Source organism: Talpa occidentalis, unplaced genomic scaffold (genome assembly GCF_014898055.3).
Source record: "Talpa occidentalis isolate TD23 unplaced genomic scaffold, MPIMG_talOcc4v2.1 talOcc4.16, whole genome shotgun sequence".
Taxonomy (NCBI): domain Eukaryota; kingdom Metazoa; phylum Chordata; class Mammalia; order Eulipotyphla; family Talpidae; genus Talpa; species Talpa occidentalis.
In genome coordinates, this window is record NW_023601653.1 from 16776675 (window position 1) to 16920189 (window position 143515).

At 42.4% G+C, this 143515-nt stretch overlaps 5 protein-coding genes and 1 non-coding gene across 9 annotated transcripts in view; 4 read left to right on the plus strand and 2 right to left on the minus strand.

The window, feature by feature from the left end:
• Positions 1 to 54094: 54094 nt before the first annotated feature.
• TRNAD-GUC (transfer RNA aspartic acid (anticodon GUC)) lies at positions 54095 to 54166 on the minus strand. Its single transcript has one exon. It is a non-coding gene; the product is annotated as a tRNA-Asp (tRNA).
• Positions 54167 to 54594: 428 nt separating this feature from the next.
• Positions 54595 to 80508, plus strand: LTA4H (leukotriene A4 hydrolase). Of its 2 annotated transcripts, XM_037513832.2 has the most exons (19): positions 54595 to 54846; positions 60502 to 60632; positions 60876 to 60996; positions 63373 to 63441; positions 65626 to 65730; positions 66706 to 66758; positions 68185 to 68257; positions 68519 to 68659; positions 69490 to 69513; positions 69930 to 70000; positions 70433 to 70544; positions 71080 to 71224; positions 72283 to 72386; positions 72797 to 72867; positions 73524 to 73578; positions 75891 to 75986; positions 78002 to 78084; positions 78758 to 78862; positions 80138 to 80508. In XM_037513832.2, exons 1-19 carry the CDS (start codon positions 54688 to 54690, stop codon positions 80253 to 80255), a joined length of 1836 nt encoding a protein of 611 aa, XP_037369729.1. In that variant the 5' UTR covers positions 54595 to 54687; the 3' UTR covers positions 80256 to 80508. The 2 variants fall into 2 exon arrangements, with proteins under 2 accessions (XP_037369729.1, XP_054552095.1); XM_054696120.1 differs by lacking the exons at positions 78002 to 78084; positions 80138 to 80508.
• Positions 80509 to 85473: 4965 nt separating this feature from the next.
• Positions 85474 to 105761, plus strand: HAL (histidine ammonia-lyase). Its single transcript, XM_037515233.1, has 20 exons — positions 85474 to 85720; positions 86751 to 86811; positions 86918 to 86945; positions 87287 to 87361; positions 87452 to 87524; positions 87621 to 87687; positions 87995 to 88032; positions 88608 to 88733; positions 91336 to 91475; positions 93288 to 93335; positions 93975 to 94122; positions 94852 to 94947; positions 95043 to 95101; positions 97212 to 97292; positions 98824 to 98889; positions 98966 to 99131; positions 101589 to 101723; positions 104217 to 104325; positions 104423 to 104492; positions 105621 to 105761. The coding sequence occupies exons 1-20, from the start codon at positions 85474 to 85476 to the stop codon at positions 105759 to 105761; spliced, it is 1974 nt and encodes a 657-aa protein (XP_037371130.1).
• A 3332-nt stretch (positions 105762 to 109093) lies between these two features.
• AMDHD1 (amidohydrolase domain containing 1) lies at positions 109094 to 126835 on the minus strand. The gene is made up of 9 exons (XM_037513834.2): positions 126699 to 126835; positions 123185 to 123291; positions 120744 to 120808; positions 118413 to 118690; positions 118039 to 118264; positions 115287 to 115411; positions 112659 to 112752; positions 111654 to 111814; positions 109094 to 110770 (listed from the first exon to the last, which is right to left on the minus strand). Exons 1-9 carry the CDS (start codon positions 126833 to 126835, stop codon positions 110683 to 110685), a joined length of 1281 nt encoding a protein of 426 aa, XP_037369731.1. The 3' UTR covers positions 109094 to 110682.
• On the plus strand, positions 122283 to 122666 carry LOC119248137 (NADH dehydrogenase [ubiquinone] 1 beta subcomplex subunit 3-like). The gene has a single exon (XM_037515128.2). The coding sequence runs from the start codon at positions 122364 to 122366 to the stop codon at positions 122664 to 122666; it is 303 nt and encodes a 100-aa protein (XP_037371025.1). The 5' UTR covers positions 122283 to 122363.
• A 900-nt stretch (positions 126836 to 127735) lies between the features above and the next one.
• Positions 127736 to 143515, plus strand: part of CCDC38 (coiled-coil domain containing 38) — a 32516-nt gene continuing 16736 nt past the window's right edge. For 2 of the 3 annotated variants that reach the window (XM_054696121.1, XM_037513835.2), the window contains exons 1-9: positions 127736 to 127944; positions 131546 to 131590; positions 132718 to 132821; positions 134455 to 134620; positions 136171 to 136235; positions 136918 to 137081; positions 137218 to 137298; positions 138319 to 138479; positions 141692 to 141781. In XM_054696121.1, coding sequence (XP_054552096.1) covers positions 131560 to 131590; positions 132718 to 132821; positions 134455 to 134620; positions 136171 to 136235; positions 136918 to 137081; positions 137218 to 137298; positions 138319 to 138479; positions 141692 to 141781 — 862 coding nt within the window. In that variant the 5' untranslated portion in view covers positions 127736 to 127944; positions 131546 to 131559. The remainder of the gene's footprint in view (positions 127945 to 131545; positions 131591 to 132717; positions 132822 to 134454; positions 134621 to 136170; positions 136236 to 136917; positions 137082 to 137217; positions 137299 to 138318; positions 138480 to 141691; positions 141782 to 143515) is intronic. The other variant, XM_054696122.1, reaches the window with a different exon arrangement.

The window sequence follows — 143515 nt, forward strand, 5'->3', positions numbered from 1 at the left end:
TGTTTTCTATTCCTCAGACAAGCTGATCCCTGCTTTGGAGCCTTGCTCCATTAGTTTCCTTGATATGTAACACTCTTTCCCCGTTCTCACTGGCTGGCTCCTTCTCATGAGGCAGTTCTCTAGACAATTATCCCTAGACAATCCCTTGTCTGTTATTGCTATAAAGTCATCTTTGTTCTTCCATCGTCACCATGTAACCAGAAAAGGTAATAAGAAACTGGCACTCCGCTGATGAGGTGATCTAGTGCCTAATTTTGGCATCTCTGACAATGTCGTCATATTACTTTTTTGTTTTCTAAGTAGAACAAGTCTCCATTAGGAAGTTATTTTCCTAATAATTAACAAATGGGAAGTGGATGGTAAAATCAATGATAAGAAACTGACCTTCTGGTGCATAAGAAAGTTCAGACTTGGCTATTTACCTTGTAACTTTTGTTCAAATTGCTTTAAGTTGCACAGAAATATTACAGAGTTGGAGCCAGGACTGAAAGCACATTCCTGTTGTTTATCTTCGGATAGGATTCTTGTTCCCATAATCTTGGGCCAGAAGTGAGGGATGCTTTCAAAACACCATCCCTGGTAAGAGGTATTATGAGCCTTTCTCCCTTTGTATTCAGAGGGGAAAGTTCAAAAGCCCCACAAGTGCTCAGGTGAGAAGAAGAGAAAACAATCCTTGTAGACAATAACAGGCACCACTGCTTTGAAGCTCCTGCTTGTAAACTCCATATTCCTGGGGTAGAACCCAACTTCATGAAGCTTGCAGGTGAAAGAGAAAGTTCTTTTAGAAAACAGCTGAGTTACAGTTACTGGGTAAGATTTTGTCAAGGGAAGTTAGAGAGGGGGGCAGTGGACTTAGATTTTACCTAATGTCTTTTTCAGCAGTAACATCTGTTAGTGATTTCATCCAGACCTCCCTCTGCTTTCATCTAATGACCAAGGACATCAGGTAAACTGCACTTGAGAAAGAGGAACTGACCCTAAATACACGCTTGGAGTAAACCCATACCCCATCCACCCAACCTCTCTCTATATTTTATTTTCTTCTTAGTGCTTAACACTGCCTGAACATATCTAATTTTTCAATAGAGTACAGATCCTTAAATACTTTTAATGAATAGATTTTCAAATCAAAATAGTCCAGACATAGATAGATAATGAACTTAGAAATGAAAGAGTCATTTAACTGTATTGTGTGTGTGTTTGGGGGTAGGTGAGGCAAAAGTAAAGAGAGTTCCAGTGGATGAGAGAAAAGAGTGGGTGAGTTCCAGGACAGTCTGGTTGAACATCAGATTCTTAAAGCTGTTTATTGGCTTTGGTCTTGACAATGATATTTTTATATTTAACACCAAAAACACAGGAAGCTTAAGCAAGAATAAAAGAGTCTGTATCAAATATTAAATGGTTCTGTTATTAAATGGAAATAATCAACAAAATGAAAAGACAAGTTATGAGAGAAAATATTGCAAACCATATATCCAGTATGGGGTTAATATCCAAAATAAATAATATACTCATATAACTCAGTAGCAAAAAAAAAGAAATAACCCAATTTAAAAGCAGGCAAAAGACCGGAATAAACATTTTTCTAATGAAGACAAATGAATGGCCAACATCCCTATGAAAAGATGTCCAACATCCTAATCATCGGAGAAATCTTAAATCAAGTCCATAAGATATCACCTCACATCTCTTAAGTTGGACATTTTTTTAAAAGCCAAAAGATAACAAGTATTGGGAAGGATGTGCTGAAAAGAGAGGCTCTGTACACTGGTAGAATGTAAATTGGTACAACCACTATGGAAAAAGGTATGCAGGTTACTCAAAAAAGTGAGAATAGAATTTCCATATGATCCAGCAATCCCACTTCTTGGTATATCTCCAAAGTATATAAGATCACTATTTTGAGGAGATATTTACACTCCATAGCCATTGCAGCATTATTCACAATAGCCAAGACATGGAGAAATTGTGTCTGTTGAATTGATAAAGGAAACACGGGAGACTTTATATGCACACGTGTACATGCACACAATAGAATATTATTCAACCTCAAAAAAGGAAATCCTGGGCCTCCCTGGTGGTGCAGCGGTTGAGCGCTGGGTTGCGAAGCTGCCCGCGGCCTCTGCGGCGCCGGTTCAATCCCCGGCTGCGCCCCGGCCACCGGGGGAGGGTCCCACATGGCGCGCAGACCTCTCCTGCCACCCGCTGCTCCCCTCAGCAGTGTACTTCGGTCCTTCTGCCTGCTCTGCTCCCCGCTCTGGCCCTGGTGAATTCTCTCACCCTCTCGCGCTTCTGACTGTACCCAGTGCATGTATAAACAAAACAAACAAATAAAATAAATAAATAAAAACATGCCTCTATTAAAAAAAAAAAGGAAATCCTGTAATTTTCAACATTAGTGATTCTGGAGGACATCATGCTAAGTAAAATGAGTCAGACACATAGAGGCAAATACTACATGATCTGACTTTTAGGTGGGATGTTAAAAAAAAAAAAGTCAAACTCGTAATAGAGACTAGAATGATGTGTGGGAGGTGATAGTCAAAGAGCACAAATTTTCAGCTGTGACATGAATAAGTTATCGAGATCTAATGTATAAGATTGTGACTATGGTTAATAATAATAATAATATATATTTGAAATTTGCTGAGAATAGAGTTTTATGATCTCACCATAAAACACACACACACACACACACACAGAAATGGTGAGATGACAGATATGTTAGCTTGATTGTGGCGATTTCACATTGTATATGTATAGCAAGGCATCACATTACACATTTTACATTCTAAATATTTATAATTTGTATTTGTCAATGAAACCACAATAAACTAGAAAAAAAAAGAAATAGCCATTTGTTAACCATCATAGTTAAAACAGATTGGAATCTAATCATCATTTAGATTCCAAAATTAGCCAGTAAAAGTTAAAAGAGGAAGTAACTGTACAAATTACTTATTAATGGCAAAGAGATAAGTAGTAATTTTTACTATAAAGCTGGCAGACATCCCCTTCAGGATCGAAGCTAATATTACAAAGAATGGAGCAAATTGACATATTGTGTCCCATGATGGGATGCACTGAAGAGAAACAGCCTCCTTCTGTGGTATTCCCATCAAAAATGCACAGCCATAAGCTAATTATGAGGAAACCCCAGACCAAAAAAAACTGAGGCACTTTTGGCAAAGTACGTAGTCAGTAAGTACTCTTTTTAAAAATGTCAAAAAAATAATTTAAAAAACTTAAAGTGTCAGGGTCTTGAAAAAGAACCTGAGAAATACTTAACAGATTAAAGAGACACAATAACTAAGTGCTATTTGTGATCCTTGTCTGGATCCTGGACCAGCAAAATAAATTGTCTTTGCTATAAAGAAAATTATTGAGGTAATTGGTAGAATTAGAATAAGGATTGTAAATTAGAAAATAATGTATCAATTTTCCACTTCCTGAGGTAATAATTTTACTATTATCATACTGTAAGAGAATGTCCTCTTTCTTGGGATATACACTCTGGAGTATGTAGTGGTAAAAAGGCATCTTCAATGGTTCAGAAAACACACAAACACAAAAAGAGAATGCCAAAACTAATTAGATCAATGTTAACAATAGGGAATCTGGATGAAAACTGCATAGGTGTTCTTTGCATTCTTCTTGCAAAATTTCTCTATGTTTGAAATCATTGCAAAACAAAAAGGTTCCAAACTGAACAAAATGCATAACTTACATCTCCCAAATCCCCCATAGTAATTTACATGTTGGTGGTGCCTTCCATAGTAGATTGAAGAATTATAATTACTGGGGTTGCCCTGGTGACACAATGGGTTAAGTCTCAGCACTATGAAGCTATCCACAGTCACTGAAGCACTAGTTCGATCCCCAGCCAGGGAGGTGACCCATATGGCACAGCAGACCTCTCCTGTCTTTCCCGCTGCTCCCCTCAGCTGTGTATTTCAGTCAATCTGCCTGTTCTGTTCCCCACTCTTTCTCTGATGAATCCTCTCACCCCCCACACCTCTGACCTGTACCCCAGCTCTTGTATGCATAAATAAATCTTATTTAAAAAGTATTATGATTACTTAGGCAAATGGATTGATTAGTTGGCAGAGTGCTTTGCTCATTCTCTTTTGAGTCTTATATTTTTAAAAACAGATACAATTAATTTTTTATTTATAAAGTTAGATTCTGGACAAAGATTGGCCAAAGAAAAACAAGGAAGCAAAAACTTGTCAACAGCTGACTGTAGGTTAGACGTGAAAGTTCCCCAAATCTTCCTCTTGTGGACATTATTGCAACTGGGATAAAACTGAATCAGGGTCTAGAGGCTGCTGTGAATGGGAATAAAAATGCAACTGAGAATATGGAGCATCATGAGACCCTGAAATTCAATAATAAATTAATCTGGATTCTGGGTATGGCTCACACCAAGAATGAATATGTGCTATTTTGCATAGAAAGCTATACATTTGGTTAATTTTTCTTAAAATAGTCAGATTATATGAAAAAAAAAATTTAAAGGTTGTTAAATAATGCACTTTTCCCAAATACTTCCATTTGCCTTCATTATTTTTTTTCTAAATCAATATTGATAATAGTTTTAAATTGAGGTTCATCATATATATATATACATATATACACACATATATGTAAACCTGACCATCGAATTTCTATTTCCTTCTCATGTGAAGCTTGTAATTACTTATTATATAAATTTTTTGTTGTGTAAAAGAAAAAGGATCAAGGAATTGTTCTGTGCTGCCCAAGGCTGACCTTTGACAATGTCCACAAATGAACTGTGTGGTATAACTGGTTTCATTTCCAAGTCAAATTTGTAATGCTGCAATTCTAGCTTCCATTTCCATCGAGCTCTCAAACTGCCAGAGTTCTCCTGGCTTTGACTCTCTAGGTGGTCTGGACCCCTCAGAAGCTCCTTCCCTTGCATCAAACTTTATCCTTCCGTTTAGACCCAAGCTCTTCGTGAGACCAAAACTCCCAGAGCACCTGAAGAGGCAGCCATTCACTTTCCCTGAAGGCTGGTGGCAGTCATTCTTTTTCTGCAGGAAGTTGTGAATTCCTGTTGATTCTGTAGCACCTGGGAGTTGGGGGATGGGGAAGAGACTGCCTGGCCTGCATTATTCTATCTGCTGAGCTCCTCACCACCAAGGCACAAAGACAGGACTTTTTTCTCAGGGGGCAGGAGAAAGAGTGATGACAAACAAGTTCTAAGAACACAATCCAACTATGGACATTTTGTTTTTAAGATTCCTAAGTGACAGTTTGGCTTTGAGTTCGTGCTTTCAGAGAATAACTCCTTGGAGGAGGTTTTTAAAGTCATAGACTGTGACCCACCATAGACCATAACCCAATGGAGTGGCTTGCAGCTATCAATTTTAAAATGTTATAGATTGTAGTAGAACAGACGACATCAAAGTATATTTAACCATGGACTCTGGAACCAGACCTTGTTAAATCCAAACCTCCACTGTGCGACTAATTAACAGCTTTGAGACCTTAGGCTATTCGCTTAACTTCTCTGTGCCTCAGTTTCCTTATTTGAGTAATGAATGATATGTTCTTCACTCACAAGCATTAAGTTGAGACACGCAAAGTATTAAGTTGATATATGCAAAGCCCTTAAAACACTGCCTGGCAGGTGATTCTTCATAATGTTTTGCTATAATTAACAGAAAACACTGTTTTGTGACTATGAATCACAAAGTATATTTTTTATTGAGATTTTTGTATCTATTGGCTACAATAACTGCATAACAATCACAAAAGTCACCCTAGCACACACTATGAAGGCTTCACTTTTCCTGGGTTTGGGGGTTGCTGGGGTAGCTCTGCCATCTTCCTCACCTTGGGTCAGCAAGGGTTTGGCTAATCTATGTTGGGCTCAGCTGGGCACTTTGCTTGGAGCAGTAGGTTCTGCCAAGCTTGGTTCCTCACTGCTGGCCCCAGGGCTACCCCACATGTGTTCAATTTGGGGGCCAGGTAGAAGGGGCAGCAGCTACCTGGAAGAAGTTCTCATCATAATGTTAAAGGCAGAGAAGAACCAGCCTAACCCCATAAACACTCTTGAATCCTCTACTTACCTGGTATCTGCTACATTCACTGGCTGGAAGCAAGGTGCAGGAAAGCTCACTCCCACAACCCTAGTTACCAAAGCCAGTCATGTTACAGAATGCAACATCAGTTAGAGAGGGAATGATAATCTGTTAAACTATTGAGCAGTAATCTATTCGTCATAGTCAAAAGAGTTTAAGAAGCATTGCACTGAAGCAGGGGTCAGAAAACTTCTGCCTGCCAGACAAATCTGACCCACTACCTGTTTGTTTGTTTTTCTTTTTTTTCAAAAGTATTCTTGGAACAAAGCCCTGACCATTTATTTACACATGGCAGCTTTTGTGATACAACAACAGAGTTGAGTAGTTGCAACAGAGGCCATATGACTTTAAAGACAAAAATATTTATCATCTGGCCCTTTGCACCAAAAGTTTGCATGTCCCTATTCTTAGGAATGAAAAGTTTAGGAACTGATGAAAATGCACCATCAAATCAAATGCCATAATGAGCTCCTTCTATGTGCTAGGTACTTACAAGTGCTATTCAATGGCTATAGGACTGGATCCGGTGCCCAATTCTCATCACTGTAAGAAGTGAATGATTCTTGATTTGTAGCAATCACATATGAGAGGAAAGCCCCATCCTGCTCTGGTGCTTGGGTCTATGACAGAGCCTCATCACTGGAATTTACTTTGATTTTCCTATTCCTGTCTTGTAAGGAGTTCAATATTGTCAACTTTGATGAAAAGATCCATTACCTTTGGGATAATGATTCTCAGATTTTTCCAGAAATTTAAGCTTAAAGAAAATTAGGTAATCTTCCAAGTAAAGCAAGCTATTTGAAACTTTATTGAACCCAAACCCTCAGAAACTAAAATCTTAGGTAGAAACTCAACAGAATTTGTTGCTTTAAGTGGAATTGCTGAGGCTCAGGACAGGTGGGGATGGGTCAGGGCTCAGGGTGGTGCTTACTCAGAAAGTGCCTCTACACCGAGTCCCCTCAGATACCCTAGGGCAAGTGCAAATTAGTTTCACCTTTGTGAATTTTCTAACATCCAGGGACAACTTTGTTGTACAAAAAAGATTGCTTTGGAGTTACCTTTTCTTGTAAGCCATGTTTGATTTGTTGGAGTAATGAATTAGAATCTTATAAATATTCTATGTCACCTTTACAAATCTTAATGTGCTCTTAATAGGGAAAACTTTATCAATTTTCTTTATGGCAGGCTTTGATTAAGCAATGATTCCACTTAGCTTTAATTAAATACCTTTAAATGTTTTAAGCTACATTTATACATTTATTTGATTTGTTTTTCAATGACAGTTAATACTTATAGCTCTTACTAAGTCCAGAAAATGTTCTAAGTAATTTACATCATTAACTCATTTAATTCCCAGAGCAATTCTAGCAAGCTCATGCTATTTCTTATTTCAAACACAAGAAAACTGGGATATAGAGAGTATGTCTCACATCATCATATAGATAATCATACCTGAACAATTTTGTGAACCCATAAGTTATGACTCCAGAGTTCAGGCTTTGTTCTTATCTTCTATGTTAATTGCTAACTATGAATTAGCTGACTAAAAAGAAAAATCCTAACTTCTTCAGTCATTCTTGTAAAACTAACAAAATTAAGCTTACCACTATAATGTATCAGGCACAAACTTTTTTTTAATGCTCTTCTAAAAGTCACTTAATATAGAAAATCATCCTCTGATATACCAAATTAATCTAACATTCCAAGTACTTAAAATATTGAACACACAGAGATGATTTCCAAACTTAACATTAAAAAATATAATACTATGCACTGGATGTATTTCATTATCTCTGTATTTCATTTTAAATCTTCCCTGGGCTGAAGCTATTTCACCACGGAGAGAACAATCCTGCTCTCCCAGGGTGTCCTGACTGTCAGGAAGGGAGTGAGCCATGGGACAAATGCTGCTGAATGTCTGAATAAGGACTGAAAACGAACCATTGAATTTGGCTAAGCAGAGGTCATGGTGACCTTGACAAGAGTAGTTTTGGTGTTTTAAAGGGATAAAAGCATAAATTAAGATGGTTTGGAGAAAGACAAGCTAAAGAAGCAAATCTGCACTTATTGGGAACTGAAGAATGGCATGATAATTGGAGGGAGATGTGGGATAAAAGAAAATATTTTAAAATATGGAATATATTGTAAATAAGATTTGCCATAAAATAAATGCATGTTTCAGTGGAACAGGCTCAGAAGTACAGATTAAATTCATGTACATACTAGCACTGAGTCTGTGATTAAAAAAAAAGTTAAGGCCATAAAATGGGGGAAAGAAAGTCTCTTTAATAAATGGTGCTGGGAAAATTGGAAAGCCACACATAGAAGAATGAGGTTGGATTACTTGTTAGTACCATGCACAAAGATAAACTCCAAATGGATTAAACTTTTAGACATAAGCTCTGCAACAATAAAATACTTAAAGAAAACATTGGTAATTTGTGCCACGATATCAACAATAAAGATAGTTTTGATGACTTGACCCCTATGGCAAGGGAATTAAAAACAAAAATAAACAATTGGAGTTACTTCAAGTGAAAATCTTCCATACAGAAAAAGAAAATATAAGATTATTAAACAGACACCCTGTTAAATGGGAGAAATATATATATATACAATATATAGCTGATACTATCAAAGATATACTTTTTAAAAACATATCATTAGGGGAAAGAGGCTGAAATTTTAATATCCCCATAGGAGAGCTAATTAAAAAGAATCAAACTGCATTTACTCATAAAAGCATTATTTAAAAAGTCTGGTTTTCTTCCTGATGCCAACTGCTTCTCAGAAGAATTGCTTCCCAGTGGGTCAATTCTCCATCCCTATCTCTATCGTATCAACACAGATGCTGCCTCAGTTCCCTTCACTTTCCTCTCTCGGTCAGAGGTTTCAATCTAATCCAGGTCTTCTCACCTCAGCGCTGCAGGCATTTGTAGTCATACCCTTGGTCACCTCCCACTAAATGCCAGTGGCACATCACCTCCCCCTTCTCCACTCCAAGTTGTGACAACCAAAAATGTCTCCAGACATTGCTCAATGTCCCCTGAGGGCGAAATGTTCCTGGTTGAGGACATTGGCCTATTGGGACCCACAGGCCAGTGAAATTAGAGCTTCCTATGGACCCTCCCCTGGTAACCCTGACAATATAAATTAAGTCTCTGGTAGAACAGGATGGGATCTGACAACCTCAGAGGTGAGAAATTAGACACTTTCCCTTCTGTATAGAATGTGCGATTAGCTGGCTAATCCTGCTTTAAAAAGAAAAAAAGAACTTGTCACATTTCCAGACTTCTCACCCATTGATGTGTAGATTCCCAGGAGATGGTAATTAGTTACCAACTACATGAAAAATACAATGCATAGAATTTTAGAATTGGAATATTCAAGGAGAGAAAAGGGGGGTGCAGTGTGAGAGAGAAAGGAAAAGACAACCCAAATGCAAAGTAGGAGTTGAACTTTGTACCTTTGCACTTTGTAGGAGTTCAGTTAAGTACCACGTCTCAATGTAGGATAGCAAAATAAAGTCTGTATTAAAATCCAAATCATCTAACTCCCCCTTGCTTACAGGACAGCATTCAAATAAGTGAGCTTGGCAATCAAAACTCTAAATGATCTGTTATCAACAGCCTGTGACCTATTCCCACTGCTGACAAAAATGCTTCCCTCTGCTACATCTGGTCCACTCACTTTTACAAAGACACCTTGCTAATTCCTACTCCTGGGCCTTTATACAGGTACCGGCCCCACCACCTCTCATACACTGAACTTTCAAGGCCCCACCAATCTCCACCTCATTTCCACGTTCACTCTGGCACACCCAGGAGAGCTGACCCACATGGAGCAGCATGGCTAGAGTCCAGAATCACAGCCAGCAGATGCACAGCAGTTACTGCAGTCCAGGCCCTGCTCTAAGCTTTCATCAATCTGAGTGTGAAGAGGATTTCCAGAGTGACCCACGGTGCCACCACAGCTACCGCCATGACACAGATGCGCACCTCCTGCAGCCAGCAGGTATCTACCATCCTGAGAGGGCCTTTGCATCCCTTCACTTCTGAGAGCAGAAATGCAACTAGAGAGCCCAGCCAGTGGAGGGAGGGGTGTAAAGAGAGGCCCATCTGATTCAGCTGAGGGGAATGGTGAGAGCAGGGTTGGGGCTTGAAGAACTGAACTCAAGTCACAGGGTGTGGGGGAGGGGTTTGTCAGCCAGTGGTGACCTTCAGAGGGGAAGAGGAAGCACATTTTTGCTGCTCCTCTCTCAAGGCTTCCTGAAGGTGGGGCCCCTATTCCTTCTGCACGTCAAGTTTTCCTCTGGGCACACACTTAGCCACCATGCTCACAGTCCTTCTTAGGAGTGAGATTTGGAGCAGGAGCACCAGACTCTGCTAGGGATGATGCCCCCAAATCCTTCTAGATGCTGAAAATGAGCCCTCAATGCATAACTGGAGACTGTGGCTTCACAATAACTTCATTTCCCTGACTTGGAACCAAACTCTCCGAGAGCTGACTCCAAACTTTGGCCCTCTGTGACCATCTCTGGAGTTTTTTGGCTTCAAAAGCAGGATTCCCTTCAAATCTAAAATTGCTTTGAGGACAGAACTGTCTCTCCTTAGCTTCCTTTCCTCTCTCCATTTCCTGTTTCCTCTTCTCCCTGCCTGTCTGCTTGGTTATCAGGGAGCTGTAGCGCTGCTTTCAGGAATGTTCTCGGGCCAAGCTAGGGGGCTGAGTCTAAGGCCCTGGGCAGTGGGGGGTGTCCACAGCCAGGTCGCTGGCTGAGCATCATAACCCTGACCTTGAGGGTGATTCTTCTGGGGTGTTTTGGATGTAAGTCAACCTTGTCCAGTTCTCCTACTATGGAAAAATCAAGAATAAGAAACATTCCCCACAAGGCTGTGGAGGTGCAAGTAATTGGTATCTCTGGTAAAACTGATTTAAAAAAAAAAAGATTTACTTTTATACAAGAACTGGGGTACAGGCCAGAGATGTGGGGGGTGAGAGGACTCACCGGAGATAGAGCAGGCAGCAGAACAGGCAGACTGAAGAAATACACTGTTGAGGGGAGCAGTGGGCAAGACAAAAGAAGTCTGCTGCGCCATATGGGTATCTCCCTGGCCGGCCAGGAATCGAACAGGTGCTGCAGAGGTTGCAGACAGCTTCACAGTGCTGTGCTCAACCTGCTGCGCCATGGGGAGGACCAAAATTAATGTTCTTTAATGGGCCCAGTTTACAGCCATTATATTACCTTCTCTCATAGCCTGTTCCCTTGCTCCCTTCCCCAAGCCTGATCAGGAAAACAGAATAGAGACTCTCCGACAAAGGAGATTCTGGGGTCAGGTAGTCCTATGCTTAACCCTCCACACCACTACTTGCGCTAGTGACTCGGTTTCCCACTATGTACAGTGGGGAACAGGACAGCTACACCGAGGCTTGCTGGGAGACCAGATGAAACAATATGTGCTTACAGAGAAGAATATTTTATTCATCAGAACCCCTATCAGGAGGGTAAAGATGTCTTTTTGAGAAAACACTTCCCTAAGTACTAGACATAGAAACCAAGATCTTTGGGGCCGGAGGTGAGCGGGGGCACTCCCAGCAAGACAAAGGGAGGATTTTGTTTGCAACTCCAGAGAGGAAGTGGGGGGCCAGTAGAGGGCGGAAACCCTGCTCTCCAGAGTGACCCCTCCCCACGGCACAACCCTGTCCTCCACCAAACTCTTGAGTCAGGTTTATTGACTGCTAAGTAACAAAGAACACAGAGAAGGGGCTGACTCTGGCCTCTAGAGAGTTGTGGGGTAACATTAAGATAGCCCTTTAGGGTTGAAGAGATGGAGGCAGAGACACAGGGACAGAAGACAAGGAGACCCTCTTGGATCACCAAAGGCCCTAACTCTCAAAACTAGATTTCCCAGGAGCAGGAGCCATCAGCTGGCAACCTGGTTAAGCAAGGAAAAATTGTAGCTGAGTGGTAGTATTCCTTATTGCAGGCTTTTCTGGGTCTTTCCTTATGAGCAGTCTTCTGATTTCCCAAATATGGGTCAGAACTTTTAGCTCAGAGCCCCTGCATGTATTCCCAGCAAGGAGTTTCACCCTAAAATAAAACTGCTTATTTGGATGTCTGGTCTCCTGCTAGACTGGGCACTGCACTGGGTGAAAACAACATTTTTTTAAGATTTATTTATTTATTTATACAAGCACTGGGTACAGTCAGAAGTGCGGGAGGGTGAGAGAATTCACCAGAGCCGGGAACAGAACAGGCAGACTGACAAAATACATTGCTGAGGGGAGCAGCGGGAGCAGCAGGAGAGGTCTGTCGTGCCATGTGGGACCCTCGCAGGCGGCCGGGGATCAAACCGGCACTGCAGAGGTTGCAGACAGTTTCACAGCCCAGCGCTCAACCACGGCGCCACCAGGGGAGACCCGAAAAACATTTTTTACATCACTGTGTTCCCCCACCTGGCATAGCACCTTGGACATCAGAGATTCACACATAGGTGACCGGTGCCTGCTGATATAGTAGGAAAAGCAGACCTTGGTCCTGTAAAACCCAGGTTCAGATTCTGATTCTTAACCCTTAAAAGCTGTGTGACTCCAGGCATGTTAATGAGCCTTTCTGAGCCTCACTCACCTCTGTAAACAGGCTATGAGGTGCAGGATCAGGATGAGAATGTAAGGGGAGGTTATGCGGGAAGAAGTGCCAGGCCACACTCTGCACCACAGATGCTGGTTTCTGAACTCAGACACTTACCTTTGGCTCATCTCTTCCATCCAAGTATCCCCACCAAATCAAAGCCTCACCCCCTATAAGCCTCCTACTTCATCTCTTCATGCTATTCTTTTGGAGTTATTAAGCTCTTCCCTCTGTCAGACGATATTGAAAACCAGGAGTCAGCCAATGATAGCTTTATGGGCCACATCCACCCCAGTGCCTGTTTCTATCTGTACTATCTGTGAGCTAAGAAAAATTTTAGCACTTTTATATGATGGGGGAAGAGGGATAAAAGGATATTTAAGACAATAATTTGAAAATTATTTCAAATTCAAATTTCAGTGTCCATAAGTAAGGTTTTGTTGGCACGTGGCTACCCTCCATCTTTGCTATTGTCTAAGGCTGCTTTTGTATTACCACGGCAGAAATGAGTAGCTGGGACAGACAGCATGACTACAAAACTGGAAACATTTATCCTCTGCTCATTTATAGAAAAAGGTTGTGAAGCCCTGTTCTAAGCAGTTCCATGGGTGGTGATCACTAAGTCCTGGTGATGGGTGCCCCCATCCTATAATTGATAAGCATGAGGTGCAAAGAGGTTAAGTGACACAGGCAGGGGCAACAACTTGTAAGTAGGGCTGAGATCAAACCCCTATGAGCAGGCCACCCTGGTGGCACAAGGGGTTAAGCACCGCACTATGAAGCAATCCACAGCCTCTGCAGCACAAGTTCGATCCCCGGCCGGCCAGGAAGCTACCCACATGGTGCTGCAGTAGGCCTCTCCTGACTTGCCGGCTGCTCCCCTCAGCATTGTACTTTGGTCCATCTGCCTGTTCTGTTCCCCACTCTGTCTCAGGTGAATCCTCTCACCCCCTGCATCTCTGGCCTTCCTGGTGGCGCAGCAGTTGAGCGCTGGGTTGCGAAGCTGCCCGCAGCCTCTGCGGCACCGGTTCAATCCCCGGCTGCCAGGTGAGGGTCCCACATGGCGCGCAGACCCCTCCTGCTGCCCGCTGCTCCCCTCAGCAGTGTACTTCAGTCCTGCCTGTTCTGCTCTCCGCTCTGGCTCTGGTGAATTCTCTCACCCTCCCGCGCTTCTGACTGTACCCAGTGCTTGTATAAATAAATAAATACATTTAAAAAATAAATAAATAAATAAAGCACATATTAAAAAAAAAAGAATTTGAACTCTGGAGCTCAACTTCCTGGGTTTGATTGCAGCCAGTCATTTATCTGTATGACCTTGGGCAAGTTACTTAACCTCCCTGTCTAATTTCCTCAGCCCTACAATGAAAGGAATAGTTGAATGTAGACTCTCCCTTTAGGGGTTGTTGTAAGGCTTGGAACGGAAACTTTTGTTTTATTAATTTGCCTTTGAGGCGCAGAGCAGCCCCTCATGTTGGCTGCGGTTGTGCCTGTCATTCATCCCAATAAGCAGCTGCCGTTCCCACTCTGTTCCAGGTGCTGTTCCAGGCAATCAGGGTACAAAGAGGAAGAAGGCAGAAAAACCAAACCCATGAGGAGCACACAGGGGCACAACAGGAGAGTGGGGCCATTCCCAGGAACAATGTCGAGGTGCGGTGATGGGCTATTGCAGGACACAGAGCCAGCCGCGGAAGTACCTCCTCTGCCCCCTCCCATGATCAGGCTCTCACCCTTCCTGAACACAGCAGGTTCTCTGCCCGGCTCGCCTTGGTCTTCTCTCCCCAGACACTGGTGCCTGAAAGGACCAACATGAGCCCAGCAGTAGCCCAGCACCGAGCCTGGAAGCCTGGACAGCACAGATCAGCCTGGGGAACAGGCCTCTGGGAGAATGTGGGCAGGAGGAAAACGTGGCCATTTCCACCCAGCACATCACAAAACCAATTCATAGGAAGGACCACTGATGCTAAAAACACCTATCAGGTTCCATCCTGGAAACTTAGAATTGTCTTGCTAATGTGCCTTTGAGGTACAGTTAGAATCCAAGGCAATTAAAAATTTTATCATATTAGGTGCCTGCATCTCCTGCTGCCTTTTTTTTTTTTTAACTACTGTTTATTGGTTTTGATGTATTTCTAAGTGTGTAGTTACATGTGCTTATGTAGCCATGCCTAGAAAAAGCTTGGAAAGATACACCTGCAGTAGCTTTCAACTGGGGTGAGTTAGGGCAACTGGATAGCCGGTGAGAGAAAGGATGTTAGTCACCCTAACTTCCCCCCCAAGTTTTCATGCCTGCCCTTTCCTCTAGGGTAGAATGCCCAAGCACATGTGTATTTTAAAAGCTCCCCAAATAATCCTGGTATATGTCCCCATCATAAAGTCCCTGCTTAATTTATAGCCATTTAATTTCACATGCTACCAAATGTTAGCAGTAGTTATAGCTGAGGATAGGAGTTATAACTTTTTCCCCATTTTTTTTTTCTTTTCTGGTGTTATTAAATCTCTTCCACTAATGTAATAGTTAAGTGTGTTGATTCTGGAACTAAACTACCTGACTTTAAACCCAATCATGGCAGGGTCAATATGCCTCAGTGATATCATCTGTAAGAGGAGAAAAATAATAGTACCCATCAGATTGAGTTGTTGTGAGAAGTAAAGAGCTTAATACACAAAAAGTCCTTAAAACAGCACCTGGAACATGTGGTGCTTTTATAAAGTGATTTAAATAAAAAACATAAAGGAGAAAAAAGAAGCCATGAGCTTTGCGTGTTTTTGAACATTACAGAAGCTGAATGTCAAGGTCAAACTCTAGTCTCTCCAACTGTAAAATGGGAAAACAATAAATTCTACCAGATCTTGGTGTGAAGAGCAAGTGGGAGGAAGCCAGGGCTCGGTGCACTTAAAGTGATATTAAATAGCAAGGAATGGTTGTTATTATAAGGAGCAGGATTCAGGCAGCACAAAGAAAAGACACACAGGCTGTGGGTCTCCGAGGCTGGGGCCACAGGAAGGAGGTGGCCGGGCTTCCCCTTCCGGCTCATTAGTTCAAGCCCAGAAACTCCACCCTGGCTGGAGAGAGAAGATTGGGCTTTATTGAAATACCCCAACCATTCTCTTTTTCTGTGCGATATTAAATAGTCTCTTTCTTTTCTCACCTTTTTTTTGCTTTTGGCACCTCTGTATCACTACTTATTAGCAAGTTACAGACAACCTAATACCTAATATTCGCTGCTGCCAGACAGTATTCTAGGACTACCTGTAATAACTCATTTATCCTCCAAGCAACTCTAGAAGATACTTTTTTTAATTATCTCCCTTTTAAAGAGGAGGAAACTGAGGCATAGAAAAGTAGAGCAACTTGCACTGTCTTTAAGTGGTAGATCTCAGAGTCAACCCCCTCTCCTCCAGCAGTCTGGCTGCAGTGTTCCTGCTCTTGGTCATGACTAGAATTCCTTCAAATGCGATCACAGGGCCTCCCTGGTGGCGCAGGGTTTAAAGTCTCAGTGCTCTCAAGCCATCGCCAGCCACTGTGGCATGAGTTCGATCCCCGGCCAGGGAGCTGACCCACAGGGCACAGCAGACCTCTCCTGTCTCACCCCACTGCTCCCCTCAGCAGTGTATTTCAGTAGATCCACCTGTTTTGCTCCCCACTCTGTCTCTGCTGAATCTTCTCATCTCCCACACCTCTGACATATACCCCAGCTCTTGTATGCGTCAATAAAAATAAATCTTTTAAAAAAAATTTGATGACAATCAAGACAATGAGGGGAGGACAGGCTCCAGGAAGCCCACCATGCAGCAGTCATCTGAGATCTCAAGGGACACCTGGGAGAGTTTTGTAGAGACTGGGATGAAGGGCCTATCTCTCGCGGCTGCCCTCAGCCCTGAGACTCTTTTTTTCTTCAGCAACCCTGGGGGTGCTGGAGAAAAGTACTGACAGTCTGAATCTGCAACCTGTTCCGCTCATCAAGAACCTCCAGAAGATCACATGTTGGTGGACAATTTTCAGACACAAATGGTAAAGCAGGATGTTGGTGTTCATAGAGGCGTACACTCAGCATCAGTTTCCACCCCAGGCTTCCGGCAATTGGTGAATACAACCAGGACCATAAACACTTGGGTGTCCAGAAGCATGTTGTCCAGAAGCTCTGTTTCGGGAAGAGCACCAACCCTTGCTGCTGTGGGTGTGGCCCAGATCTGATTCAGGAGAGGTCCTCTGCTGTGACAGTTCCTGGAATCCATTCCTCCGGGATTTTGGACAACGTACGCTAGGAAGATGGCTTTTCCTCTCCCAGAACATGTTGTCACCCTTCAATCCTAAGTCTCAGATGGTTTGCAGATTTTCTGGGTGACCCTTTCCTGTGCTCTGGGGTCCCAGGTAGTGAGAGTTTCCTGCCTGAGGGCTGTAGACAGCATTTACATGGAAAGCTGCTTTTATCAGTCAGGACATGCTGGGTGGGAAGGAAAATAGCACAAACCACATAAACAATAAAAGGGAGTTTATTGGCTCATGTGGCGGAACATCTCTGGATAGATTTCACTTGAGGATGGATATCTCGACTCAGCTATGTCACAAAAGATCTGCTCACTACCTTGTTTCTATGCTTTCCAGGATATAAAGTTCATCTTAGGCTGGTTCCCATGAAAGGAACAGGTGGGCTACTAGAAGCCTTAGGGAGCATGCCTCCTTGTTGATTCCTAGCAGAAGTTATAACAGCCCCAAATTATTAAATCAAAGTCTCAGGTCTCTGAATGGCTCATCTGAGGTTGGTGGGAGGGGCCAGGCTGCTCTCTGGGGTCCCTTAGGGCACTAATCCCATTCCTGAGAACTACCTGCTCAAGACGTAATTCCTCCCAAATACCATCACAATGGGGATTTGGTTTCCAACGTTTGAGTCCAAACTTGCACAAGCCAGCTTCAAAAGTCATGAAGATCTCAATGAGGATGGATTCCCCAATATCTACCTTATAGGATTGTAAGTGGCCATGTAATTCAACAGCCAAAGAAGAACCTTCTAGAAAGAACAGAATCACAGAAAGCAAAGAGCACAGAATTCTTCTGAGCAAAACTAGGATGAATAAGAAGGGCCCAGGCAAGAAAACTTATGTCAATCCCCAGGACAGGGTCCCCAACACGGGGTCGTCACCATTGCCTGGAAGGGATCTACATGGCTGTGTCTTTGTTCCTTCCCTTTCCAAATAGGCAAGTTTATCACTTTATCCCATCCTTGCCCACTACTTTCTTTCAGTTCAGAGTTCAGTGGATAATGAGACCAATGAACAGTGAGATCACATATCACCCAGAAAAATCTAGATTTTTAACTGAATGCAGTTACTGTAAGGATTGTTGAGTTTTCTCTTTGGGGGGAGGGAATGTGTGTGTTATCTGTGCGGGAACAAGGGCTAGGTGGGTAAGGTTATTTGGTAACCAGAAGGATGGCCTGTGGCAGAATCTAAGTGTTAACCAAAACCATTTCCTCCTTTACTTGGAAATACAGCTGGACTGTTTTTTTGTTTTTTTTTTTTTTTTTTTTTGTTTTTGTTTTTGGACTGTATTCTTAACACCACTTGCATTTAGATGAAGGCTTGCATCTGAGTTCTGGCAAGTGCAATGAGTAGAAGATACACACTGCTTTCAGGCCTCACTCATTAAAAAACTCAGATGGCTTGTATTCCATTTTTTTCCCTCCATTCATTGGCTGGAAGAGGTCTTGGGTCTCTAGAGCACAGGGAAACTACAAGATGAAAGAAATCTGGGACTGTGAATCATCTGCGAAGGAGTTACATGGGATGAGAAATAACCATTTATTGGATTAAACCAATAATATACTATGGTTTCTTTGTTACAGAAACTATAATTGTCTTCATGCAACCTACCCTATAGATCTGTGATTGGGATTGAATGAATTAATATGAAGAATGTTGCCTGGTGCCTAATATATGAAAAATGGTGCTATATAAATTTTGGCTATAATTAATTGCTTGAAAAAAGTCAAAAATATGTCATGAACTATGGCTTGGCTGAAAGCAGCAGCAGCAAAGGATTCAGCATAAACAGGTAGTAATACTAACTTTAATTTGAAAGGTTTGGAGTCTGTAAAAGTCAGACCCTAATCCTGGGGCATACTTGGGTATTTATAACACCTAGTCGAATCCATCCCCTAAGCCAGCCTTAAATTCAATTCCTTTAGTGCCATGTAAGTTTGAAAGCCAAAATACTATTTACTTTAGAATCCCTTAAACAAACCCAGGACAATGTGTGTTATGCAAATATCCAGATAACTTTAAGAGCTTAGCTACGCAGAACTAAAAGAAAGGTGGAGGTTTTCAACACAATAGCCTGCTACTGGAGCAGAAAATGGAGATCCATTTCTACCCAGCCAACAACATAGCTGCAGAACTAGCTGAGAGTGGTCTCCTACGGATAGAAGATTAAGGAAAGAAAAAAGCAGCAAAGCATGCCACAATTTCTTTAACCACATTCTAAAGGAAAAGTCAATTATTGACACATTTTGCTCACAATTTGAAACTTTTTTTAAAGTAAATCTTGCTATTTTATATTAGAATTTGTAGTTTTATGATATTCTACGTTGCCTTTCACTCAGTTCGATAAATATTAAAGGTCTACTGTGTGCTTGATTTTTTTTAGGGTATTCATTCTGCAAAATATCACAATAATTATAGAATGTGCTGTTTTTAATATACAATGTGCTTACTAGTGTCCCAAGGAATGTGGTACCATGTGAATGAGAAGAAAGAGAATTATTTCAGAAGGTAATCATGAATGAAAAACAAGAACAATGCTAAAGTCCTGTGTTCTTATTAATCAATGACAGGGTTTGAGGTGGGAAAACATGAGTTGAATCATACAACTATTTGAGGATCTAAAATTATTTGAACAATCAGATCCCAAGATGTTGTAACCCTCTAAAAGAACAAGATTGTTGTCAACATCCAAAGTCTTCTGTAACTCGTTGGCCACATCTCCCAGTTCACCCCACCATCACCCCTGATCTGGTTTATTTGCCACCCTCTCCAGCTAGAATTTCAAGGTCACTGATGACCACCACTTTAGAATGTAATGACTTTCAAATATGCTTCCCTTCCCAACTCAAAGTTCTGGGTAATGGCCAGTCACTTCTTATATTCTCCTCCTGCTCAGGTTTCAAAAACATAAATAAACCCAGGCTTCCCAACAAAATGAATGACAAAAGGCCATTAACTTTATCATATCAAGAACTCCTACTAATCAATAAGAAAATGCAAATATCCAAAAATAAGTCAAAACACAAATAGCAAATTCATGAAGTAATTAATATACTTAAACAATCAACATGTCTGGAGAACATATGAATATAACTTAAAATAACAAATATCATTTTTCTGTTTTTGAAAAGAAAAAATTTAGAGGAGGTAAATAGTACTATGAGGGACTTTCATCAATGCTGGGTGAAATACAAATGAGCACAAAATTTCTAAGGTCGCTGTGACTTTTAGAAAGCAAATGATCTAAGTTGTGTATGTCTTTGACACAACATTTCTTCATTTAAGTATTTTTCTAGGAAATAATTATGGAAATGAGAAAATTTGAGTTAGAATGAGGGTCACTGTGGAATTGTTAATCAGTTTGAAAAATTGGGAATTAACTAAACATTCAGCAAGATAAGATCAGTTAAATAAATGACACGAAGTCATTTTATGGACTGTCCTGCAACCCCTCAAAATAATGTGTAGAAGTGTGTGTAGTGACAAGAAGGGTGTTGATGGTATATTATAAAGAGGGGGAGAGAGAAGAACAACAAGTATCAAAGTATCTGACTTGTGAGCATGTGCTTGTGGTTTTGTGTGTGTGTGTGTGTGTTTCTACCAGTATGTACAAATGTGTATCTATAATCATTTTCCTACTCATATTTAGAATGTCAGGTTCACTGACATTATCCTATTTGATCTTCACAACAACCATATGAACTAGGTCCTATTTTCTTCTCTTTTGCTGTTGAATAAACAAAAACTTGAAGAGTTAGAAACTTACCCAAGATCACAAAGTGCATATAGGGCTGAGCTCAGATTATTTAACTCTGAAACCTACATGTGTTTCTATTAAGGACAATGTAGTGAGTTATCCATGATACTAAATGTATTCAAGATCAAGAATAGTATTTTATTTGACATTGGCCCCTTCCTGCCTTTTTGAGGCTAAAATACCATTCTTTAATGAAAAGCTGCAGATTGTAAAGGTAACTCTTTTGACCTCAGATTTCTGAATATTCTGTAAAGTAAGGGCATTTTATAAAATTGCCATATACTAACTACAATGACGGATCATCAGCAAGTTTTAAATAAAGGAAAACTCTGACACTGCTGCTGTTTGCCTCGTAGAAAACTATGTGGGAATGCTGGACACTCTGAGAAGTGCTGTCCTGCAGATTTCAACCTCCACTCACCCCCTTATCTGGCCCCCTTGAACAGAGTACAACTGCACCACTAAAAGCAGTGACTCTGGATATAATATTTTAAATGTTGACTTTAAAAACCATTATAGGAATTTCATGCAAAGACAAAAAGCAGAAAATAAATAAACCTTCATGTATTGTCTCCCACTTCAACAATTTACCAGTATGTAACCTCTCATTTCATCCATGTTCCCACCCACCTACCTCTCTCCCCAATGGATTATCTGAAGCAATACCAGATCCCAATTTCAACCATAAATAAAAGCATAACCCTTGATACTGTGCAGAGAAGAGTTATAGGAAATGCTAGTGGAGGTGGAAGTTGGAAGGTAGTGGAGGTGGTAGCATATGGGAGGTCTAGAATGGAAGTAGGGATACAAGTTAGGCAGCTTAGAGTAGGACAGCTCAAGTGGGGAAAAGGAGACATGCATACGTTGGGTTATATTGTGACTGTAAAGGCCAACGGATGGTATGTAGGCCATGAGGCAAAGGAAGCAGTCAAGGATGGCTCTTAGGGTAGGGGAGCAATACTATCCATTCTTCAAATGCTATTTCCTTTTCCTGGGTACATGGCAAGACTACACTTCCCAGACTCCCTGGCACTTAGGACAGCCATGTGACTGAGTTCAGGCTCACTGCATTTAGACAGAAATAGCGGCCACCACTTCCAGGCTTCAAATCCCCCACACACGCCACCATGTGAGTTCTCTCATCTGTTGACCAGGGACAGAGGATCCAGGACTCTGAGGTTGAGGTTGAGACCCTAGAAGAATGCTCCTCAAATTATCTGTACTGAAAATTTAAAAACTTTTTTTAAATCCATCATGGTCTAGTACTTTTGTGAAATACAATAAATATAAATTGCTAGAAAAAATATATTTAAAAATGACAAAATATAAGTCCCATTCTGATTATTATTAGATTATTAAATTTAACAGATTTAAAATTAGTCTGTCAAATTGCTATAAAAGATCTTAAATACTCTCAGTTCTTACATTAAGATGGTTTTGTTGTGTACTGCTAACAAAGAGTTCATTAATCAGCACTGTTCTGTGGACACATTTTGAGTAGCACCTATGCTGGAAGATGACAGCCACTAGGTGAATGGAGCCTGGGTTCCTGAATGACTGATGGAGCACAGGCATCCACCTTCTCCTGACATTCCCGTTTAGCCGTCACACATCTGACTGTATATAAGAAATAAGTCTTTATTGTATTAAGCTACTGAGACTCTGAAGTTGTGACAACAGTTACCATACTCTAATACACAGGGTTTTGGTCTGAGCAACCTGGTAGATTCTAATAATAGAGATGGGAAGACCAGAGACGTGGACACGGATCTCTCTCCTTTTAAGACAAATAGACTGAAAGCATAATTTACCGTTCAAGCAAAGCTTGAAAGCACACTTTCTCAACTTAGTATCTTGGTTTCCCCCATGTTCGTTCTACTGAAACTGCTATTCTTAGGGTGAAACACAGAGAGTGCCAACCACGTCCCAGTCCAAAAGTCACCTTTTCTGTAAACACTTCACTGACTCCCTCAGGAATGGTAGTTTTTCTGAAATCTGTGATTCCATGTCACCAATTTTATGTTAAATTCTATTATATAAGGGCAGGGATCATTTGTATAGAATAGATTCTACACAATAGGACAGTTACTTTTGTGCAAATGCCCCCAACCCCTATACCATTATGCTGTGTGTGTTCTTGAGGACAAGCACGACATTCCCTTTCTTTATATGACCACCACTCCACCTCACTGGGGTTGGTCCTAGATCCTTCTTAATAAGAAACTCTGCAGGGGGCCTCCCTGGTAGCACAGGGGTTAAAGACACTGTGGTATCAAGCTATCATCAGCCACTGCAGCATGAGTTCGATCCCCGGCCAGGGAGCTGACCCACATGGCACAGCAGACCTCTCCTGTCTCGCCCACTGCTCCCCTCAGCAGTGTATTTCTGTTGATCTGCCCGATCTGCTCCCCACTCTGTCTCTGGTGAATCTTCTCACTCCCTCACCTCTGGTCTGTATTCCAGCTCTTGTATGCATAAATAAATAAATCTTAAAAAAAAAAAAAAAGAATCTCTGCAGACAGACTGACCCACTCACCCACTTTCTCATCATGTAAATTAAATAAGGAAATCTCAACTAAAATTAGAGTTGAGACAGCCTACAGAAGGAGTGCTTATCACTGCTGTCATTTGCATGCACCCTTCACTGCATGCCCAAACAGGAAGTAGTATAACCTTGCACTCCCAACAGGAAGTCACTTGCTTTAATGTACTCAGGAAGGATCTTCTCTGCTCAGCAACAACCCCACCAATAAGAAGCACCACAGACCAGCCAATATGCAGTCACCCCCAGTCTGGATGCTGGCTGCTGTTCTCCTACGGACTCTCAGAACATCCCCTCACAACTCCCCCTTTGGCTCCCTGCCTCCCATAGGTTGGCATTTCCAGGGTTGCAATTCGTCTACTATTCCCCAATAAACCCATTTTGCTAGTAAAATAACCAGCTGTTTATTTTTTTGATCAGCATCACGAAGCACAACATACAGTAACCTACATACACATAAAGTTCTGTTGTAAGTTCTAGCCAGATTTCTTCAAGAACATCAGTGCTCTTCCTATTGACAGCTGTCAGGAGGATAATAATGACATCTCTGTTGCTCTTTCGCTTATTATGATGTTTTGTGACAGGCATCATCCCAGTGAGGCGTGTAAAACAAGACCAGGTTCACTGACTTCAGGCACAGTCAGCAACCAAAGTGAAATTCCTTTTTTTTTTTTTTCTTTTTAGGTACTGAGTCCTCAAAGCTGCTGTTCATTCACTCAACAAATATTTATTGAGCACCTAAAATGCACCGAGTATGCTGTGTTAGATGCTGAACCTTCAGCAGTGAACAAAATAGACACCATCCCGGCCTGTATTAATTTCCTGGGGTTCCCATAGTAAAGCACCACAATCTGGGTGGGTTATGCTAACAGAAATTAATTTCCTTATAGTTCCAGAGTCTAAGAGCCTGAAATCATGGTGTCAAAAGAATCAGGGACCTTCTGAAACCTGGAGGGGAGAATCCTTTGCCTTTTCCTAACTTCCAGTGCCATATGGGCAAGCTGGCTTTCCTTGAAATCACTGCCTTTGGCAACATATGACCTTTTTTAAAAAAAAAATGATTTATTTTTATTTATACAAGAGCTGGGGTACAGGCCAGAGTCACGAGAGGGTGAGAGAATTCACCAGACAGAGCAGGAGCAGGACAGGCAGACAGGGACCAAAGGCACTGCTGAGGGGAACAGCGGGCGAGACAGGAGAGGTCTGCCTCGCCATGTGGGATTCTCCCTGGCCAGCTGGGAATCAAACTGGTGCTGCAGAGGCTGTGGACAGCTTCCCAGCACGGCACTCAACCCACTGCACCACAGGGGACGCCCAACATATGACCTTTTGCCGGTGTCTCTGTCTTGTGTCTTTTCTCTTTAGAAGGACATCAGTCTACTGGATTAGGGACTCACTCCACTCCAGTACAATTGTATCTTAATTATATTGACAATGAGCCTGTTTCCAGATAAAGTCACATTCTGAAATCCTGGGAGTTAGAATTTTAACATATCTATTGGTGGGGGCGGTGTGTGTGGCACAATTCACCCCATAACACTGCTCTCATGAAGTTTATAGCTTAGGAACAAGCCATATAGTACATGTATCAACCCACAATTCAATATGGAAATGCTATTTGTGGATAATGAGAACAATAAGAAATTGTAAGAGGAAAAACCAAACTAAGGTTGAAAGAGGTGGTCAGGAAAATTTTTGATGAAGGGACACTTCAGCTGAGGCCTAGAAGGGTTTTCAGACCTGGAGTACTCTTGGGCAGGGGAATGAAAAACAGGGATCCCAGAATGAGGAAAATTGATGAACAGCATTTCAAAGACCCTCCACAATGGGTGGATAAAGAAAACCTAAGGAGAAGTAGAATTTCTTATTGTCACTTCAGTAATCTGACTGACCCCAGACAGTTGTGTGTGAGTAGGAAATTCAGCTGCTCGCTGAGTCTGCGAAAGAAGGAAGGTCTGCCTTATCATCAGATTCTCCTATTTGAGTAGTTGTTTTGTTTAGTCTTTTCAAGGACAATAGTGAGTGAGCCAAATTTCTTTTACTGTCTTCTCCCCTTGGGATCTGGCTGAGGCCACCCGGTGTTGTGTCTGACTAGGCAAATGTGACAGAATCACTTCCAGTTTGAAATGTTTGAGAAAAACATGGTACATTTATGAGATTTCTGGATTAGTAAAAATTGATTTGCGTGTACAATTTCAGTCAGTTGCTGCTGGAACCTTCATGAGCTTTCAGCACGTTGCTGTTTAGTGAGCAAGCCTCTCAAAGTATGTCTTTATACTTTCCACCCCAACCCCCCCCCCCCCCCCCCCCCCCCCCCCCGGTCTCCAAAACCCCGCTATTCTAAGGGGAGTTAAGACTTCCTGAAGCAGTAGACAAAGAATTGAGTGTTAGCTCCTCGGCCAGGTTTGGATTACCTCTGACAGCAACTGGGTCACAGTACTGGGGTATATATTTTCAAAAGCTAGATGGGGAGAAAGGGTAGGTCTGTTGCCCCTGAAAAGGCTATGGGTGGCTGGGTGTGGTGGGAAGCCACCCTCCCTCTTTAGGGACAAAGTGTCCCACCCTACACCGGATGGTGGCATATCACAACTCAGCCTCCCAATCTCACCCACTGGCCTCTGTTTCCCATATCATCCGAGGTCAGCGAGACCCAAGCCAACAGAGGTGACTCCACAGCCTCACAGGAAGCTGAAGCTGTGAGAATAAGGATGTGCCGCCCGGTGCAATCCCTGTGGAGCTGTCTGTTCAGCGGGCCAGGGCTACTTCCAGGCCAGCATCCAGGTCCGCTGCTGAGGGCCAGGTGTTGTTGGAGTTGGCCCACTACCCCTCCTCCATCACATTTTCCAGGAAGGGGTGGGTAGGGACGGGTGGTAGGTGGGGACATTGTCAGCAGTGAATGTTGGTGTTTTTGAGTGAGCGCCAAAGCATTGTGTGTTTCGGGGGTCTGGCAGGCTGCCTCCACTGAGGGAGATAGGACAAGACCGCCACCCCAGTCTCTAGCAGATCAGTGTGAACGCTGCAGGCCAGGATGGACATGCATTTGAGCTCCATCTTGAAGGCCAAGCCTTTGCCTTTTGTTTCTTCTTCCATCTTCAAGGAAATGAAGCAAAAGGGCTGCAGGGTAGGCTTGATGAGGTGGAAGGAGGCCATTTATTACCGGTCTTGGAATCATTTCCAGGGGCTAGAACTCAACTCAGTTCTTTTTTTTCCTAGTGTCCAGTCTAGGTCTTTCCAAAATGACCCGCTTCTAGCAAATTTTTTCAAGTGTAATTCTCAGATGAGTCTAGGGGGCATTTACAATGATGGCCCCATTTGCAGCCAGGGGAGTGTAATTGCCAGTGTGCAACTAAGGGGCACCTAGGGGCCCCAAACAGAATGCATTCTCTAAAATAGGATCCTGCCATCCACTATGCAGACTCAGTGTGATAGCTCTTTCACTAATAAGTATACATAGAGAGGAAAGAGGATATTTTTCCCCAATAAAATACCCCAAATTACCCATCCCCTTGTGGACAAATGCCCAGTCAAAGAGGGTCAGCCTGAAACAGAACAGCTGAGGCCTGAAAGCTTGTCACAAGTCTATGTAAAGAACCTTCTGGCAGGAAAGGGCGTCTGAAAGCAGGTCCCAAATCAAGATAATGGCTGCCATTCTCAGCTTCCCCAAGTGCCTCTCACCCACATCTCCTCCAAGTCCCCTTTCCCAAGCACCAGGATGCAAGTCCGGCCACAGGAACAAGGGAGAACTTCCTTGGAGCCCACCAGCCTGCCCAGGTTCAGAGGTGCACCTGGCTGCTCAGCTCTGCCCCCTAGCGCCCAGGCTGGTCCAAGGCTGCAGCATCTAAGTGGGGGCAAGGTATATGGTCACTCCCCTAACAAAATCAGGCCTGAGTTCCTAACAACTAATATTGTAAAATCATTGTGATTAGACTTCCTCACACAGTGCCCAATGGCCTAAGAATAACTCAGGTGTGGCAAAAAAAAAAAAAAAAAAAAAAAGCAGGCGAATGTAAAAATCCAGAATGACCAGCTTCTAGCAACTTTCTGGGACGTTTTCTACCAGAAAGAGGTCCTGCCAACACACAGCTCCCCTTAAGGAGCAGGGTAGCTGAGAGAGGGTGGAGCTCCGCCCTTCCCATGCTTGCCATCTTGATCACAGCTTGCTTCCATTGGGAGGGTGTGGTGCCGCAGGCTGTTCCCATCTGGTGTAAGTTTACGGATAACTGCTATGACCAGCAGGGCAGCGACAAACAAAACCAGGGTAAAGGCTTGTGCTATCAGAAGCTGCACATTCATTGGAGAGGTGGAGCAGACTGATGGGGTAATGCAGACCCCAGAAGAGATCATCCATTCCCCTGAATCACAACACAGGCAAAGTCTGTCTATAATCCTAGCTAGGAACTTCAGAGACTCCCCTTCAGGGTTGCCAGATTTAGCAAATAAAAATTCAGGATCTCCCATTACCATCAAATTTCAAATGGTGAAGTTTTTAAGTTATAATTATGTCCCCAGTGTTGCATAGAATATACTTATGTTTAAAAGGATTTGTTCTGTAGTTGAAATTCAAATTTAATGGGGTACCCTATATTTTCTGACAACTCGAACCCGGGTGCAGAATGCCTCCAGAAGCTTCTACTTTCTGCAGCAGGGGAAAGGAAGCCGTCTGTACAAGCTGCTTCTCTATTTGACAATTAGCCTCAGACTCTTCTGGGGGCTGGTTGTCAGACTTCAGCAGTGTTTGCTTATGGGATGAATGACTTCATGTAGGAAACCTGAATGTCCGGTAATCACCAACCCAGCCAGAGGAACTCTTCGCATAGTTTTGTCGCTCTATAATAAAATTTCAAGTAGCTTCACCTCAGGCATAAGCTAATACCTTAGTGACCAAATGCTCACCCCGTCCAGCCCTTTCTACACTTTTGTCATATGTGTGCCCAATAGGGAGTTGGGAATGTCGCCCCTTTAGCCTCTGCATTGAAGCTGTGAGACGGTACCCCCTCCTTTGAGGCAGTACCCCCTCCTTGTTCCCCATGCCTCCATTTACAGTATTTCCCTGAACCTGTTTGCCTTAGCACTTAGTACATTGAGTGTTGTGCCAGCACCGCTTCTCTCCAGTTTTAAATGTTTTCATCATCCCCAACCTTCCCCCCCCAAAAAAAACCCTACCTCTTAAGCAGTCTCTAGCAGCTCACTTTCAGTCTCTTCAGAAATGGAGGGCTTTCTTCCTGTCAGGCTGGAGTGAGGGGAATGAGAGAAATGGATGCGCAACTCTTAGGGGATCTCAACAGGACTGGCTTATGAGCCTAATTGCATACCTTTAATTAGTTTGCAAGATGCAAGGTTTCCCCATTACGGGGCTCTAGAAAGACAGGTGTGTGAAGGAAACATGTGCCTGGCTGGTGGAAGAGGTGTACTGTGGGGAGGGCTCTCCGGGGAGAATGGGCAGAAGCACTCAGGCAGGACTCAGGGAGGACAGGAATCAGAGGGCTTGCAAGGCTGTGTCGGGAAAGATGTGAACCTGCCCTCAGATGGCATTCATGGGGATTAAGGCAGGAGAAGGGGCACCAAAAATGTGCCCAAATGAGCTTGTGCTTCCTGGTTCAGAGAGAGCAATGAATCACCTTGGCGTGGGGCATGGGGTGTGGGGGGCGGGGGCAGGCCTGGTCTCCCCCTAGCCAGTAAATGCTTTTAGGTTTCCTGATTTGTAGATGGGGTTAGTTCCTTCTCACAAGAACCCTTGACTCTCTCCTCTGCAAAGGGACTGACCCTCCTTAGTGTATATAAAACCTGGCGCGACTGCATTTTTGGAGACAACTGTTACTTCCTGCAGTGACTTGCAGTAGTTTTATTACCCAACAGTTTCCTTTTACTACCAACAGGGGTCCCCAGCTCACCACAAAACCAGACACTTCCCAGCCTTGAACAGAGTTGCAAGGATTGTTCCCTTTGCTCAAGATTTGGGGGTCAGGTGTTGCGCAAATGCCCACTTTTTATCAAGGATGCAAGAAAAAGTACCAAGGAAGAGGAAGATCTACCTGAGACAGCTTGCACTGCCAGGTGGCTCTGGTTTAACAGCCATCCACTTAACAAACACCTATTGAATGCATGTTTGTACAAGGCCCTGGGCGAAAAGAATGCAAGTGGTAACAGCTGACCCTTAGGTATTGCATTCTATGTACCAAGCATTGTTTTGAGTGCCTGGCTTACATTAACTCATTGAATACAACAGTGATTATGTCCACAAAAAGGAGCTTGCTCAGGGAGTGTCCACACAGTGGTTTATCCCGTGTCCAGGCCTTATCCACTACCTCAGCCATCGAGAGGAATTCAAGTCCCCTTCCACAAAAAAGTTGTTAGAAGTTGTAGTAACAATGGCAGAGGAATAGGGGAGCACAAATATCTCTTCCCTTCTGGGCATAGAGTCCTACCCACAGCTATGCTTACCCCACACACACATATCTCCACCACCCCCACACCCTGTCGGCCTTGAGGCATTTTGCTCAGGAGTGTGCGAAGATAGTTTTCATTTTTTTAAGATTTATTTATGCATACAAGAACTGGGGTGTAAGCAAGAGGTGCAGGGGGTGAGAGGATACACCAGAGAGAGTGGGGAGCAGAAAAGGCAGATGTACTAAAATACACTGCTGAGGGGAGCAGGGGACAAGACAGGAGACGTCTGCTGTGCCATGTGGGTCAGCTCCCTGGCCAGCTGGGGATAGCCTCATAGCTCTGGCTTTAGCCCGTGTAACAACAGGGAGGCCCCGATGATACAGTATTCAAATGGGGCCAAACAAACTTTCTTACTCTGGACATCAGGCAGAAATGATTAAAGGTAAAAAACAAACAAAACAAAACAAACCCTAGCACAAGCTACAAGGTTGATGTTCCACGAATAGAACTGGGAGAACCTCCTTGGCCCCATGTGGAGGGCAACAATTCAACTAAAGGATGAAGGCTCTGCTGCCCAGATTTCACTAATTAGAAATGTTCTTTTCTAATAAAGATAATTTGATGAATGTATAACTTATACACTCTGATTTTATACCCTTGCAAGAGTGCTTTCCTACCAACAAATCCATAACTTGGAGAAGAGTCTTCCTGGTGTCCTCCAGTGGGAATCAGAAAATATAGTGTAGGGTAAAGAAAATATCAGGCTTTTCTGCCCTTCCGCCATCAGGATAGATGATGGATCCTTGTCCTGAATGCATGCCTGATGGCGGGCACCTGGAATAGGGTGTGGGCATAGGTAGATGGGATTCAGCTGAGCTAAGACTGTGCTTTTTAAGGGCGGCGTCACGGGGGGACGCCAGCAGCACCAGGAGCAGCAGTAGAAGCAGCAGCAGCAGCAGAAGCCGAGAAAGCAGCAGTAGAAGCCGAAGCTGAAGCCGAGAAGCAGCAGAACGAACTCCAGAGAGCTCAGATAGCGTGAAGACTTGCTGGGGGCTGGGAGGCCTGCCAGCCTCCCAGCCCCCCAGCCAGCACCCCTGCCTGCCATATGCCTGGTGAACCCCAAATAAAAAACCTGCAAAACTACTAAGGACTCTGACTCCTCCTTTACCCGGTCTGCATGGGATAAGAAAACCTGCACTGTGCCCGTTCCAGCCCTTACAATTGGCGTAGTTGGCAGGATCCATGCAGACGGGTATTGGAGCCCTCCGAAGACCTGGAAGGGACTAAGGAGTAAGTGTTTGCCTGTGACGACGCTGGAGGCGCCAGGGCGGCACAGAAGATGGATACGGTCCGGGAGCTGCAGGACGGGACCTGGCATGAAGGAGATGCCCAAGAGGACCAGCCAATGACACCGGAAAGGACCAGCCAATGACACCGGAAAGGACCAGCCAATGACCCCTGAGGCAGCAGGCCGTTGCTGACGCAAGGAGAGGCCAATGGACTTGAACTGATGGACTGATGGACTGACATTCCCGCCAGAAGGCGGAGGACCTTGCAGGTTGATATGTTTTGGGACCCTGGGGGTGGAACAGTTTTGTTTGTAAACCCCACGAGATGGGAATCTGGGGGTGGCCAGTGGGCCTAGATGGTCAAAAGCAGCCTGTGCATGCCCAGCAGCCAGGTGGAGGAGAAAAGCCAACTAAGTAGGCAAAAGCTGGTACTGATGCTAAGTTGAGAAGCCCTAAGCGGCTGTTAAGCAGCCTGGGTATGCTGAAGCCCTGTGAGTCTCGTAAAATCACCTGTGGGTGATGCCCTGCTCTTTCTTGAGTGAGGGTGAGTTGCTGAGGAACCCATCCTTGGAGGATGGGTGGGGAACATGGCTTGGGGTGGAGACCAATCTGAATGCAGAGTTTGGATCCCCGACCCATGTGATTGTGCAGTGGGTTGGCCTGAGTGCAGGGGTCTGTGAGTCGCATGGGTGGCTGTGAAGGCCGAGTGTTGGAGCGACTGCAGACAGAAACCCTGAGGGATGGCGATTACCCCCAACAGAATAAAATTGCCAATCCCAGAGCTAGTGCATCCTGGGGGTGGATGCTGTGTGTGCCTTGTAGCCAAGACTACAGCCAGAGAAGGCCAGGAAGCCTGACGGCTCCTGGTATGTTATAGCAGATGCCGTGTGTGATTTCCCCTCCCTTGTATGAGCAGTGCCTTCGGCAGCAGATTTGGTGGCTCATCTGCTGGTACCAATAATTGTCTTTTGCACTAGGTTGGGGCCCTGCCTGGACTTATTTGTGTTCTGTTGTATTTTGTTGTGATGTATTTGCTTTTGTGGGCCATGGCTGCATTGTCTGTTTGATAAGAAAATTGTGTGTATATGTATAGACTGTATGGCAGAAAACCCTGAGGGGGTGGACTGTAGGGTAAAGAAAATATCAGGCTTTTCTGCCCTTCCGCCATCAGGATAGATGATGGATCCTTGTCCTGAATGCATGCCTGATGGCGGGCACCTGGAATAGGGTGTGGGCATAGGTAGATGGGATTCAGCTGAGCTAAGACTGTGCTTTTTAAGGGCGGCGTCACGGGGGGACGCCAGCAGCACCAGGAGCAGCAGTAGCAGCAGCAGCAGCAGCAGAAGCCGAGAAAGCAGCAGAACGAACTCCAGAGAGCTCAGATAGCGTGAAGACTTGCTGGGAGGCCTGCCAGCCTCCCAGCCCCCCAGCCAGCACCCCTGCCTGCCATATGCCTGGTGAACCCCAAATAAAAAACCTGCAAAACTACTAAGGACTCTGACTCCTCCTTTACCCAGCCTGCATGGGATCAGAAAACCTGCACTGTGCCCGTTCCGGCCCTTACATATAGTTACTGTTATTTCTCATTTATACTGTACTTAGGGGTGTGATCTCCACAGTCCATGGGAAATTGTGCTTTCCTTTCAAATCTATTCTTGAAAGCCCCATCCTCTCTCCTTGTTTCCTAACTAGGATCAGGTTGTAGATGCTGTGTGTGTGTGTGTGTGTGTAATTGAAGTCTTTCAAGGAAGGATTGTTAGCATGTGACCAAGGGGTACCCAGTGACCCCCAACTTTTCATTCTCTAAAACAGGGCCCTGCATCTACTGCATAAAGACAAAGGAAGCATGCTCTTAGCATCTCTAAGCATGCGCTTAGGTATCTTAGTAAAAGATCTCTCTTTAATGGAATTGGTGTGCACAGAGAGAAGACGAAAAGGTATTCTGAATAAAACACCCCAAATTACCCATCCCTTCATGGGCAAATGCCCAGCTAAACAGGGTGGGGCCTCTGAGGCCTGAGAGCCTGCAAGTGCAAGGCACCTTCTGGTCAGGAACCATAAGAAAGGGGTTCTGAAGGAGGCCTCAGAAAGCTGGGACAAAAGAAGATACCCCATGGAGGTAACAGCTGCCACTGTCAGCCTTCCCAAATGTCTCTCGCTATGTGCCTCTCCATGTGTCTCCTTCCCAGCAGAACCAGGGGGCAAGGGACCAGATCTCTCTTCTCTTTAGCTTCTGCCTTCCCAGTTATGTAGCTTAACCTGGCCGCTCAGTTCAGGCCCTCATTAAGTGGGGGTGGGGAAACTGGTACCTCCCCTTTATATGGAGCTGCTGCTGTAACAAGGTTGAAGAGTCATGTGCAAATTAGCTTCTGTCACTTGGCTGGCACTAAGAATCCCAGTGCTTGAAAGAAGTGGGGTAATGAAGTTCTGATATTGCTTCCTTGGGACTCCTCAGGTGGGGTGATGAGATTAATTGATTGGTCTAGCAACCTTTCAAGATGAGTCCAAAGAGGTGCAAGAAGTGGAAATTCACCTTCAAATGCCCTTCACAGTGGGTGCACAGATGGTGAAGAGCAGAATCCTTAGGGAGAAAGCAAATCCCCTTCTCTAAATCATCTGCCAAGATGGAACAAAGAGGATTTGCCATTGCCTCCAGGGAACAGCCTTTGCTCTCATTTCAAGATCATCTAAGGAGTTGGCCACATGGCAAACTTGCTAGTATGAACTTAGTGGTTTCAGGGAGTATCCAGGCATTGTAACTAGGGTAGGGTTATGAGTGAGTAGAACTAGTAGAAGCAAAGTAGATGGAAATATTGGTTTAAAATACTAGATACGGGCACCCTCTAATCTGGGGTGACCTTCATGTAGCTGTGCAGGTCATGCACTATAGAACTCTAGGGGGCACCACTGACCTGCAAATAGATACCATAGACCCCTGCAGATCTCAGTCCATACGATGCTCACAGCAGCCCTGTTCCTGACTTCTGGGTGACTGAGCCTCCCATTCAACTTTATTCTACCTACTCGATGCCACTCTCCTACTCTCCAAGCAGGAAGCACTGTAGGACCAGTCACCCGCTGACCTGCACCCTTAATTCTGCAAGGGTTGGTAGTATATGTTTTCCCAGAATACCCATCTCAGGTATATAAAACTCTTAAACATATCAATGGAAATAGAGTAAAATCTCAAGAATTCAGGTCAACTTGGTGGGAAGTAGGAAGTAGGAAAGAAGACAATATAAATTAGTAAAAAAAAAAGTGAGCATACTTAATAGTGACAGGTAATATCTCTGTGCTTAAGTACATAGAGGGAATCAATTAGGTGTGTATTTGGGGGAAAAAAAATCATCTAGGGGCCTCCCTGCTGGCGCAAGGGGTTAAGACGCAACCTATGAAGCTGTCTGCAGCCAACGCAGCATGAGTTCAATCCACGGCCAGGGAGATACCCACATGGCGCGGCAGACCTCTCCTGACTCACCTGCTGCTCCCCTCAGCAGTGTATTTCAATCTGCCTGTTCTGCTCCCCACTCTGTCTCTGGTAAATCCTCTCAGCCACCACACCTCTGGCCTGTACCCCAGTTCTTATATGCATAAATAAATAAATAAATCTTTTTTTTTTAAAAAGTCAGCAGTGAAGTATCTTCCAGTCTTTCTCCTTCTTTCTCTGTCATCTGCTTCTATCATCATCTTATCTTCTCCTACTCTCCCTCTCCTCTTTCACTTATAAGTTCCCCAAAGATTAGGTTGGATCTGACCAAAGAATCCATATCAGATTCTTCAGTCGGCAAAGTTTCTATGTCGTGCACAGCTTGACATTTCAGCCCATGACAGACGCCCTATATGACTGTGGTCCCAATAGGCTATACCATCTAGGCCAGGCGGAGTGGGCGAGACCATCTAGGTTTGTGTTATTACCCTCTATAATGTTTGCACAATGGCAAAATAACCTAACAGATGCATTTCTCAGACCTTATTCTGGTCTTTAAACAATGCAGAACTATGATTTAGTCACAGCTCTGGGGGTTAGGATAGGGAGGCTTTTAGGGAATGGTGTTATTCTTTTTTTTTTTTTTTAAGATTTATTTATTTATTTATACAAGCACTGGGTACAGTCAGAAGCATGGGAGGGTGAGAGAATTCACCAGAGCCAGAGGGGAGAGCAGAGCAGGCAGACCAACAAAGCACACTGCTGAGGGGAGCAGCAGATGAGGCAGGAGAGGTCTGCGCGCCATGTGGGACCCTCTCCTGGCAGCTGGGGATCGAACTGGTGCAGCAGAGGCTGCAGGCAGATTCACAACCCAGCGCTCAACCGCTGTGCCACCGGGGAGGCCCAGGGAATGGTGTTATTCTACCACACCTTCTTATCCCTCTGATTTCTTTCCGCATACTGTATTTCCTATCTGCCTCTCAGTTTTTCATCACATTTTATGCCATGTCCCACTCTATATGAATCCTGATGAGTCAGGCAGCATGAGGAATTAACTAGTACCAAGAAGTCCGTAGGTTCAATGGCTGTTTTGAGGGCGTTGCTCCCACATTGTATCTACATTTTAACCAGATCTCTTAGGCCCCTAGAAGGAGTAATGAAGGGTCTTTCAGGTTCTCAATGAGGAGACTGTCCTTCACAGCCCTATAGAAAGTGTTGTCTTGCCTGGAGATTCTGAACTTTTGGAAGAAAGACTTTGTAATTGTGTGATTAGTGGTTAGGCCCTTGGGCTCTGGATTCAAATCTTACCTGAGGTTAAATCTTTTTGCTGCCCTTTGTTACCTATGTGACCTTGGGCAAGTTGCTTAATCTCTCCAAATTAGTTAAAATGTAAGCTAAGATGCTAACAGAGACACTCCATAATATAGTGTCTCAAACAGCAGAAAATATTGGAAGGTAGATTTCAGGGAGGCAGGTGGCTTTGTCCCATATGCTCATCCAGGGACCATCTATATTGCTGCTCTGTTCCCCCCAGCTTGCTGTCCCTGCTCTCCTAGTCAAAGCTGGCTCACGACTGCCCCATCCTCATCCTTGCATGGGCACAAGGGAAAGAAGATCCAGGTGGCAAGCAGCTTGCTTTTAAGGATGGAACCCTGAAATTGCAGGCAGAATTTCTACTTACACATATGCGTCAGAGAATTTAGTTGCTTGGCTCTGTCAGGCTGAAAGGGAGACTGAGAAATTTTCACTATTTCAGACAGTCAAGAGCTCCACCAAAATTCACAGGCTTCTATTACTTAAAGAAGAGGAAATGGAAATTAGAAAGCAATTAGTCTCTACAGAGTGTCTACATCCTGGTTTGCTCACCTACAAAATGAGAGAATATGTTTTGATGAAAAGGGATTAGAACTTTGTGTAGCACACAGTAAGTATTAATAAATTTTTATTTCTATTATAATAATATAGGCTTCCTGCCCCCCAAGCTTCAGTCCTAATGTCACCTCAAACGCAAATGGAAACTACGAATGACCCAAGAATGTTGGGTGGACTGGCTAGTTAATGGCGCACAGAGGCTGGCCCACCAAACCTACTGAACAAAATCATGATGGGATAAATAATCTTTTCATGGACGTGGAAGGGGTTTAACCTGACGAGGAGATTAAAGAAGAAGAGTAGCCAAAGATAACGAATGATAGGAGAGAGGAAGAAAGACAATGGAGGGTGGAAAAGGAGGGACAGCACCTTTATGTGAATTTGAAAGACTCCTCAAGATAGGTTACTGACATCTGTCTCAACATTCTTGTAACATACAAACCTATGCTGACGACAGTATGAACGGTGCCTTCCCAAGTTGTTTAGTCTGCAACCTGTACAACCAGCCCTAGAAAAACCAAGTAACAGTTGAGGATGAGGGTGTGTGTGAAATAATGAATGAGGGGGAAAAAAAGCCACATTGGTAGGAAATGTGAGAACAGGGATTAGAATAAAATTTGGCTTATAGACTGAGTTGTGTTCCCCCAAAATTCATGTATTGAATGAAGCCCTAACACCCCTGTGACTGTGTTTGGAGATAAGGTCTTTAGGGAGGTAGTTAAGTTTAAATAAGAAAGATGTCTATTATTTAAGCTACCCAGTCTTTTGTTATAGTAGCCTGCACAGAAAAATCTGTTTGAAAAAAGAAAGAGTTCCTCACAGTAGAGAGAGATTAGAGACAAAAGAGGGACAGGAGAGAGAAAAGGCTGTTATTTTCTGCATGCTCTGCATGTAGGACTTCAAGAGAGGTGCAGCATATTATCAGACAATGTTTGGGTTGGGTTGTTTTTATAAGTGAGGTGCTACTGCCACCTGGTGGCAGCATACTTAATCCAGTTATGCATTCATTCAACAAACATCTATTGAGAGCTCTGTACAACGAATTGTGCTAAGGGAATAATAAATTAGTAAACGTTGTGCACTGAGTTCTTTCCTATGTGACTTACACAGAAAAATGATCTAAGCTTCACCACAGCACCTGGGTGTTACTATCTCTGTCTAGAGAGGAGGAAACAGGGTACTGAAAAACTCAGTAACTTGCCCAGGAGCCTAAAGCTAATAAATTAGATCTTTAGGAAAGAGTCTCACTCCAGAACTCTTTAGACATGTTTTCTACCCTCAAGGATCTTACAGTTTCTCCGTAACAAGAGGAAAATAACCGGTTTAAAGGAGTTGTGTGAAGTAGTGATAAAATGAAATGGCATTATACTGATATACTCCATATGGGTTGTGTTTTTGATTCACCATCTAGAATCTTCCCCTTCAGTTAAAAGGGGTCACATTCAACTGAATGGTACACCCACTGGATTTGGACAGTGGTGCAGGTTGGAACTTCTTTTTTAAAAAAATAGTTTATATTCCATAAGATCTATTTTAGCAGAAGGGAGAAGGATCGTAGGGGAAATAAATAGAAGGGAGAGCAGCAGAGAGGAGAGAAACTATAAAGCTGCACTATCCAATATGGTAGCCACTACTCACTGTTTTTTAATTTTTAACTGGTGAAATTAAAATGTCAGTAACCTCAATTGCACTACCCATATCTCAAGTGACAACAGCCACACATGGTTAATCCTATGATAATAGACTGCACAAATATAAACCTTTCCATCATCACAGAAAGTTCCACTGGACAGCACTGCTTTAGATCCCTTATCTTGGAGATAGGGACTTCCCCATGGCTGATGCAGGCAGAAGTCACCCAGAGACCATGTTAAAGCTGGAAGTCCACAGGTCAGTGACAAAGTTGGTGAGCAGATGTGCAGTAATTCTAGGCAGAACAGAGTGCCTGTCTTTCCTCGTTGTTTTACATCCCTGTTAGGGTTTGGACAGAATACGATTTGCCCCTTGGGTGCCATCACCATAGCTGTCCCACCCCCAACAAAACTTTACCTTCTTTATGATCATTTATATAAATAACACCATATAACATATATTACCCTGTTCTTTTTCATATACAAATTGTCCTCTCTCCAGGTACACTGTTGTTATCTCACAATTACACCTTCTATAAGAAATGTAGTTTCTTTGTGACTTTTGCTTCCTAAGTATAATCCTGCAGATTTATTTAGCAAAATATTACTTGATTTAGCCCACCCCACCTGGTGAGACAAACTGGCCCAAACAACCACAAAAGAGGAATGCACCAGGATGCACCCCACGCCATTAACCTTATGTTCATTTTGTAAAAGTCAGGTTTTGAAATTGGGTTCCTCATCTTCTTATTCCTAATCTGTTTCATTTTTCTTAATTGTGTAGATGTTAGGGAAGCTGGCCAGATGTTCTCATGCTTCATTCGTTGGAAAACCTCCAACTTCCACCCTGAAGTAACAATGGCTTTTGAAATGGTCTAAGCAAAAGGAAATATATTTTATTTGCAACGTTTCATGCAATGAGGAGAAGAAAGGAAGTTAGAGAAAGGTCTGTGGTGAGGCCAGAGCACAGGACCATGCTCACCATGGCTGTGTTCTGGGGGTCATGCTTCCTGGGTTTGAACCTAGATCTGCCTGTTCTAAGCTGTGTGATCTAAACAAATTAGTTATCAGTTTCCTCCTCTGTAAAATGGGGATGATGATAATGCCTACCTCATGGTTGCAGCCAGCCCTCAAGAAGGCCCCCATCTCTTGGTATTTGTGGCACTGTGCAATGGGGGGAAGTCTCAGAGCTTCCATGCCCTCTCTCCAGGTAATGCCATTCTTCCCAAATCCCACATGTTCACCAACTGGGAAACTCCCCAAGCCTCTCCTTTCTGGATTTTTTTTATAGGATTCACAACCTAAGCACTTGATTGATTAAATCATTATCCAACAGCCATTGCATTCACTCTCTAGCCTGGCACCCTCCCAAGAAATAAGAGCAGAGGACTGAAAGTCCCACCCTCTATTCAAGTTGGTTTCCTGGCAACCAGCCCCCCATCTTCCAGTGCTGTTCCTAAGTTAACTTCATGAACATTAACAAGAGATGCCTTTATCAATCTCAACACTTAGGAAATTCCAATGGTTTTCGGAGCAGTAACCAAGAAATGTGGAGGAAGACCAAACATATGTGAAAAAATACATTTTGATGATCTGAATGACCAAGTGATATAGTTCTTGTAAATTATAATCACAGGAAGTGAGGGGAAAATTGAAAAATTCAAAAGACTGAGGAAGACATGTTGTTTGATTTTTTTAATATACTAGAAACATGAAAAATTTCAGAGACATTTGAGTCCAGGTAACTAAAACAGAGGAGGGAGGTGGTTGAGGGTCTTGCCCCAGGCAAGGTCCAGGCACCCTGGTGTGTTCAGCCACCATCCAGAGGCATCTACCTCCAAAAAGAAGTTAAACCAAAACCCACCTGCCACAGGCCTCCCAGGACTGAAATTCGACCAATCACCAATTGATGAACTTTCCACCTATCAGAATTGCACTGACAGGGAAAAAAAAAACAAACCCATTTCCAAAGGGAAGACCTGAGTGGGGACTATACTCCCATTTTTGAGCATAAAAGCAACTCAGACATACAATTCCAGTACTTCTTGAGTCGTTTTCCCTGCACTGCAGTGCTAAAATTGGCATATAGGGCCTTTTTCCTTGTTGTAATCAACCAGGTTTTGGTTGGTTCTCCTTATTCTCAGCAGATTGTTAATGCCTAGAAAGTCTCTGCAAGTCTCTGAATGTGCAAACCCCGAACCAATGCTTGGGGTGGGGGCAGGAATACAGCAACTTCCTAAGACCTTCCAGCCACAATACGTTCATCAATAAATCAATACGTGTGTTTCTGCCTAAAGACACTTCAGTTACTACACAGGTGATTCAGTAACACTGGACTCAAGGTCAACAGCACACTCTTGCTTGAAGCAAACTTTCTAACACACAGGTGATCCCCACGGGACACATCACAGCCTCTTGGTGCTTAGAAACACCAGACATAGCTCCAGTATTTGCATGCAAGACTTTTCAACAATGAAATGACCCACAAAAAGCACAATAATGTGAAAAAGAAGATGTGACCTACCGCAAAAGGACACTTGTTTACAGCATAAGAAGCAGAAACAAAAGGCAAAGGGTGGCCTGTGCTCACCTCCAGCTGGAAACGTGAGCATCACTCAAGTTTTTTCATGATTCTGCATGTGTCCACAGATGACCAAGCAGGGTCTGCAAGTATTGATCTGGGCATATGCAAATACAAAATTGCAAACAATGAGGTTTGACAGTCTATGTGTCTGAGTGTGTTGATGCCTGTGTACACCAAGATGTGTACACAATATGCATATGTGTAAAGTTCGTGTTCAGAAAAATTAAAGTGCAAAAGAAAAAGGAAACTGCATTGGGGAGAAAGGGATAGTGAACAGAGATGAGAAAAATTGTTGGGGAGGGTCTTTCAGCAAGGTGACAGGGATGAGTCAGTGGGTCATGGTGAGCTGTGTCAGGGGACTGGCGGGGGATGCTGGCTGGAGGAGAAGCTGCGCTGGAAAGGTAGTGAGGTAAGAGCATGAGGCTCAGCTTGTGAAATTCTGAGACACCTCTGCTGGAGCCACTGATGAGCGAGTCAGCTCTGCACATCTCTTACCCAGATTTGCTCAACTCCAAATAGCAAGGAACAGAGCCTTTCATAAGAAATGACAAAACCGTAGCTATATACTTCCGCCTACACGAATTTGTAGATGAAAGAACCTCTAAGAGGGAAACTTTTAGGTTGGTCTTTGCTAAAAACACATTCCATACCAGGTAGCAACAACCCACTAAAACAAGAAAACAGGGTTGAAAGCAACAATCTGAGACAGAAACACCATTTTTGAAAGTGAAACCCTGTAAACACTTGTCAAGGTCCACTTGTGTCCACTAGATCAAAGTATCCGTCCTGATGACACGCCACCAGCTACTTACTAGGAAAAACATAAATAGAGCTGGAGTGTGAGTCGGGGGAAGAAGGTTCAGTTGAAATTTGCACTCAGGCACACTTAGAAAAGAAATGAAAGGACAGAGAAGAAAATAAAGTATGATCTAGACCAGCGCTTGCAAAGAATATATATATATATTTTTTGGGGGGGTAACTTGAGAACAATCTCCCTCGTCCCTACTTGATCCCCCTACTTCAGCTGGAGAAGTGCTGGTCCATGACTACAGAGCCTGGGATGCTGCCATCAATGATTTTTGGCTTGTCCAGCAACCTTAAAGGAAATTTCTTGGCATGGGTAAGCTGTCCAAACTCCACAGCAGCACATCAAAACCTGGCTACATGCTCACCAAAAGACTTGCATTGGCATGTCCATGGCAATGCCATTCCTAGGAAACCAAAACTGAAAGTTACCCTACGGCCCATCCCTAGTAGGAGGAATGAGTAAACTGTGATCTACCCAACACTCGATACTGCACAGAAATGCACAACTGGGAACCACACCTAGCAGTAAGGAAGAATCTCACTAACATAATGAACCAACAAAGGCAGGCAGAGGAGGACATGCTGCATGTTTTTATGTACATAGAGGAAATTTAGTCACATGTTAGTGGGAGTCAGGCAGCAGTTATACCTGTAGGGAGTGAGACGGATAGAGAATGAAAGAGATTTTGAGGGGCGCATGTAATGGGGTGGAGGTAATGTTCTGTTTCTAATCTGGGTGTTGATCCTACTGGTTCAAGTTCCATGAGCTTACACTCACGACCTGTGCACTTTGATCAATGAATACTATGCCTCTGTGGAAATGCTTAGTGTCATTAGTCTGAGCGTGATAAGGGCATTCTCTGTTGCAAGCAAATTTATGGCCTGATGACATCAGAGGACAAGATACGATATGGTCAGAAGGTGGCTTTCTCTTTGCCCCAAAGTCAACACAAAGTACTGAACAAAGCTTGGCCTGGAACTTCAAATGAAATCTGATGCATTCATTTACATTCTTATTCATTCATCCAACAGACATGCTTAGAGAGGGAAAAAAATCCCAACTGGGACTTCCGGACACTCCAGTCAGAGGGGGCACTGATGAGTAGACTGACAATTGTGCAGTGGGCTAGGTGCAGGGCTGGGCTGGCACTAGGGTGTTAGGGAGGCCTGATTTGAAAGGTCCTGATATGTTTGATCAACACTTCAACTGAATTTTCTTCAATGCCCAAAGTATCCCTTGAGCCTAAAAGTGTGGTTTAATTTACTCTGCACAGGGATCCCCTGGGGGTCTTGTTAAAATGCAGATTCTGATGCAGGACCCCCAGCAGAGCTCCCAGATCTGCATTTCTTTTTTTTTTTTTTTAAGATTTATTTATTTATGCATACAAGAACTGGGGTACAGGCCAGAGGTGTGGGGGGGTGAGAGGATTCACCAGAGACAGAGTGGGGAGCAGAACAGGCAGATAGACTGAAATACACTGGTGTGAGGGAAGCAGCAGGTGAGGTAGGCGAGGTCTGCACCACGTGGGTAACTCCCTAGCCAGGGATTGAACTCATGCTGCGGTGGCTGCTGACAGCTCCATAGGTTGCCTCTTAACCTGTGCCACCAGGGAGGCCCTAGATCTGCATTTCTAATGAGGCTTTTAGGAGGCACTAAAGCTGCTGATCCTGGAACCACACTCTATGGGGGTTAAGAGAGATGGTCATGTGACCAGCAGTGATTCGAGGGCAACCCTCCAGAATAGGCTGACTCTCTAGTTCAGACCAGTCCTTCCCCAGCCACAAACCAGCAAACAAAAGGCAGACCTGTGTGGAGAGAGGCAGGGGTGACTGAGGAGGCTCTCCAGACCCTGTCTGGAGTCAACCATGACAGGGAGGGAGAGAGAAAGGAGGGGGCGAGGAGGAGGTAGCTAGGCTAGTTTACAGAATTGGACAAACCTCGACTCCTGCTTCTGTCATTTCTTGCCTCCTCAGCTGTCCAAACCTTTTTTGACATGATGAACAGACAGGAGATGTGAATATAAATAAAAAAATTCTTGCACAAGCAAAACCAGATTTAACAGAAAAATGGAGAAACAGGCCAGGGCAGCTTCAACCATTTTGGAAGCTAAACACGAAAAAGGTTGGTTGGAATAGTTTGATTTCCTCGCCCATCAGAAGGAACCTATGAAGGGCATCACCTCCACCTCTGTCTGTTAGGAAGAGATTCTACTACACTAGTGCCCGGATGGGAGGGAGGGGCGGCAGAGTCCGAGGGGGGAGAGGAAAGCCCTGGCAGGGGGTGGTGGGGGCCTGGATGAGGGGTGGGGGCTTCCAGCTGAAGGAGAAGCAGGGAGAGCTGAGATCTTGGACAAGCGGCATTGCACGAGGTGGAAGCAGGCGTGTGGAGGTGACCCTGCAGATCTGGACGTGATAGAAACACAAGTCACTGAAGGCTGTTTTTTGTTTTCATTTGTAGATTTTGGTGATTTTTTTAAAAAAAAGAAACAGCAACAAATAACTTTTTTGAATGGTAATACATTACCACACATAAAATTTCAAAAGATTTCATGGGTCATTTAGTTGACCATACCATGGGGTTTCTTGAGGCTCCTTCTAGAAGTAGTTCACGTAGATAAGAGCAAAACTGATACACAGCCTCCTCCTCCCCACCACCTTATACAAAAACATGGAAAGTCCTCCACAATTTTACTTGGAGAAGCATCTAGTCAGACTGCTCCTTATCTTTTTAAACATGTTCTCTGATTCAAACCAATGTTTGTCTCCACAGACTCTCTGGCCCATTGCTTCTGCCTCTTCAGACTTCACACCAGTGGGTCCTGTCCCTGCCTTGTTTCAACACTCTCTTGGCTAAGCAACCCTCAGACAGCCACAAATACCAAAAAAAGGGTAGAGAATATCTACTGGCGGTACTGATAAGAACTCGAAGGCTCTTAGGCAGGATAGTGTGGTGATTAAATCAGAAAGATAGCTCTAGCAGAAACCACAGGACAGAGGGAAGAAAGACCTATCTGATGAATACCCCTATAAAGTGGTAGCAAATTGATAAGCAAGGGTAAGTACCCAGGACAGAACTGATCAACCTGTGCGACTCATACCAGGTGTCTTAGTGAAGGCTGAGATCCCCATGAATGTAGAAAACCCAAAATAACACTGTCTTAAACAAAGCGGAAGTTTAGGCCCTATAAAATTAGCAGTATGCCTGTATAATATATTGGGTTTTATAGTTTGGAAATGTTTCTGTTTTCCTTTGGCTTGCAGTGGCCAACATAAAGATAACCAAAATACATAGCATCTTCCTTTATTGCTGGAGTCAAATTTAACTCTTAGATCCTTTTGATACAGAGGGATACAAAGGGGGCTCTACAGCAACTGCTGATGTGCAACTCAGCAATTCAATTCCATTTGCTCTTCTCTAGAAAACCTTTCCCCTCCATGTTAAACACGTGAAAATGTTTCTCTCCCTAAAAAAGTGAAAAACACTTTCAATGCTGCACACCTCTTTACTCTTTTCTTCCTTTATCACATTAGCTAAGCATCTTGATGGAGCAACTTCTGTTCTAGTTCCCCTCTTCTTTTATTACTCAATCCACCGTTCTCTGGGACCCAATTTTCAACTAAACCACAAAACTGAACAAAACCACCGTCTTCCCCACTTCCACCGCATTGCCAAATCCAAAGATGACCTTTTACTTCTTATTTTAATGACCCTCTTGGTTGCACTGGCTGGTTGGCTCTTTCTAGATCATTTCATGAGTTCTTGTTACCCATCCAGTAGCTCCTTTTTAAAAAATTTAGCTTTATTGAGGTATAATTGATAAATAAATTTGCAAAAGATATTTCAAGTGCGCATTTTGGTGATACATACACACACATGCATATATAGGTTTTTTGTTTTTTAAAGAATTATTTATTTATGCAAGCACTGGGTACAGTCAGAAGTGCGGGAGGGTGAGAGAATTCACCAGAGCCAGAGCGGAGAGTAGAACAGGCAGACTGACGAAATACACTGCTAAGGGGAGCAGCGGGCGGCAGGAGAGGTCTGCGGGCCAAGTGGGACCCTCGCTGGCAGCCGGGGATCGAATCGGCGCTGCAGAGGCTCCAGTGCTCAACCGCTGCACCACCAGGGGAGTCACGCGTATATATGTTTTATACACACACACACACACACATAAAGCAAGCTATTTATCCACTGATAGAGGATTGGATTAAGATGATGTGGTAAGAACCCTGCTCCCCTCCCCCGCCCACAGAGGCGGCACTCTCCGACCGGCAGAGAGGAGGAAAACAACAAACCAAAACGGCCAACAAGAACAAACGACGCAGCAAGTGGGACTGTGAGCGGAAAGGAACTATTGCAGCCACCACACCCCGTGAACGGGAGCTGAGGCGAACCTTGCAGGATCTGCCGCGGCGGTGAGCGAACGGCTCCGGGCGCCATTAGAGAAGAACAAAGACCCCGGGAGACGCGCACACAGCCCGGGCTGCCGGTAAGCTGGCGCGGAAGGCGCACTCGGCGCGCGCTTGAAAAGCAAGTGCAGACCGGGATCGCAGCTGCCCAGGTCCCCGCGCCTGCGACCTAGGCTTGCGGGGAGACGACCTAGGCTTGCGGGGAGACGCGCGGAGGTCCTCACTGAGGTGAAGGTCCCTCCCTGAGTAAGCAGGATCCAGGCGCACAGGCACGGGAGCTGTGCAAAAGGCGCCATTCCCGCGCCACTGAACTGGGCTACAGCCCGCGTCCTGGACCTGAGGGCTTTGAACTGAGACCCGGGGCACGAAAATTCGGGGCGTGGGTTCTCCACGACGGTGGGGCACAAGGCAGACACAGCACCCCAAAGCTGTTGAGGTGTACCCTACCATTCCCGCTCTGTTCCCTGTCCCACGGGGTGGGGAAGGCGAAAAACAGCCCCCCAAGGACAATAGGAGAGATCTCTGGCGCCACCTAGCGACCAGGAAAAAAAAAGTCACTAACACCCCATAAAACAGGAAATTTCTTAAGACTGCTTGAAAAGGGCAGAAGGCTTCTGGAGGACCCAGTGGCCAGCCGGGAAGTTATTCCACGCCAGGCCCCTTCCGACCAGCAGTCTGAGCCCACAGAGGGAGCAGGCACCCACGTCCGGGGCAGACCGGGTGCGCAGAAGAGTGTGCCTGAAACCGGAGGCGCAGGGACTGCATCCCGCTTCACCATTTGAGAACAGGGACATTTCTTCAGTAAAAACTGCCTAAAACCAGCAGAAAGCTCCCCCACAAGACAGAGATGGCTCCTGGAAGAGCCAGAAGGGAGCGGAGAAGTTCACCCAAGATGTCAGTCAGTCTGAACAACACAGTGTCCCAACGCATACGACAAATTAGAAAACAGACAGTAGGGAGTAGAAGAACCACACGCAACCTAACAACTCCTCAGGAAAGAAGCACACCACAAAAAGAAAACCACTCCCCAGATTGCAACGACAGCAACTTGGAAGAACTTCTGAGCCTTCCAGAAAGAGAATTTAAAATTGCCATGATTAAAAAAGTGATAGATCAGAAGAAGGAAATTGAGTCCCTAAAGAGGGAAGTAAGAGAAATGCAGGAGATCAAAGAATTAATGGAGGAACTAAAGAACTCTGGGAAAAGCAATGAAAGCAGAATAGATGAAATGGAAGAACGAATAAGTAATCTTGAAGACACAGAAATAAAAAGAACCAAAACAGAAAAGGAAAGAGAAGTACGAAGGAAAAAGAATGAAGAAAGACTTCGGGAATTATCTGACTCCATGAGGAAAGGAAATATAAGAGTTATAGGAATTCCAGAAGGAGAGGAGAGAGATGTAGGAACAGAGAAAATATTCATGGATATAATTGAAGAGAACTTCCCAAATGCGAAGAAGGAGCTGAAAATTGATATACAAGAAGCAAGAAGAACACCAAACTTCCACGACGAAAGGAAAAACACAGCAAGACACATAATAGTAAAGCTCCCAAGAATCCAGGACAAGGAAAAAATAATGAAGCTGACAAGAGGGAAGAAACAGATAACATTCAAAGGAAAACCAATCAGGCTGACATCAGACTTCTCTGAAGAAACACTACGGGCAAGGAGAGAGTGGAGGGACATAGTCAACAGACTCCAAGAAAACAGATGCCAACCAAGAATACTCTATCCCGCAAAGCTCTCTTTCCTCCATGAAGAAAGAATATGGACCTTCCCAGACAAAGAGAAACTCTGGAATTTCATTGCGACTAAACCCCCACTCCAAAAAATACTACAAGGAATCCTAAAGCCAGAACCTCAGAGGGAAGAATAACAACGAAAGAAGACCAAAAAAAAAAAAAGTTATTAAAAGAATAAATAAATAAAATCAACGGAAAGACAAACATAATGGCAAATACAGATGCTAACATATCAATATTAACTCTAAATGTAAATGGACTAAACTCTTCAATAAAAAGACACAGAGTTGCAGCCTGGATTAAGAAACAAAACCCAACCTTTTGCTGTCTCCAGGAAACACATTTAGCTACAAAAGATAAAAATAGGCTCAAAGTCAAAGGATGGAAAACAATCCTACAAGCAAATGGGCCAAAAAAGAAAGCAGGAACAGCTATACTTATATCAGATAAAACAGACTTCAAACTCAAAAAAATAAAAAGAGACCCCAATGGTCACTACATTATGATTAAGGGGACAATACTTCAAGAAGAAATAACACTCATTAACATATACTCACCAAACGAAAGAGCACCAAAATATATCAGACAACTGTTGTCCTCTCTGAAAACAGACATCAGAGAAAACACATACGTAGTGGGAGACTTCAACACACCACTATCAACAATGGATAGATCAACAAGACAAAAAATAAGTAAAGAAACTAAAGCTCTAAATAAGGACCTAGAGCATTTGGGCTTAACAGACATCTATAGAACACTAAACCCAAAAAAAACGGAGTACACATTTTTCTCAAGCGCACACGGATCATTCTCCAGGATCGATCACATACTGGGGCACAAGACAAACATCAACAGATACACCAAGATTGAAATCATACCAACCATCTTTTCTGACCACGAAGGCATCAAACTAGAAATAAATCATAAAAAGAAGGCAAGGAACTATCCTACCTCATGGAGATTAAAAGCCACACTACTGGAAGACCACTGGACTAACGAGGAGATCAAAGAAGAAATTAAAAAATTCTTTGAATTGAATGACAAGGAGGACACCAATATCCTAAATGTATGGGATGCAGCAAAAGCAGTAATAAGAGGAAAATATATAGCAATAGAAGCTCACATCAAAAAACAAGAAAGAACTCAAAGAAACAACCTAATCTCGAAGCTCAAAGATCTAGAAAAAGAACAACAAAAAAACCCCAAAACCAGTAGAAGAAAAGAAATAATAAAAACCAAAGCAGAAATAAATGAAATTGAAACTAAAAAACAATCCAAAAGATCAATGAAACCAAGAGCTGGTTCTTTGAAAAAATAAATAAAATAGACAAACCCCTAGCCAGGCTCACAAAGGAAAAAAGGGAGAAAGCAAAAATACACAGGATCATAAATGAAAGAGGAGAAATCACAACGGACACAGCAGAAATCAAAAGAATAATCAGTAACTACTATGAACAGTTATATGGAAACAAGTTCAACAATCTAGAGGAGATGGACAAATTCCTACAACTCTACAATCACCCAAAGCTAGATAAAGAAGAAATAGAACACCTAAACAGACCAATTACAAGCAGCGAAGTTGAAATGGTAATTAAAAACCTCCCCAAAAACAAAAGCCCAGGACCTGATGGATTTACAAATGAATTCTACCAAACATTCAGAGACGAATTAGTGCCTATCCTTCACAAACTCTTCCAAAAAATTGAGAAGGAAGGGACAATACCAAACACGTTCTATGAAGCCAATATTACACTAATACCAAAACCGAATAAGGACAACACAAAAAAGGAAAACTATAGGCCAATCTCCCTAATGAACACTGATGCAAAAATCCTCAATAAAATTTTAGCTATCAGAATCCAACAATGTATCCATAAGATAATTCACCACGACCAAGTTGGATTCATTCCAGGGGCACAAGGATGGTTTAACATCCGAAAATCAATCAACGTTATCCAACACATCAACAAAAAGAAATATAAAAACCATATGATAATATCAATAGATGCTGAGAAAGCTTTCGACAAAGTGCAACACCCATTCATGATAAAAGCCCTTGAAATTCTTGGGATACAAGGAACATACCTCAACATCATAAAGGCCATCTATGACAAGCCAACAGCCAGTATCATTCTCAATGGTGAAAAGCTGAAAGCAATTCCATTAAGATCTGGAACAAGACAAGGATGTCCACTCTCACCACTGCTTTTCAATATAATACTGGAAGTCCTAGCCAGAGCAATAAGACAAGAGAAAGACATCCAAGGAATCCAAATAGGAAAAGAAGAAGTCAAACTATCACTATTTGCAGATGATATGATACTATACATAGAGAACCCCAAAATCTCCACAGAAAAACTAATTCAACTCATCAATCAATTCAGTAAAGTGGCAGGATACAAAATCAACACGCAAAAGTCAGTAGCCTTCCTATACACAAACAATAAATCTGAAGAAGAAGAAATCAAAAAAACCACCCCTTTTATTATCGAAACAAAAAAAATCAAATATTTGGGAATAAATCTAACAAAAGAGGTAAAGGACCTATACAAAGAAAACTATAAAACACTGTTAAAAGAAATAGAAGAAGACACAAAGAAATGGAAAGATATCCCCTGCTCATGGATTGGAAGAATAAACATTATTAAAATGGCCATCCTACCAAAAGCAATATACAGATTCAATGCTATTCCAATCAAAATCTCAATGGCATTCTTCAAAGAAATAGAACAATTATTGATGAAATTCATATGGAATCACCAAAAACCCCGAATAGCCAAAGCTCTACTGAAAAAAAAAGGAAATGGAGGCATCACACTCCCAGACTTCAAACTATACTACAAAGCCATAATCATCAAAACTGCATGGTACTGGAACAAGAACAGACATACAGACCAATGGAATCGAATAGAAAATCCAGAAATAAACCCACAGATTTATGGTCAACTAATCTTTGACAAAGGAGCAAAGACTATGCATTGGAGCAAAGAAAGTTTGTTCAATAAATGGTGCTGGGAAAACTGGGTCGCTACATGCAAAAGAATGAAGCTTGACCACTACCTCACACCATACACAAAAATCAACTCAAAATGGATTAAAGAACTAGACATAAGACCTGAAACCATAAAATACATAGAAGGAAATATAGGCGAAACACTACGGGATTTGCACATCAAAGACATCTTTACAGACACATCACCCAAAGCAGTGATAGTGAAGGCAAAGATAAACAGCTGGGACTACATCAAATTAAAGAGCTTCTGCACAGCAAAAGAGACAATAACAAAAACAAAGAGAAACCCCACCAACTGGGAGAACATTTTTGCACCCAACACTAATGATAAAGGACTGATCACAAAAATCTGCAAAGAGCTGATGAGACTCAGCAACAACAAAGAAAATAATCCAGTCAAAAAATGGGCAGAAGAGCTAAAAAGAAACTTCTCTGAAGAGGAAATGCAAATGGCCAACAGGCATATGAAAAAATGTTCAGCATCACTTGTAATCAGGGAAATGCAAATCAAAACTACCATGAGATACCATCTCACACCAGTGAGAATGGCACATATTAAAAAAACTAGCAACAACAAATGTTGGCGAGGATGTGGAGAAAAAGGAACTCTCCTGCACTGTTGGTGGGAGTGCAAACTGGTCCAACCACTATGGAGAGCTATGTGGAGATTTCTGGACCTACTAAACATAGAGCTTCCATATGATCCAGCAATTCCACTCCTAGGTATTTACCCAAAGGACACAGAAACATCAATTCCAAAGAGCACCTGCACTCCTATGTTTATAGCAGCACTGTTTACAATAGCTAAGCTTTGGAAACAACCCAAATGCCCAAAAATAGATGACTGGATCAAGAAGATGTGGTACATATATACCATGGAATATTACTCAGCATTCAAAAAAGATAAACACATGCAATTTGCAGCAACATGGATGGCACTGGAAGGGATCATGCTCAGCGAAATAAGCCAAAAAGAAAAAGAAAAATACCGGATGGTCTCACTCATAGCAGGAATCTAGAAAACTTAAATAAGGGACCAGGAAAATGAATATAAGAAAGTGAAAATCAAAATCAACAAAAAACTATGAACCAGAGACACTTTTTGGGGGTGGGGGGCGGGAGGGGAAGGATTGGGGTCAGAATGGGGCGTTTGCAATTGTATGGGGGAATATAAAAATAAAATTTAATATTAAATAAATAAATAAATAAATAAATTATTTTTAAAAGTCAAAAAAAATAAATAAATAAAAATCAAATAATAATCCCAACATAAAAAAAAAAAAAGATGAAGTGGTATATCCATACAATGGAATACTATTCAACTATAAGGAAAGATGAAATGTCACCATTCGTTCCTGCAAAATGAAAGGAGTTTGAGAGAGTTATGCGTAGTAAAGCAAGTCAGAAATATCAAAACAAAATATTGGACATTTTCATATATTTGAGTAAAAGAAGAAATCATAGTGGATGTCAATAAAGTCAAATAATTATAAACTATTAGGCACTCATAAACGAAATGAGGCTTCTGAGGTTAAGAAGGAGGAAGGAGTAAGGAGTGAGAAAAAGCCAAAGGGGCATAAGGAATTGTGGTGGGAAAAAAAAAAAAGAGAAAACAGTTGGGTCTAGACCCCAACCCTGAGTATTAGTAGAAAAGATCACTGCCTTTCTATTACATGTCTTGGATTATGTGTCATTAAAAGATCTTTTAACTTCAAGTCTCCAAAATTTGGATACTCTCCATAAACTGACACTACAAAAGATACATGTAGGCACAGCAGAGTCAGAAAATAAAATAATGGCCTCTCTGGTGCAGCAAGGGGTTAAGCACCGCACTATGAAGCAATCTGCAGCCTCTGAAGCACTAGTTCGATCCCTGGCCAGCCAGGGATCAGCCCACATGGCACAGCAGACCTCTCTAGCTTCACCCACTGCTCCCTTCAGCAGTGTATTTCAGTCAGTCTGCCTGTTCTGTTCCCCACTCTGTCTCTGGTGAATCCTCTCCCCTCTGCATCTCTGGCCTGTACCCCCATTCTTGTATGTATAAATAAATAAATCTTTAAAAAAAGAAAAGAAAAGAAAAGAAAAGAAAATCCTGATGTTCTCCCAGCTCCAACCTGTTTTCACCACTCTTCTCTCTACACACTGTGCTTGGGCTCAGCTTACCCACTGTCTTAGTTTCACCCACCACATTATGTGATATTCTCATCACCTAACCCTCTCCCAGAGTTAGGGACTTAAATATCCAAGCAACTCTGGGACACTTTGACTCTCATACACCATACATTTTCAAACTCCACACCATAGATCTTCCTCATCTAAATCTGTCCTCTTCATATAGTGCCTACCTCTGTTAATGACTACCCAGTGACTGAACTGAAAAATAGGACCATCATCTTACACTCCTTCTTAATCTCTGAATCAATCCATTTACCTCTTAAGTATTCCTTCTGTACCACCCTTCCTCTTTATCCTTACTTATCACTTACCTTTAACAGGCCTCTAGCATTTTCTTTCTGGATTGTTTTAAAAGTTTCCTAATACTCCTGCCTCTGATGTTGATTCTTCATTCTCTGATTACTAAACATGTTTCCTTGATATTTGCACCTGATCATGTCACCTCGCTGCTTAAAATTCTTCAACAGATCCAGAATTAAATGCCCAGACGTTTAAATCTGCATTCAGAATTAAAGGCCCAGATGTTTAAATTTCTCTAAGACCTGTTCTCTTCCAGTTCTTGCAGTCTACATGGCATGATGCATCTTGAACTTACATAGTCTTAAAGGGATGGATCTTTACATGTGACATGCACAGATCAAGAGACTGGAAAATGTGAAGCTATCACTATTGAGGTGGCATCTTAGTGTTTTAGAGAAACCATGAATTTTTTTTTTAAATTTTTTAATTTTTATATTCCCCACACAATTGCAGCCCCCTGATTTTGACCCCAATCCCTCCTTTCCCTGCCCCCCCACCCCCCCATGTGTCTCTGGTTCATAGCTGTTTGTTAATTTTGATTTTTTTCTTTCTTATAGTTATTCTTTTTCCTGGTCCCTTATTTAGGTTTTCTAGATTCCTGTTATGAGTGAGACCATCCGGTATTTTTCTTTTTCTTTCTGAAACCATAAATTTTTTAAAACCAGAGTATCAACATTATTTGGTTTTGTTTATAAGTGATGTTTATATTAAAATACTTTGAATGAAAAAAAAAAAACTCTGAGGCTCATCCGAAAGGATAAAACATCCTTCAAATTCTTTCTCACTTCCCATAAAGGCCCTTACTCTGCATTCCAATCTTGCAGCCAAAATATATCCATATATTATAGATCTTCCTTATTACAATATGTCTACGTTTTCTTTCTAAACTTCTAAAACGGGAAGGTTGGTTTGCCCCTTTCAAATCTCCAGGACTCTGGAATATATGTAATAAGCACTAAAGAAATATTTGTGAAATTGACAAAAATGCTGCCAAGGTGACACATCAGCAACAAAACAGCTCTTAAACAGTAATTTTAATAGCTAAATTGGTGTCGACTATCTCTTTCACATTAGCCTTCAAAGTGTTGGATTAATATTTCTAAGTATTAAGAATTCAGGAGGGGGGCCAGGAAAAAAAATAAAAAAAAATTTTCTCGTGCCTCCCCGTCGGGGAATCGAACCCCGGTCTCCCGCGTGACAGGCGGGGATACTCACCACTATACTAACGAGGAACTGCACACGAGCCGGCTTTCTGAGGAGGTTCCTATCCCCTTCAACCTGCCCAGCCCCGCCCCCTTCTTCAATTATCAGTAATTACTGGTAAGCTTCATGTTTTTCTGTCCATTTTGCAGCTCCCACCGAAGTTGCACGCAACTAAAATGGAAGCGCAGCGTTCAATCTGCCCGCTCCATTGCTCATTTCCGCCCGCCCACCCCTCCTGCAGCAGCCGCCCTGCCCACCTCTTCCTCCGCCCCCCCACACCCCCCGCCCCAGCAACCTCGACTCAGCTCACGCTCCTGACACACTCCCAGGGAGCAAAGCGCGCTTTGTCGCACTGCATCACGGGACTTGTAGTTCGAGCCCCGCCGTGTCCCAGCCTACTCCGCCGTGAGGAACTCGCTTTCCCAGCGGGCGCCGCGAGCCCCTCTTCTTCTTGGCCTCCTTCCCGCCTCCCCTCGCTCTCAGTCTCAGTCTTGCAGTCTGGCCGCTGAGAGCTGGGGTGTGGGTCGGCGCGGCGGGGATCCCCAGAACCATGCCTGAAATAGTGGATACGTGCTCCTTGGCCTCTCCGGCTTCGGTGTGCCTGACCAAGCACCTGCACTTGCGCTGCAGCGTGGACTTTACCCGCCAGGCGCTGACCGGGACCGCCGCGCTCACTGTCCAGTCCCAGGAGGACAATCTGCGCAGCCTGGTACGGTGGCCCTCGCTCCAGGGGTCCCCCCGGGACCGCCCGCCGCTCGGTCCTCACCCCGCTGCAGCCCGTTCCCAGCCCCTGGCTCGCTTCTGGCCCGTGCATCCCTTGGGGCTGCTGCTCAGCCCGCGCCCCCTATTCTGGACCTCCTCTCCAGCCCCCCTGATTTCTCAGCACCCCCTGCTTCAGCCTCCACCCCCTCAAGATCGCCCCCACCTACCTCCTGTAAAGCCAGGCATCCCCTCCCTCACCCCCTGCATGTGCTTACGTGTCTCCCCCCCAGCCTGCTGCTCAGAGAGCTCTCCCCTTCCCTGGACACGTCCTCCGCCTATCCACTCCCTGCTGCTCACCCCACGCTCAGGTTTCATCTTTGCACGATTCCCCCCGCCCCCCTTGCTGGAATTCTAGTTCCCAGCGCTTGCATCCTCTGTGGCCTCCCCATTTCCTCGGCCTGCAGCCCAGAATTCCCTCCTCAGGCCCCAGATTTCTTCCAGTCGTCAGCGCACCTTTCTCGGTTCATAGTTGCATCTAAGATTCACACCCTATATCCTCTTGATCCCTGCTCCTTGGCACCTTTATTTCAACCCGCAGACACGATGAAGCATCTTCTTCCCCAGATGCCCCTGCCTGGTTCTCAAATCCTTTAGGGTTCCCAGCTTGAGACCCCTCTCTTCGTCCTGCTTTGATACTTCCAGTCTCTACTTTCTGTCTCTCTCCAACATCGAGGTCCTTCCTCGCTTTGATTTTAACCACACTGCTAATATTTTAAGGACCCCTAGGTCATGCAAGCTTTCTAAGGATGTTTCTGTAGAATGTATTATTTGTTGGTTCCAAGAAGCAAGTAATTTTTTGTGCTTCTTAGAAATCATGTACCTCTGCAAGCTCTCTAGCCGCTTGAATGGTGAGATACTTGCTTAGATTTATGAAATGTTATTAAATTATTTTATTTGTACAACATAACCGGTTTTCAGTGTTCTTACTCGAATTGTCTGATAGTACTTTGGGTTGTACCTTTCACCCAAAGAATTCCGTAGATGACTATTTAGAAATAAGAGGGACAAGAAAAGACCAGCCACAGAGTACTTTGCATGGGGTGGTGTGGTAACAACCTATGAAAACAGGAAAAGAGCAACTCCATCACCATATTGTCGATTTGATGGAAGGAAATTAGTGGGGTCAATTAACTGGGCATAATAAGTTTACGTAAGAATTGGTTATTTTCATGACTTTCCCTGTTTAATAGGCCTTTATTTTTTAGTTCATTGATGTGAATTATTATAACAAGTAACTTTCTTACTCTTTGTTCTTTCACGTTTTTCTAGACTAATTCTGCATTGAAAAATAGGTCCACTCCTCTATGTAGTGTAAGTTCAAAAGTACTATAAGAAAATAGATAAAGGAATTACAAGCAAGAAGGTTAACTATTTCCTTATAGGCTGTACTTTGGTCTGTTTAAGTACCCACTATCTTTTAGTGCAGGCAGCTTTGCCCATGCAAGATTGGCAAAACTGAATTCCTATTTAAAAGATTAGCAATCTTTCCTCTTATTAAAAGCAAGTGGATTTTGATTGCTTCACACTGCTTAATAGGGCCTTGCACTCTCACCTGTTTTAAAAAAAATTAAAGGTTTACCTCTATTCCACAAGTAAGCAAGGGTAAGCCTGCCTAAACTTTGAAAAGAATGTCCCTCCAATGTCCAGTTGAAAATCCTGCCCATTGTTTTTGCATTCCCCCATATCTCAAGAAAAGTAAGATTTTTAAATTATCATACCTGGTTGGCATATCTGTTTAATAAATTAGAAAGCCTGAAATTAATGTTGGAGTCAATACAAGAAAAGATAGTTTTCTATAGTGACATCTGTTTATAACTTTTTGCTTATTTGTAGTAATAACATGAGGCCAAGAATTTGGTTTCATTTATTTGAAGTTAGCTTATTTCTTTCCTCCACTAGATTACAGACTCTTGAAGGTAGAGACTATGCTTATGGCCCAGTGAATCCCAAATCTCAGTATAGCACCTGGCACATAGTGCACACTCACAAGTTGGATGAATTTGATTTAGAAAGCTTTGCCTACCAAAAAATAACAAACGCTTAATATGGACAGTACTGTTGATAGTGATATGTGAGGTGGCATCATACCTCACCAACACTGAGAGTGAGGCCTGCCTGGGAGAGGACATCATGTGTTCTGTCTCCTTCCTACCTCCATTCTTGAAGTCCAGTGGCAATGTTGAAAGAGCTCTAACAAGACCAATTCCTAGCTTTTCTAAAAATCCTTTTGAAATTGTGAATTATCTGCACTGAAGTTTAGTACTCATATATGTGATAACCTTTCAAGTATTTATCTGTTGAAATTTCCAATTTTCCTAGGTATTCTTTCAGTTGGTGGTTATCAGGGATTTTAATGTCTTGGTCAAGATCACATACTAGTAAGTGGCAGAAGGCAGGAATTGAATGCCAGTCTTTCTGATTGCAAACCCTCTGCTCTTTACCAAGTAAATGGCCAGGTTGGGAATGAAATGGAGGGTTTTTTTGGTTTGTTTTTATTTTTAACACATAGCCCCTTGTTTTTGTTTTTTTTTCTTTTCCATTTCAACACCTTGCAAATAACAAGTAGATGATATAAATAAAGACATAATAATTGGGCATAAACTTTTTTCTTTGCTTCCTGCTTTGTTGCAGAAAGAATTTGCTTAAAACAATGTATGCACTGTAATAGTATTAAAATTATTAAAGAAATTGGAGAAAAAGAGAATAAGGATAGGAAGAAGCAAAATTCAGGCCATAAAGCCCCTACACTCAAAAAGAAAAGTAGGCCCCCCCGATCGAAGTAGGCCCCCCCTGGTCGAAGTAGGCCCCCCTAGCACCGTGTGCAAAAAAGGGAACTTATTATATATTCCATGGAAACTAACCTGCTGCCCAGAAGGCCAGGTCTCTTGGGAGCTATTTTTCAAAAAGGGTATTGTGAGATATAGTAAATCCTATTCTGGTAAATTTCCACCATTAGTAGATCTATTTCTTATAATTACGTATGGGGAACTTGTCCTTACACATAGTCGACATGCAATAGAGATTTGTTGAAAAGTACTAATTCTAACTTGTTCACTATCCAGGGTGTTTTTTTTTTTTTTTTCCTATTCTATTTCTTTTCTTTGGTCAATCATTTCATAACATTTGTTAGTGAAATTTGAAGGCAAATTTCTTAAGTAATATGAGAATGATAGCTGGGGTTCTGGAGAAAAGCAGCTTAACCATTGCATTTCTGTTTTCTGGTAGTGCAATCCTTGCTTCTTGCATCGACTGTACTATTTTTTCAGGCTCTGTGCTGAACCCTGGGAATGCAACACTAAGTAACATTCTCTGTCCTTTTAAGAATCCTCAGTCAAGTGCAGAAAACAGTATTATAAAGCAGCACAGTAAGTGCTTTAGGAGAGAGCTGGGTCCTCTGCTGCTGCAAGTACAGAGGACATGAAAATAATTTCAGAAAAAGTCTTAACAATTAGATGACTCTTAGGATTCTGAAGAGATTTGTAAGCTTTAGGCAATATAAAAAGTGCATTCTGCTGGAAATTACCCAATTAATTCACCCTTACAGTTATAAGAGTAGTATCGATGTGAGTAGTTATATTCATATATATTCAATCAAGTTTTTAGAACAAATCAGATGTTCAGAAATAGGTCCTAGAATATGAAGGGACAAAGGAGCAACTGCTATTCTTAATAAGTTATAAGCCTAATAAAAACCATAGGTTCTGCATAGGCAAGTGCAGGAAGATAACTCAGTTCTAATTTAGATTTAGGGCAATAATTGAGGAACCCCCTCCCCAACCAATAAGAATAACAAATAATTATCCAGTTGGAGGGTATTCACCAAATTTAATTGCTCTTTTAAAAAAGGAAAAAAATTAAACTAGGATGGACCCAATCAAATATTGTTGATTCTAGATGAGAATCATAGTAATGATTGCCCTTGAGACTTATTCTGAGCTTATCATCCATAATTAACTAATAAAAAGAGAGATAGCTGGAAAATGACTGTGGTTGGCTTTTTAACACCCCCGTGCTATTCCAGGTCAGATTTCAAGGAAAAGGTGCCACAGGTTAGCAGATAGAGAATAGGAAAGCTAGTGGTCTCACCTGGTGGTGTTAGAAGAAATGACAAGACAGTATAAAAATAATGTGAAAGCAAAACTTGTTAATTTGCTATGTGGGATTGGGATCAACAGTGGATTATTTGAACGTTTAAAACCCTAGGTACTTTGAGCAGTTCTATTAATAGAACAGAGAAAACAGTGGAGAGAGTACCATAATGGTGCCTTCATTTTTAGAACTTTTAAAAGCTTTTTTAATATGAGGCGTTATTTCCCATGGAAATGTCAAGCAAGCAATTAGAGCTATCCAGCTGTAGTCCTGAGGAGAGGATACAAACATAGAAATAGACTACTAGTTATCTGCACAGGAGGATTAGTTGAAGAGGTGGCTTCAACTAATGAGTAAGGGCTTAGGAATCAAGAAAATGGTAAGAAAATCAAAGGACTGAAGCTGGAACATTAGGACATTTCTGTAAATTGGGGTTGGAAGGGAGGGACAAGAAAAATATTAGACAAGTAGAATCATTTATGTGTAAAGTTAAAGAAGCCAAGAGGACTTCAATCAGATAATGTGGTCCATAGGGCTTTAAGTGGTTATTGAACAGAAAAGACATCAGTGATCAAAAAATTGCCCTTTCAGTGGCAAAGGAGCTAGAAACCAGATTGAATGGGGGGATGGAGTCTCCTGCATATGGATGATAAAGTGGGAATAGCAGTCATACATTGCACTTGGACTTTAAGAAAGGAAGCAGAAACATAGACTAGATATCATTATGGGCAGAAGGATCAAGTGGACTTTCAAAAATAATATGGGAGGCTTGTTTAGGGTATTTGGACACAGTTTTGGGGCACAGGAAGGTTGAAGATTGTGGAACAAGAGATTGGTTGAGCCATCATAAAGGGTGTGGACTCTAGATATCAGGTAGAGGATTACTAGGATGGAAAATACTCAGACATTGCTGCTAAAGGAGTGTCCTTATTTATTGACCGGAACAAATATGTATGCCCTCCCAATCCTCGCTGGGGTCTTTTCGTCAGACAGCATTCCATGCTGAGCTTTTTCTAGATACACAATAGCAACAGTATAACCAGACAAGTGTCAAAGTTTATTCTGATTTTTAGATATATGAAAGTACCTAGGAGTACTTGGACTACTTGAGTTCTACAAAGAAATGTATGGGGAGATATATTGTAGAGTCATAATGAAGGAAACAAGTTATAATTGAATTTTTTCATAGCAGGGAAGTTTTAGGAGATGAAAGCAAAGGTATTTAAATTTAGAATTGAATTTTACGTAAAGCCCAAAATTTGTGTGTCTCTTCCAGAATTACCTAACAATATATATGCAAATCTTAGCACCCCAAATTTTCAGGATCCCAAGAGAAGTGATCTGCACTAACTTGATTCCTTTCATTCCTGTAATTTCATGCTCTATCTTACTCTCCATAAGCAGTGAGTTCCTCTATGCAGTTAATCATTGTAATTAGCCTATAACTAGTATTTGTCTTCTACAGTGTATAAAGATATTTTATTATCACTTAAACATATTAATTTGATTTTAGACTTTGGATACAAAGGACCTTAAAATAGAAAAAGTGGTCATCAATGGACAAGAAGTCAAATATACTCTTGGAGAAAGTCAAACTTATAAAGGATCACCAATGGAAATCTCTCTTCCTGTTGCTCTGAGCAAGTATGAGTGCTATCATCTTTCTCTTTCATAGCTAAATAATAGGGGAAATATATTTTTGATTAGACAGTTTTCTATTTACAGATTGCATGTATGAAATAATTGATTGATATGCTATCCCAACTGATGGCTGACCAGTAATGAGACCTTATAAAATATTATTGATGTTATTCAATGGATATATATTATAAATCCATATTTTAGTTATATTGAATTGTACTTTACTAATATATTTGTTTCCTACAGAAATCAAGAAATCGTTATAGAAATTTCTTTTGAGACATCTCCACAATCCTCTGCTCTTCAGTGGCTCACTCCTGAACAAACGTCTGGGAAGGAACACCCATTTCTCTTTAGTCAGTGCCAGGTAAAAGGACACTCCTAACACAAACATATGTAGTTTAATCAGGCGAAGTGGATGTAGTCCTCTGGATATGGGGGAGAGTCTTACCTAAGATAGCATTTTAATTATTTTCACTTATGTCTCTCATTATTGACATGTATATTACTTTTAAAAAGAAATGTCCTTTAATGTAAATAATGTCTACCCACATTGGACTTTTAGATCATATTTACATTTATATCCCTAGCACCGTAGATTTTTCGGAGTAGGCACTCACAAATGGGCACAAAATGAAAGGGAAAAACTAATGAGACAAAAGTAGTATGTACTAGTTACCAAAAAATGCTGATAGTATAGAAGTAGAAAGTGATAGAACAGATTTTCTAGTATTCTCCAGATGTCATTACTCAGAAGTACTCAACATTGAGTTTGTTGTATAACCTTTCCAGACTTCTCTTACACATTTACAAATGTATATGTCATGTAAATCTATTAAATGTACCTTTAAAACAATCTAATTTAAACTATTTCTGTTTTCTGTTTAAAAACTAACAATAAGAACCACAGAGTTAAAGACAATGTGTCATAAGAATAATATGTAGCAAATTGTCTTTTGAAAGGAAAAAAAACTAATTCTGTTAGTAATCAAATAATTTACAATTAAAGACACTCACTTCATTAAACATTTACTGTATTTCCAAGTACTGTGTTTGGTTCTTTGTATAATTAATCCTCTCTATATTCTTTATGATAGATGTTTTGTTAGGCTCAAATATGAGTGCGAGTCTATAAGAAAGGAAATAATATTGGCATACAAAATATACATGTTTGCTTTCTATTGCCAATTGAAATATCTTTTAATCTAAGAAACCTTCAATTCAATAATCTAAAAGAGATATAATGTTCTAAATAAGAATATATAGATCATATATAGTCCATAGCTAGAGGTGACAAGAAATGCAGGATTTGTGAGTCGAGTAATATAAATTTTGAATATTATTCCATTTCTTATTGGCAACAGTGTTTGAAAAGTAAGAAAGAGATTTCAGTTAAGAAATGTTGCTGTTGATAAGAAAAATGTAAATAAGATTTTGCTTTTGCTTAAGATTGTTTGGTATTCATATTTGCCTGGGTTTAGTCTTATCCAGTGATGTACATATAAAAACCCCTTTTGTTTTACAGAGTCACCTAACTCAGGACCACTAAGGAACTCTAAAGGCAGTCTAATAATTAAGTTGACATACAATAGATTAACAGGAGAAAAAAGAAACAAATTTAATTTCATACATTTGAGGATCCCACATAGACATGCGAAATTCAGATAGTCATGTGAAATCACCTTTATGTGATACCTTGAGCCAAGGAATGGGAGAGAACTTGGACTGTAAAGGGGGGTGGGTAATTCACCTGTTGATAAGAACAGATGTTCCGTAATTAGTTGTTTGCCCTGCAATACTAGTAGATCATAAATATTTATCTCTGCTAATAACTCTGATTCTGGACAAGGTTGTCTATCAAGTCTTCTAGGTTATAAGGGAGTGGCAAATATTTGTCCTTTAATCTGCTGGCTTATAATTGCCTTCAGCTCAAAATAATCCATGTACCAAAATGGCACTTTTTGGGGAGGCTTGTTCCCAGCAAGATATGTTCCTATCTTCACCAGACTTATCTGTAAATAGGCCAGGGATAAAATCATATGTGTGCCATCCTTTGTTTAATGGAGTCAGTGCTAATGACAAATTGATCAGAGAGCAAAGAAACACTTTACAGATTAGATGAATGAATGTCTAGTGCTACTTAGAGAGATGGTTCTTCCTCTCTCCTTTTTGTCTTAGTGTTAAATTTTCAGGTTTGCTGCAAGCTTGAAATGTCAAGACTCTAGCAACATTCCCAAGCTGTGTTCCTCAAAACACTGGCACCCTTTTAGATGTTCATCACTAAGAGAAAAGTATATTTCTTGTTAAAATAAGTGTGAGAAATCAAACAGGTTTCTTAGTTGTAGGTCTTTTCAGAAACTTCAGGAGACTGACGATGTTCCTCATGACTAAAAGGCAGGGGTGTAGTGTGACAAGGCTCTCAAATTTATCTCACTGAAGAATCCCCTTTTTTCAGAGTTCTAAATAGCTTCTCTCTGAGCACGGCTATTACTCAGAGCAGAGCAGGAGCATACTTTTTAATGTTGCTATGTGCTTCAGCTGAAATCTGAGGGCTGAGAATACATTAAAACAAAAAATTTTTGCTATTTTAAAAACTCCCAGGAAATGTAAAGTGTAATTTTATTTTTAAAAAGAATGAGTCTAAGAGCAAAGCCGCGATTTTAATGACTTCTTAATGCCTTGATTTATAAGAAAGGAGAAAACTGCAAAACTGACTTTTTCTTTTTCTTTCTCCCCCTCCTAGGCCATCCACTGCAGAGCAATTATTCCTTGTCAGGACACACCTTCTGTGAAATTAACCTACAGTGCAGAGGTAAATATCACAAATTTTTAATTGAATTCTATGTGGTATAAATGACAAGCAGAGATAATAATTGAATTTTTATAGCTAGAAATATTTCACTTAGTTAAAAATCTACCTAAAATATGTGAAAATATAAAAAAAAAAGGCTGTGGACCTCATTTTGAATATCAGTTTTAAAGGCAGTTTTGAAAAATAACTGTAGATAAATGAAATTCATGCTATTCTGATTTTTAAAGAAATTCAGAATTCTGGACCTAAAAACAAAAATTTGAGAACAACCTTTTTTAACTTTAAAATTGGACATTTGGGGCTTCCCCGGTGGCGCAGCGGTTGAGCGCGGGGTTGCGAAGCTGCCCGCAGCCTCTGCAGTGCCGGTTCAATCCCCGGCTGCTCCCCGGCCACCAGAGGAGGGTCCCACATGGCGCGCAGACCTCTCCTGCCGCCCGCTGCTCCCCTCAGCAGTGTACTTCGGTCCTTCTGCCTGTTCTGCATCCTGCTCTGACTCTGGTGAATTCTCTCACCCTCCCGCTCTTCTGACTGTACGCAGTGCTTGTATAAACAAACAAAAAACAAACAAATAAATAAATCTTAAAAAAAATAAAAATAAAAAAAAAATAAAATTGGACATTTGCAGGACTCAAGGTTCTATAAATACGATCTGAGCATCTATCTGGGCATCTAACAGGCATAGGTTCCAGACTTATCTGTTTTTCCAACTTATTCTTGTACTGCTTATCCTTTCAGAAAAAAAGGTAGGCTACTGTTTATAAATACATACCCTCCAGTGGACAGGTCCTACTTAGACCAAAAATAGAATTGCAAATCAACCTGTGTTTAGGGGGCCTTCTTGAATCCCTGACACCCCCCAACCCAAGGCACACCTTGTGGAGTGAGTGCTCCAGAAGAATGTCCCTGGAAGCAAGGAACCCCAAGTTCTGGACTTCTCACCTCTTAATAACTGCATGACCTCAGAGAAGGCTTATGACCTCACAGCCTCTGTTGTCTCATCTTTATAAAATATAACTGCCTAGGGCCTCCCCTGGTGGCGCAGCAGTTGAGCGCTGGGTTGCGAAGCTGCCTGCAGCCTCTGCAGCGCCGGTTCGATCCCCGGCTGCTCCCCGGCCACCGGAGGAGGGTCCCGCATGGCGCACAGACCTCTCCTGCCGCCCGCTGCTCCCCTCAGCAGTGTCCTTCAGTCCTTCTGCCTGCTCTGCTCCCCGCTCTGGCTCTGGTGAATCCTCTAACCCTCCCGAGCTTCTGACTGTACCCAGTGCTTATATAAACAAACAAAAAACAAACAAATAAATAAATCTTAAAAAATATATATATAACTGCCTAAAATGAAGCAGAATTAAATTATTTCTCAAATGCTTTTTAGCTCTAGGATGTATAGTTATAGCATTGGATTCTGGAGCTCCTAATTCTGTGTCTGCTTCAGTGATAACTGAGTACTGGACCTCACAAGGACATGGAAGTGTAGTGCTCACAGGGATGAATGTGGCTAGAGTGTTAACCTTAGGGATTGGTCCTTGATTCTGGCATTTATTAGAAATAAAACTTTCAAAGTCATGGAGCTGGAGTGCACACTTAAGTGACCAAGAAGATCCTTTCCATATAGAATTCCAGACAAAATTATCTCACCATTCTTGCTGACAAGTGTTAGTTTCTTGGAGTCATGAGCCTTAAAAAAGTTGTAACTCCAGACTTAACATTTTTAATATAAAATTGCTGTAAAGAGACTGTAGCATCCCCTTTGAATCTGTTTTGGGGTGTGAAAAGGATCAAGGGTGGTGGCCAGACTGGGTGCCAGGCACGGCTTTGGGTTCTTCATGTATATTATTTACTCTTTGCAGCCGTGCTATGAAGTATTACCCTCATCTGATGGGGAAACTGGGGTTCAGGAAGGTTATTTGCCCAAAGTCCAGTAGTTATTCTGTGGCAAAGCTGAGATTTTTAATCTAGCTTCTACCAAATGCTTTTAATATGGTAGAAGAATGGACAGATACTCACATTCACTTTTAAGCTGGTTTTACATATTGCTAATTATCTTTACAAAACAGGTACATATGGACTTACGTGAGTTCCTAGTCATTGTATAGGTAGTCACAGGAGGGGAAAGGATATTTCCATATATAATTTAAGATACATACAACCTTCTGTTTATAACTGGAAATGACTGTTCTTCTCCATTAGGTGTCTGTCCCTAAAGAATTAGTGGCACTTATGAGTGCCATCCGTGAAGGAGAAGCACCTGACCCAGAAGATCCGAGCAGGAAAATATACAGATTCAGCCAAAAAGTAAGATACATGGGTCTTTTTATTTAGTTGGTGGTGAAATACTAATAGCCTTTACCCATTCAGAGAGCAAAATGGCTTTTGAAATATTTCAGAATTTAGGAAGCAGCTTCCATTTTTTCCCCTTATTTTTCTTTCATGCTTTTAAAATATTTTTTTCTACATGTAGTGTTGTGTTGAAAAAAGAGTGGCTGGGTTGGGATAGTAGGAAGTGTGCCTGATCACGTTTTTCCCCCATCCCCAGCAGTAAGAGGTTTCCTGTTCCTATAAATAACACTTCTACCTGTTCTGTGCCAGAGTGCAGACTTGTGGTTGGTTAATGTTTACAAATGGAAGTGCTATCGTAGATGAAAAGAGCACTGTGAACTTTAAATTAAAATTTCTATGGTTGGTAGTCTTTTACTCATATCTTTGATCTTTCGTAAACTCTGTGTGTTTGTGTTTATGTTTGCTTTTTCACTAGACCTCCTTAAAAGAATACTAGAGAGTCTCAATAAGCAATTTTGCTCCAACCCCAGGTTTTTTATTCCATATTTTTGCCATCTTCTGATTGCTGGACTATTTTGCACGCCTCTCACATATACCAGAAGTGGTTTAAAGTATAAAGAAATTTTAAAAAATTAAGTCATGAGAATAAATAAAAAATCTAAAGAGAACACAATCTCCTCCTTAAAGGTTAATTTTGAGAACTGCTTGAAGTGTACTATGTGCATCACAATTCTCACATTTCAAAAGCTTTCCTTCCTGATGGAAGAAAAGGGAAATAGTTGTGGTGCAATGTTTTATATCATAATCTTGAACTATTTGACCCTGTAGAACTGAGAGCTATTTGAGAAGTCCAAAAGCACATTTATCTACACTAATGTTAAGAGATCTGGAAGGGAATTTACTGACTTTGAAATGAGAGTTGTCTTCTTCTAATGCTTTTAAACACTAATGCAGACATTTGGGGGGTGGGGTGTTGTTTCCCCTCTTTAGGTTCCGATTCCTTGCTACCTGATTGCCTTAGTTGTTGGAGCTTTAGAAAGCAGGTAAGCTTTTCAACAAATGTTGAGGTTTATGAAAAGATAAAGGCATCTTGAACCTCTGTCAGGATTAATTAGTAGACCATTTGCATATTTCTCAAGATATCAAGCTGACAGCTGCAGGAATATTCAAATCTAGTTATAAAATGTAAGGAATAAAATAATTTTGAATTTAAAAATCTTTACCAGTTACCCACTTAGATTTTCTAAGTACTATAATATGAACATGCTCTTATCTTTAGTTCAAAATCTGAATTTTTATGAGTTTGAACAAGTCACTTCTCATAACCTCCATTTCCTCCTTCTTGATATTGCAATATCTGCATTTCTTACCTGCCTCATGGGATGGTTTTGTGAAACATGAAATAAAATATACTAACACCTATACATTTTACCAAATATAAACAAATATAAAATATTTCATTACAATAGGGTGCTCTTCTTTCTTAGATTTTGTTTGTTCTTATTTCTAAACAACCGAATATTAAGAAAGTAGAAAACACATTTTTGAAGTTACCAGAAATATGGAGAAGTTGTGTGGGAGGATTCTGATTCCAGCTGCAGCATTACTAGTTCAGACACACCTCTTTGAGTTTCATTTCCTTGATTTAAAATCTAGAAATAATAATACATATGTCAAAGGATTTTTGTGAAGATTAACAGACTAACACATCTAAAGCTCCTGGCCATGGGAGACACTCCCAGGACTGTCATTAGCCAACAATTATTAACTCACATTATGTGCCCACTTCCTCTGCATTGTGCCACTGAACACTAACAAGTGGGGTAGAGACAATGATTTTTTCCCCCCGGTTATACCAGTGGAGAAACTGACATGGTGAGTTTTAGTACCGGGCCAATAGTCTCAGTGTTAGGAAATAACAGAGCCAGGCACCAGCTGGAGGCCACCTGACTATAAAGGTGACGCAGCAAAGATACACCTGTGCTTCTAGCACAGCAGCCACTGGCCACATGAGGCTGAATGTGCTGTAAGCTTATAACACACACTGCATTCTCATGCTTTATCACTCTATTTTACTATAAAAACATAGTGTGCAGGAGACTCCCTGGTGGCGCAGGGGTTAAAGTCTCAGTGCTATCAAGCTATTGCCAGCCACTGTGACATGAGTTTGATCTCTGGCCAGGGAGCAACCCACATGGCACAGCAGACCTCTCCTGTCTCACCCGCTGCTTCCCTTAGCAGTGTATTTTAGTCAGTCTACCTGTCCCTGTTTCTACCTCTCCTAGACCCTGACTAACACTGTTCTACCTTCTGTTTTGGTGAATTTGACTACTTTAGACATCCCACAAGCACATGATGAATCACACACCTACTGTTAGGATTTAAATTTTTGCCTTAAATCTTTCCTAGAACCTAATGAGTAATTTTTCTCGAATTCCTTTTTTATTCAACTTTTTTTTTTTTTGGTAGGCAAATTGGCCCAAGAACATTGGTCTGGTCTGAGAAGGAACAGGTGGAAAAATCTGCTTATGAGTTTTCTGAGGTTGGTCATAAACTTACTCTATTTGTTAATTGTGGTAGACAATAGATTTAAGTTTGAATATGAAATATGATGGCTTTAAGTGATGTGGCAAAAGAGTCAAACATATCTTACGTGAATTTGCAGTTGCTACAGATTTTGGTATCTTTTTCATTTAAAATAAGCAGCATTAACTCATAGCCCTCATAGAAAGCAATATACACTGTTAAGGAATCTGTTATGGTCATGATTAAGAGGTGCAAATTTTATGCATTAATTTTCCAGACTGAATCTATGCTTAAAATTGCCGAAGATCTGGGAGGCCCGTATGTGTGGGGGCAGTATGACCTCTTGGTCCTGCCACCATCCTTCCCTTACGGTGGCATGGAAAACCCTTGCCTCACTTTTGTAACACCTACCCTGCTGGTAAGTGGAAATACTTCTTCATCTGAAATTGAGTTCTCCTCAATTTCTGTTTGAGATATGATTATGAAGAACATTAGGCATATATTTTAAAAGTTCTTACTTACGTAACCCTTATATCTAGTCTTAATGCTCATCATGGTTATCATCATTTCATTTTTCAAAAAAAAAAATAATTTGGCCATTTGGAGAAAAGAATATTATGTTCAAGGTGTTGTGGAATGTTGGGGTGGAAGGGCTGGGTATCATGTATCCAGACCATTTACACTTGCAGTATAGGTACTAGCAAAACAAAGAAACAATAACAAAAAGAAAACCAAAATATCTTTGTTAACCATGGATAGGAAAGGGTTAGGCCAGGCCACAGAATATAGCTTCAGTTTATAAGCCTTTGTAAGCTACTTTAAATCCTTCCTAGAAGCAGATGCGATAGCTCATGGTTGGATTAGCAACCAAATAAACAAAACATACCATAGGAGACACAGGACACTATAAATTTTTCATAAATAGACCATGGGTAATGAGGAGAGAAGAAAGTACATAAGGGCCAATAAGAGCAGATGATAAAGATGGAAGTCGAAAAATAGGTTTCCTGGGAGTTAGAGACAAATATGTTGGTCTTCCATGAAGTGGAAAAATTCCCTAGCGTTAGTGAAAGGAAAATTATGCTATAGTCCTGCATTTTTCGTTCTGCTTTCTCTTTTGAGTTCCTTGGAATGTAGAAATACAGTGGATCATTAATGCCAGAATGCTATATTTTGACCAAAGGGGTCTTTTAGATCTAGTTTGTAACTTGATAACTGAAATGCTAAGGTAATTTTCTTCTTTTTTAGGCAGGTGACAAGTCACTCTCCAATGTAAGTGAAAAATTATTATGATCTTATCCTCAAGAAGAATTAAGTCAACTGATTTTAAAATAGTCATTGTATTATGTTGAAGATATGGCTATAAAAGAGTACTTGGGGAGTCTTATTGTAACATTGTTACATTAACAATTTAAAATTGTATGGTTTGATTTCTTCATGCAATGATATAGTCATTTAATAGTTTCTAAATAATTTTTGTTTCTAATTTTTAAAATTTTGCTATACTGGGGTTTTGGGGTTTTGGTTTTTTTTTTTTTTAGTGAATTGAGTAATTTCCTGACTATCGCAGCTAATCTTAAAATATTTTTGAATAGCCTGGAATTGAAAGAACTAAAATACTTATCAATGGACTAGTTGAGGTTAAGATAATCAGTTTTACTACAAGTCACTTCCACTGTTTCCTTTAGGTTATTGCACATGAAATATCTCATAGTTGGACAGGAAATCTAGTGACCAACAAAACTTGGGACCACTTTTGGTAAGATGATGATGTCGATGATTTCTTTTTTGGTTCTTGCTATTAACTTCTTTCCCTGCCTTTCACTACTCTAAAATGTTTTGTGTGTATACATTGTCTTTCTTTGTTATCATCTCTTTGCTAGAGATACTTTTTTTATTTTATAACACTTATAATGTTAAAGTAAAGGTGTTCAGTTTGTGCTTGTTTTTTAGTTCCAGGTATAGTCACTTTTTAATACAGACACATAAAACTAGACACATGACTTCCGTTTTCTCTGCTGGATTGAGCTTCCCATTGTTTTGAAGGCAATTCACTTAGATGTTACTCTTCTTGCTTCACAATTGCTTTATGCTGTACCTCTACCAAAAAGGTATTTCCCAGAGGAAAATACCTTGTTAATTAAAATGACTTTTTCCTCTCAGTTGTGACACTGTTTTAATTTTTTCCTAGGTTAAATGAAGGACATACTGTGTACTTGGAACGACACATTTGTGGACGATTATTTGGGGAGAAGTTCAGGCATTTTCATGCTTTTGGAGGATGGGGAGAATTACAGAATTCGGTAAATGAGTCATTCTTTCATCCAAAGTTGTATAGGTGTTCAAAAATTTAGTGTTAAGCATCTCTTCTAAATAGCAACAAGAAAGTCATTTTTATAGGTGCAGAAAATCAAGCAGATGCTGGGATGACATTCTGTCAATACACGTCCTTCATTATCGTGTGTAAGGTCAATTTCCTAACCAGTAGGAGCCCGTTGAGTCTCTGCCATTACGTAGCCACTTATTCTGTTTGAATTTTATTTGGTATATTAATATCATTTTAAGTGCTCTCTCCTGAAAATTGAATTTGCCTACCAGGTCTGAAACATTTTTTCTAGTCTTTTATAAGAATAAATCAAGAAATATACAAGTAGCCATTCCATTAATAGACTTCCAGAAATTAATGCTGACATGTCCTATTTCCAGTCTCTGAGTTTGCTTAAGTTCTAGGTTTGCCTCAAGTTAGGCCACCGAGTAAGTAATACTTCCTTGTCAGCTTGTTTGCACAGCGATATCAGTATTCACGTACTGACGTTCATCTCAATTTGTATCTTACAGGTAAAGACTTTTGGGGATACAAATCCTTTCACCAAACTTGTGATTGATCTGACGGGCGTAGATCCTGACGTGGCATATTCGTCAGTCCCCTATGAGAAGGGCTTTGCTTTACTCTTTTACCTGGAACAACTTCTTGGAGGCCCAGGTAAGTACTTGGCTTTTTAAATTTTTTTAAAGGGTCTTGTGCAGAATAAGGAAGACTTTGTAATTGTTGTTTTGCCCCATTTTTTACATCTAGTTCATTATGTATGTAGCTGCTAAAGAAACCTGTACCATTTCCTGATCTTACTTCTCTACTTAAAACCTTCAGTAGCCCTGAGTTCCAAATTGCATTGCTTGACTTAAAGAAAAAAAAAAAAAAAACTCATCAGTTTTTTTTTTTTTTTTTTTCAATTAGGAAAATAGTATGTACTCCTGAAAAAATTTGTGTGGTACAGGAAGTTTGCAAGAGTAACCAGTGAGAGTTCCTCAGCTCCTTCCCACTCTTAATCACTATTAGCATTTCTTTGTGTATTGTTCCCAATCTTTTCCTAAATGTTTTCTGATCTCTTTCTAAATTTTCTAAGTGTAAATGAAAAGACAAATAAATATATGTAGTTATTTGAATTGCAGAAAATGGATCGATCATATTGTATATTTGTCCTACATTTTTTTTTTTTTTAAATTTAACAGTTGCTCACATGTATCTCTCCTTGTCAGTACATACAAATCCATCTTATACTTTTCAATACCATGGTAGGATTTCATTATATATATTTCATTATGTAGATGCGCTGAATGTATACAACCTTCCTGTTTGCTGGATGTTAAGGTTTTCTTCTTTGTCAACTGTTTTAAATGCCCTCTCTCAGCTGGACTCATTCTGCCTGCCTGGTCTTATTGTCTGCCTTTCTAGTCATACAAAGGTTATTGTAATTAGAGCTTACATGTTGTGTATTCCTTTTGGGGGGTTTCATTCTGTCATCCCATACTTGTAATTAGCATTTCTCTTTCTCCCTTCTACCACATTACAGTTATTCAAGACCCAATTTTAAATCCTACCACATTTTTGAACATTCTTTCCTTCTGAAAGCCTCATTAATTCTCTGCTCTTTGAATGTTCTGTTCTTTGTGTTTATTAGTATACTACGAAGCACCAAAAAAAGGCAAATAATTATCTTTCTATTAAGTCACTTCTTTTCTTCTTCTTGTTTCACCTCTTAGAGGTCTTCCTAGGATTCTTGAAGGCTTATGTTAAGAAATTTTCCTACAAGAGCATAACCACTGATGACTGGAAAGATTTCCTGTATGCCCACTTCAGTGATAAGGTTGGATTTTAAAAGTTTTCTTATTTTTTGTGAAAAACATAATATACTTTTATTTAAAAGCTATTTTATGGCTGATTTGAATTACTTAATGATAGTATTAAGACTCAACCTTTCATTGTATTTTTTTTTAATTTAAAATGTGATCTCAACATGAACTAAAAACAGAATGTTCCCATTTCAGAGAGATGTGCACTGTTATGTTTCAGAAACTTATTTTTTGCATGTACTTAATTTTCCTATTTGAATTATTTATACTGATTAATATAAATTTATTTCAGAAAAGTGACAGAAATTATCTTGATATGTATAGACAAAAATATAGATTTGAGGACCTAAAAGTCTGTTTTAGATATTTTTTTCTGATAGAAGGGATTGCTCTGTAGCAAACTGGATGTTCTTACTTGTCACAGGTTGATCTTCTCAATCAAGTTGACTGGAACGCCTGGCTCTACTCTCCTGGCATGCCCCCTGTAAAGCCCAAGTCAGTATTTCTTTCTCCTCCTAAATCCTAAATATCTGAAAGGGTTTTATGCCTTTTTTGAACTGTTAATGATGAGAAGAGAGTTTTTAGATGTTTGAAACTGAACCCTGAGGTCAGACTTGCTTTGCTTAATGGTCACAGTTAGTTGTTCTCACTTTCTTCTGATGTCCCTGTGACGTCACGTCCCTGTGACGTCATGTCCCTGTGATGTCCCCATGTCTCGAGCAGTGCCTGACACATAGCAGGTGCCTCTCAGATCCACTGGATGTTTGGCCAGTTGGAATGACAGAATGTAAAATCCATGAAACAATTTTGTGTTGTTTATCAGGTTGTCCTTAGTCACTAGGTCTGTCCCTGCTGCACTATGCACACTAAATATGCTGAACTGAGTCCCATCTCTTTACTGCCGGGGCTGGTCACCTTCTTTCCGAAGGATGATCAGGTGCTTCGTTATCTGTCCCCACGGACTCCTGAGTGCTTACATGAGGACAGTAATATTAAGTCAGGCAAGGGGTTTTCTATTTCCATCACTTTGAAGTTCCTTATTTGCTTTTAAAAAGAACTTTTAATTTTAAGTATGTTTTGTTACTTGCATTTGTGAAAAAGCAAGTATATTTTTATAAAATGTAGTCTTTAATATTTTTTCCTCTCTGCAGTTATGACATGACTCTGACAAATGCTTGTATTGCCTTAAGTCAAAGATGGATTACAGTGAGTAATAATATGTGATGTTTGACTCCTTTTTTATTATACAAATATGTCTCTCATATTTGTAGATGTTTCCTTTTCCTCTGGCACTTCTCTTCCATCAGTTTGCCTCTCCCTTGACAAGACTTCATAATTACAAGCACAACTGACATAAACACATTTGGAAATAATTATATAGCTGACTTGGTTAGTATATAAATCAACAGAGATTCAGCAGGCCTGGATATCAGTTCATTCATTTTACAGAGGAAGAGGAAAGTATTGGTTAACTTGATAGGTATTTTTAGTGAAGGTCTTTTCAGAAAGCTTTTGCTATGGTCAGAAGGCCAGCTCTGGGAGGTATTAGGTCACTGATGGATGTCATAGAGTGTCCCTGGTCCCGCTGGGCTCACCCTGCAGCTGTTGTATAATCATACTCCATGGTGGTCACACAATGAAATATCCTGGGGACATTTCCCCACCATTAAGCCATACATGACTGCATAGTTCAGATCAGAAGACTTGTGGAGTTTGAATTAGAACAGTACAGGAGCAAGTACTAATAGCTCTGAAAGAGATTTTTGAGAGTTAATTTTACAGCTCGCTAACAACTTGAAAACTGAATGTGGAAGATAGGAGAGAAATGCAGAAAGCTCTAGGTATTAGGAAAATCCACCTAGAGCCAGAAGAAGGAAGAACAACCAAAACCAGGGTAAAGTATCAGGAACATGGAGCAAGAAACTACAGGAAAGACATGTTAATTTAAAATAAAGTATAAACATCTTGAGGGATTTTCTTAGAAGAAAATATAAAACCAGGCAGCCTTCTGCTTGTGTGCACGCATGCCCCACCATCAAGACTAGGCCTATAGCTGCCGGTGTCTGCACTCAGCACTGTGGCTGCAACGTCTGGGGCTGGAGGGGCGGCATCATTGTGGCTTCAGTCTAGATAATTAAGAGGGGCTTGAGGATTCCTATGTAGTGAGAGAGATCTGGTAGCACAACATGCCATGGAGAAAAGGACAAGCAATATCCAAGAGAAACAGGGTTTCTCAGCAAGGTGATGTGTTAGAACCCTCTGTTTCAATTTGAAAAAATGTATTCCAGCTTACTTGGTAAAATAGCTGCTGCTACTGATTTCTGCTCAGATATTTTAGGTTCAGCTGCTAAGGTGGGGTAATTATAAAAGGTTCCATCATCAACAAGAGCAGGCAGTGTTGGAGGCAGACTGAGGATGTAATCACTAATTCTCTCCTTGCCTTATGCATTCTATTTCTGGTTATTTTTCTTTAATATTAAATAAATACAAAAGAAAATATGTACATAACCTATTTGTAAGCTATACAAATCATCTGTCAAGCAATACCTGTGAAAATTCCATGAGCATAGTAAATACAACCTTGTAGGCATCTGTGCACCATCACTCCCATCTGGCCCTCCCAACAAGGTGACCATGGCCTTGAATTTTGGTTTATCATTTCCTTGCTATTTATGTTTTTACTGCTCATGACAGTATCCTCAAGTAATAGTTTAGATTTGCATATTTTTGAGGACAGAATGAGATCTCTATTCTGATCTTGAGGTTTTAAAGAATGAAGTTCTAGTATTAAGGGGAGTTCAAAGTGAGGAAGCTACAAAATAATGTTTCTTTAAAAGGATATATGAGTATATATTGAATTTTCTGGAAGAATATTCATAGAACTGCTAATATTGGCCACTGAGGAATGGGAGTTGAAGAAACAGAGCAAAAGCAGAGAAATTTTTCATTTGGTCATACTTGTTTTTTTTCCTGACATTTGCATATATTTCTTTTAAAATAAAAACCCTATTTTGAAAGAATTTTAAAATGTTTTTTAAAGATTTTTAAATGCTATTTTGATATGCATTATATAATATTCCTTAATTACATCTTTAAAGACTCACCTTTCTTTTTCTTAGATGACTTTCCAGGAGTAAGTGGGGAAAATAGGATCTGTGGAGATAAAGGAAAAATATCAGTTTGTGACCTTATCAGTTAGTATTAGTATGCTATTAAAAAGAATATGCAGCTTGATCCTATACCCAAATTTTTGAATTATCCTTTAAATTAGTTTTTTTTGTTATGTTTCTTCACTTTGGATTCTATGTACCTTGAATGGTAGTAATCAGATCTTTAAGTTACAGTAAGTAACTCCATCTCATCATTAGCTACTTTAAATTTATTTTTTTTTTTTTGCAGTCTTTTACACCCTTGTATTTCTGGTTACTATTTTTTTAACTTTTACTTTATGTCAGATAAACCAATAAATATTATTAAGTGGTACATGAATGAAAATAACCAGGTAACATTTGTTTTAGGCCAAAGAAGATGACTTAAATTCGTTCAGTGCAGCAGACCTGAAAGATCTCTCTTCTCATCAGTTGAATGAATTTTTAGCACAGATGCTCCAGAGAGTAAGTACCAACTCAAAATGTCAGAAATTAAAGAGGCCATAAAAGTACAGCAATTAGGTCAAACTAGTTCAGAAATTAATGCAGAAACTCATGGAAAAGGATTTTTATAATTCATTCACTTATTTAGAGATATTTGTTGAATGCTTGCTAAATTTAGTATTGTGCTGAACATAAAAATATGTAGGAAAGAAATATAGTTTATGGTCTTATAGGAAAGGTCACCCATGAAAAATTTAGCAATAGAAGGAGGGTTATTTTAGGGATCATTTGAGAAAAAAATTAACCAGTGAGGAAGGACTACATTCCAACTGGAATAATCAAGGAAGGATATTTGGAAAAGTGGGGCTTGATTTGAGTAGAGCAAGTTATCAGGGAAAAGTAGAAATTCAAGGCTGACGGAGCAACCTTGCCCAGTATTGCAGGAACCAGTTGTGGCTCTGGGTAAAAAAGTGAATGAGAATATCTTTGGAAGGACTGCTAGGACCAAATGTGATGGGCCTTGAATGCTAGGCTAAGAGCCCTAAACTTTATTCTCGTCAGTAGGAAAGGATTTAGCATCTTTAACAGGAGAGTCATTGAAGAAATGGTGGGTTATGAAAATGAGTCTACTGGTGATGTGAAGGCTGGTTCGACATGGGGAACACAATGAAGAAGTGAGCTGGGGGTCTCTCAGGAGTACAGCATGGGACAGAGGGAGCTGGATAGGAAAGTAAAGTACAAGACAGATGTGAGGACAATTACACCAGAGAGACTGGGGTTTTGTGGCTGACTAGATTTGGGGTGAACAGGGAAGAGACCAAGTCAATTTTAAGGTGTCAAACTCAGGTAATTAATAGAACATGTGAAACTGAAGGCAGATGTTGCATTTTGAGAGGGAGATAATGATAGGACCTTTACTGTTGCACTAAAGGGAGCACTGAGGTCTGAGGACCTTGAGGATGGAGAAGACTTTGAACAGAATCTCCTATGGAATCCACACAAAAGAGGAGAGGATTTAAGGCAACAGGTGCCTTTCAAGAATCAGTTTTTAGTATGTGAAGTCATCATGGTTTCAGAAATTTTTGTCACAGTGCCATGTGACCCCCAAATCAGAAAGGGGAGAAAGCCTGATGGGATGACTTAGGAATAGTCACAGCAAAAATTGGTGACAGTAGGGGGGCCCAGGAGGTGACTTTTTGACTTAGCAGGGTGGACTTGGAGTTTAGTTGAGGCTGAAAAGCCTGGGGAGGGTCTAGCAGCCAGTGACAGCGAGGTGGCTCTATCAGTGTGGAATGAGAGAAAGATGAGGTTGTGCTGGAGAGCAGCCTCACCATCTAGAGACAGCCACCCCACCATCCAGGAGTACCTCAGACTCTCTTCTTACCCAAACTGCACCCATCTACTTTCCTTTCTTCACCCAAACTTGTCCTTTTAGCATGGGTTAAGATGAGCACAGATTTCTGAACTCCCTGTAATTATTTAGAAGTTTGTATTTATAGGATAAATGTATTGTCTCCCTAAGTAAAGAGTCAACATTACTCATTAGATTCTCAACGAGGACTGTAATATAAAAGTTTAAAAACTACTATTTCGTAAGGATCATTGAGAAGGGATTTCAGAGGAAATATACAAAGGTAAAACTAGAGGCCGTCAGTGGGGGGAAAGTTAAGGAACTTTGAATGAATTTAGAGAATGCAATAAATTTAAGATCTACATGGTATGAGGAAGAACTTAAAGATTCTGGAAAGGATCTGAAAGTTCTCATATATACCAAAATGTCTGAGGAGAGGAATTCTTATTTCTTCTCTGTGTACCTCACAAATTGTTACCCCTTTGCTCCTAGTGGGACATCCTTATCCAGAATAAGTTTGCACAAAGTTTATTTTTGTGTGCATTTGTTTCTTTTACTTTTATCTAACTTATTCCTATATTATAAAATATTAGAGTATTAATCTGGCTAAGAATTTCTCTCCAGCTCCTTTCTTCCAAGGAATCCTGTTGAAATGGTACGTTTTACTTCTTTATTTTGCTCTTAGGCACCTCTTCCATTGGGGCACATAAAGCGAATGCAAGAGGTGTACAACTTCAATGCCATTAACAATTCTGAAATACGATTCAGGTACATCATTTTAACTTGTCTCTGTGGAAGAAAGCAGAAAAGTAGTATAAAAGGTGGAAAAGGGGAAAGCAGAGTATGAGACTTACACAAGTCTTGAGCAATGCTTGTCAAATGCACTGCATCTATAGAAATAATTAATAGTCGTATTTTAGGAATAATTAATAGTCATAGTTGCAACATCTATAAGATGAAACTTATTTTTTTGTTAGAATTGATACTAAATTTCTCTTGCCTTAAAAAAATTAGAATTAATCAGTAATAAATAGGTGTTCTTCCATAACTAGACAAATCAACTCTGAAATGGGAATGGTTAGAATCTGTCATTGATTCTGTTATGTGGTTAATCATTCTTAATTCAGATTTGTAGTGTGAAGCTTAAACCAACATTTAATTCCTTCAGAAATTGCATGTAGAAGGTACATGACACCTGTATAATCCAAACCTTGTAAAACAAATGATCTTTTTCAAGAACAAACTCCTCTTCCTTCTCTTCTCCAAGTATTAAATTGTATATATAAGGATTTAAGAGTCTCAGAATAAAGGCAATATAAAGTGATATACAGTAAACAGGATTATTCATCGTTACAAATGTAATTTTCAGATATACCTGTCCTATCCTGTCCCTCTTCCTCATTCCTCAATGCCCTCCCCCCCAAAAAAACTCTCCTTTCAGATGGTTACGGCTCTGCATTCAATCGAAATGGGAGGAAGCAATTCCTTTGGCTCTAAAAATGGCGACTGAACAAGGAAGGATGAAGTTTACACGACCCTTGTTCAGGTAAGAATCAAATCAAACCATGCTTTGAATGGGGAAGAAAAATGCTTTTCTTGTTACTAAAATACTTTGTAAAATGCAATCTCATGACAATCTTTTTTAATTTATTAAAGATTATAGATATAATTCTGAAATAGGAATTAATAAATTCTAAGTATTTAAAATTTGTGATTATTTCATTAGCTTTTTAAGGAGTGCTATATGTGGATTATCCCAAATAGGGTCAGACACTAGTGAAAAGGCAGTAAATCAAAGACAAATTTGTATACACTGAAAGAGCTTTAAAAGCAAGATCAGGGCCTCCCCTGGTAGTGTAGCAGTTGAGTGCTGGGCTGCAAAGCTGCCCACAGCCTCTGCAGCGCCGGTTCGATCCCCAGCAGCCGGAGAGGGTCCCACATGGCGCGCAGACCTCTCCTGCCGCCCGCTGCTCCCCTCAGCAGTGTACTTCATCAGTCTGCCTGTTCTGTTCCCTGCTCTGGCTCTGATGAATTCTCTCACCCTCCCGTGCTTCTGACTGTACCCAGTTCTTGTATAAATAAATAAAATCTTTAAAAAAAAAAAAAAGCAAGATCATTGGTGATTAGGCATAGACAGAAAAAAGTCTGAAGTTCAATGCAAGAAGAACGAACAAGTAAAGCCAAATCTTTGTGATCAAATGTTGCAACTGAAGCGGAAATATAGATTGCTTGACATATAAGAAAGGAATACTGGTATAAGAGGCAAAAAGTTGTATCTTGGCCACAAGATATACTTTAAGACTATCTCAGTGAAGTTATTTCTTTTTTTTTTTTTTTTTGCACATTTCATCATTTGTATTGAAAAGCAAATTCAAGAAATAAAAATCTCCTAACACAATGATAGAATAGTCTTGCAACTATTGAAATAACGATCCAAAATCAGTATCCATTCTTCTTTTGTAGTGGAAGATTTATAATTAAGTCTTCCCTCATCTTTTTCTTTGGGGGGAAGTAGATAGGAGAGAATGGATCAATAGATGAGAAGACAACACCTACTTAATGAGATTAGTATGGCACTTTTCTATAATATTTGAGTTATTTGAGTACTTAAAAATTTCAACAGAAGATTTTGTTAAAATCTTTTTTAAAACATAAGTGAAGTTATTAACTATGTGGATTTAGCAGAAATTCTGGAAAAAATAGAACAATGACATAAATAGCTATGAATCATTCATCTTGTCTGATCTTTGTTAACTTCACAAGGATAGTAAAATTTGCTAAAGTAAGTCTTTATCCATCTCTGTTTTTTTTTTTTCCACAGGGACCTTGCTGCCTTTGACAAATCCCACGATCAGGCCATCTGCACCTACCGGGAGCACAGAGCCAGCATGCACCCCGTGACTGCCATGCTGGTGGGGAAAGATTTAAAAGTGAATTAAGGACCTGCCTCTTGTGATTTCAGACCTTTCTCTTTTTTAAAATTGAATTCATAAAGAAATATTAAACTTCAGATCACATTTAACTGAAAGTATCTTTTGAGTTTGGACTTTTTATTGTTTTGTCAGTGATTCTCATAAATAAAGCTGAGCTCCCTCCCTCCCCACACCCCCACCAGTGATATGTTCTTTGTAAAGTGAATTTTAGCAAAATTTGATCTTTTGATCTATAAATTTAAAAATTTTTAATTAGTTTCCTATTTGTTTTCTCCCAGGTAGTCACAAAGTATTTTACCTGATACTTTAAGTTCTTTAATCTGCTACAAATCAAAAATTTAACATGATTGGAGTTTTCTTAAATAACCTTAAACATGAGCACTCATTTGGATTTGCTCACCACCCCCTGGTGAGCATAGGATGAGCCTACTTACAATGTGGAAACTAGAGCAGGAGCACTCTGCTCCCACCTGGATCCCCCAGACTCGTCCAGCTCTCCTCCCCACCAGGGTCAGATAGCCACCCTGCACACCAGAGGTCGCCTCTTTTCTGCTCAATCTGCCTCATCTTAGTGGTAAACAAACATTCACCCATACAGAGCACATAGCACCTAGAAAGACATACTAACAACAGTTCAACTTGGTCTAAATCAGAGAGTAACAAAGGATCCCTTTGAGTGCATTGGAGTGTCCCAGGGCACCTTGGCACACAGTATGGGAACCACAGTTGTATTAGATAGAATTTCATAGGTGATAGCAACCCAACTGACTAGAAGTCAGGAAGGGGAAAGGACTACTTTAAGGATATAGGACAGAGGGCGTTACCAGATCTGGGAACAGACAGAGATTGGCCCCCAGGACGGCAGAGCATGAATACTAGATACAGTCTCCCATTTCTGCTCTGCTAGTCCATTATATAGTCTGACTCCCTACACATGGAGAGACTGAGTTCCAAATTCCCAGGGACAAGACTGACCTAGCATGGGGACCCCCTAGCTAAATAACTACAGCCAAAGGTAGGGCAGACATCAAAGGGACAGATTGCTACCATTCCTGTTGTCTGTCTTCTCCCTTGCTCTCATCCTCCCCTGCAGTTTCTCCTTTTTTATTATTATTTTATATATTTTGTACATCACTTTTCATATTTGCACAATGTATGCATTTTCATCTTGGTTATAGTCCTCATACAATTCCAACTCTTCTTATTTTGACCCTAACCCTCCTCCCCCTTCACCCCCGTAGTGTGTCTCTGGTTTATAGTTGCTTGTTGATTTTGATTTTTACTTTATTATAATTAGTCTTTTTTCCTGGTCCCTTATTTAGGTTTTCTAAATTCCTGCTATGAGTGAGACCATCTGGTATATTTCTTTTTCTGGCTTATTTTGCTGAGCATGATCCCTTCCAGCTCCATCCCTGTTGCTGCAAATTGCATGAGTTTATCTTTTTTGATTGCTGAGTAATATTCCATGGTGTATATGTACCACATCCTCTTGATCCAGTCATCTATTTTTAGGTATATGGATTGTTTCCAAAGCTTAGCTATTGTAAATAGAGCCGCTATAAACATAGGGGTGCAGGTGCCCTTTTGAATTAATGATTCTGTGTCCTTTGGGTAAATACCTAGGAGTGGAACTGCTGGATCATACGGAAGCTCCATCTTTAGTAGGTTGAGGAATCTCCACGCAGCTTTCCATAGTGGTTGGGCCAGGTCTCTCCTTTTGAACATACCTACACTGCCATGGAATTTCAGTTTCTCAAGTTTCTGCCTTCACTTGTCTTCAGTGCCAGGAATATCAGAGGAGAGTTCAGCTCAATCCCTAGCTATAATCACAATGTAAATGATTAGACATTAGTAAATCCATGGACCCAAGTGATGGCTTTTAAGTCTTCCCTTGTCCTACAAGCTAATGCCACTTATCACTGATAAATGATACACTGAACTGGTCAATGAAAAACTTGACAGGTGTGGTAATGGTGCTATGAAGAAGGTAGGGGGCACTAAAGACAAACATCCATGCAGATTTACTGAGGCCAGCCTGGAGGAGTCTGCACTGATACCCTTCAACTAAGAAGACTATACTGAGTGTTTTTATGCTGACGGTAGATTCACAGTTACGGGATGAACGAAGATCAATCTGCATAATGCTAAAGAAGCTAGAGCAGCCCACGAGGGGCTATTTAACCCAACTGAAGGGGCTAGGGAATTCATCCTGGAGAAAAGGAATGAGAACTATCTAGTAAAGCAAAAAAAAAAAAAAAAAAAAGTTGGGAATATGTATGTTCTAGGTGGAGAGAAAATAACATACTTAAGGACTTACAGGCACTCTGGGTCATGAATCTGGACAGAACCAGTGGAAACAGCTTATTTCTGCTTATTACAGTGTCTGGGGAATCCTCAAATAGTGGGGAACTACTGAAATCTCTGGAATCCGGCACCACCTGGCTGACATCTGTCCTGGGTGCAGCTGGTACTGGAAACTGCAATTCATGTGATTTGGGTTTTATCACGGCACAGAGCGTTGGTGGGATTCTTCTTAATCTCTGTAAGTGTGCATCTCTCACCTGGGAATGAGCACCAGGAAAGCAAAAAATACTTCCTCCCCAGGACCTAGCATAGTGCTTGGGATGTAACAGAAGGTCAAGAAATTTTATGAATGAATGGAGCAGGGGGGAAAGTTAAGGGCATCACATCAGAGATGTAGGAGTTAAGGTCCACCTATGAGAATTAGAAGAAGTGGCTGTTGGGAAAATCTCTGTGGGTCAAGGGAACGTTTGGAAACCCACTGAGGAGGGGGCCAAGTAGAAGGGCAGCACTTCCTACAACAGCCTTCCACTGGGGCGGGGTCTGGCAGGGGAGATTGTTGCAATGATCCAGAAGTTGAGTTTTACTCAGAATGTAGGCAAATATTTGGGGTTATAAGGAAATTTCAAAGTGCTGAATAGTGGTCTGGGTGATCAACTAGGTGATGTGCTTCCTAGAAAGGAAGGAAGCCAGTAGGAAGTGGAGAAAAAAAGAAAGACTGGAGGTCAGGTCCCAAGGCAGTGTGAGTGAAGGAAGGGCAGAGTTGGAAGACTAGAAGCTCCTGGTCAGAAGTTGGGGGACTGGCATTTAAGATTGATGATGTGGGGCCTCCCTGGTGGCACAAGGGGTTAAGCACAGCACTGTGAAGCTATCCACAGACTCTGTAGCAAGAGTTCTATCTCCGGCCCGCCAGGGAGCTACCCACATGGTGCAGCAGACCTCTCCTGCCTTGCCCACTGCTCCCCTCAGCGGTGTATTTCAGTCAGTCTGCCTGTTCTGTTCCCCACTCTGTCTCCTATGAATCCCCTCACCACCACCCCCAACCCTGTACCTCTGGCCTGTACCACAGTTCTTGTATGCATAAATAAAAAACCTTTAAAAAAAAGATTGATGAGGGCCTCCCCGGTGGCGCAGCGGTTGAGCGCTGGGTTGCGAAGCTGCCCGCGGCCTCTGCGGCGCCGGTTCGATCCCCGGCTGCTCCCCGGCCACCGGAGGAGGGTCCCACATGGCGTGCAGACTTCTCCTGCCGCCCGCTGCTCCCCTCAGCAGTGTACTTCGGTCCTTCTGCCTGCTCTGTTCCCCGCTCTGGTTCTGGTGAATTCTCTCACCCTCCCGCGCTTCTGACTGTACCCAGTGCATGTATAAACAAAACAAACAAACCAGCAAACAAATAAATAAAGCATGCCTCTATAAAAAAAAAAAAAAAAAAAAAAAAAAAGATTGATGATATGTATCAAATTCAGGTGATGCCGAATTCCAGGGTGTGATCAGGATGTGGGTGTCTGAGGTGCAAGCTTCTGTGAGGTTCAAGGAGGGTAGCTCTTGATTCTCACATTTTCCTGGAACCTGTCCGAGGAAGAGATTCTGTGTATGGGCGTTTCTGTGAGCAACTGTGGTTCTACTTCCAACACAAGTCTGGCTTAGTGGGAACAGACTTTTCCAGACTTTTCTATTCTATAATTAAATCACTAGAAACTGGTTGGTGCTCAGTTAAAATAGTCGCCACATTTCTTGATTCCTTTTTCAAGCTCTTTGGAGTTCCTTATGACTAGTGGTAAAGACTTATAAGCAGGGAACAGTGATCTGTGTGGAAAAACTTAATTGGATTAGGGGTGTTCACGAACCAACAAAGAACATTTATAAAACAGTTTAGGTAGACAGATTACAAAAGTGCAAAAAATAATAATCGCAAGCACTTCTGCAGTATTTCCAATATACCAATTGCTCCTTGAAGGGCTTTATGTGTATGAACCCACTAAATCCTCCCGCAACCCTTTAAACAACTACTAACATTATCTCCATGCTAGAGATGAAAAAATAGGCCCAGAGAAGTCAAGTAGCTTATCTAGATCACACAGCTAGTCAAAGGCAAGGCCAGGACTTAATTACAGGTAGATACTGCTGCAGTGAGGCAGCTACTCTTCTTTATCTCCAGATAAGAAAACTGAAGCTCATTAATAATCTACTTACTGGAAGACACTAAGTGTGGAGTTACTGTGCCCCACCCATGGCTGCCTGGGCTGTTCACCTTCTAGTCACTGTGGCTCATTGGTCCAGACAGTCACCTTTATTGTGAAAATGATCTCTGGCCTCTGCAGTCTCCCTTTGCAGAGGGACAGGTTCAGAAAACCCCAGTGGTGGCAGGGAAGAGTTGCTCAACATGTTTGTGGAATAAACAAATGAATGAAGATTATTGCCACACTCCCTGGTGTCACAGTTGGCCAGCAGCGAGCATTTAATAGTTGAGTAACTCCAGATAAAGACAGGAACATGGTGTTTATAAACTGCCCTTAATGGAGAAGACTCCAGACAGAAACCAGGGGAGAGAGAGACATCGGGGCCCCAGCAGAGCAGCGGGGACCAGCAGCAGCTGCCAGGGGGTTCGGGGACCCCCAGGATTGAGAAGCGGCCTTTGTGCCAACAGCGCTGGCTCACAGGTGGACAGACCCTCTTGCATCTCTCTCCCCTGCCCCTCGAGAGAGGCTGCACAAACCCAAAGGGACAGTTGGGCCCTCGATAAATATTTGTCCAACGCCCAGATGAGTGAAGGCAAGGGAGGGGGCGTGTTTTGAAAGTTCATCCTCGTCTCTCCTGGCCACACCTTGGGAGGACTCCCAGATAAACCTCTCTCCTCCCAGAGTCTGTCACTGCGCCGCGGGGTGGTGACCTGGTTGGGCCGTGGGGCTGCAGGACGCAGACGACCATGCCCAGGTACACGGTGCACGTGCGTGGGGAGTGGCTGGCAGTGCCCTGCGGGGATGCACAGCTCACGGTGGGCTGGCTGGGCCGCGAGGCCGTGCGCCGCTACATGAAGAACAAGCCGGATAATGGTGGCTTCACCTCCGTGGACGACGTGCGTTTCCTCGTGCGCCGGTGCAAGGGCCTGGGCTTGCTGGACAATGAGGACCCACTTGAGGTGGCCCTGGAGGACAACGAGTTCGTGGAAGTGGGTGAGTGGACATGGGGGAGCGGCAGGAACCACCATGGTGGGTGCTCACGCCCGGGGAGGGAGGGCCTGGGTTGTGCACACTCGCGGTGCAGACAATGGGCTAGGCCTCTGGTCCTCTGGCTGCTCATGCCTGCAGGAGAAAGGTAGGGTGCGCAGCCACCCTCTTCAAGGGGCAAGACTCAGAAAGAAGGTGGCTACTTCCATTCCCCCCGGCGGCTAGTAAGTTGTGGAGACCAGATCTGAACTCCAGATTCTAGGTCTAAACCTTTGCAGTTCCTGAATCGTTTTGAAATCCTTTTGCCCTTCAAAAGCACCTCACCAGACTAGAGGCCAGTGGTGTGGACAAGGAAGGAGTTAATATTTAAAACACAATAAAGCTGGGGGTTAGATCTTGACTTTCCTTTGGACCAGGCGTCCACCCCACACCTGCACCTCTGCCTGTTGCTCTCCTCCTGTGTAAATGCACTGGGCGCACTTGAGGGCATCTGAGTCATGTGCAAGCAGCCTTTTCTTTTCTTTTTTTTTAAATAATAAATTTTATTTTTATATTCCCCATACAATTGCAACCCCCCCATTCTGACCCCAATCCCTCCCCTCCCACACCCACCCCCCAAAAAGTGTCGCTGGATCATAGTTGTTTGTTGATTTTGATATTTTCTTTCTTATGGTTATTCATTTTCCTGGTCCCTTATTTAAGTTTTCTAGATTCCTGCTATGAGTGAGACCATCTGGTATTTTTCTTTTTCTTTCTGGCTTATTTCGCTGACCATGATCCCTTCCAGCACCATCCATGTTGCTGCAAATTGCATGTGTTTATCTTTTTTGAATGCTGAGTAATATTCCATGGTGTATATGGACCACATCTTCTTGATCCAGTCATCTATTTTTGGGCATTTGGGCTGTTTCCAAGCAAGCAGCCTTTTCTATACAATTCAAGGGCCACTGCTGAGCTGGTTCTTGCTTGGCCAGCAGTGCCCACTACGGCCATTGGGTATCCGTTGTAAAGTTTCTTTCTTGCATTTTTGTTTCAGTTATAGAAGGGGATGCCATGTCTCCTGACTTCATTCCATCGCAGCCGGAAGGGGTTTACCTGTATCCTTTCCTGTAGGCTGATTGGTCTGCTCTGGGGGCTAATCCTGCCAGTGATGGGGCTGGGGCTTTTCCACACCGTCCATCATTTTCCTTTACCTGTCTTCAGATACAGCAAATACCGAGAACCTGAAAAGGTAAGCTGCAAACCACTCTGTTTTGCTAAGGAAATGAAATCCCCCTCATTTGAGGTTGGAGAGGGCCAGCAACATTGGGGGAGGGGGGCGGGCAACACCATCATTTAAGACAGGGCTTCGTCCAGCTCTGTGTAGGAGGGAAAGGCATCCTATTTACTGTTCTTGGTTTCCTTACTCAGCCTCCTCTTAAGGAAGATGTCTTTTGAATTATGAGATTTTACTATTTCATTGTGGTGATAAAATCTCCTCAATGTCAAAGATAAAATCTGCTTGAAGTGTCCCTACCTTTGTTAGAACAACTTAACTTTCCCAACCCACCGTGGTCCCCTTCTTGTCTGCAGTACATTGCCTTGGATGGGGACAGTCTGACCACAGAGGACCTGGTCAACTTGGGAAAAGGACGCTACAAAATAAAGGTATGGAGGGCAGGAGGGAAGCCTCTCCTCTGCCCCTTTTGGCTACACGTGGAGTCTTTGTGGGCTCAGCTCTCGCCAACGTTTTCCTAGCTCACCCCAATTGCCGAGAAGAAGGTGCAAAAATCCAGGGAAGTCATAGACCACATCGTGAAAGAAAAGACTGGTATCTATTTCTCTTTATGCTATAGAATTCTATTTATAGACATCCAAAAAAATGACCTACATCTAACTATAAGCTATCTGTTGTTTTTTATTCTAGTTGTTTATGGCATTACTACAGGTTTTGGGAAATTTGCCAGAACTGTAATTCCTATCAGTAAACTAGAGTAAGTTTGATTACCTGCCCTCCCCACCAAACACACACCTTCCCATGCCACGCATGACACTCTTGCGATTTCTATCAACAAGGGAAGTAATTAACATTTGTCCCAATTTACAGATGGGGGGGCAGGGTGAGCTTGGGTTAACTTACACATGGGTTAGCATGGAAAACACAGGCCTTTGGCTTCTTCCATGGCATCACATAGACTCGTTCTGTCCCTCCAACGATTTGATTAATTCCTTCATTTTCCCAGCTGAAGATATACTTCCCCATCAGGTATCTAAGAGATATTGTCCTCCTTTTTCTTCCAGGGAGCTCCAGTTCAACTTAGTCCGCTCACATTCCTCAGGTAAATCACTTCTACGCGGGGTATTTTCTAGATCTTATTTGAGTCCATGAATCAAGTACAACCTAGTGGGTGGCCCCCGTAACGCCCACTAACAACGAGTGTATTCCAAGGACTGGGTGCCAGTTTTGCTTCAAAGGAGGAAGGGAAGCAGAAAACATCAGACAAGACCACCTTTCAGCTGAATTTCAGGAAAAGGAGCAGGCCAAGTGGAGGGAGGAGCTGGGGCAGGACTGTGGACATCAGCGGAGAGCGGTGTGCTCAGTGATTTGATCAGGATTAGGTGAGCTGGGAAGGTCTGTTGAGTCTGGAAACTATTGTAAGGGTGCTGGATAGTGTGGGGCTCACTGGAGCATTCCAGGAAGGGAACCTGCGAGAGCAAAACTGGGGTTTTACCTTTGTCTGGAGGATGGGACTTTAAGAAGCAAGACAGAACTGAGAGTAGGCCAGCTTTCTGTGCCAAGGGGAGAAAGGTGATAGACGACTGAACTGAAGTGGAGAAAGATTTGAGAGATGGAGATGTCTGGGATGGGGAAAAGACTTTTTTTTTTTGAGAAAACATCAAATCTGTTTTTTAGGTGTTGGGAAACCACTAATCCCTGAGAGGTGCCGAATGCTGTTGGCTTTAAGGATCAATGTCTTAGCCAAAGGATATAGTGGCATTTCCCTGGAGACTCTCCAGCAAGTCATCGAAGCATTTAATGGTAACGCAATGGACCCCCGAACTGATCCTCTATGGAAGCTGGGCATGTCCCTAAGGTAGACTTGATTGACAGGATGGTAAGGAATTGGCTGAGACAAGAAAACAGAAAATAATGGACATGAGTGAGAAATGGGTTTAGCAGGATTGCACTTAAGGTAACTTAGGTATTTTAATTCTGTGTACTTTAACCTGTTCTTAGCACCTTCAGTTAGCATTTGTCATATTAAGACTGGAACAAGCCCTTTGAATCTGGCCTTTAGTTCAGGGCTGGAGGGAACTTTTGATTCCATGTTGCCTGAATGTTGTTAGAGAAGTTACATCAAATCATTGGGAAAACAGTGATTTCGGGATGTCCTTCCCAAAGACTGATTTTATACTCCTTGTTGGTGCCTGGGAATCTGAAATCTTAATTCTCCCCCAAGTGGTAAGAGAACCAGACATAAAGACCAATGTTCTTGCCAAGGTAGAACAGAAATGTCAAGATTAAAGACTGCTTGTGGATCAGGAGGCCAATTAGTGCCAGAATATGAAGCAGTTCTAGTCTTTGGAGCTTACTTCCTTTTTTTTTTTTTTTTTTTAAGATTTATTTATTTATTTATACAAGCACTGGGTACAGTCAGAAGCGTGGGAGGGTGAAAGAACTCACCAGAGCCAGAGCAGGGAGCAGAGCAGGCAGAAGGACCGAAGTACACTGCTGAGGGGAGCAGCGGGTGGCAGGAGAGGTCTGTGTGCCATGTGGGACCTTCCTCCGGTGGCCGGGGAACAGCCGGGGATTGAACCAGCGCTACAGAAGCTGCGAGCAGCTTTGCAACCCAGTGCTTAACTGCTGCACCACCGGGGAGGCCCCTGGAGCTTACTTCTTGAGAGAGGAAAATTCCTAAGTGAAAACAAGATTTGAAATGCTTAAGAGGCCATTATCCTCACAGATAAGGGTAAATATTCTGGGTCAGCAGAGCCTTGGGGAACTCTTGGGGGTGAAGGAGTGGGAGGAAAAGCAGGTCTGGGCAGTTGATAAAGCAAAATACTTGCTAGAGTCCCCTTGCTATGGATACAAGTGACCCGTAAATTTACTATGCCGGAGGTGGTAGCAATATCTGGGCTGTGCTGAACAGACCAGCCGTGATTCCAGCACCTATTTCTACACCCACTCTGGGGTGCCCTGCAATCTCAGCTGGTGCAGCTTTGCATGAACCCACCTGTTGCTTAATGGGTGAGCCCATCTGTGGGCTCCTTGAGTTGATTCACAAGCTGATCTGTGGGTGACCCAGCTTTATCCTACTGACGTGGTCTAGTGATTGCAAAAAGCACTGCTCTCGGGCATCTGAGATTTTTTTAGAAAGACAAAGCCTCGCCTTTCAGTAACTTATTGAGAATTTTCTCCAAAACAGCCTTGCTCGTTTAGCAGTGGTGGTGAGTTGTCAAACTGGAAGACTAGGAAGCTGGTAAAAATGGAAAGAGGGCCTCCCTGGTGGCGCAGCGGTTGAGCGCTGGGCTGCGAAGCTGCCCGCAGCCTCTGCAGTGCCGGTTCGATCCTGGCCACCGGCAAGGGTCCCACATGGCGCGCAGACCTCTCCTGCCGCACCCGCTGCTCCCCTCAGCAGTGTACTTCGGTCCTTCTGCCTGTTCTGCTCCCCGCTCTGGCTCTGGTGAATTCTCTCACCCTCCCGCGCTTCTGACTATACCCAGTGCTTGCATAAATAAATAAATCTTAAAAAAAAAAAAAAGCCACTAAATAAATAAATAAAAATGGAAAGAGACTAAGCCACCTATAACTTACCTTCTTAGAGAGCCCCTGTTAACACTTTGGTGTGTTTGATTATAGAAAATTTTATATTGCTTTTCTAATGTAAATGTTTACATGTTTTCAAATATTCTCAAAAAGCTTTTAATAATTACATACAATTTGATCACATGAAAGTTTCTTAATTCCATGTTTAGATCATGTCTAACTTTTTTTTTTAATTAATTTATTTATTTGTTTGTTTTGTTTATACAAGCACTGGGTACAGTCAGAAGCGCGGGAGGGTGAGAGAATTCACCAGAGCCAGAGCGGGGAGCAGAGCAGGCAGAAGGACCGAAGTACACTGCTGAGGGGAGCAGCGGGCAGCAGGAGGGGTCTGCGCGCCATGTGGGACCCTCCTCCGGTGGCCGGGGAGCAGCCAGGGATCGAACCGGTGCCGCAGAGGCTGCGGGCAGCTTCGCAACCCAGCGCTCAACCACTGCGCCACCGGGGAGGCCCCATGTCTAACTTTTTGTTCTTAGAAACAAATTCACAATGAACAATAGCTAGCTCATGATCGTGTCTTCAAGATATATTGCTAGAATTTCTGGAAACTTCTAGATCAGATTTTGAAGGTTTTGCAACTGAGAGGGTTCAGTCTTCTCTCCTTCCTTTCCTGTCGTTCTTATTTTCTCACCTCTTTTTCTCTATAGCAGCTCAGCTAGGTATCCTAAGCATTAGCTGTGCTTGAGAAATGATCTTTCCACAGATGTTTAGGCATGATGTGATGCTAGATCCTACTGGGGGAGCTTCATCTCACTGGAAAAGCAAGGAGCACCAGAACGAGGTACTCTTGAAGTAACTGGTCCCTACTTCTCTCCAGCCTCCTGCCTGCCCTACATTCCAGAAAAAGGAACCGTTGGTGCCAGTGGAGACCTTGCCCCACTCTCTCATCTTGCTCTTGGGCTAATTGGAGAAGGGAAGATGTGGTCTCCTAAGAGTGGCTGGGCTGACGCTAAATACGTAAGACTTGATGACAACTTCAGTCGGGGATAATTTCTCTAAGCTGGATCCAGGGTGTCCTGCATGCTTTATATCATTTCATCTTTATGGTAGCCCAAGGAGGGGGCCATTATTATCCCCATTTTATTAAGGGAAAAATGGAAGTTTAGAAGTCAAATGAGACAACGCTCTTAGCTTCCTACTCGACTGTCAGCTTTCTGGACTTAAAAATCTCCTTGGTGGGGAGGTACAGCTGCCAGTGTTAATCCCAGAGATTGATTAGGCACCTAAGACACTGGCCATGTCTCTCTGGGAGGTCACACACTGCTGCAAGTTTAGTTAGTGGCTGATCTCAGAGCTGCAGAGCTGTGGGTCCTGGCACTTACAATCTGAGTACTGCAAAGCAGCTTCCATTTGACCCCCAAAATCCCAACCCATTGGCTAATCAGAAAGGCTTGGATTTCATAAAACTTTAATGTTTTCTTCATCTGAATTCATCTCTTAATTCCACCAGAACCAAACAATTATTTGAAGTGTCATCTCTGATCAATTGTGGGAGGTATCCTAAAGTAAAAGAAGGGGCAGAGGATTGAGGAGGAGGAAATAGTTAAGGAAACAGATAATCCTCCCAGGGATATAGGTTCCAGCTCACCTTTCTTGATTATTTCTCTGTATACAGTGTTTGCCCAACTACCTTCATACAGTAAATTCAAGCACATCCTGGTTAAAGCCTGTGATCCTTCCCCTGTCCTTAGACTCAAGTCTTAAGTGACTTACCAGAGTCTTGTTTATCATGTCACCCGCCTCTCCACTGCCTGCTCCCTGGAGTTTGATATTACAAAAAACTGGAGGTCCTTATACTGGGAGTGTGCTGGGTCCTTGCAGGAGGACAAGCACTATCCATTCTTCTCCCTCCTGTTCACTCCTGTTTCTCCTTCTCATAAGTCCTTAGGAAACTTCCCTTTTTGTTCCTCTGGTTCTTTTCCATCTCCCCCAAGCCCCTATGGCCCCTCCTTTAGTCTCTCCTGGCATCTCATGTGATTATTTTCCACCAACCCAACCCACCTCCTACCACCGGGATCGCTTATCACACGAGCTCATCAGTCTCCCATTTTTCCTACCCCCAGCTCCAGCCCAACACCGAGAACTGATGTGGAGAGCAAGGTGCACTCCACTAGACTGGTGCAACCGACATCATACGTCACGCTGGCCCTTTTCCTTCTTCCCTAGAAGGACCTTCCCTTACCCATTGCTTTCCCTTCTTTTATTTCAGGGGGGGATTATCCTGCCTGTTTGTCCTCAAGATTCTGTTTCCATCTATTCAGCCCATAATCCCCTCATTATCGGTGCCCACACATTTAACACACAAGGGAGAAACCCTGCTCCAAGGTCCTGCCAGTGTGTAGATAAGTAGGATGAGGGTGAAGACTTTTTAGGTTAAGCTCTGGAGAGATGTGCTGTCGACAGACTGTCAAGCGTGCATATGTGTTCAGGAAAAAACAGAGCAGTTCACCAAGATGGACACTATAAATCAAAAGTCAGTGTTGAGTCTGCAGACACAGAGCCCTGTTTTAAGTGCAAGAATTATGTGGATATAAATCTGCTTTCAGACTAAAGAATAGAGCCAGAGACTCGATCAGAGGACATGGACAGAGTTAACGTGTGTAGGTCTAATCTTTTCTTTTTTTAAGACAGGGTGTCTTTGGTGCTTTAGAGTTTTTTGTGGGTTTTTTTGTTTGTTTGTTTGTTTGTTTGTTTTTTGTTCCACATGAAAGTAGAAATAGATTGATATTTCATCTGATATGCACTTTTATCTTTTTAATCATTCCGCAGGTCCTGGAAGCCCATGGATTGAAACCAATTGTTTTGAAGCCAAAAGAGGTAAGGAAATTCAAGGAAGATTTGTTCATTTGAATAAGTCTTCACTTATGCACTATTTTCAGTCTTATAATCAACTTCACAGGTTTCTTAAAGTAAACCTGGTTTATATATTTGTTGAGAGTTGGTCGCTGGAGAAAGGGTTCCTCCATAAGCATTTTAAAGATTCTTCATGCCATGCAAGCTTAGGGGGAAGTTCTATTCTTAAGAACATAAATTTCAAATCAGAACCTCTAAGGATTCTTAAGAGATACTCCCAGCCAGTTTATACTCCCTTAGGATGCTCTCAGCCAAGAGCGTCTTGGAACAGAAATGTCCTAGGATGCCTTACCTACAAGGATGAGAAGTTAAAGAAGAAATGCAGCACAATTTAGCATTCAAGATTTTACATGCAGTTCTTACAAGAGCTACATTACTGCCTCAAGAATAAGGACACTTAATAGTAATGAATTCTCATAGGATGGCACTTAATCCTCTACTGCTTAAGCAAGTCCCCCAGTCCTACACTTCGGACAATATGAATAAATACCATTCAACAAACTGGTTAGCTTTTCTCTTGCAGAAGTGGAAGAGATGAAATCAACTTGTAGATAGGTTTATTATAACAAATCCAGTAGGAAACTTCTCTCTCCCTCCCCAAAGGGTCTGGCGCTCATCAATGGGACACAGATGATCACCTCCCTGGGCTGTGAAGCCGTGGAAAGAGCCAGTGCTATTGCTCGGCAGGCTGACATTGTGGCAGCCTTGACCCTTGAGGTGCTCAAGGGCACCACCAGAGCCTTTGATACAGGTCAGTAGGGTTCCATTGGGTTGTTACACACCTTAGCTGGTGGGATGGGCTGACTGAGGTCATTGGACATGAGGCTCATGGGAGTGGGTAGGAGGAAAGGAGAAAACCCCAGTGTTGATGGCACACCCAATAATGCTACAGCTTCACCTAAGTCACACCACCTTTGAGCCTTGAAACAACCACATTTTACAGACATTGATCCCGAGAGTTTTGTGATCGGCCCCAGATCACCCAGCTCTGCCTCCCATCAAACTATGTGTTGTCTCAGGAATCTGCTCCCAGGGTTTAGAACAAGAGTAGAATGAAGGTTGGTCCCCATTAGGAAATTGAGAGAAAACTGTGGAAGTGGTAGCTTATCAAGAAAGTCGTGGGTTTGAAAGACTTCCTACTATTAAATGTTGTAGGACAGAAAAACTGACTAGAAAAGACTTAGTTAAATTAGGCCACTATGGAGATCCCATCTATTATGAGCCTAAAATCTTTTTAGATTGGACCCAGTGTCCTGAGTTGAATTCCCAGTGGGATCAACACATTGTTTATACATGGAAATTTCAAGTAAAAAGAATAAAGTCAGGAAGGAAAATCTTGCTTTGTGGGTTAAGTATCTGAGTGGTGGTAGAGACCCTGGGAACTTTCAGGATCATGTCAGCATGGTGGATGGTCCTGAGCCATTGATGGAAGGTCAATCTAATGCAAGAATGGCTCAGATTTACTCTCTCTTGACTCTAGACATTCACGCGGTTCGCCCTCATCGTGGACAAATTGAAGTTGCATTTCGGTTTCGGTCGCTCTTGGACTCAGATCACCACCCATCTGAAATAGCAGGTCTGGGCATGTGTATGGGAGCAAGCTCATTTGGTTGTGTCTCATGGAAAGAATTGATAATATGTCCTCTGTCACCCCCTCCACCTCTTCCCCAGAAAGTCACAGGTTCTGTGATCGTGTTCAGGATGCCTACACTATGCGTTGCTGCCCACAGGTAAGCAAACAGTTTCTTTTCTTTCCTCTAATTCAGGGGGGGAACTGATAAAGGGGGAGGGTTAGAACATCATGTAATGGCCAATTCTAATGCAACTTTCTTTACTGCCTCTATTAAAAAACCATGTATGACATACTTCCATCATTTCCAATTGTTGTTAAAGTTTCTATTCTATATGGGCAACTATTTTCTTCTAAATTGCTCTGCTCATACCCCTGGTACAGAAGGCCAACAACTTGTTATGTCAATTTAATATCCTAACTTTAAAAAATTCTTAGCCATAAGAATTCTGATGAGTTAATGGAACTTTACTGGTCCTCCCGGTTAGATGGCATTTGAAGCAGCCTACCAAGGATGTTCTCAAGATAGTTTAATCAAAATTCAAGTGCATATCTATGCTTCTATCTTATCTGCATTTTATAGACACACATAAATTATAATTGAATCTTAATTTATTTATAAGGCTTAATTTTATTTATTTTTGTATAATAAATTTTATTTTTATAATCCCCATACAATTGCAACCCCCTTATTTTGACCCCAAGCCCTCCCCTCCCGCCCTCTACCCCCCATAGAGTGTCTCTGGTTCATAGTTTTTTCTTGATTTTGATTTTGACTTTCTTATAGTTATTCATTTTCCTGGTCCCTTATTTAAGTTTTCTAGATTCCTGCTATGAGTGAGACCATCCGGTATTTTTCTTTTTCTTTCTGGCTTATTTCGTTGAGCATGATCCCTTCCAGTGCCATCCGTGTTGCTGCAAAATGCATGTGTTTATCTTTTTGAATGCTGAGTAATATTCCATGGTATATATGTACCACATCTTCTTGATCCAGTCATCTATTTTTGGGCATTTGGGCTGTTTCCAAAGCTTAGCTATTGTAAATAGTGCTGCTATAAACATAGGGGTGCAGGTGCTCTTTGGAATTGATGTTTTTGTGTCCTTTGGGTAAATACCTAGGAGTGGAATTGCTGGATCCTATGGAAGCTCTATGTTTAGTAGGTCCAGAAATCTCCACACAGCTCTCCATAGTGGTTGGACCAGTTTGCATGCCCACCAACAGTGCAGAAGAGTTCCTTTTTCTCCATACCCTCGCCAACATTTGTTGTTGCTAGTTTTTTTAATATGTGCCATTCTCACTGGTGTGAGATGGTATCTCATGGTAGTTTTGATTTGCATTTCCCTGATTACAAGTTATGCTGAACATTTTTTCATATGCCAGTTGGCCATTTGCATTTCCTCTTCAGAGAAGTTTCTTTTTAGCTCTTCTGCCCATTTTTTGACTGGGTTATTTTCTTTGTTGTTGTTGAGTCTCATCAGCTCTTTGCAGATTTTTGTGATCAGTCCTTTATCATTAGTGTTGGGTGCAAAAATGTTCTCCCAGTTGGTGGGGTTTCTCTTTGTTTTTGTTATTGTCTCTTTTGCTGTGCAGAAGCTCTATGAGGCTTAATTTTATTTTTTTTTTTTTTAATTTTTTTTTTTTTTTTAATAGAGGCATGTTTTCTTTCTTTCTTTATTTGTTTGTTTGTTTATACATGCACTGGGTACAGTCAGAAGTGCGGGAGGGTGAGAGAATTCACCAGAGCCAGAGCAGGGAGCAGAGCAGGCAGAAGGACCGAAGTACACTGCTGAGGGGAGCAGCGGGCGGCAGGAGAGGTCTGCACGCCACATGGGGCCCTCCTCCGGTGGCCGGGGAGCAGCCGGGGATCGAACCGGCGCTGCAGAGGCTGCGGGCAGCTTCACAACCCAGCGCTCAACCGCTGCGCCACCGGGGAGGCCCGAGGCTTAATTTTAAATACAGTGTACAAGTGGCATGGGCTGGCCTTGGGCATCTTGATTTGCATATGATGATTAAATGAATTAACAGCTAAGATTTTCATCTAAAGAGTGAAACTAGAGTTCAGTTTCTGCCAAGTTACCATCTATGGTGTAACAAAGAGCCCTTCCTGGAGTAAATACCCCACTGCCTTTATTAGACACATTTCATTCCTGCTAGTTAGATGGAAAATGTCTCTGGGGAAGAATTGCCAAACTAGGGAATAGCAGACTCAATTGGTAGGCACCTTTACCAGTGTCTTCCATGTATTAATCCACTTAATCTTTTATTTTAGGTCCATGGTGTGGTGAATGACACAATAGCATTTGTGAAGAGCATCATTACCACAGAACTTAACAGTGCCACAGATAATCCTGTATCTTTTGACTGTCTACTAAGCTGTCATTAGAGAATTCCAGCTGGTAATTTAGGATTGGCAGAAGTGATCCTTTGCATAGTATCTCTGTTCTGTCACTCCTTTGCATAGATTAAGTCCCTGTGGCTCAGAGATTAAGTGACTTTTTCCACGTCAGAGCTGATAAGTGGCAAAGTCAGGTCTGTGAACCTGATCTTGGCTTCCAAGTCTAACATGCTGTGCTTTCAAAATGCACCCATCAAAGATTGAAGACAGTAATTCCAGCCTTGGCTAGGTGGTTTCATGGAGACATTTGCCCTAGACACAGGGCTGCGGTTATTGTTGGAAGAATGAAGATCCACATCCCAAATGTGATTATGAAGACCCTGTGCAGGCTGGCATTTATGCCTTCCTGGTTCTAGCAATGCTATAGGCATTAAACAGAAAGTAGCCTTTCAGCATTTGATCCGAGTTATAGCTTTCCCCATCCTGGGTTATTATTTCTGACATGAACTTTATTCAAATATGGAAAAACCCATTCCTCTAGGGTGGAGCTCGTCTTTCCTTCATGGAGTGGGTATCCCAGAACCATCTTGCTTTTGCTGGGGAATGTTTTGTGATGCCTTAGTTCTTCCAGAAGTGGGTGTGATTAGCCAGGAGGCATACTGATGAAGTCTTCATGGAGCCAACACTACCTTTGAAGACCACAGAAATATTTTTCTTCCTGTTCCATGTCTGCCTCAGTTCTTAACACAGAGAAAGTGCTGAATTGTCAGCCCTGGATGCAGGTCACAGCCTGAGTCAGCAGATGAGTTTCACAGCAGTTGAGTAATGTTCCTTACAAGACCTTTACCACAGCTCCTCTGAGAGACTTACTTCAGCTGTGTGATCTGTGTCCTCTCAGATTGTTTTACAGTTAAGTTAAACACTCATGAAATAGTCCTCAACTCACTAACTTACCTCAACACCACTACTCAAAGTGGAGTAGGAGTGTCATGAACTCTAGTTTTTTTGTTTTTTGTTTTTTAAAGATTTATTTATTTATTTATACAAGAACCAGGGTATAGGCCAGATTCGCGGGAGGGTGAGAGGATTCACCAGAGACAGAGTGGGGAACAGAACAGGCAGACTGATGAAATACACTGGTGAGGGGAGCAGCGGGCGCGGCAGAAGAGGTCTGCTGTGCCATGTGGGACCCGAACTGGCCGGGATCGAACTGGTGCTGCAGAGGCTGCAGACAGCTTCACAGCACTGTGCTCAACCCATGAACTCTGGTTTTATCTCCCCCTTGGTATGGTTGTGCTTGAGGGTCTCTGATCTCAAAAGAAACCAGCATTTCATGGTCTGTGTTTCTCTGGCTCCCATTGGGTATAAATGATTCATCTTTTGCTTTTGTGTCTTTTTATGTCAACAAGTGCTTGCAGGAAGACTCTTCTCCACCCACATGTGTGCAAAGGCTATCACCTCAATGTTAAAATTAAGCAGATTGGGGAAAGGGTTATCTTAAAGTGATCGGCAAATGTCATGTTCAAGCCTTAACCTGCTTTGAAAGATGGTCTTTGCCAGTAGGGGAGAAACTATTTCTGGAGGAAACTTCCATGGTGAATACCCAGCCAAAGTAAGCCTCTTAGAATTCCTTTTGCTTCTGAAACTATATTCCAGTACAGGCCAACTGAACTGAGATGCTCTTTCAGGCCCTCGACTATTTGGCCATTGGCATCCATGAACTTGCCGCAATTAGCGAAAGAAGAATCGAAAGGCTCTGTAACCCCTCCCTCAGCGAGTTGCCTGCCTTCCTGGTGGCTGAAGGTGGTCTGAACTCTGGATTCATGATAGCCCACTGCACAGCTGCAGCCCTCGGTAAGAAGACAGCCTCCTCCCCAGAACACAGGCTATCATCTAGCTAAGGGCATCTCCATTTTACCTGAGATGTTTTGTCTTTGAATGAGATCTACCTTCTTCACCACCTCCATTTGTCCGCTCCCTCCCTCAATACAATTGTAGAAGTTTGTCTGTTTAATACTTTTTACATCTTTAAATACTTTTTAGGAAACAAATATAAATAAATCCTAAGCAAGTATCTGCTAAAATATAATAATACAATAATGAGGTTGTACATAAAGAGGCTTCCATATTTCTCTGTAGAAAGCAATTTGATATCACATGTGAACTTTGTAGCTTTTCCTCTAATCTCAATTTGAAGTCTATCAGAAAGAAAAAGACAAAGATGTTTGTCGTTCATGGAGAAGCTAAACCAACCTGAATGATTAAAAACTGGATATATTTCATTACCTATACCAATCATTAAAAACGTAAAGATGTGATTACAAAATGCTTCGAAAAGGCAATTTGTCCTCTAAGGAAACAGCTGATTTCTGAGTCAAGATTATAAGAGACAGATAAGTAACCTACAGGGCAGGCCCCAGCACAGAGGCTAAGAGTTTCACTTATCTCCACTTATCAATGTCAGAGCAACAGTACTAGGCAGGTACAAACATTACCTTCATTTCTCAGATGAATAACGGAAGATCTGAGAAATAAAGTCACTTACCCAAAATTTCACAACTAGTAAGAACTAGAGCAGAATACAAACCCAAGCATTTGTGCTCTCACTTCAATGAATGAGACTCTCATTTTAACCAATACTTAACCCTGAAATATAGTTGTGAAAATGAACGAATAGAAATGCAAGATGTTCAGTTAAATTGAATTATTTAGGACATACTAGTACTAAGATATTATTTTTTTATCTGACATTCAAATTTAACTGAACAGCCAGTATTTTTTCCAGCAAACCTACCCAAGAAGCAGGATAGCATAGTACAAATTAAGTTAAAGATCTGAATCCCGGCTCTGGCACTAACCAACTGTGTTATGAAACAAGCTTTTAATCTTGTTGGCCTTCAGCTAACTCCTGTGTAAAACAGGGATGATAAATTCACCTAAGGGGCTGTTTTGAGGATTAAAGAATTAATGCATGTAAAGCCCTAGTACTATACTTTAGTTCCATGTTATAAGTGCTAAATATTAGTTGCTATTAATATTACTCCTAAGCTTTTCCTTCCTTAAGCTTCACACGGAAACTCAATATGAGTAATTCGAAGAGTCACTGAGTTCACCTCTCCTGTGACCAGTATCTACTATTTGCTCACTCGCTTCCTTTTTGAAATACCCCTTGAAGGGTAGCAAGTTCTCACATTAACATGGGGGTTGGGGGGAGGTTGTGGTAATTGATTTCTAGAGAATATTTTGAGCTTAGGGAAGCTTCATTTAAGTGTGTTCAGCATCTCTAGCTTCCTGTTGAAGTTATTCATTGCAATTTCTTTTGAGGGGAGTACTTGTGAGTTATCTCTTTGGATGAGCCTCGCTAGAACTTGTTTATCCATATAGCAGGATAGGGTCCCAGGTCCAGGGACATGTGCTGAAGGCGGGAAAACTCTCTGTCAGCCAGGACAAGCTGATCTCCCTAGCTGGATGATTTAGCTGGATTATCCCAAAGCCCTACAGTAGCACAGAAAACAATGGAAGTTTCACTCAGAGCTGCTCTGGAAGTTAAATAAAAAAAGAGAAAAAAGATTCTTTCAAATTTGACTTTTTCTGGCTTTCAAACTGGGGATAAGGAATTTAGTAATCTAGGGCCTTGCTCCTTCAGGTGTGATCCAGAAATACAGTTTATGGGGACAGCAGAATCTCAGGCCCCAGCTGAAATTTAGCATTTGCATTTTAACAAGATTGAGAGACTCATACACACAATGAAGTCTGAGATGCCAATCTCGGCTCTCTCTAGGATTTCCTTCACCTCTCCCAGATACCTGCCAGTCACCAAGGCCTTGCTTAAACACAGCTCATCTGCCTATGCCATCATCAAACAGCCTAAACCATTAAATCTTAAAATCTGTGGTCCCCCCTCAAATGCCATGCCTGAATTTTAATCCCTCCTCCTCTGGTGTCACAACCGGTCAAATTGCTCTCGAGTACCTAGAAATGACCACCATGTTTATTTTCCCTCCTCTCCCTGGTGTGCTAGTTGCTTGCAGTGTTTGCAGTTTGCTTTTGTAATTATAGGGTTTGCTGCTCCACAGCCCAGTTTTATGTCTCAACTCATTACAGCTTTATAGTCCCTCTCACTTTGGAAAGAAAAAAAAAAAAAATCTCTTCCTTTTCCCAAAGTAATTTTGGGCCATCTAGTGCTTGGATGGTGACCAGGAGTTCCTGGACAGGATGCACTGCGCCAAGGAGCACCCTGGGGAGCCTCATGTCGCGCTGGCATTTTTCCCGTCCGGAGCATACATGTTAACTTGCTCTGACCTCTTGCAGTTTCTGAGAACAAAGCCCTGTGCCATCCCTCGTCTGTGGATTCTCTCTCCACCAGCGCCGCCACCGAGGACCACGTCTCCATGGGAGGATGGGCAGCCAGGAAGGCACTCAGGGTCATTGAGCACGTGGAGCAAGGTAACTCCGGCCAGGATGGGGCTCAGGACTCTCTGGGGAGTGACTGTGACAGTGGTTCTCAGTGGAATCCCCCTCAGAGCACTGGCCTCACCAGGACTCTTGCTAGAAAGGCAGATTCTCCCAGGCCTGCTGACTCAGGAGCTCTGGGGAGAAAGTCAGGCAAGCGAGGCTTCACAAGCCCCCAAGCGATTCTGATGATTCTGATGCTTGCTGACAATTAGGAATCACACCCACTGGCTGAGCCAGTTCAATGGCTGGCTTTTTTAAAATTAAGGTTTTTAAAAACATTCAAAAGCAAAACCTCGTTGTTCATCTACACACCTCGCTCTCGTTTAACCAAAGTGAGCCCATTCGCTTCATTTTTTGCTTTTATTTTTCTCGAATTAGTTGCTAGCGAATCACCACCATATTCTTTCCTCCTGCGTACTGTTTGTCTTATATCCTTTCGTATCCAACACGATTCCATCGCCATGCCCACCAGAAATCAACAAGTCTTAGTATCTTCCCCGAGAACATATTTAACTGTCCCGCATGATCTCAATGTGTTTACAAAAGGTCTGCTCACATCAGGATTCAAGGTCCACGTTTTAAATTTCACGGTGAGGTTTTAAGCAACATTTCATCTACAGCAGTTTCCTCTCCACCCATCACCCCCATCCTCATTTTTTAGTCATGCCATTGACTAGTTTAAAAAATAGGTCACCTTTCTACTAGGAGGTGATATTCTGGACTTACCTCTTAGCTTCCATGCGGAGTTACTGCTGACTTCGCCTCTGTCCCATTTACTTCCTGCACGTTGCAGTTGGCCCCTAAACGCTTAACTAGCTGAGGGCCAACCTTTTTGGCAAAGATACCTCACAGGTGGAGCTGTGTCAGCCAACCTCAACCTGCCTTCTTAATTACTGCTTGCTAAGTGTTTTTGAAAGGAGCCGGCTTTCCTTTAGGCATTGTTACCTAGGTTTTTGCAACTGTATTGGAAACAGTTGGCTCTCAAAGGAATGTTACTATTTTAAGATAAATGGGAGCGTGGAATGTTCTTTTTTTTTTTTTTGGTAATGTCTGTATTGAGATACAATTCACTTGCCTTATAATTTATCCATTTAAAGTATACCATATATTGCTGTTTTTGTTTTCTTTTTAATATCCAGAGTGGGGGAAATGATTTCCACAATTACTTTTAAAATGCTTTCATCACCCCCAACAGAAAACTTGTACCCCTTACCTGTCACTCTCCCATTTTCTGCACACCTGAGCCCAGGCCTCAGCAGCCACTACTGTACTTTCTCTCTCCATAGATTTGCCTGTTCTGGACATTTCACATAAGTGAAATTATTCAAAAGGTGGCCCTTTGCAAGTGACTGTTCACATAGCATCCTATGTGCAAGGTCCATTTTTGATGTAGCACGTCAGTACTTGATTCCTTGCTATGGCCGCATCATACTGCCTGGCATAGACAGACCACCTTCTGTCTACCTGTCCGTCGGTGAGGGACTTCTAGTTCTGCCCACCTTTTCCCTAATTTGAATGATGCTGCTGTGAACTGTGTACAGATTTTTTTAAAAAAAAAATATTTATACATACAAGAACTGGGGTGCAGGCCAGACGTGCGGGGATTCACCAGAGTGGGGAACAGAACAGGCAGACTGACTGAAATACACTGCTGAGGGGAGCAGCAGGCGAGACAGGAGAGGTCTGCTGCACCATGTGGGTAGCTCCCTGGCTGGGGATCAAACTCATGTTGTAGTGGCTGCCAATAGCTTGATAGTGCTGAGAATTTAATCCCTGTGTCACCAGGGAGGAGAATTTAATCCCTGTGACACCTGTGTACAGATTTTTCTGTAAGCGTTTGTGTCATTTCTTCAGAGTGGAATTGCTGGGTCATATGATGACTCTCTATACATCTTTCTGAAGAACTGTCAGACTGTTTTCCAAAATGCCTCCTCCATGTCACCCTCCTACCAGCAGAGTGAGAGATCTGATTTCTCTACATCCTCAGATGTTGCTGGTCAGCTCCCCTCTGCCAGCGACTCTCAAAGTGCAATCCCCATTGACTGCATCAGCATCGCCAGGGAATTTTTTAGAAAGGCAGATTTTCGGACCTGCTGAATCAGAAACCCTTGAGCTGGAGCTCAGGATCAGGGTCAGGAAGTCTTTTTGATTTTCTCCCCTGCCCACATGACTCAAAGCTGGCCTCTGGGTTGAGATCGAGACAAATGGCAGTTTTCACTAGTACAGATAAGGGACACCTCCCTAGCTGGGTTTGGGGATCCCATAATCTGTCCAGGTAAGTGTCTCATTTTCCCCTTCTCACCATTAAAGATGCTGTCAAGAGGTTAAAAAGGCAGGTTTAAATGGTCACCAAATGCCTAGGTGGGTTTATTCTACCAATAGACAGAGAACCAACCATCTGGCTGCCAACTTCTATGTGATTTAAATCCCTGAAGCTCAAAGTCAGTCTTTAATCAGCCCTGCCCTACGTGATTCCTGTCTTAGTGCTGGCCATCGAGCTCCTTGCAGCCTGCCAGGGGATCGAGTTCCTGCGCCCCTTGAGAACAACCACTCCCCTGGAGAAGGTCTATGACCTGGTGCGCTCTGTGGTCAGGTAAGGTCCAACAGCATCGCGGACGCACCAGCCCTGGCAGCGCGATTGTTTGCCTGATGGTTTGGCTGATGGCATTTCCACTTGTCTTCCCCTGCAGGCCCTGGATAAAAGACCGCTTCATGGCCCCCGACATCGAGGCGGCGCACAGGCTGCTGGTGGATCAGAAGGCAAGCTGGCTTACTTCTTAGCCTGGGGTCTTCTGGGACCGTACACTGGGAGTGGGGAGTGGAGCAGCATGGTCTTATTCTTTTCCTTCCTGGCTATTCCTGGAAGTGAACAAAAATGTGCTTACAAAACTTGCAAGGCCATCCAGAAGCTATTGATAAACTCCGAAAAGCCCCGTAGAGCAACTAAACCTTGAATATCTGAGGACTGGAAGTGAGCTGAATTTTATTTTTTAATTTTTTATTTATAATTTGGGTATTATTTTTTTAAAGATTTATTTATGCATGCAAGAGCTGGGGTGTAGGCCAGAGGTGCAGGGTGGGGGTGGTGAGAGGATTCACCGGAGACAGAGCGGGGAGCAGAACAGGCAGACTGACTGAAACAGGCACACTGCTGAGAGGAGCAGCAGGGGAGTCAGGAGAGGTCTGCTGTGCCATAAGGTTAGCTGCTGGGGATCGAACTTGTGCTGCAGTGGCTGCCGATAGCTTCATAGTGCTGTATCTTAACCCCTTGCTCCACCAGGGAGGTGTTGTTTGAGATGTCATGCTCGAGAGAGAGTAGGTTGGTGGGTAGAGGTCAGAGGCAGTGCTTCTCATGGTGCAGTGTACGTGAGGATCTCGTCAAAGTACAGATTTGGATTCAGTTGGTCCTGAGTGGGACTGTATTTCTAACTTGTCCCGGGTGATGCTGGAGCTGCTGGTGCACAGGCTTCCCTTTGTGTAGCAAAGGTCAAAGGGACAGCACAGGCAGGAGAGCGCCTGTGGCTGCTACTACCTCTCAGCCTTCAAGACATGCTGGAGGAAACACCCAGCTTGAGCAACTTCCCTTCATTCTGTCCACACTGAGTTCTTTAGGTGCTGCTTGTTTGCTTGTTTTGCTACAGAAGAGTACACGACTGAAAACCTCCATGGTCACTTTAGAAAAGTATTAAACTTTGTACTTTAAAAGCTGTTAATACAACCAAAGCCTCATTGGCACAGATCGTGTGTCTAATGCTTCAAAAAAAGCTAGCAAGCAGCTGTGGCTTGTCTAATCAGATATAGAAAATGTTTTGACTTCAGATGAAGTTGCTGTTTAACGACATGTGAGAATAATGTCAACCTCCCTGCTGTTTAATCCTTGCTTCTCAGGTGTGGGAAGTGGCTGCACCATACATCGAAAAATACAGAATGGAGCATATTCCAGAATCAAGACCTATCTCTCCAACCGCCTTCTCACTGGAATCTCTAAACAAGAAATTCACCATGATCCCTGAGTCTGGGGATCTCTAATGGGTTTTGTCATAGATTAGCAGATTAGATGTTACTTAGCTTAACACAAGCCATTTATGCTGAAGGGAAGACCCCAAAACTTTCCTAGATCAATCCATTGTGTTAATTCAATTCTTCTAAAACGGACTTGGGTTCGGCTGGGGCCTATGTGACAGCTGCTGAATCTCACCCTGTGTCTGGTTGACCTGGTTTGAGACACATCAGGTGTTTTCAGACCATCCGAGTTTTCTTTCTCTCTTAACAATATCAACAGGCCACTCGCTCTTAAGGGTGAGAAGAGTAACCACAAGTGTGCGGTCTTTTACTCTCAGCATTAGATGAACCCAAATCTGGAAACAGATGAACAGCATTCTTTGTGTTCTTTCCCCCAAATGTTAGACTCTTGTGAATCTTTCTTCTTTTTTGCTTTGACAAGTCTCTACTGGTTAACTTTAACTGATCATACTATGCTCTAGGGTGACGTCCTTAATATGCCTTCGCAAATAAACATTTCAACGTATCATTTATCCTTCAATTGTTCTTTCTTCTATTGAGTCATAGTCAAAAACTAGTCAATCGATCAACAAAAGCTTTTGTGTAAAGAGTTAAGGAATGACAATAAAGCTTGCTGTTAGGGAACCTCATTGAACTGTGCATTTCGCGTTTATCAAATACCCCACACGTATCGGAATAAGGGATTCACAGGCTTCCTGTGGAGCCGGAGGTTCGTGGTGATCTCAGTCTTACTGTGTGTTAGTTCTCTACTCACATTCCCACAATCACCTGAGCTCAGAAGCTATCTCTGTTCACAGAGCAAGAATCTGAAGTTTAGACGTTAAAGCTGTCTCTGTATGGTAATCATTAAAATGAGGCTCCATTGACAAAGGTCAGATGCGACCCTAGGATGTGTTACCCAATCTGTTTCCTCCCACCAAAGAAGACAAAGGACTTTTGGGGAAGGATTAAGTGTATTTGTCTGGATGAAGATGCGCCCGAGGGCCCCTCGGCTCCGAGGGCTGAGATGACCTCACCATGTGTACAGGTCCACCAGGCACTGCGAGTGGAGGAGGCTGAAACCCTGGCTCTGAGAACCGCAGCTGGGTGAGGGTAGGACAGACACCCGGCCAGCCTGCCTGCCTGCCTGCCGGCAGCCTCCAGTGCGTCCAATGATGGATTTCACAACAGTGTTTTCACACCGCGGGTTGCAACCTGTGCACAGGAAAGGTGGGGACAGGAGTTGAAAGTGCTGCCTGCAGCAATTTAGTGAACAAAAATGTGCTGAGGAACTGTTGACCGAAGGGCTGTTCTTGATGCTCTTTTTTGCCAAAAGGTAAACACATACGAACGAAGTTTATTCATTTCTTATCCATGAGCTGCTGTGGAGTCAGTGACCTCCAGGGTGTGAGGTTGCCCTTCCGGCCAGGGCAGTGAGTGCTGGGTCCCCCGGGATCTTGGGGTGCTTTGTCTTTGAGTTTTCTAGGCATCTCTGTTAGTAACTGACATCGCACGCCTTTAAGACAATGTCCCGGTAATGATGGAGTAAACTAAGTTTTGATTGTCTTAGATTATCGCTGTATTTTTTAGAAATTTTGTTAAACAAATTTAGCCCCCTTTTAAAGAAAGGCTATTCTGGCTACAGTTGATTTTATTTCTGAAAGATTTAGTCAGTGAGTGCTAACACTTTCAAAAGTGTCTTTAGAACAAGTGACTGACCTGCTGTGCTCTCCCATGGAGTGGCAGCCAGAGTTGGAGGCTTTGGGATTTTCTCCTGAGGAAACTTAGCTGAGTCTCTTCGCCTGCTGTCTAGGGGTAGCCAAGGAAAAGCCCCACAGCACAGGGACTTTTGGAAGCTTCTGCTGTGACCCACAATTTGCTAATATCCTGTTGGCCAAAGCGAGTCACAAATCAAGCCCAAGTCAATTTGTAAAAGTAATACTCACCGACATGGACATACGGTTTGGCAAGACTTGGGGACCATTCCCGAAATAATCTATCACATTCACAAAATCCCATACATACCCTAAAAAGCCACGAGAGGATACTTTTCATTATAGCTTTAAACGTGTTACTTATTTCTGTATCTGGTCCCTGGGTTATTATCTTTTTATTCAACCTTCCTAATTATGTCATGAATAATATTCCAAAGGTTATTTTTGTAGGAGGTATTAATTTATTATATGCACACGTTGAAGACATATCAAAAAACAAAACAAAGCAGGAGAGTTGGTAAAATGTATTTCAGCTCATTCTGTAGGTGTGGGTCATCTGAAGATTATCCCATTCCCTTTGCTTAATGATTAGTTGATTAGGGTTGACATTGCCATTTGAACCAGAGAAGTTTTTACTGGAAGCTTCTTGCAAATGTTTTCTTATGACAAAGCCAGCCCTTCTCACCCTGCTGATTGGCCTGAAAGAGGAGGCAAAGAGCTCGATGAGTGTTAGCAATCATCGACTAAATCTTTCTGGCTGTGCACAGCAAGCCCTGCCCAGGAGGCAGCCTGTACTGGCAGTGATGCCAAGGCTGGATAGCAGAGCAGAGGAGGGAAGGCATCTGGGTCTTCAACATCACTGAGTTGCAGGATAAACATTCCTGAAGCCCACCTTTCTGAATGTCAATGCTGAACTGGTGTATTTACTCATTCTTTAAGTTATTACAGTCAGATACTGGCACCTGTAGCCGTTAGCATCCTACCTAGCACTGTTCGTGCAGTGCTGTACCGGAGTAGGGTACAGCATATTACATACCGGAGTAGGGTACAGCATATTACATAATATCACATATTACATACCAATGCAATATGTGATCCTGTATTCAAAGGCTTTTCATCTAGTTGGGGACACAAGATAACAGCAACTGTACCAAGCTTGAGTCTGAGAGGAAGGCATAGTAACTACAGCACAACTGGGTCATCCGGGAGGTGATGATGAGCTGGGCCTGGAGTGATGGGAGTCAGAGAGAAGGGAGAAGGAGGTATAAGCTTATCCCAGGAAACCAATTCTATAATTGGTCAAGTCCTATCATTAAACAAATGGCGACCAAGATGACCCTGGTCCTTGCAATCACGTTACAGCCTTGACAGTGAGCCAAAGGATTCGACAATAGCAATGTGTAGGGTGGGAAGGTTGGGAGTAAGGAGAGCCAGGTCTTTAAGAGCACGGGAATTCATGCTAATGATGCAGTAGGGGATGCAAACCTCTACCAGCACAAACATCCCTGGGTGTCTAGGGTGCATGGAAGAGCTCGCTGTGGTGCAGTGGTTGTTGGAACCATCTGGGCATCTGCAGTAGCTTCAGCAGAACCACATGGAAAACATGTGGCTTCATGTTTCAGAATATCTTATATTAAGGGAGGCACATGCTCTTTCAAAGCCACAAGGCAAGATTTTCCTTAATATTGCGTCCCTGGATTGGCTGCTCAGTGTATTCTAAAGTGGTGTTACTGTGACTATCTGCAAGTTTGTGCAGCCATTCGTTGTTAACATGCAGGCTCCGATTCAGCAGGTCTGGGATGGGGCCAAGATCCCACATTTCTCGCAAGCCCCCAGGAGATGCAAAGGTGCTAAGGCAATTCTGTGTGGCTCTCCTCTTCTGCTGTCATTACCCTCCAGGGTCAAGAAAACAGGATGGGCTTCACCTTCTTCAGCCATAGGTGCAAGGATCCAGGAGAGACCTAATACATTTTGTTGGCCTTTATAGCTCTCCCTTGCATCCCAAACTCCTCCGTGGGCTAGGTGATTAGTCATAAGAGAGAAATCACACACAGCAGCCACGTGCCTCACACACCCCTTCTTGGCAAAGACTCCTTCACCAGACTTATCGGGGACAGAGCTCCAGCCACCTCTGGCTTCTGCTGCCCCACACAATGTTACTCTTTCCCTCTCCACGAGGGAGCTGGTGACTGGGCTTTTACTGCATTCAGTTAAACCCTCTGATTCAGACTCTATTAACCTGCGATGGGTGAGAATTTGGATAGCTAATGCCTACTTCTCAAGTCATTTCCTCATAAATAGGACAGTTAGCTAATGTAGTTCTAACCATGAAGATGATGAAGACATTTTCAAAGATTTCAAGTCAACTCAGATGGCTGCATGTAAATAAACACCCACTTTTTCTTTATGGATAAATCTATAATTTGTTCATTTCCTAAAATGTTCCAATAGACAACATTGCTGATCAGGTTTTTGAGCTGGAAGGAAACAATAGTAGATAAAATATTTATTGAGAGCTATACCATGTTTGTGACACATTTTGAAAGTGAAGAATCAAAAGCAATTTCCAAAAAAGTTGAATTCTTGGATTTCATGAACATGTACCCATTACAGAAGGCCACTGCACCCATGCATAAAATGATGGGTCTTGGGAATTTGCTGTGAAGCTCTGTGACAAGTGTAGTGAAGAAATTAGAAATAGAGGTTCACTCTTCCTCAGGGGATCCTGGGGTATTTGAAGGGCACCTAATAAGACAAACTATGTGGGAAAAGGAAAAACTACTTGTGTATTACAAAAGGTGACATTTTAGCTTAATCTGGGGCATAGTGCTTGAATTTCCCTCCCTCTCCCAATTTTCACTAAATATTGTTTAAAAAGCTAAAATTTGAAAAGCAGAAACAAATGGGAATTTCAAACCATCTCTACCTAATTGCCAATCTGCTTTTCCCCCAAAATGCATTTTTCTAATGCTCCATCATTTTCATCTTCAGAGTCTGTATCACATATCTTTGTGAAAAAACTTAATATTTGGAGATTATCATCACAATCAATTTATCTGTTTATGTGTCTAGGTACACATATTAAATTAAAACTCATTAATTCCTTGGGTTTTTCAAGTAGATTAACAAAACACTGAACTATATTTAAGCGACATCATTCTGATAAAATATTTTAACTTTAAGATAACTGTTTGGACTGCTTTTACACAGTGTTCTCTTTCCTTTAGGATGTATCATTTCTTATAGATGACTTTTCCTTTAGTTATAACATATTCAATTAATTCATGATGGCCTCCAAACTGGTAAATCAAGTGCTCCCATCTAGAAAGAAATCAAACATTATTTCAGTGCAAACAAGTCAAAATGATCATGTTGTCAACAAATGCTACAAATTTAAAATGTCAAGAAATTTAAAAACACATTCTCTAAAAATTCCTTCACATTGAGTTGTCGATATTTAGGCTTTTTAAAATATCACATAACTAGCCTATGATAAATTGAATATTATCTTAATGATGTTATATAAGTAGTTGATCATCAAGTATTTGATTCAATTAAGGGATGCATGAATGGAAAGTCAACATTATTTTTAACAGAGAGCAAGACCACAGTGTGTAGAATTATAGAGCCGCGCTTTCCTTCTGAAGAAGAAGTTCTGCACGAGGGCTATGATAACACAGGTATCAAGGAACTACAGGACTTACAACCTTAAGATTCAGAATAGTAAGACCCAAACTGTCACACTGGAGACAGGAGGTAGCAGATTGTGAGTAACAAGAAACCAAAGGCAGGAAAACTGAAGCAAGGCTTTGGGAAACCAAAAGGAACGAGAAGCCAGGGAGGTAATGAATCAGAACCAAGGTGACAAACTGAAATTGGGAGCTGGGCGGCTCAGAGCAAACAGAAGTGAAAGCCAAGAAGAAAAACAAAACACATGCCAGAGGGCACAAGTCCAAGGTCCAGGTCGACAGAACGGAAACCTGGAGATCTATGAAAAATGTAAGACAAATGAAGACACCAGGAAACTTGATCTTCCCTGAAGATCTGAACCTGTAGGGTCCCTATTAAGGGAAATGGTGATGACAGAGGGGACTGGGAGCTTCGAGTCTACACAGAGCCTGGCACTAATAATTAGGAAAAAAGGATTTGGAAGAAGTCTATTATTATAAAAGGCATAAGAGAGCTCAGCTGGGAGAACAGTTACCTGGATGAATTAATGATAATGAGATCACCCTGTTTGCCAACTTCCAAAGATCCATGCGTGTGAGATTTTCCCAATGCATAAGCTGCATTGATGGTGGCAGCGGCCAAGGCCTCCGGCATGGACATCCTCATGTTTACACAAGCCAGATGCATGACCATGGGCTAAGACAGGAAGAGAAAAGCATTGGAGGAAACAAAAAAAACGGCAGCTGTTACCTCGGACATTTTCAACACAGCAGAACAAATAAAGGAGGTTAAATGTGTAAGTGGAATTGGCTACACTGGGAGAGGAAAATTTATATTCTCATATAAAGGTTCTTATGCTTTGGAAAAGGTTCTTTTATTATAGATTCCTGTCCCCACCATGTGCATCTAATATTCATTTACAACTTTTCAAGACCACTTACTATTAAGTTAAAGTCCTCATCCACCCCCACTTACTAAAACTTCCTTGAGCTTATTCTATTCCTCAAGAGGGGAAATAGATTATTGTAAAATTACAATACTCAAGGCTGAATCAGAAAACAATCTTCGCTGAGTCTGCAAGTGATTATTGACACAGAAATATCCAAGCATTCTATGGTTGACACCTTTTTCTCGTTTTACAGGAAATGTTTTTAGCTCTTTGATTCATTTTAACAGTTAACTATTTTTTAATTATTGATACATTTGGTAGAAGTGAGATACTCTGCTCAGAAAGACACACTAGGGCCTCCCCTGGTGGCGCAGCGGTTGAGCGCTGGGCTGCGGCGAAGCTGCCAGCAGCCTCTGTAGTGCCAGTTCGATCCCCGGCCACCAGGCGAGGGTCCCACATGGCGCGCAGACCTCTCCTGCCGCCCGCTGCTCCCCTCAGCAGTGTACACTGTCAGTCTGCCTGCTCTGCTCTCCCCTCTGGCTCTGGTGAATTCTCTCACCCTCCCACGCTTCTGACTGTACCCAGTGTTTGTATAAATAAATAAATAAATCTTAAAAAAAGAAAAAAAAAAGACACACTAAAAATAATTACCATTGAAAAGCAATAGGCATTGGGGTTGAAGTCACTGCCAAGAGCAACGATGACACCTTCATCTAACATCTTCCTGGCTCGAGGCTGTTTCAGTCTAAGGGAGGAGAGAAAAGATGTCAGTCTGTGGAGCTGGAACTTTTACAGCATAGATGTTCAAGATGGAAGTGGACTTTAGATATCTAACCCCTCTGTGTTCTGGAAGAAGAAACAGAAACTATCTCCAGCCATTACAAGTGCCCTTCATTAGCCAGTCACTAAGTTCTAAGACTGCCCTGCCTACCCCTATGGCTAGAAAGTCCTATAGAGGCTGAAGATCACTGAAAAGACCTTTTCTTCTAATTATAATGTGATTATCCCAGTACCTACCCCTGCTACTGGCTGATTAATATTTTGCTTGAATGAATGTAGGAGCATATGACTACGTACTCTCTATCTGGCAATCAGAGGGATCTTTAGGAAAAACAAGTTGGATTATGTCACTGTACTCTGAAAAACTCCCCAGTGGCTTCCCAGGGACTTTCTGTCTACACCCTGGTCTCAACTCAACAAAATGTGCTCCTCATCTGCCCTCATCTCCTACTCTCCCCACTCCTAACTGCCCCCACCCCCCCACCCCCATGCCTCTCTGACCTTGGTGCAATCCAGCTGTTCTCAAACACACCCACTGCAGTCTGCCATCACACTCACCAGCCGTTTGTCCTGAACATTCTTCTCGATATCCCCCACTCCTTTCCCTAGATATAGCTTGTTCCCTCGCTTCCCCTAGGTCTTTGCTCAATCTCATAAATTAGTGAAGATGCAGCCATGATTGTTGCTAAGTAGTCCCAGTGGGTGACTGATAAATTGCAGACCTGTGGAAAATAGATCCTCAGCTAGGACGACATTTGAGAGAAGGTGGGTGAAAAAGAAGTTGCAGTGTAAGGAAAGAATAGAGCTTAAAATTTGTCTTTCAGTCATGCTGATAGCCTCTCCTCCCATTCCAGAACTGCTTAAGGTGGGGTTAGAGCTGCAAAGATATTAAGAGAGCACTAGAAAAAGCAGGGGGCTGAACCCATCTTAGTGGCAATAGTAGATGGCAGCCCCACTGGCGTGGGGACAAAGTCCAGAGTTTTAATGCTACACTGCCCTTCAGACCACAAGACCAGATTCTTGCTCTGTCTTAAGGTATTTAAGGTGAGTTAAAGCATTCCTTTTTTTTTTTTTTTTTTTTTAGGGGAGGGTATTTCTTGAATGGTAGAAAATACTGATTGATAAATTTGATTGCTGACTATTGAGGTTTGCAAGAGAAGGAATGAATCAAATCAATCAACATTATACCTACTCTTTAAGAGAAGACTGATGACAGAAATACGTAATATTATACATTGTGTAGGTAAAATCATAATACTTTTGAAAAAAGCACCGAATATTCCTTGCTTCTCTTTTATAAAAGTTACTTGAAGCCTGACTTCAACCCCTACGGCAGAGTTTCTCAACACCGGCACACTTCATATCTTGGGCTGAATAATTCTTTGTGTGTGGCTCTGTTCTCTGCATTGTAGGATCTCTGAAACCAAAGCAAACCCTAGAAATATATCTGCAGAATTGAGGTGACAGAAGGGGAGAGAGGTTGGAGGTGGGAATGAAGAGGATGGCGCCCAATTGTCTGCTTAAAAGGACTATGAGTGCTTTAGTGTTCCGAGCAGTATAGGGGGAGGCATGAACCTACTCCCCTAAATCATATACAGTGCAGTAAACCAATGTTACCTCAATAAAAAAATTTTAAATATTAAAATAAAAAAGCAGCATCGCAGGCTTCTCGCCTTTAGATGCTTACAGCACCCCCTAGTGTGACAATGAAAAATGTCTCCAGACATTGTCAAATGCCCCCTCGGGCGCAAACTCACCCCAAGGTCAAAATCACTGTTCTAAGGCCATAACTTTGGGAACATCCCCCTGAAAACCACACACCCCAACCACACCGAGAGCACCTCCTCCTAAGAGAACAAACTGTCCCTGGAAGGCTGATCTTCCAGACCCCAGCCACCGGGGCTGTCATGGATATGGCACAACAGAAACGTCAGGAGACTGGGGTCTCATACTTGGTAGAATCAGAGCAATGGCAGTTCTAAAGCTGGTGTGAGTTCACCCACAGAGGGCACACAGCAACATTCCCGGGAGATTTTACAAAATATTAATTGTCTCCTCTCTCCTCCCACCCCCAGCATTTACGAGAATGCTGATACACAATTACAGTGCCCGCTCACACCCGCTTAGCAAACAGATCATTCAGATTCTGGATGCTGCTTGGTATCTCCAACCTCCTCTGCATTTTTCTAAATTATAAATCCCATTTTATAATGCATACAGATTTTTTATTTGGAAAATGCCAAGAACTAGTAAAAAAGACAGCACCACCCTCCTCCATATCCCACCACTCTGAGGCAATTAGGCCTAAGGCCCTTCCTCAGGGTAATTTTGACTTGTCTGTGAACAGCATCCCACAATTGGCCTCTTCCAGGAGGTAAGTTTTCTTGATCTGCATTTTAAGGGATTTATAAGGGCAATGAAACAATTTAGGCATCGTGGAAGTCTGGGTTCCTCACAGCTTGTACCCAGAGCTCTTGTGTGGAGTGGGAAGGACCTCACCTCAGCATGTAGGCAGTGGTGGGCAGAAGGACTGCAGAGCACCTGGCCGTTGCCATGGCAGCGATGCCCTCATCACTTACTTCCTCCAGGTGACTGATTGCCCGGGCTCCCAATTCAGCCCCCAGCTAAGCAAAATGGACAGAGAGAGAAAGTTCTAGCCAACGGTTATAAATCAATAAAGTGCCACAAAATAGTTTTCCTGCAAAAGCAAACAGCACTCCATTATGATGCATTCTTACCAGCTGCCTCTATAACCACATGCCGATGGATGATGAACGTAATGGGCATTTATTTGAAAATTAGCTAGTGTGCTATTTCCAAATCTATTTTTAAGCACAAATGCTCACTGAAATTCTTCAGACATTTGCTTAGAAAATTTTACGAATCTTATGAATAAAGCAAAATGTTGAGTGATATTGGTAATAAAATCAAATTAGTAGAACATCGTAAAAACAGAATGATGAAAGGTATAATGAAATACTATTGCACTCAGTGAAAATGTATCAGTTAAGAAAGCAAACTTTTAAAATGTGGAATAATATGTACAATTGGAGAATCTCTACATGAGCTTGAATTCTCTCCAGATAAAAATCTTGGGCTGGATTGTTCAAAGAAAATGAAGAGAATAATACTCAAAACAGGCATTAATGTGGATCTCATCTTACCTTGACAAATTTTCTCACATGCACACACCCATGCACACACATACTCGAGGCTGAAAGACGGATGTGTTAAGCATGCCAAGGAATGCCAAGGAAATGAAAGTAGATTAAGGGGTGACATTACTCTGCAGCCCTGGGAGGCCACAATGCCCTCTTCCGGGTATGTAAGAGCTGGCCCCTCATCAGCAGCTCGCTCAGGTCTAAGAGCAGTTTGAATTGAGACCCTGGGGAGTCTACTGCTCCCTAGGACAGTCTGTGCTCCCCTGAGGGAGTGCCTTTCTGACCTTGGGATCACCCTTTTCCAACTTGATTTGCTCATCCTGGGTATTGACCTCTATTGATTTAATTCACCAGTCACTCTCTATGACCAAAAGTATCTTGTTGACCACCCAGTTCACATCCATTCAGCAAATATTTGCTTTCTAAAGGCAATCTCTATGCCAGGTGCTGTGTTAGCCTCCAGGGATAGGGTGTGTAAGACATGGTACAATCCTCAGTGTGTGTGTATAGTCCAGCAGGGATCACAGAGGTAACTTTAACACAGGGAGGTAAGTATAGGGAGGGGTTATGCCCCATCCTTAGGGAGGTTTGGGAAGAAGTCCCAGGGAAGCAGTTGCTAAGATGAAACATAGAAAGAAGGCAGCGTTAGCCAGACAAAGGGGAGTGTGCATATTAGTGAAATAGCAGGTATGGAGACAAAGGGTCTCAGCTGCGTTAAAATGATTTTGTGCCTGGATCATGGTAGAGAGGGTAGCTGAGGTATAAGGTGCAGGGGGGTGGGGGAGTAGAAAGAAAAGCAAGGGTTGGATCCTGGTGAGCCTATGTATATGGAGTTTGGCATTTGTTCTACAGGTAATGGTCAACCTTTAATTGGCTTAAAGCAATGGAGAAGAAGGATTAGATGCACTGAGGGAATGGATTAAAGGGAGGGAGTGAAGTGCAGGCAAGCTTGGAGGCCAGAATAGTTATTACAGGAATGCCGGTGAGAGCTGATGATAGTGTGAATTAGGCATTAGGGTGAAGAAAAGCGAATCTAGCGGTATTCAGGCGCAGAACTGGGAGGACTTGCCGGATGGTAAAAATGTGATAGGTGATGGGGAAGGGGAGTCAAAATAACATTCAGGTACTTGATTAGACAATAAATAAGTGGTAGAGTCATTTGCTGGGGCAGGACACACAGGACAAGAGTTGGAAGAATATCGAGAGAGCAAGTTGCACATGTAGTTGAAACACGTGTGAAGGACCTCCCTGGTGGCACAAGGGGTTAAGCACCACACTGTGAAGCAATCCTAGGCCTCTGCAGCACAGGTTTGATCCCCGGCCCGCCGGGGAGCAACCCCCATGGCGAAGCAGACCTCGCCCGCTGCTCCCCTCAGCAGTGTATTTCGGTTAGTCTGCCTGTTCTGTTCCCCACTCTGTCTCTGGTGAATCCTCTCACCTCCCAGACCTCTGGCCTGTGCCCCAGCTCTTGTATGCATAAATAAATAAATCTTATAAAAAAAATGTGTGAAATCTACATCTATATTTATGTCCCATGGACAGTTGCGTACTTAGCTCCAGGGTTGAGAGGAGAGACATCTAGAGGGATTTATCACTGGAGGGATTTTGTCTAGTTTTTCACTGCTAAGTTCTCAGTGCCTAGAACAGTGCCTGATACACAGTAGGCACTCAAAGATTTATTAAAATCATGAATAAATGAATCTGGGCAAGATATATAGTTTTGTGACTCTGGTGTGCTCCACTAAATTTAATCTGGATTCTGCCACAGAAAAATTCTAGAAGTTGCATGTGAAATTAATAGATTCTGCTAGTACAGTGTTGTGTGCCAACCAAAATAGGTGGTGGAATTTTAGTAAATGAGATCACAGTTACTTCTTTTTCTAATAGCATGAACAGGTGATCATAACATTAAATGTCCAAGAAAAAAAACCCACAAATTTTGAATAGGTCAGCAATTCCTAAACTCAAGCAGACCAGTCTGCACATCATTCAAAAAAATTTCCCCACTTACTGTCTTTTCAGAAGGCTGCTTCTACCTCTGACAAACTAAGTTTTCCACAGCACATGTATCAACAAAAGACCAAGCTTACCTCTGCAGCCTTCATCGGGTGGAGTTCATCCCCATGAAAATTAATTTGTAATCCTATATCTTTTCCACTCTGAAGAATCCTTCTGGTGGAATCCAGATCAAAGACGCCTTTCTCACAGAACACGTCTATGTTATCAACGTGTAGGTTCCCATTTCTGCTAAGTTCCTTCAGCTTTGGGAGGTGATTATTGACTATGTCATCAGCAGCTTCAGTGGCTGTTTTTCCTCTGAGGAAAGAAAATGAGATTACCGTGGGCAGACAATGTAAAAAAACCTGGAGAACGTTACACGTGAAACCCCCTCCTTGGCGCCCCACCACCCCTTACTGGTTCTCACTCTCCCAAGTTAAACCGCTGTCCCAGAGGCTGAGATTACTTTGGCACTGAGTGAGCCCCGCAGTAAGTGGAGGAGATGCCAATGTCCAGCTCCCGCCGGGCTCGCTCAATCACCCGCAGCATCTTGAGCTCTGTCTCCAGGTTGAGGCCATATCCGCTCTTGCATTCCACCAGCGTGGTGCCCGCCCGCATCATGCACTGAAGCCGCTGCTGGAAGGAGCTGAACAGCTCCTCCTCCGAGGCCTGGCGGGTGCGCTCCACCGTGAAGTTGATCCCCCCGCCAGCCTGGTGAATATCCATGTACGTGGCTCCTGCCAACTGAACACACCATACACCCTCAGGCTGGGCCCCATGGGAGGCTATAGAACGCCCAGGGCCTGCCATTCTTCAAAGTGATCAGCAAAAGCTATGCCAGGAGGCACCAAGCAATCGGAAAGGATGCACAAGTAGGCTGCCAAGGTCAAGAGGGGAGCTGAGGAGATGGGGTGTCCCCAGGAAAGGACTGGGGTGGCAGAAATGAGAGCTCCACTGGGAATTACTTGGGGTACCAGGGCAGCAACAATGTACTAGCTGGTACAGAAGTATTTCAGTCTTTTCATGACCCAGTGTGCCCCAGGGTGTACCAATGAAGTCTCAACATGCCTCAGCATCTAGGAGAAAGCAAAGTGCCTGCCACTCGGGATTCTACTGCAGTTATTCAGCCACTCAAGAGCCCCAGGGGAGGTTTCCATGCCTCAGGATTTGGCCGCTAGAGTTTAGGGCTGGAGCTTTGTCACTTAAGAGCCTGTCTCTGGGGTCGCACTGGCTCTGTCACTCCAAGCAGCAGCGAATGGGTGCGAGATAAGAAGCCTCCCTGGTGAGGCTCCCTGCCGGACTCTTCATGTGAGTTCTGCCACCGTGAGACATGATGACCTCAGCCAGCAACCCCTTCCCTGGCTCGGAGCTCACTTCCTATATTCACATAATGAAAGGCCTAGAGCAGACTGGACTGCAAATCTCCAAGGTTGCTTTTGGAGATTTAATTCTGTAATTTAATAAAGAAACCTGAAAAAACAACTCTAGTTTGTTGGGGAAGGCATGCAGTATCTGAAGAAAGTTTTTCTTTTTTCCGAGACAATCCATTTTAGTTGTTAGAATGTATACTTTTAAAAATATACCAAGAAAAGACATGGAAGAAACTTAAATACATATTATTAAGTAAAAGAAGTTAATATGAAAAGGCTACATATTGTTTGATTCCAACTATATGACATTTAGAAAAATCAAAGTTACAGAGACAGTAAAAAAAGATCAGTGGTTGCCAGGGGTTGGGGAAGGAAGGGAATAAATAGGCAGAGCACAGATTTTTCAGGGTAGTGAAACTATTTTTTGTGATACTATAATGTTGGATTCATGTCATGATACATATCTCCAGAAGCACAGAATACACAACACCAAGAGTGAACCCTAACATAAATTTGGACTCTGAGTGATACTGACGTGTCAGTAAAGATTCACCTCTTGTAACAAGTACATTAGTTAAATGTATTAGTTACATTTAATACATTAGTTGTGATTTTGATAATGGGACAGGCTGAGGGTGTGTGGGAGCACAGCTATCTGGGAAATCTATTTCCCACCCAATTTTGCTGTGAAATTAAAACTGCTTCAAAATTATTCAATCTATTAAAAACAAACAAACTTCATGAAAATGACTCCTACCAGGGATTTGAAAGTTCACTGTGGTTAATTTTGCCTGAATAGCCTAATTATCATGTTTCTTAAAAGTCTCATTTTTTTTTTCTGGGATAAAAGAGAATACAAGAAGTCTTGTACTTACTTTGTATGTTTGATCAGTAAAATTTTTTCCAAGTCTGGCCCAAATGAACGGTGATTTTCAAACTGTTTCCTGGAACCCCTTCAAAGGCTACCAGGGTTGGTAGAATGGAATGAGGAAAGGGGAAGAGGGAAAATCATCAAGCAAGGCAGCTCAGCTATGTTGTTTTTTTTTTAATTAAGATAACATTGGTTTATATCATTGTTTGTGTTTTGAAGTATAAGATCCCCCTTCAGGTGTTTTAAAAGGTGGCTTCTACAATTAATTTTTTTAATTAATTGTAAAAAATATTTGGACAAATGTATTAGGACATGAATCCAATATTATATTTGAAAGGAATGTTAGCTCTATATGTTGTATGAAGATCTGGGACAGTAATTTATTTTCTATAATTTATTTTCTAATTTATTTTCTATAATCCAGACCAGTAAACATATCCACTAAAAAGAGATGCAGAGATATATATTGCAAAGCCTGGTAGTGTATCAACTCTTTTGGAAAGTATTTGTCTGTATTTGTACTTTATTTGGATTGGCCATCATTTATTGCATTTACCTTCATAGCAAACTCGTGAACTCTTTCTCCAGCCCATACTGGATGTGTGTGTGCATCCACCAAACCTGTAATCAAGAAATCAAATCATTTTCAAAATTTAAAAAAAAAATAGAATGCTCTTTGACAGCAGACAGATTATACTAAACTGCTCTTGGGAAAGTATAACGGTGGTCATTCATCTTGGAGAAGCGTGGAGAAGGAAGACTTTGTCTGGTTCCCTGGATGGAGAAGAAATAAGATGCTTCTCTCCATGGCTGGTCTGGAAGGTTCCAATGGAGGAGAGGACAAAGTGATGAAAACATCCCTTAAAGAAATATAGCTCCTGGGCCTTCCCGGTGGCGCAGTGCTTGAGCGCTGGGTTGCGAAGCTGCCCATGGCCTCTGCAGCGCCGGTTCGATTCCCAGCTGCTCCCCGGCCACCAGAGGAGGGTCCCACATGGCGCGCAGACCTCTCCTGCCACCCGCTGCTCCCCTCAGCAGTGTACTTCGGTCCTGCTGCCTGCTCTGCTCCCCTCTCTGGTCCTGGTGAATTCTCTTACCCTCCCGCGCTTCTGACTGTACCCAGTGCTTGTATAAATGAACAAACAAACAAATAAATAAATAAATACATGCCTCTTAAAAAAAAAAAAAAAGAAATATAGCTCCTCACAGGGGACTGAGGTGATGGTGCACGGGTACATTGGTGAAGGAAATTCTATGGGGAGTACACCTGAGGGGGTGGGGAGAAGCAAATATTGTTTAAAAATGAACAATGATGTAAAAAATAAAAAACAATTATAAAAAAAGAAATTAAAATGTACAGATAGTAAAATTGAAAAAAGAAATAAAGAAATATAGCTCCTTCCCCCAAGAGGTGCATGCTCATCAAATAAGCTTTTAAAGCAGGATGTCACAGGCCTCCCCGGTGGCACAGGGGTTAAAGTCTCAGTGCTATCAAGTTATTGCCAGCCGCTATGGATCCCCGGCCAGGGAGCTGACCCACATAGAGCAGCAGACCTCTCCCTTCTCGTCTGCTGATCTTCTCAGCAGTGTATTTCAGTCACTCCTCCTGTTCTGCTCCCCACTCTGTCTCTGGTGAATCCTCTCACCCCCTGCACCTCTGGCCTACACCCCAGTTCTTGTATACATAAATAAATTTTTAAAAAGTTAAAGAAGGATGTCACATTATTAGTTGAGCACACCAAGGAATAATGAAGGTGTGAAAACAGAATAATATAATGCCTACCTTTAAATTTGAGAAAGGAAAATATGAAATCAGAAAGATGAATCTTCCTTCAAGGGAGAAATTGTTTTAATGAAAGAAAACGATAAAGCTATCACCTGGAACTTTTATTTATCTAGATACACCAATAAAGTGTATCTTCTGGTAATACTTAAAATACTTTATGGCTCATTAGTAATTCTGATTGGATTGAAATCAAGTCTGTCTTTAGATTGCTTTCTGCTATATCTGCTCTTTTGTGTAAGGTTTTGCCCTGACTTATGAGCCAAAGGTGGAAGTTCTGTCAGAGATACACAGTCCACATTTAAATATATAAATCCATGACAACTTCCGTTTCCTGTTGGCTCTGGTTGGAGGGGTGAATATTGAATGTCCTGAGAGGTCAGATTGCTGTCAGACATGGCCCATGGACATGAACATGGCCATGGACAAGGCCATGGTAAAATGGAACTTCCAGGCTATAAACAATGGAAGATAGAAGGAACACCTTTAGAAATTATCCAGGAGAAGCTGGCTGCACAAGGGCTAAGGGATCCATGGGGTCACAATGAGGCTTGGAGATTCATGGGTGGCTTTGCAAACAATGTTTCCTTTGCTGGTGCATTATTAAAAGGATTCAAATGGGGATTTGCTGCATTTGTGGTAGCTGTGGGAGCTGAATATTACCTGGAGTCCCAGAATAAAGAGAATCACTGCAAATAAAACAGAAGTAACGTAGTAGCTTCTTAATTCATAAAAATAAGATTTTTTAACTGTAACCTACTTACGAGTGTTTGTCCCTTAAAGAATACTAGTAAGATTTAATAAAGTAAGAAAAGGTAAAAATAAATAAATAAATATATAAATCCCAGCCTCTCTGTTTGTGTAATATTTCTTTCAGATGATTATATGAAGCCATACAAAATCAATAGTGTATGAGGTGATGGTCAACAAACTGATTCTATTGTCAAAAACTAAAATAACATCCTACAATTTCTTGGATATTTCACCCCCAAACTTCAGTTTTGTAATCTGAAATGTGCAATGATGATCCTTACCTTACAGAGCAGGTATAAGAATTCAACATGAAAGCATGTTTGTAAAAGTCTGACTTTCAAGACCAATACATGATAGCTATTATTATATTTTAATGTTTTTATGAGACCTAATTTAAAACAAATAGCTACTGTCTCTCTTCACTATTATTTTATATTTCATGGTCTTATTGGAAAGGGTAATACCTGGCAAGATGCATTTCCCAGAACAGTCAATTCTTTCTTCAAAAGTTTCTTTAGCAAACTGTCTTTGGATAGCATCAGCAGGACCGATGGCCTTTATACACCCATCCCTGAAGAACATTCAAGAAATAATTACTGAAGTTTGGGGAAATATTATGAGAACTCTGACTAGTTATTTAAAATATGTTATTGATGTCTTTTGATGAGTCGACATTTACTATAATTCCTTCTCAAACCTATGTATTTGGAAAAGTGACTACATTTCAGGCTGAAAGTTAAATCTTTCGTAACAGACTATGCTAATTGTTCCCCAAGAGCAACGTTTCCTTTCCCCACAGTACTAAAATCCAGATTACTACATTTAGCTTAGCTGGACATATGACCTCTTCCCCAAACCCCCAGAAGAAAGACTACATTTCTCAGTCTCCCACCAATTGAGCGGCCATGTGACTACATCTTAGCCAACAGGATTGTTTTCTCTGAGCCTCCCTGGTGGCGCAGGGAGGTTAAGTGCAGCGCTGTGAAGCTGTCGGCAGCCTCTGCAGCACTGGTTCAATCCCCGCCGGCCAGCAAGAATCCCACATGGTGCGACAGACCTCTCCTGTCTCGCCCGCTGCTCCCCTCAGCAGTGTATTTCAGTCAATCTGCCTGTTCTGTTCCCCACTCTGTCTCTGGTGAATCACCTCATGCTCCCGCGCATCTGGCCTGTACCCCAGCTCTTGTATAAATAAAATAAATCTCTCAAAAAAAAAAAAAAAGGATTGTTTTCTCTTCCTGTTTCCTACTGGCTGGAATGCAGGCACAGGACTGGAGAGGGCAACCATCTTGGATAACAGAGTGACCTTGAAAGGGTCACACACATAGGGCAAGATGGCAGGGGCCTGGGTCCACAGCTCTTGACAAAGAATATGGCCTTCCACTAACCCTGAATTTTCTACCTCTGGATTTCTGCATAGGAGAATAGATGTCTTATCTTCTTTCAAGCCCTGCTAATTTCAGTCTTTGTTACTCACTGCCAATTAGTGTTTCCAGAACTGAGAGTTGGGAAATGCATGAAAAGCAGGAGAGAAGATGTCAGAAACCGGACTGCAGTGATTTGGATGACCAGAGAGTAAGACGGGAAGTAGAAGCTAAGTGAAAAGGATAGATAGTATGACAGGAAAGAAATACAACCCTGAGAGTTATGGGGAAGGCAAATTTAGAAATTATACAGGAAATTCAGTTCTGAAATTTTGTTTAGTCACCTGACTCATACAATTCTTCATCACCAACTGCTTTTATATGCAATTAAAGAATTTCAATTAGAGAATCTAGTGGTGAAAAGGACCAGCAGGAAATTGACCCTTAAATGGCAAAGGACAAAAAAGAGTTTTACATAGAGTTTCTTTCTTCTAGCACAAGAATTGTGTCTCAATTGGAAAGGAGCTGTATCTTAGCCAGGATCCATAGGCAAAAGATCTGAGAAGTTATTCCATGCAAAAAATTAATGACTGACACTGATTTAAGTGGGGTTATTTGTGTTATAACAAGATCAAATCTAAGAAATCAATTTTAACAGCCTCAATCAATGTCAGGAGAAATTTTTTCCTGACCCCACTAATTATCTGATTATCTGCTGCCTACCAGGATCTCATACATTGGTGAATCTGTACTTACTATGTTTGGATAAGGCTTATGTACAAAGACAATTATTTAAAATATCTAAAAGCATTCCTGCAACAGTGGTTTTTTAAGGTAGCCATTAAAAATTATAAAACTATGTATTAATAAGATTTTCAATATGTATTATTTAGTGGGGAAAAAACCCAGGTACAAAACAGTATACATGGTAAGATTCCTTTTCTAAAATATGCATTTGTATGTAATTCCATCTGCATAGAAAATGCCCGAGGAGCTAAGCACCTAATTGTTGGTGTGAGATTACTGAATGGTGGGGTATGAATGACTTTTCTTCATTTTTCATATTTTCACACTTTTTCTACAATGAACATGTCACAAGATTTTTTTTTTTTTTAAGGAAAAAAGAGCAGGGACAGATTTGCTTTCTATTTACCCTCTATTCTGAAAAGTTTACAGAGAAAACTACAGAATCTTCTTTAGATGCTATAGTCTATTCATCATACACTACCTCTTTGTGTGGCTTTCAAGGTGCTTTGTGAATCTTTGGGATTGATACGCAACCAATCTTAGTTATTAAAGCCTAAAAGCTGTTCTCATTTTGGAGATGGATAAAAATGACACCCTCTTACCTCCCCCCCCCCACCACACACACACACACACACACACTCTCTCACACTGTCAGGTGCCCCTCCAGTGCAGGGTTTTATAAACCCAACTACAGGCATTGCCCTGCTTTGCTATTATCATATTGTAGTATCATGATCTTTTCAATGCATCTCAGGACCATGTAATAGACTCAGATCAAAACCCCACAGTTCCATCCAGGTAAGTCAACACCCTCCTCTTTATTTTCCTATTGTACCTGGCTTTCCTGTAAACAAAAGTATAAAGTCAGTGTCCTGGAATCCAAGACTTCATGTGGGAGGTATTAATTTTTATAGATACTGCTTTGGTTTCACACTTCCTAGTATTTTCTTATCTGTGTAAACAGTTGTGCGATTCTGCAAATTGATTTTAACCAAACACCAAGAATGTTTCCATCCCTCTATTAATCAAAAACAAACCAAGCTGGGTTGTTACACAACCTAAGCAGCCTGATCAGGGGTAAGACTGATTCATCTTGAGCAATCCCGGCGACATGGACTTTCCAGTTCATACGGGCTTCCAACCCTCACCCCCACTCCAGGTCCGCCCTCCCAGACCTGGCCTGTTCTTTGGTCACACTTAGCAGAAAGCCCAAAAAGATTTCATGAAAATGATTGGAAAGTCCTGTTTTTCCTGGTGGCTGCATCTACCTCCCTATCCCACCCCCAATCATCACCCTCTAAACGTTTTGGTCATCCAGCTTTGGTGTAGAAACTAAGGGAGCTGGAGAAAAGCTTTTTGAATATTCAGCTCTCAGAACTCCACCCACAGACTCAAAATCTCAGGGGATGGGGTGCAGAGAGTGAGGAGGTGGGTAGTGTAAGCGCTCGGGTTTTTTTTAAAAAGCATTTTTTAAAAAAAATCTCAGACATCCCCAGAGGCATTTCAGAAAACTAGAGAGATCAACAATCCCTTGGGTTGTGCGACACCCATATTACCCACAAGAGGTTCAGCTTGAGCGCGTTTGTTCACGGAATGGCGACACGAAGCAAACCTGCCAGCATCAGGTGCGTAAAAGGCAGGCCCGCCAGGGCCCTGCGGGCGGGAGCAGCTGAGGAGAACAGCGGCAGAGGCAGGAGAGGTCTGCCGCGCCGTGTGGGTAGCTCCCTGGCCGGCCGGGGACATTAAATGGATTAAATTCCCTTTTCTGTACGTCTGTCACAAGCCTTTACCCGGTTCGCCTCCCAGCGCATGGCTTCGAGACCCGACCCCCGCCCCGCCCGCCCCGCGCGCCCCGCGCGCCCCCACTTACGCGCCCACCACCAGGCTGGCGCCCTCCAGCACCGCCAGGCTGCGCAGCGCGCCCCGCGCCAGGAAGCGCTCCCCGCGGGCGCACACCAGCACCACCTGCCGCGCGTTCTCCAGCAGCAGGCGGTGGCCGCCGGCCATGGCGCGCGCGGGTCTCCGGGAGGCACCGCCAGGGCCCGGCGGGACGCGGAGGAGGGCGCCGGGCGCGGGCCGCGCCGCCGGGGAGGGCGGGCGGGGGGGCGGGGCTCGCAGGCGCCGCCCACACCCCCCCCCTGAGGGCGGGCACCTCCCCCCACCCCCCCCATCGCCGGGGCTGGAAAGGTACCGACCCCCAGAGTCCCAGCGCGGGGCGGCTAATAAACGTTCCATAGCGTCTCCTTTTGTGTGGCGTCCTGTCGCCGTTGTGGGGAAACGTGGGGGACATGGGGGACACGGTCGTCCTTACTTTGCAGCTCGGCCACCGGAGAGAGAACGGAGGGGTGTGGTGGCTACGTCGCCGGACGGGAGTCCCGGAGAGGCGGGGGTCCCCGGGAGGCGGGGGTCCCCGAGACGGGGGTCCCGGAGAGACGGGGGCCCCCGAAGGCGGGGGTCCGGGAGAGACGGGGGTCCCCGAGAGACGGGGGTCCCCGAGAAAAAGGAAGTCCCGAGAGGCGGGTGTTCCTGAGAAAAGGAAATCTCCGAGAGACTGGGGTCCCCGAGAGGCCGGGGTCCCCGAGAGACGGGGGTCCCCGAGAAAAGGAAGTCCCCAGAGGCTGGGGTCCCCGGGAGGCGGGGGTCCCCGAGAGGCGGGAGCGCTTGCAGGGGGCACCGGCGGCCGGGGGGGGGGGGGGGCGGCTGCTGGACTGACCTCTGACCTGGGGCAAGGCCTGGCGGCCGGGACAGACCCCCTGAGCGAACGGAGCTGGGCGGACGCCCGAGGGCCAGCCCTGAGAAAGGACCGCGTGGAGAGGCCTCTGCCCAGGGGACGGGGCGGCGGATGGGGCGGGGGGAGGGTGTTGGGGGGGCGCAGGAACCTGGGGGTGTAGCTCTGGCCCGCGCGGCCTTGAAGCAGTGGGGCGGCGGGTGCCCGGCACTTTCGGTTGGGCAGGTTGACTCGGGACCCCCTACCAGACAGTCCCGGAGATGAGGGGGGGTCGGGGCGAGGGAGGCTAGAGCCGAGACCGGAGAATCGATTGGCGCCTTAGCCTTTCTTCACCTGACAGCCTCCGGAGGGATAGGTTGAAACAGCTCCTGGATCCAGACTCCCCGAGGTAAAAACCTGGCTTCGGCTCGCTGACCCCACCTCCTACCCCAGCTGTATCTGGTGGGGCCACCGAGGTTGGCGAGGGAATGAAGGTTGTTTAAGTCAGATGGTCTAATTCTCACCCACACCTCTTCCCGGCCATCAGTGGCTGTGAAAACACTGGCAGCCATTGGGGTTTGTCTTAGGGTCCTAATTATTTTTTATTTTTAAAGATTTATTTATTTATGCATACAAGAACTGGGGTACAGGCCAGAGGTGGGGTGTGTGTGTGTGCGTGTGAGAGAGAGAGAGAGGATTCACCAGAGACGGAATGGGGAACAGAACAGGTGGATTGACTGAAGTACAGGGCTGAGAGGATCAGCAGGTGAGTCAGGAGAGGTCTGCTGTGCCATGTGGGTAACTCCCTGGCCAGGAATCGATCTTGTGCTGCAGAGGCTGCCGATAGCTTCATAGGTTGTATCTTAACTCCTAGCGCCACCAGGGAGGCCCCCTAATTATTTTTTATTTTATTTTTTTTACTTTGGCCTTTTTTAGATTTATTGATTGATAATTTTTAACATATGTAGATACTGGAAATAAAATTGACTAAATTACATTTTCTGTATGTCTGTCACAAGAGTAAAGGTATACATTCATTATTCTTTAAATGCACTTTTATTAACTCTGAGATTGTGGAAAATACAGAGAAAAGGCACTTCACGATCAAAAGGGAGTTACTTTGTACACAAGGAATATATCATAAAGGCAGGCTGAGGCCTGCAAAGACATGAAATATATAAATAAGCCAATTCAGTATCATTTAAAGTCATTTAAAAACTAAGAACAGAAAGCAAAAACTCCTGTAGATGAAGACAAAAGTGAGGATATACTTTAGCTTCATCTTATGGCAATAAAAGAGAGATGTCAAGTAGATAAGAGGAAAGAAAAAAAATTGGAGAAGAATTAGATATCAGTAGAAGAGACACTGGGTGGGGGTGTGGGGGCAGAATCCAGGGTCACTTATAGCTCAGACACACAACTATACACAGACACACAACTATACACAGCTTTAGAAAGAAAAGTATAATATGTAAAGAAATAATACTTAGAAGTAGAAATAGAGGAAAATAGAACACAAAATGTTGTTAATGCATAGAAACATATTGAGACCTTATAAAAGATCTGCTAAAGATATGAATGTTGGACCTCCCCCGGTGGTGCAGGCAGTTGAGCGCCGCACTGTGAAGCTGTCGGCAGCCTCTGTAGCGCTGGTTAGATCCCGAGGCAGCCGGCGAGGGTCCCACATGGCGAGACAGACCTCTCCTGTCTCACCCACTGCTCCCCTCAGCAGTGTATTTTGTCAGTCTACCTGTTCTGCTTCCCACTCTGTCTCTGGTGAATCCTCTCACCCTCCCATGCATCTGGCCTGTACCCTGGTTCTTGTATAAATAAATAAATAAATCTTTTTTAAAAAGATGTGAATGTTACATTTTGCAATTCTAGGCATATTTGCAAATTTATGTAATTATAAATATAAAGTATGAGGTGAAATTATAGAAAAATAAAAGCCTTTGGGGTTCAATATACTTGTCTTAATCCTGCTTGTTAATTTATGAGCTAAATTCTGTTATTTATGACCTTGGGAAATTTAATTTTCCTAAACCTCAGTTTTTTCATCCTCAGTGCGAGCATAGTGTTGGCATTTTTTTCTTTTTTACAGTGTTATGGATTTATTTGAGTTTTAAATAAGATGGTGGCGCAAGGGGTTAAGACGCGACCTATGAAGCTGTCCCCAGCCACTGAGTTCAATCCCTAGGCCAGACAGGGAGCTACCCACATGGTGCAGCAGACCTCTCCTCTCTCACCCACTGCTCCCCTCAGTGTATTTCACTCAGTCTGCCTGTTCTGTTCCTCGCTCTGTCTCTGGTGAATCCTCTCACCACCACCACCCCCCGGCATCTCTGGCCTGTACCCCAGCTCTTGTATGCATAAATAATCTTAAAATAAATAAGATGAAAGGGCTATCACTTAGCCCAATGTCTAGCTCAAACAAATAATATGTGTGAATGTTATAATTACTATTAGTTTATTTTAATCTGCTATTTGTCTGGTCAGTTAAATTAAAAATTAGATGTTGGACAATAGTACTAGTTTCCCTCCTGGCTTCACAGAATGTATCATGTACTTAGAGCTTACAAATTCTTGGTAAATCTAAGGGAAATTTATATCTGTGGGTGAAACTAGTGCATCAGATTATCCATTGCCTCAAAAGCCCATGCAAGCAAGCAAAATGTTTGCAGAAGCAAGAAAAATAAGAATTGTCTTCTACCCTCCTTGGTCATCGCTAAATTATTATTGAGGGGTGAGGAGACCACATTTTTCCTTACTCATAATGATCATCCCTCTAGCACATCTTAATTTACAAAGTATTTTCCATCACTGGATTCACACTGGCTGACTTCTTTCCCCCTACTCTTCCTTCCTCTTGACCTCCAGTTATTTTTTCAGTTTGCAAACGGGGCAGTCAAAATGTCAACACAAAAGTCCACATAAAATAGCGAGCTTGACGCCAGCAGGGCCTGAAAGGTCAAGCTGAAGGTAATTTCCTCATCATTGTGCTCTGCTTCTGACCTAATCAAACGCCAGGTCATGGAGCAGGCCAAGGACCTAGTGGCTCCTGCTTTAGATAAACAAAAAATTGCTAGCTCTGGTCTCTACTCACCAACCAAGGACACAGTTCACAGCCCTTCCTCCTAGTATGTGTCCAAGTGGGGAAATATTGCAAGGGGTGGGTCTGAGAAAATCTGTCTAAATCTTCACTTGCAAATGAACAGCTTTTTCTCTATTACTGGGAATCATTTTCATTGAGTTGTAGAGAGGCTTGTTGAGAAAATCAAGCACAAACTGCTTCAAATAATATGTGGTTTACATTGTTCATTTCATTTCGAGTCAGTCTAGGACTTTAGGATTAGACATTACAAAACACCATTTCTCTTTGTCCACTTCCTTGGAGTTTAGAATGTGAAGAATCTGCACTAAGGTGGGTCACGTTCCCCAAATTTGCACTGATATTGCTGGTTGATTCCTTCCAAATCATTAGATTTTAAGAACATTAGTTCAGGGTCTCTTACAAAGTTAGTTGTCAACTACCCCTCCTGTTCTTTTCAAATGTTCGTACTGTCCACAAGACAGAGTGGACTAGAAAGAGGACAGCTCTGGATATAGACTTTGAAGAAAATAGAAGCAATTATTTCCCTATTAGCCCACCTTCTGTAGGAACATTGCATACATTATTTGTGTGTGAAAATTTCCACAAGCCCATAACAAAAGTACTGGCGTCCATAATTGATACAAGAAGAACCTGAGGTGCCTAAATTTAATTGGCTAGGCCCAAGGGAAATTGAAAACATTCAAAGGTAGGATTCTTTGGCTGCCCCCCAAAAGCCAGATTCTTTCCATATTCCTATTTCTGCTGCTCCTGTAACGATGATGTATCCAAAGACCTGACTCAGTGCTTTGTAGAACATAGTGACCTCTACAGAACATAATCTTTCATATTGAACTTGGCCATGTTTGAATTTAGAATGCTTACAGATTTTTTAAAAATGTATTTTCTTTTCTTCGAACAGGGTCAGGAGACAAGATGCCGTCACAATTTTTGTCATCTTCTGAAGGTAAAGAAGAAATCAATGAGTTGTTGCTTTGTGCCTAGTCTTGTTAGTCTCATGGTGGACTGGGAGCATGGGGAAAGGAGAATACTACACAAAAGCATTAGATAGGGCATCTCTAGATAAAGAGTTTGTTGGGGAGGTTCTATTTAAACATAATAGAAGCTTATTTTCTTTTATGGAAACAAAGTCCAAACATAAGCATTGCAGGTCAATTTGGAGGCTCATACCATGGACCTCTTGGCTTGTTGCTGGCCTGTATTTTTTTTTTTTAAGATTTATTTATTTATGCATACAAGAGCTGGGGTACAGGCCAGAGGTGCCAGGGGTGAGAAGATACACCAGAGACACAGTGGGGAACAGAACAGCAGATTGACTGATATACACTGATGAGGGGAGCAGCGGGCAAGGCAGGAGAGGTCTGCTGCGCCATGTGGGCCACGTCTCTGGCCCGCCAGAGGATCGAACTCCATGCTGCAGATTGAACTCCATGGATTGCATCATAGTGCTGTGCTTAACCCCTTGTGCCACCAGGGAGGCCCCCACTGGCCTGTATTCTTGATCCAAAGTGGCTGCTTCTGCACCAACAATCACAACCCATATTCCTGGCTGCAAGAAAGAGAAAAGCAAAGGGAAGGCGCACACTTCTTCCTATAGGGCACATCCTACAAGTTGCAGTCCTCTATCCCCTGATGTTTATGGCTCAATAAAGTTAATTAAGTCAGTATCTTGGGGTGGAGCCAGAGCAACTCTACTGCTCAGGGTCTCTTATTTGGTGGCCTTTTCTGGTGGCAGGGGGAGAGGGAAGTGGGAGAGGATCTGGGGGGAGCTGTGAATGTGTCTTCTTCCCTTTTTTCCCTTTCCCCTTTCTCAGCCCCAAGCTCCCAGTACTCTTGGTTTTAGCTATTGGTATTTAAAGCCAAGATTTCCCATCCACCACCAAACATAAGAAAGAAAAAGGCTTTTTATCCTTTCAGATTTTATGAATAAAAGCAAAAAGTCCATTCAAAAATCAGAAATTCAATTGACTTCTCTTTCTCTCTTCACCTGCCTCCCTCTTCCCCTCCCCAGTTGGCAGTAGATTTGCTGTCTTGTCCGCAGAGAAAGATTATTGTTTTCCTTTTCTTTTTTAGCAGATAAAGTAAAAGATTACTCAGGCAAGAAGAACATGCCTTACAAGGTCTTTTTCAAAGATCTCTTTCTTTTCAAAGAAAATGAAATGGAAGCAAAGAAAAAGGTATGGTTTTATTAAAATCACTTTCCCAATTAATGTAAGAATCGTGTCCTCTTATCCATCACTTTTATGAACTTTGCTGGCTAAGACGTGAGGTCACATGTCGGTGTGTGCACTGCACTCAGAGCCCGGACAGGCAGCATCTGGCTCATGGTGGGGTCCCAATGATCACCAGTTATCACCACCACCACCCCCATCACACACACACACACAGACACACCCTGGGGACGATGGGTACCCCACTAATCTGGTGTGGCTAGAATCCTCTATGACTGGGGATACACCCTACTTCATCAATTCTAACTTCCTCCAGTCACATGCACACATTTCTGAAATTGGGGTCCAGCTTGCCTAGAAGGGAGGTGATATACCACTGGCCGTGTGTAAAGCAGTCGTGCACCTTCCAATCAGCGGCATCATGGAATTCCTGAAATACAGTAATAGAGGCCTGCAAAGAGCATGCAGAGAAAAGGGTGCCCATCTCTGTTGGCAAGAAGAGGGAGGGAAGGAGTGGGGTGACAGTGAGGTGGTGGTGTGGACACAGGTTGCTCTGAGTGTAACGGCCCCTGATAGTTAAGAATAAGTCAAGTCTTCCCAGGCAGATACATATGTGTGTATTGAGGAGGAGGGTGGGGAAAGAAAGAAGCATTGAAAGTGAGGGGGGTGGGCCTCCCTGGTGGCGCAAGGGGTTAAGACGCAACCTATGAAGCTATCTGCAGCCTCTGCAGCACGAGTTCGATCCCTGGCCAAGGAGCTACCCACATGTCTCAGCAGACCTCTCCTGACTTGCCCGCTGCTCCCCTCAGTAGTGTATTGCAGTCAATCCACCTGTTCTGTACCCCACTCTGTCTCTGGTGAATCCTCCCACCCCCCATAGCTCTGACCTGTACCCCAGTTCTTGTATGCATAAATAAATAAATCTTTAAAAAAAAAAGTGACGGGGGAGTGTCATTTTAGGACTGTTTGGTATGAGGCCAACTTCCTAGCCGTGCCTTGCTGTGATCTTCACCGCCCTGTGATCAGACCCCTGGTCCCTGGGTTCAGATTCCATGAGGTTTGTCTTTCTCATTCTTAGAGGTGAAGTTGACTACGGGACTTAAAAAATAATCATAATTAGAATGAGGAAGATACCTAGAAATGTTCAACAGCTGATTCTTCTGGAAGCCACTGGATTTATGCACATGGTCTTTGGTTTTATTGAAAGTGTCCAAAACTGAATTGAGAAAAGAGTCACAAAATCAGAAGTCTCAGTTTTTAATGTATCCTAGGGAGGTCCATTTCAAGTTTTCAACTCCACAGAAACAATCCTTCTCTGTCAGTGGAATTTCCAAGTTATCTGCACTTTGGGTAACATGTGATCGTGGGGAAAAGCCAGGGTGACATTTTCTGGTCTCTTAGTGATGGACATGTATGGTAAAAGTTGAATGTTTTTATATTTGTATAAATCAGCTTCATATGATAAAGAAATGAAACCTAAGACACACTTCTTCCAAGATAAGAACTTGAGGTTGGTTGTTTAATGAATGATTAATGAGAAAAAAGATTTGCTGCAAATGATGTTACTACCTGGTTGTGATATTAAGAAAACATTATTTTGGCATCTTAGAAATTCTCTTACACTTTTCCACCTGGGCAGGAGAAGTTTATAAACCGCAGCATGAAAGTCCACCAAAAGTCCACTTTCTCATCCCGAATGAAGAGTCGTTCACACCTGAGCCAACTCTCATTCTACTCTGACAAAGGTGGAGTTTCATTTGACAAATATGGGCTAGATCCCGCTCTTATTCTCAGATTAACAGAAGGTAAGTCTAAATTACTGTACCTCTGAGTCATGTCCAGTTTATTTATTAAATTATATTATTAATAATTATATTATTATTAAAATATTATTAAAGATTAGAAGTATATTATTAAATATCATAATCTTCATTATGGCCATTATTATTGACCTCAGAGAATTAAGAGGTTACTCATTCCCAAGATACTTCTAAAATAATAATAGGGGCCTCCCTGGTGGTGCAGAGGTTAAAGACACAGCACTATCAAGACTGCAGCATGTGTTCAACCCCCAGTTCTCCTGGGAGCTGACCCACATGGTGCAGCAGACCTCTCCTGTCTCGCCCGCTGCTCCCCTCAGCAGTGTATTTCAGCAGATCCTCCTGTTCTGCTCCCCTCTCTTTCTGGTGGATCCTCTCACTCCCCCCACCCCGTCCCCGTGCCTCTGATCTACACCCCAGTTCTTGTATGCATAAATAAATCTTTTAAAAAATTAAAAATAAAATAATAATAGCTAACAATTAATGACCCACTTAGGCTAATTTATGCTGTGATGATAAACCACTCCTAAACTTCAGTGGCTTACAACAAGAGCGATTTACCTCTTGCTCACTATTCAACTTTTGTGCTTTTCATTTGAATCCTGCAATGAAGAAACAGCCCACTCCCTGGGATGTTGCCAGTGTTATAGCAGAAAGAGAACTGGGTAGTGGGTCTTAAAACTGCTTGGAAGTAATACAAATCACAGGTCACCTCCAGGCCAAACCAGATCAATTGTCGAGTCTGATACTAATGGGGGAGAGGGGCTGGGACATCTTTTCCCAGAGAAGGACAGCAGATATTTGGGAACTAGAATATAATCTCCCCCAGTCAGTATCTTCACTTTACAGATGAGGAAACTGAGGTTTGGAGAGGCTATGGAATTAGCTCATGTCCCCACAGCTAGTGAGAGGTGGAGGCAAATTACAGTTCCTGGGCAACTATGGGCTTCCCAGGGCAACGTAGACTTGCTGGTCAGCTGAGAGATGCTATTTCACTTCTAATTCTGTGTACATTTTTATTCAGACATTTTATTCTGCACCACATTCTGTTGGTTTTTTACCAAGTGAGCATTATTGAGATGCAGCATATGTATGATTTTTCCCAAGTGAAGAAATCTTAAAGGACCACTTTGTTCTATTGCCAGCGGTCAAAGCTAGCTGTCATCTTTTTCTTTTCTGCCCTAAGTTTCATTCGTGATCCCCAAACAGTTCAGCCTAAGGTCTTTAGTTTTACCTGTAGGCAGTCAAAACATTAAGATTTAAAGCAGTTCAGTCTCACTTAGCACAGACTTAAGAATCTTATGCCCTCAGCAGTATATTTCTGCCTGTTCTCTTCCCTGCTCTGGCTCTGGTGGATTCTCTCACCCTCCCGCGCTTCTGACTGTACCCAGTGCTTGTATAAATAAATAAATAAATCTTTAATAAATAAATAAATATCCAGACATATATGCAGTAATTTAATTACATATTTATTTTATATAGCACTTTTGAGGGAAAATGAACTAAGCCTGATTTTGTTTCAACTTTTTTTAAAGGTTCAGATTCAAAAAGGACTGTCCATGAATTTATTAATGACCAAAGAGACAGGTTTCTGCTTGAGGTAATAAGAATAATTTTCTTTCTCCCATTAGCCAAATAGAAGACTTCTTGCATCGTATTGCCAAATATTTACCTTTACATCTTATTTTCCCATGACATGCCCAAATCTCTTGCCTGAACATACTGGTTTATTCATTTGAGAAATATTTCTTGAGTGCTTATTATGTGCCAAGCAGTGAACAAATCAAAGACCCTGCCCTCAGAGAGCTTACATTCTAGTATGTCAGACAGGGCTCTGTAGTATTTCCCTTAACTTCTTCAGGAAACTATTCTAAAGCATGGTTGGTCCCAGTTTCTCCCTTGTTCCCAAATGTTCCTTTACAAAAACGATTGTGTTTTTATAAACTTGCAATAAAGGATAAGAAATTGAAATTCGTAAGCATTGCCATGTACCACACAGCACTGAGGATGTGAAATACGTGTTCAAGGGGTGTACGCTGAAAACGACAAAGTATTACTGAGAAAAAGAAGTCTTAAATAAACAGAGATATATACCATAATTGTTCACTGGGAGACTCAAAAAAAAAAAAAACCAGAGGCCCGAGATTTGGGGGTCCTGTGACTTCTAACACAATCACTAGCCATGCAAGTCATGCCCCCCTTTATTATGAAATTGCTGGAAGGTTGCTGGGAATGTGGACTAACTAACTCTTCCGCTGTACTTCTGTTTCCAATACTCCTAGTATGCTTTGTCAACCAAAAGAAATAAAATTATGAAGTTTGAAAAACTCATAGCATTGAAGGAAAGGCAGCTCATGAAAGCAGAAAAAAAGCTCCAGGAAGATTCAATAGCTTTTGAAGAGTTCCTTCGAGAAAATGATCAGAGATCTGCAGATGCCCTTAAAATGTTCGTTTTTTTTGTTTTGTTTTGTTTTGTTTTTTTACAATCTGGTGAAATCACTTCCTCCCTCCCTCTTTCTTCTTTTTAGTTTCGCAGGACAGAAAACAACATTAGACAAATGAACAAATCTCTTACTTTTCAGTGCAGCACAGGAAACTATAAACAAACTCCAGGTCACAGCGGAGCTGAAGAAGGCGAGCATGGAGGTGCAGGCGGTGAAGAGGTGAGGCTAGGCACTGTGGTCTCCTTAGTGCATGTCGGTGCCCCCTTGAAACCTGTCTGTGCCCAGAAGGCCCAAGTGAGAATAATCCTTATCATTTGATGATTTCTTAACTATGACAGCACTTTAAAAATCAGTAACCCGCCAATCAAGGGTCATTTCTGCCTAGCAGGACAGACAGTACGGTGACCTCTGGTTAAACAGCCCTTTTGCTTGTTCATAGAGAAGCAAGGAATTAGCTGAAAAGAAGCAAATCAGTGTGCAAGAAAACCATAACTCATTTTCTAAGTGCCCCTCTCCATTCCTTCTAAGGCACATTTCTATCCCACATTTTAACATCGCTGGAACTGGGATTCATTTTACAATCTTCTTAAAATTATAATCAGCGGTATTTTTTATACTTACACTTTGCACTTAGTTGAACCTAACATTGGTATTAAAAATGGGGCTTTATATTAACAACATAACAGGAGCAGGAATTCAGATAAAATTATTGTACTACCCACCACTTTCCGCTCCCCCTGCCCCCAAGCCTGGCTGTTCTGTTCCACGGCCAAATGCATCTCACTTGAACTAATTGTAAATGTCTGTCTGAAGATACTTCCTTCTGCTATTACCCTTGGAAACATTCATGATCCACAATACTGTGGTCTGGGTAGCAATTCATTGTTAAACTTATTTTATCTTTTTCAAGACTTGAAGTTTACCCCCTCTCTAAAACCAAGTCCTAGACTTAACATCCTAGATTGCCTTGGGAGGAGAAAAATCATCTAAAATGCATCAAAGGGATTGGATGATACTTTCAAAGAAACCAATTGCTATTAAGAAAATGCGCATTTCAAGCAGTCTGGCAGTGGCAGATTCTTGTATTTTCAGGAACCTAAAGTTAAAGGCAGTTGAGATGGAGAATTCCCTTGCCTCCCTCCTTTTCTAATGTAGTTTAAGTCTTTTCTGTTTCTAGACTAGAGAAGCAGCATCTTTCACACAGATATATCTAATCACACCCTTTTTTTTCTTGAGTAGTGAAATAACAAAGACAGAATTCCTCCTTAAAGAATATATGAAATATGGGCGTTTTCTGCTGAAATTGTCTCCAAAACATTGGCAACTCCAGCAAGCTCTGAAAAGGGCACAGGCATCCAAAAATAAAGAAAACATGAACGTCATCCTTTCCAAAAGACCAAGTAAGTTACGTATTCTTGATTTCAGTTAAATAGTCATATTTTCTATTTTACACAAAACTATCTCTGACATGACATATCAATTTGGAAACCCAGGTTAATTTCAGAGATAAAGCAATAAAGGTATTGGAGAAATAGAAAATGTATTACTTGTAGATGATGTGCTAGCATACTTGGAAAACCCTTCCTAAAAACCCCCCAAATGATTTGATTTTATTAATGGGTTCTAGAGAGTAAATAGATACAAAGTGTATCATAGTTTATTAACCTAATGTGTTAACCTAAATAAACTAACTTTATTAATTAGAAAATATGCAAAGAAATTAAATCCAAGGAAGCAATAAATAATAACCTTAATTGTGTGACCTGTAAATCTGACAAAAACAGAAATATGTCAAAATGGATAAAAGACCTGAATGTAAGACCTGAAACCATAAAATATATAGAAGAAAATATAGGTAAAACACTCTATGACATACATCTCAGTAACATTTTTAAAGACACATTCCCCCAAAGCAAACAAAGTGAAGGAAAAAATAAACAACTGAGATTACATCACACTAAAAAGATTCTGTACAGCAAAAGAGACAGTAACCGAAACAAAGAGACACCCCACTGATTGGGAGAAAATTTTTGCACACAATACAACTGATAAGGGACTGATCACAAAAATCTACAAAGAGCTCAAGACTCAACAAAAACAAAGTAAATCTAGTCAAAAAATGGGCAGAAGAGCTAAAAAGACATTTCTCTAAAGAGGAAATGCAAATGGCCAACAGGCATATGCAAAAATGTTCAACATCACTTGTCATCAGGGAAATGCAAATCAAAACCAGTGAGATACCATCTTACACCAGTGAGAATGGCACATTAAAAAAGCAAGAATCAACAAATGTTGGCAAGGATGTAGCGGAAAAAGGAGCTCTCCTACACTGCTGGTGGGACCAACCACTATGGAAAGCTTTGTGGAGGTTCCTCAAACTACTAAAAATGGAGCTACCATATGACACAGCAATTCCACACCTAGGAATCTACCCAAAGGACACAAAAACATTAACATTCAAAAAGATAACTGCACCCTTATGTTTATTGCAGCACTATTTACAATAGGTAAGATATGGAAACAACACAAATGCCCAAAAATATACATATACACAATGGAATACTATTCAGCAATCAAAAAATAAACTCATGCTATTCCCAGCAACATGGACAGAGCTAGAAGGGATCATGCTCAGTGAAATAAGCCAGAAGAAAAAGGAAAAATATTGAATGGCTTCACTTATAGGAAGAATACAGGGGAATTAAATAAGGGATCAAGGAAAACATAATAACCATCATCATCATCATCATCATCATCATCATCATCATCATCGTCATCATCTAGCAGGCAACCATAAATAAGAGACATTATGTGAGCGAGGGGGAGAAATAGGGATCAAAACAAGAGAGAGAGAAGCACAAGGGACTATGGTGAAGGTTCATGGGTGAACTGGTGGTGGGAATTTTACAGGGAATACACAATGATGTAAAAGACATAAATAGGGCCTCCCTGGTGGCGCAGCGGTTGAGCTCTGGTCTGCGAAGCTGCCCGTAGCCTCCGCAGCGCCGGTTCGATCCCCGACTGCCGGGCGAGGGTCCCACACTGTGCCCAGATCTCTCCTGCCGCCCCTGCTGCTCCCCTCAGCAGTATATTTCGTCTGTTCTGCTCCCCGCTCTGGCTCTGGTGAATTCTCTCACCTTCCTGCGCTTCTGACTGTACCCAGTGCTTGTATAAATAAATAAAATCTTTTTAAAAAAGATATAAATAAAAAAATAAATTATAAATAAAAGAATGGCATGGGATAATGTATATAACACCTCATCCCCCAAAAAAAGTCAAAACCAATCACAAGAAAAAAACAGAAATATGTCCTCTTTTTAGATAGGAGAGCTTGGTATTGTAATGCTGCCAATTTTTCTGGAACTGAATTTATAAGTTTTATAAAATTACAATTAAAAAAATGTTACCAAACGTCGCCAGGGAATTGGGTGTTGTTTTGGGGAGAACTCTGTACAATGGTTTTGAGGCTCATTTAGAAATATAAGCAAAAAAAAAAAAAGAAATAAATAAAAAAAATTAAAAAAAAAATTAAAAAAAAAGAAATATAAGCAAATACTTCTGAAATGAGGAGGTCATAGGAGGGTGTTATAATTATTTAAGACATTGTGGAATATATTATCACAGAGTATCAGAAATTGAAACGATGGGGAACTGGCATTACGAAGTTAGCTCAGTGGACCAGAAATAGATTAAATAAATGACCAATGTTGGGTCACAAATCAAAAGGGAAGACTTCCACTTCCAACAATATTAGGGTAACAAGGACCAGACTTGCCCTCTTGCCTGGAAACTCTATGGAGCAAGTTTCCAGACATTAGATATCAAGTGAAGTGAAGTCACCCCTTAGTGAGGGGAGCAAATAGATGAGCCCCAGAATAGAACTTCAGGAAGAGAGTAGGGTCAGGGTAGAGGTGAGACCATCAGACCCCAGGTCCAGGGAGACTAGCTGCTTGGTTTCCTGGAACAACATAGAGACATCATGGAGATGTGCAGTCTTCGGCTGAGAACTGATCCTGATCCTCCAGGGTAAAAGCATTTACACCATAGAAATTGGAAAACTCCAAGTCAGAGAGAATGTTTTCCCAGAGAACTTGTTGCTAACCGTGCACCACCTGCCATGGCTGACAACCTGACCCAGTTTCCTTGTGTCTCGCTGTGCTGGGTGAGACTGAATTCCATCTGTGTGTAAAGCAGTGAGCACAGTGATGACACTTGGCTAATCTCAATACCTGGGGTTTGACAAGAGAGAGAGCAAATGGAAAGGAAAACAGAAATACTTGCCTTTCACAGTTTAAGATCAGTCCTCCCAGATGAGTCATCTAAATCAAGGGTGCTCAGAAACCAGTGTCTCCATCCACAGGAGCCGTGCAGGGCTCGGGAGGGGGTGGTAGGCCCTATGACAGACAGGTGTGGGAAGGGAACTCCTCATGCCCCACAGGTGCGTTCTCCTCCATCCTGCCCACCCCAGAGAGCAGCCCCAGCCAGCTGCTGGCTCCATGTCCCCATATCATATGGTGGCCTTGGAGGTTGCCACAGTAACTACCTGCACAGTGAGATAAAGTTCTCAGGAGTGTCTTTCCACCTCCTACCCCTCCTTATTTTTCATTTCTAGAAACAAGTGCAAAGATGAAAGAGAGCCATGAAGGTATCATGAAGACATCGCTTACAGAAGACTCTGCAGTGGGAAGCAGCAGCCAAGGAGGTAACACCAGAGATGGGGACTTCACTCATGAAAGTGAAACAAGAGCAGGTGCTGATATCAGAGTGGAAGTTCAGGACCCGGGTGCTGAGCAGGACATGGAGGGTGATGCCCACATCACCCTAGTCCTGGAGAGCAAGGAGTACTGTTCATGAACTGGGAGAGTAGATGGGTGGACGGAACAGGAAGAGGAGCCAGGGCAGAAGGGGTCTCTGACTGACCAGGACACTCACCGAGGTCCTGCCTCACCAGCTCATCTAACTCTTCAGCTTCTGGTCCATTCCATGACCCAGCAAACCGGGTCACTTGCAACCCAGTGACTGCCATTGGGCACAAGGGAGTAAATGGGAAAATTCACAACCAATTCAGAGCTCCTTCTGCAGCACCTGCCCTGCTGGCATTTAGTTTGTCACGGCAAATGCAGGCTGGTTTTGGGTAACAATTTCTCCTCCTTTGCCCTGCTACCAACAGTCAGATGTATTTGTTTTTTAAGATTTATTTGTATTCATTCATGCATACAAAAACTGGGGTGTAGGCCAGACGTGTGGGGAGTGAGAGGCCTCACCAGTGACAGAGCAGGGAGTGAAACAGGCATATGTACTGAAATACACGGCTGAGAGGAGCAGCAGGTGAGACAGGCGAGGTCTGCTGTGCCATGTGGGTAGCTCCCTGGCTGGGGATCAAACTCATGCCGCAGTGTGTTTGGGTATCAGCTTAAAAACTAACAACCCGGTGGCGCAGCAGTTCAGCGCTGGCCTGCGAAGCTGCCTGCAGCCTCTGCAGCACTGGTTCAATCCCCGGCCACCGGGCGAGGGTCCCACATGGCACGCAGACCTCTCCTGCCACCCGCTGCTCCCCTCAGCAGTGTATTTCAATGGTGTGCCTGTTCTGTTCCCGCTCTGGCTCTGGTGAATTCTCTCACCGCCCCGCACTTCTGACTGTACCCAGTGCTTGTATAAATAAATAAATAAATCTTAAAAAAAAAAAAGTGGGAAAAAAAAAAAACTAACACAGCGGCACCAGTGAAGAGTAGTGATAGATGGTTGGGGGCTCTGGAAGCAAAAGCCAAAACAAAAAAAAAGATCTCTACCTGAGGGCATTTAGAAGAGTCTGCCAGATGAGACCACAATTGAATTGGACTTTGAAGAACAAATAGGCACTAAGGTGGAGACAGGGTGGGGAGAGCAAGGCCTGCTGTGGTTTCCAGACAGATCACAGCAGGCAGAGGGGTTAGAAGTCACAAAAATGCCAGCATGAGGATATATGACCTGGGGAATCTGGGGGCCAGTGGAAGAAGAAACCCAAGACCATTTTGCCCACTTCTTAGTTTCAGATCAGGATCAGGACCAGACACTGGTGTGGGAGGAACGTAATGTAGGTGTGCGGGGAAATCGTGCGAGATTTGTATGTGGCCTTAGAAGATAGTAAGCCCTGTGTAAGATGGAATGATTGATGTGCATTTTTTTTTTTTATTTTTTACTTTTCCTCTTCTTTTCTTTTTTTTAAGATTTATTTATTTATACAAGCACTGGGTACAGTCAGAAGCACGGGAGGGTGAGAGAATTCACCAGAGCCAGAGCGGGGAGCAGAGCAGGCAGAAGGACCGAAGTACACTGCTGAGGGGAGCAGCGGGCGGCAGGAGAGGTCTGCGCGCCATGTGGGACCCTCACCAGCAGCTGGGGATCGAACTGGCGCTGCAGAGGCTGTGGGCAGCTTTGCAACCCAACGCTCAACCAC

Bases quoted from the DNA above. Each gene is read 5' to 3' on its own strand.
- LTA4H (XM_037513832.2), top strand. From the start codon at position 54,688: ATGCCTGAAATAGTGGATACGTGCTCCTTGGCCTCTCCGGCTTCGGTG. The intron at 70,545-71,079 runs GTAAATGAGTCA...TGTATCTTACAG, and splicing joins GGGGAGAATTACAGAATTCG to GTAAAGACTTTTGGGGATAC. The intron at 72,868-73,523 runs GTCAGTATTTCT...TCCTCTCTGCAG, and splicing joins ATGCCCCCTGTAAAGCCCAA to TTATGACATGACTCTGACAA.
- HAL (XM_037515233.1), top strand. From the start codon at position 85,474: ATGCCCAGGTACACGGTGCACGTGCGTGGGGAGTGGCTGGCAGTGCCC. The intron at 99,132-101,588 runs GTAAGAAGACAG...GACCTCTTGCAG, and splicing joins CTGCACAGCTGCAGCCCTCG to TTTCTGAGAACAAAGCCCTG. The intron at 104,493-105,620 runs GCAAGCTGGCTT...CTTGCTTCTCAG, and splicing joins GGCTGCTGGTGGATCAGAAG to GTGTGGGAAGTGGCTGCACC.
- LOC119248137 (XM_037515128.2), top strand. From the start codon at position 122,364: ATGGCCCATGGACATGAACATGGCCATGGACAAGGCCATGGTAAAATG.
- AMDHD1 (XM_037513834.2), bottom strand. From the start codon at position 126,835: ATGGCCGGCGGCCACCGCCTGCTGCTGGAGAACGCGCGGCAGGTGGTG. The intron at 120,809-123,184 runs GTATTACCCTTT...TCTTGATTACAG, and splicing joins TGGGAAATGCATCTTGCCAG to GTTTGGTGGATGCACACACA. The intron at 118,691-120,743 runs GTAAATGCAATA...TGGTGTGTTCAG, and splicing joins TTCACGAGTTTGCTATGAAG to TTGGCAGGAGCCACGTACAT.